General features: G+C 47.3%; 1 protein-coding gene across 1 annotated transcript; it reads left to right on the top strand.

Annotated features, from left to right (window-relative positions):
* Window positions 1-44,289: 44,289 nt before the first annotated feature.
* On the top strand, window positions 44,290-139,640 carry TEX55 (testis expressed 55). Its single transcript, XM_068266231.1, has 5 exons — window positions 44,290-44,461; window positions 69,270-69,318; window positions 114,192-114,326; window positions 125,507-125,569; window positions 139,509-139,640. The coding sequence occupies exons 2-5, from the start codon at window positions 69,280-69,282 to the stop codon at window positions 139,542-139,544; spliced, it is 273 nt and encodes a 90-aa protein (XP_068122332.1). The 5' UTR covers window positions 44,290-44,461; window positions 69,270-69,279; the 3' UTR covers window positions 139,545-139,640.
* The last annotated feature ends 4,539 nt before the right edge of the window (window positions 139,641-144,179 follow it).

Below are 144,179 nucleotides of genomic sequence, written 5' to 3'. Positions count from 1 at the left end.
TAAAAGATTATTTACAGCATAAAATCTACTGCCACAAAAAAAATTGTAACAGAAAAGCCTTCAAACAGTTTTAAAAAAGCACTTTGTTATTCAGGGAAAAGCTCCTTGCTTTAGTAGACAGCTTCTGGCAGCATCCAAAAACATGATAACATTGTATTTTGTTTACATTCCTTTGTCAGATACATTTAAGTAAACATTAGCATTAACTTGAGACCTGTAACAACACTGAAAATGCCACTTATACATTCACTAGAGACTAGTGGCATCACTGAGAATGCTGCCTACCCAGTCACTAGAGACTAGTGACATCACAGAGAATGCAACCTATCCATTCACTAGAGACCAGAGACATCCCTGAGAATGCAGCCTATCCATTCACTAGAGACCAGTGACATCACTGAGAATATAGCCTATCTATTCACTAGAGACCAGTGACATCACTGAGAATGCAGCCTATATATTCACTAGAGACCAGTGACATCACTAAGAATGCAGCCTATCCATTCACTAGAGACCAGTGACATCACTGAGAATGCAGCCTATCTATTCACTAGAGACCAGTGACATCACTGAGAATGCAGCCTATATATTCACTAGAGACCAGTGACATCACTGAGAATGCAGCCTATCCATTCACTAGAGACCAGTGATATCACTGAGAATGCAGCCTATCCATTCACTAGAGACCAGTGAAATCACTGAGAATGCAGCCTATCCATTCACTAGAGACCAGTGACATCACTGAGAATGCAGCCTATATATTCACTAGAGACCAGTGACATCACTGAGAATGCAGCCTATCCATTCACTAGAGACCAGTGACATCACTGAGAATGCAGCCTATCCATTCACTAGAGACCAGTGACATCACTGAGAATGCAGCCTATCCATTCACTAGAGACCAGTGACATCACTGAGAATGCAGCCTATCCATTCACTAGAGACCAGTGAAATCACTGAGAATGCAACCTATCCATTCACCAGAGACCAGTGACATCACTGAGGATGCAGCCTATCCATTCTCTAGAGACCAGTGAAATCACTGAGAATGCAACCTATCCATTCATCAGAGACCAGTGACATCACTGAGGATGCAGCCCATTCATTCACTAGAGACCGGTTACATCACTGAGAATGCAGCCTATGCATTCACTAGAGACCAGTGATATCACTGAGAATGCTGCCTATCCATTCACTAGAGACCAGTGACATCACTGAGAATGCAGCCTATCCATTCACTAGAGACCAGTGACATCACTGAGAATGCAGCCTATCCATTCACTAGAAACCAGTGACATCACTGAGAATGCAGCCTATCCATTCACTAGAGATGAGGTGACATCACTGAGAATGCAGCCTATCCATTCACTAGAGACCAGTGACATCACTGAGAATGCAGCCTATCCATTCACTAGAGACCAGTGACATCACAGAGGTTACACTCATATATTATTACTGAACCAAATGTTATCTTATTGCAGTACAATATCGTATTTAGTTAGTTTAGCTGGTAATGGCTTGCGGGTATGGTAATGTATCTATAATGTAAGCGGATACAGCACTCCTGTAATAATGTCCCTTTAAGTGCATATTGGAATTTGACCCATTCAGCAGTTTGCATTTCCCTTCTGCCGCAGCGCTGTTATGTTAACTCAGTGGCCGCCTCCCATTAAGCACCTCCATGAGAGCGGATGAGACAGTCACAGCGTAGGCAGCATCTGAAGAGGCCGTATGCGTTTAGATAAAGCACAGATATGTATATTTATAAGCTCATCGTCACACAATCCACTCCAGAAGATGTAACGGCCAGACAGATGGCGGCGTTGTGAGAGGAGGCGACAGCCCCGGACGTTCCAGACTTACGAGGTCTTGCAACTTTAAATAGGCACAGCAGAGACATATAGAAGGATGTAATACATTATTAAGGATACCCAAATTTTCTGGTAATTTTCCTGGTTTCAGCATCAGAAACACTTCCAATATCTATATATTTCTGTATATTGGTTTGTAGCCCCGCCCTCCCAGGGAAGTTTAGCCTAAGCTATATAGTTATTCAGCCTTTTGCCCCACAGCATTATGGGAAACCAGATGTTGTTTCTGCTCACTTTGGAACCGGGCCAGTAAAAAAGGGCGCATATGGCTAATGGACAAAAAGGGCGCCGCCATAGACTGCAATGCAAAATATCGGCTATTGGGTGCCCGACAGGAAAAAAAGGGCGCCCGAGAAATAGCGGTTGCAGGGATCGTGTTGATAAAAGTTTTCGTTTACAGAATAAGGTTAAATTACAAATACCGTTTACAAGTTCGTTTTAACTTTGTGGTTTACTTATTTTTTCGTTTTTAAATTTCGCTTATAGGAGCTTTTACTTATTTTTCCGTTTTTTAAATTTCGCTTTCAGGGCTGTAACAAGTAAATTATCGTTACACTTATTTTATCATTTAAAATTCATTTTCATACATATAATGCTTGAATATCGTTTTCAACCTTGTTCTATTGGAAATACGTCGCTTTTTGTATTAACTTTGTTTTTTACACTTGCGCTGATTATAGTTTTCTAATATATCGCTTCTAATATTACCGTTATTTTAAGATGTTTTAATGGGTACGTGATTGTAAGGCTATCTATTCTATTATATATATATATATATATATATATATATATATATATATATATATATATATATATATATATATATATATATATTTCTATTTATAATATTATTAATGTGTACGTGATTTTAACACTATTTATTTTATTACAAGTATATAAATTATTCTATTCATGTTATTTATAGTGAAGTATTTTAAGGATTAAATATATTATTGTTTATATGTGTGTAAGGGTGTTTGTGCAGTGGGGAAGGTAAGGGTTAGGCACGACTAGGGAGATGGTTAGGGTTAGGCAACACCAGGAGGGTGGTTAGGGTTAGGCACCACCAGGGAGGTCTTAGGATTAGGCACCACCAGGGAGGTCTTAGGGTTAGGCACCATCAGGGGGGTCATAGGGTTAGTCACCACCAGTAGGGTCTTACAGTTAGGCACCACCAGGGGGGTGGTTAGGGTAAGGCACCACCAAGGGGGTGGTTAGGGTTAGGCACCACCAGGGGGGTGGTTAGGGTTAGGCACCACCAGGGGGGTGGTTAGGGTTAGGAACCACCAGGGGGGTGGTTAGGGTTAGGCACCACCAGGGGGGTCTTAGGGTTAGGCACCACCAGGGGGTGGTTAGGATTAGGCACCACCAGGGGGGTCTTAGGGTTAGGCATCATCAGGGGGGTCTTAGGGTTAGGCACCACCAGGGGGGTCTTAGGGTTAGGCACCACCAGGGGGGTGGTTAGGGTTAGGTACCACCAGGGGGGTGGTTAGGGTTAGGCACCACCAGGGAGGTCTTAGGATTAGGCACCACCAGGGAGGTCTTAGGGTTAGGCACCATCAGGGGGGTCATAGGGTTAGGAACCACCAGGAGGGTCTTACAGTTAGGCACCACCAGGGGGGTGGTTAGGGTTAGGCACCACCAAGGGGGTGGTTAGGGTTAGGCACCACCAGGGGGGTGGTTAGGGTTAGGCACCACCAAGGGGGTGGTTAGGGTTAGGCACCACCAGGGGGGTGGTTAGGGTTAGGCACCACCAGGGGGTGGTTAGGGTTAGGCACCACCAGGGGGTTGGTTAGGGTTAGGCACCACCAGGAGGGGGGGTTATGGTTAGGCACCACCAGGGGGGTCTAGGGGTTAGGGATAGGTACAGGGAGGGTTCTGTGTGAGAGTAGGGATAGGTATAGTTACAGTACAATATACACCACCAGGGGGTTGTTAGGGTTAGGCACCACCAGGGGGGTCTTAGGGTTAGGCACCACCAGGGGGGTCTTAGGGTTAGGCACCACCAGGGGGGTCTTAGGGTTAGGCACCACCAGGGGGGTGGTTAGGGTTAGGCACCACTAGGGGGGTTTAGGGGTTAGGGATAGCTACAGGGAGGGTTCCGTGTGAGAGTAGGGATAGGTATAGTTACAGTACAATATACTGTACACCACCAGGGGGGTGGTTAGGGTTAGGCACCACCAGGGGAGTCTTAGGTTTAGGCACCACCAGGGGGGTCTAGGGGTTAGGGATAGGTACAGGGAGGGTTCTGTGTGAGAGTAGGGATAGGTATAGTTACAGTACAATATTTGTAATATACACAATTTATTAAATTATGTATATTTACACAAAGGGGGGGGGGGGGTCTAGGGGTTAGAGAGAGCCTACAGTTAGGTATAATAGCAGTAAAATACCTGTAAAATCTACTATTGTATTACTATGCTTAATACAAGTGTAAATATAATTTTTTGTTAGACGCTATTTGACGTTTCATTTCCGTTTATTGAACCGATTTAGCACTATATTTTCGTTTATAAGATATAAACGAAAAATATTGTTTTACATTACAATTTATAATTTCGGCTATATCCCGCACCCTTTTTTCCAGGCACCCTTTTTTGATACACGCCTTTGGAACACCCAAACAAACATTAGAACATACAATGAGTAAAGATGTCGCCACCTGTGATACGTTTAAGAATGCCAATCAGGGAAAAGAAATATTTTAATTGGGGTTGTTTTTAGGCATAGGCTAACCAGGCACTTGCCTGGAGTGACAATTGTAGTAGGGGGCACCACAGAGTTAGTCTTAGCACGCTGTACTTAATGAAATTTTTATAGCCAACTAGCTGATTGCCCGGCGTTGCCCGGGTATGTATTTGGCTGGTGTTGGCTCCACCCACTTTTTCTAACCCTAACACACAAACACTCAATGATGACGTTTGTGAGTTTACGGTCTTTGGTATCAGTGATTTGCACTGAAATGAAACAAATCTGATTGGCTGTTTGTGGCTCCACCCCCTTTTCTGAATTTGAACCCCAGTCAACCAATGACCAACTGTACCAGGTTTGAGGCTTGTGCCACTAACAGTGCAAGAATGGCAGCAATTTAAATACCCCCCTTAAAAATGAATAGTTGAATTTTGATTGGCTTTTGTAGGTTCCACCTACTTCTGAATATTAATCCCAGTCACCCAGTGAACCAATCCGTTTGGTTTTCAGATGGGATTCACACTTCCTAGGATGGAGCTCTCCTGACTTAAAGGACAACTGAAGTGAGAAGAATATGGAGGCTGCCTTATTTATTTCCTTTAAAACAATACAAGATGCTTGGCAGGCCTGCTGATCTGATCTATCTCATTAACAGCAGAAACAAGCATGCAGCTAATGGTGAACCTCGAGCATGAAAACACATACCTACCTAAGAACAGGAAAGCCTCTGGATCCTATAAAGGCTTCCCACACCATCCTCTGGTCCCTTGATTGCCAATTGCCGGCAATTACATCGGGGCCAGACTCCTCCTCCTGCACGGGCGTGGCTGCATCGTGCCTGCAAGGGTATGGCTTTTAATACTCAGCCGCCTCCATACTACTGTGCAGGTGCTGACACGCTCGCATGGCCGTGCTCGTGCCAGTAAGGTAGTGAGGCTTCGATGTGCTGGTGGCTCCCGGCAGCAATGCCTATATCACTGCAGCACCTTTTTGAATAAATACGGCAGAACCCCCTCTGACCCTGGACTCCCTTCCAGAGCGTACGTGTTATTGTGTCGCTGGTTGGGCGCAGGGTGAGGTGAATGACAGCTCTCCCTCCTACCACTCAAATCTCTGGCGGGGTTAAATATTGCTCCCCCCTGAGTTTCTACGACTGCGAGTTGCTACGAGAAGCATTTCGGTGTCTGGTGATTGTCGAAACCCTCGATTTTACCCTTAAGCGCCTCGCGCACTATAGCATTACTGATATAGCAGCGCACAGCTTTGGCGCTCGACGTTGAGTGTTGAAACCACCTGCTTTGCTTCCAGAGGCCGCAGGGGATACCCTTCTGGTGGCTACACCACTGCCAGCTTTTGTTCTGGACGTGTTAGAGAACATTCTGTTTTCGGGCATAGCAGAGGAGCAGAAGTACTGGAAATTCCAAACCTCAAGGAAATGGTCTTCTGTAGGGTGTCCAGTAAATGAGATTAATGCTGACATTAAACATTAAACAAATACATTAAACATTCAGCAAATGTTGTATCAAGTGCTGAGAAAGTGACGTGTGCATTCTCTGCAGACTGTCTTCCCAATCTCCTGTCCAACGTCTGTCTGAGCGTTACCACTATCTCCTGATCTTCCAGTCTCACGGGACAAAGAATAGAATATTTATTGCTGTTCATTTATAAAATATAGGAACTTTACTGAATATAGCTTAACCACTTCAGGAGCTCCCTAGTGACCAGGCCATATTTCACAACACAGGGCTGTGCAGCTTTGTCAGGTTGCTGCACAGCCCTACTACTAAGCACACAAATTAATATGACCTCCTTTTAGGACATCCGTTTGGAGGCTTCTGATTGCTCCTGCGATACTGTGTTTTGTTTTTTTTCAGGCTTTCTCTGCCTGATTTTCCGTGATGTGATGCAGTCGTTTGGTAGTTAAAGAAAACCTGGGATGGTTAGGAATCATCAGGCAACTATATAGGAAATCCGATTTACTAACCTGGGGCTTTCTCCAGCCCCTTGCAGCCAACATGTCCCACGCTGACAGCTCCATTTGCATCTGCCGGCCTGGGGTCCCCGCACGGTGCAGAGGCCGACCTCGAGGTCATCCTTACTGCACCTGCATGAAGCACCGCTGTCAATCAAGCCCACCTTGTCTGCAGAACTACTGCACCTGCGCAGTATGCCGCGGACAACGAATTTACGCATTGGAAAGGGGAATGTACGCATAGAAGAGTTACTGGTATAAGCATTTAAAGAGGGATTAATGCGTAAAATTTTCTGCATGCGGGCAAAAGCATCCGCACACACTACGTTTCGCACTTCGCGTAATTGCGTATTATAACGCGTAGTCTAAAAAATACAAATGAAGCGAATATTTGACTTCAAAGCCGTAATTGCGTAAAACTACGCGTACTTCAAGTGTAGCGAAGTTGGCTGACTACGACCATCCCTGAGCACAAGGGCACTGATAGGTGCAGAGTGGAGGGAGGGGGCTTGGCAGCACAAGGGTACTGATAGGTGCAGAGTGGAGGGAGGAGGCATAGCAGCACAAGGGCACCGATAGGAGCAGAGTGGAGGGAGGAGGCATAGCAGCACAAGGGCACCAATAGGAGCAGAGTGGAGGGAGGAGGCATGACAGCACAAGGGCACTGATAGGTGCAGAGTGGAGGGAGGAGGCATGGCAGCACAAGGGCACTGATAGGTGCAAAGTGGAGAGAGGAGGCAAGGCAGAAAAAGGGCAATGATAGGTGCAGAGTGGAGGGAGGAGGCATAGCAGCACAAGGGCACTGATAGGAGCAGAGTGGAGGGAGGAGGCATGGCAGCACAAGGGCACTGATAGGTGCAGAGTGGAGGGAGGAGGCATGGCAGCACAAGGGCACTGATAGGTGCAAAGTGGAGGGAGGAGGCAAGGCAGCACAAGGGCACTGATAGGTGCAGAGTGGAGGGAGGAGGCATGGCAGCACAAGGGCACTGATAGGTGCAGAGTGGAGGGAGGAGGCATGGCAGTACAAGGGCACTGAAAGGTGCAAAGTGGAGGGAGGAGGCAAGGCAGAAAAAGGGCAATGATAGGTGCAGAGTGGAGGGAGGAGGCTAGGCAGCACAAGGGCACTGATAGGTGCAGAGTGGAGGGAGGAGGCATGGCAGCACAAGGGCACAGATAGGTGCAGAGTGGAGGGAGGAGGCTAGGCAGCACAAATGCACTGATAGGTGCAGAGTGGAGGGAGGAGCCATGGCAGCACAAGGGCACTGATAGGAGCAGAGTGGAGGGAGGAGGCATGGCAGCACAAGGGTGCAGAGTGGAGGGAGGAGGCTAGGCACCACAAGGGCACTGATAGGTGCAGAGTGGAGGGAGGAGGCTAGGCAGCACAAGGGCACTGATAGGTGTAGAGTGGAGGAAGGAGGCATGGCAGCACAAGGGCACTGATAGGTGCAGAGTGGAGGGAGGAGACTAGGCAGCACAAGGGCACTGATAGGTGCAGAGTGGAGGGAGGAGGCTAGGCAGCACAAGGGCACTGATAGGTACAGAGTGGAGGGAGGAGGCATGGCAGCACAAGAGCACTGATAGGTGCAGAGTGGAGGGAGGAGGCAAAGCAGCACAAGGGCACTGATAGGTGCAGAGTGGAGGGAGGAGGCGAGGCAGCACAAGGGCAATGATAGGTGCAAAGTGGAGGGAGGAGACTAGGCAGCACAAAGGCACTGATAGGAGCAGAGTGAAGGGAGGAGGCATGGCAGCACAAAGGCACTGATAGGAGCAGAGTGGAGGGAGGAGGCGAGGCAGCACAAGGGCAATGATAGGTGCAAAGTGGAGGGAGGAGACTAGGCAGCACAAAGGCACTGATAGGAGCAGAGTGAAGGGAGGAGGCATGGCAGCACAAGGGCACTGATAGGTGCAGAGTGGAGGGAGGAGGCGAGGCAGCACAAGGGCAATGATAGGTGCAAAGTGGAGGGAGGAGACTAGGCAGCACAAAGGCACTGATAGGAGCAGAGTGAAGGGAGGAGGCATGGCAGCACAAAGGCACTGATAGGAGCAGAGTGAAGGGAGGAGGCATGGCAGCACAAGGGCACTGATAGGTGCAGAGTGGAGGGAGGAGACTTGGCAGCACAAGGGCACTGATAGGTGCAGAGTGGAGGGAGGAGGCTAGGCAGCACAAGGGCACTGATAGGTGTAAAGTGGAGGGAGGAGACTAGGCAGCACAAAGGCACTGATAGGAGCAGAGTGAAGGGAGGAGGCATGGCAGCACAAGGGCACTGATAGGTGCAGAGTGGAGGGAGGAGGCATAGCAGCACAAGGGTACTGATAGGTGCAGAGTGGAGGGAGGAGACTAGGCAGCACAAAGGCACTGATAGGAGCAGAGTACAGGGAGGAGGCATGGCAGCACAAGGGCACTGATAGGTGTAAAGTGGAGGGAGGAGACTAGGCAGCACAAAGGCACTGATAGGAGCAGAGTGAAGGGAGGAGGCATGGCAGCACAAGGGCACTGATAGGTGCAGAGTGGAGGGAGGAGGCATAGCAGCACAAGGGCACTGATAGGTGCAAAGTGGAGGGAGGAGACTAGGCAGCACAAAGGCACTGATAGGAGCAGAGTACAGGGAGGAGGCATGGCAGCACAAGGGCACTGATATTGGCAGAGTGGAGGGAGGGGCATGGCAGCACAAGGGCACTGATAATGGCAGAGAGGAGGGAGTAGACAAGGCAGCACTGATAGGTGCTTTGTTTAATTTCAGTCCTGAGGACGGGGAGAGGATTTGACAGCCAACCATCCAAGAAAAGCGGTCTGCAGCTAAATCAATCATGCAATATCAATGCAGCGTTAATCGCCGCCTCTTTTGGGACCCGTTTTAACACTAAGGTCACTGCAGAGGTGCTCCTACCCAATAATGCAATTAATGTTTAATACCTCCACTAATTCTGCTGACTGATGAAATCCGGACGGGATTCGTGGAGTAATTTTCTGAGATTGCCAACTGCTTGAACTGCGGCTGAGATTTCCTTTTCTTGGATCTGATTCAGCTGCTAAGTGTCCAGGGAGCAGCCCTGAAGATAAACACATTGCACGGAGCACAATCCCGCTGTGGCTCCGACGAGAGCTAAAAATAGCCCACGAGAAAAGCATCGCTGGACTTTGCAGGAGAGAGTCAGCGCCAAGTCGTGCGCGCTCTGCCTTGTGTCGCACCCCACCTACTGGCCATGCAGAGCGCTGCAGTCACATCATTGTTTACGCTTCAGTTACAAGCAATCCTAAAAATAAATCTGCCATCTTAAAGGACACCTGAAGTGAGAGGGATATGGATATCGATAGCACACCGTTCAACTGCCTGTGAAAATGAGCCCTCAGTCAGGCGCAGCTTTGTATTAAATGTAGTTATAAAGGGGCCCATACACTGGTCGATTTCAGCCATCAATCGATCCTATAGAATCGATCGATCGAAAATCGAATATCAAATCTATCGATCGATTTGCGGCCAATTTTGATTGATTTGATCTGACAGGATGGAAAATCTGGGTCGATCTGCTGCTGGAAGAAGATCGATGGCCCATAAAGTTGCATTGGATGTAATGGTCCAAGAATGTATTTAGATCGATTTCCAATAGATTTCCAATAAATATAATATTCTAAAATCTATTGTAAATCTTTTCCTAGTGTGTGGCACACATCAGATAGATTCCTGTCAGATTGGACTTGACTGGCATCTGACAGATATCAATCTGATGGTCAAATCTGCTGCAAATCTATAAGTGTATGGCCACCTTAGGCCTCTTGCACACTGCATGCATTTCCGATTCAGATTCCGCTTTTTAATCGGTTTTTACATCCGATTCCGATTTTTAATCTTTACTGCATGCTGCATTTTTTGATCCGTTTTTCTGCTGAATGTATTCAGGGAAAATCGGAATTGAAAACGGAATCAGAATCGGAAAACAGATTTGCAGTGTGCAGGGAGCCTAAGGCCTCTTTTCCACGAACTATTTACAGGCAGTGAAATGCCTCTCAAACTCTCACAACTGCTTGCTTCTGCCTGGTAACTGCTCACTGCTGCCTGGCAACTGCTTGCTGCTGCCTGGTAACTGCTCACTGCTGCCTGGCAACTGCTTGCTTCTGCCTGGTAACTGCTCACTGCTGCCTGACAACTGCTTGCTGCTGCCTGGTAACTGCTCACTGCTGCCTGGCAACTGCTTGCTTCTGCCTGGTAACTGCTCACTGCTGCCTGGCAACTGCTTGCTTCTGCCTGGTAACTGCTCACTGCTGCCTGGCAACTGCTTGCTGCTGCCTGGTAACTGCTCACTGCTGCCTGGCAACTGCTTGCTTCTGCCTGGTAACTGCTCACTGCTGCCTGGCAACTGCTTGCTGAGCACACAGCTCAACAGTTTGTGGAAAAGGAGGTCTCAGAAGTGTTTTTTTGATGCTGAAACCAGCTAAATTAACAGAAAAAGGAGCGTCCTGAATCACTTATTGCATTCTGCTGTATGTCACTATGTCACTACAGGGCCTCTTTAAACAGACAGTAAACCTTCAACCGTTTATAGACATCAGATAATTGTCTCTACTATATCAGGTATTGGCAGAAATGGAAACAAGGTTTTCCAATACAGGAAATCAGAGATGCGTGGAGGAATCGATCTGGGATTGGTGTAAAAGGACATGAAATGTGGAGAGCAGTTTTATTGATAATAGCTGACCCGTAGTTACAGGACAATTACAGGAAACACAAAAGATGAGCCTACCCAGCCCTCAATAAACTGCCTCTAAATACTGTATGTGAAAAGAAAATCAGACTACCCAGCAAGCTCATGGTGTACCAGAACGCCTAGGAGTGTGTAAGGGGGCTACAAAGGACCAAAAAGCCCTCTTACTAAAATGCTATGCAAAACAGAAGTTTGCCTTCCTAAAACAGAAGGTATTTGCAATTATTCAGATTGGAGGGAGCATATGATGTTTCCCACGATGCATCACTGCTGAATATGCAAACCATCCTTTGTTGTCCCTGTAAGCTAAACACACCTCCAGATCCGCTGGACTCCAATGATGTGTCAGCTTGTTAATTGTACAGAGCCAAAGTAATCCAACATGCATACAGACTGCTATAATGGCAAGCAAATACCTTCTATTTTAAGAAGGCAAACTTTTGTTTCGACAACAACAAAAAAAGCAATACATACATTGTATAGTCCTGGGTCTTCCTGGTCATGTGACTCTAGTCTGTTCCCCTTCAGCCTTCACTGCCAAGTACTGCACAGCTTGGGATCCTCGTGGGTCTGGGTCATGCCCTCTGCCATAAAGCCCTATGGTGACATCTTTAGTTCTGCCAGGTGATCTGTACGGAATGTTTTGTTACTGAGAGTTCTGTAAGGCCTGGTGCACACCAAAACCCGCTAGCAGATCCGCAAAATGCTAGCAGATTTTGAAACGCTTTTTCTTATTTTTCTGTAGCGTTTCAGCTAGCGTTTTGCGGTTTTGTGTAGCGGTTTTGGTGTAGTAGATTTTATATATTGTTACAGTAAAGCTGTTACTGAACAGCTTCTGTAACAAAAACGCTGGCAAAACCGATCTGAACAGGCGTTTTTCAGAGCAGTTTGCGTTTTTCCTATACTTAACATTGAGGCAGAAACGCATCCGCAATCCAAAAAATGCCTCACCCCGGGAGTATGCGTTTCTGCAAAACGCCTCCCACTCTGGTGTGCACCACCCCATTGAGATACATTGACCAAGCGTATCCGCAGCCGCAAGCGGCTGCAGAAACGCTGAAAAAGCTGCTCAGTGTGCACCAGCCCAGAGAGAGATATTGCTTGCTTGACAATAGGAAAAAGCTGTTATTTCCCACAATGCAACGAGGTTCACAGACAGCAAACTGTCAGAAACATGGTCATGACATCACACTGTGGGAGGGGTTTCACCACAATATCAGCCATACAGAGCCCCCTGATGATCTACTCGAGAAAAGGAATAGATTTCTCCTGGGAAAGGGGATATCAGCTACTGAGTGAGATGAAGCTCAATCCTGGGTTACAGGTCCTCTTTAAGGTTTTCATTCATCTAGCAATGTATGGGCAGATCAACCAGGAGACAGATCTCTCTCTAATCGAATCTGATATTAGAGAGATCTGTTGGCTGGCCATACACCTCAGACCAATTACCGAATCTATCAGGAGTTGGCCTTGCGACACTGCCAGTTACGCCCCCCCCCTCATGAAAATGTTCCCCACACATATCACCACGGGTACACTTTAAAAGTGCACCTGAAGCACTGTTTGAGGCTGGGTTCACTTATGACCTAGCGTGAAAACGTAGCGTTTTAGGATGGTGCGTTTGCAATTTGCTATTGCGTTTTTATCCCGTTTTAGGGGGTTTTGCATTTTTTTACGCAAATGCGTTTTTCATACGTTTTAATGCACTCACTAATGGAAAACACATATGCGGTTTTTTTTTAGATTGATGCTAATCCCTAGGAAGACAACAGGAAGCGGAAACACATCAGAATTCTTTACTTTTTAATTAAAAACGCATTAAAAAACACGTGAAAAACGCAGTGCATATGCGCTACCATAGACTTTCATTATGTGCGTTTTGGCAGCCAGCCTGCATATTATGCAACACTACAAGCGTTTGCAGAACGCATATTGTACAAACGCAGTGCGTCCCATAGACTAACATTGCTGCATGAAATGCAGCGTTTCCCGCTACGCTAGCGTTTCTGCCATGTGCGCACGCAGCCTTAAAGAAAAAGTTAGAAACTGATCTTGTTTGGATTTTCTAGAGGCATCCTGCATCCTCTAAGGCCCCATTTACACTTAAAGGAATACTGTAGGGGGAAAATGAGTTGAAGTTACCCGCGGCTTCTAATGGTCCCCCGCAGATATCCTGTGCCCGCGCAGCCACTCCCCAATGCTCCGGCCCCGCCTCCGGTTCACTTCTGGAATTTCAGACTTTAAAGTTTGAAAACCACTGCGCCTGCGTTGTTGTTTCCTCCCTCCCGCTGATGTCACCAGGAGTGTACTGCGCAGACACAGACCATATTGGGCCTGCACCATACACTCCTGGTGACGTCAGCGGGAGGGAGGAAGTGACTGCGCAGGCAGGATTGGTTTTCCAACTTTAAAGTCTGAAATTCCAGCAGTGAACCGGAGGCGGGGCCGGAGCATCAGTGAGTGGCTGCGCGGGCACAGGATATCTGCGGGGGACCATTAGAAGCCCCGGGTAAGTTCAACTCTTTTTACTCCTACCCCCCCCCCCCCCCCCCTACAGTGCTCATTTAATCAGTTGCTCTCAGTTATAACTGAAAGAAAACTGATTTTCAAAGTAATGCCCATGTTTTCCTATGGCACAGTTCACACTTACCGCGTTTTAACTGAAATCTTCTCACTGCACTGCTATGGAAAAAACCCGTACCAACGCGTACTAACGCATACCAACTGATTAAGTGTAAATGGGGCCTTACAGCCCACGGTGTATATGGCAGAGAACTGCAACATGTCACCTCTGACCACGGCTGCAGCAGCGCTTAGATGTTACTCCATGGGGGTATCACCTTGTACAGCGCCATTACCAAGCGCCTAGCCAGTGCACGAGAGGAGCTGACAGGCGTTGCATTCACCACCTCCACCTGCCATTATGATAGAGCCCTTATAAAGCGCTGAGCCAGTGAGATCATATGAAACATAGTGTGATATTATAGGAGACATCTGACGCGAACAGGAAGTGGCTGCCGGCGGGGCCAGGAGGATCGGAGGGAGACGGCGAGGGCACCGGACAGCTGCAGGGGGCTATTGGAAGCCCTAGGTGAGTAAAACTCAATTTTTTTGTTTGACTTAAGTGTCCCTTTAAGGCATAATTCACACTTGCAGCTGGAGTGATGGCGTATACAGGATGGATAGTCTGCAGTGCTCCGGGGAAGGTTCCAGCGTCCGCTCGCTCAGCTCAGAAGCAGATGCTCGCCATTTTATCAGATAAAAAGCAACACGACCCCATCTGACTCAAAGGGCTTGTCAGTAATCAAGAGATACTCCACTTTGTGGTTTGGACTGACTGGGAGTGAGCATTCAGCTTTAGGTCGCTGAGGAAGACATTATGGATCTATGATTCGAAACAGAAGATACAGTACGGTCCTTTTTTATTTTGCAAAAACTATAATTTATTTTTTTTACAAACGTTTTTTTAAGCATTCTTAAGCGTAGTACACACATCCAATTTTGATTGGCCCATGTGTGGCTGATTTTAACCTTGTATTATGAGGGCCAACAGATTTAAAAAACTATGAGCAAATTGTGTACGCTCTCATTGGATTGGATACGCTCCGATACTACACGGAAGTGGTAAAAATGGCAAAAAAACTGGATGTGTACCAGGCTTAAAGGGGCATTTTATTTTCTCCTATGTTGCTGTCACTTACAGTAGGTAGTAGAAATCCAACAGAAGGTTTGGACTAGTCCATCTCTTCATGGGGGGATTCTCAGGGATTTATTTATTTTCAAAAGCACTTAGTGAATGGCAGTTGCTCTGTCCAACTGCCAAAAACTGTGTAGCGAGCAGGGAAGCTGGCCAGCATCATTGTATAAATCCTTTCAGGGAAAAATTTTACAAAGCATAAAAGTCTTGCTGAGAATCCCCTATGAAGAGATGGACTAGCCCACAACCTGTCACTTCTGTCAGATTTCTACTACCTACTGTAAGTGACAGCATTATAGGAGAAAAGTAATGTATGGCTCATTTTACTCTGAAAAAAACTTACTTCTTATTTGTCTATGTTTCCACATATTTAACCTCCCTGGCGGTTAATTTTTTTTTTTCAAATGGGCAAAAATCTTTTTTTTTTTTTGTTTTGTTTTTGTTTCATGTAAAGCTACCAGAGTGGTAGCTACATGAAACACCACTAGAGAGTGCATGTGTCCCTCTAGTGCGATCGTCGCCGGCACTAATAGCAAACAGGGGAGCGCGTATATAACGCGTTCCCCTGTTTGGCTTCTCCTGTCGCCATGGCGATGATCGGAATGACGTCATGGACGTCAGCTGATGTCCTGACGTCAGGCGCACCCGATCCAGCCCATAGCGCTGCCCGGAACTCATTGGCCCGGGCAGCGAAGGGCTCTGGCGGGGGGGCCCTCTTTCGCCGCTGCGTGCGGGCGATCGCCGCAGAGCGGCGGCGATCAAGCTGTGCGCGCGGCTAGCAAAGTGCTGGCTGCGCGCACAGCACTTTGAATGGGCCAAATCGCCCCACCAGGGCCGGAGAAATCCTCCTGCGCGGCATAGCCCGAGCTCAGCTCAGGCTTACCGCCAGGGAGGTTAAAATCTTACAATTTTTTGCCATAGTGCCCCTTTAAAGTGTACCAAAGCTATAAATATAAGAAGAACCGATACTTACCCGCTGCTTCCTCCTGCAGCATAAACACGTGCCTTCGCTGTCCTCCTGCCGTTCAGCCGCAATTAGCCCCGGTAATAGGCAGCAAGGAATACAACGCGACGGATGGGGAGAGCGGCACCCCACGTTATCCGCGCATTTCTTTGGGTTCAGTGAAGCATACAGTCAATGAATAGTATGCTTCACATTTACTGTTATTGAACACGGTGAGCAGTAGCCCGCTTCATGCGCCCCCGGTATACCACAATGCTGCTGCCGCACTGTGAACATCGCATAGGTGGTGCATTGCAGTGCTGTAAGCCATGTTACAAAGTGGCTGTTACACTGCAATGCAACGCTGTAAACAAAGCCTGTCCAGAGCAGGATCAACCACCAGGCAACCTAGGCAGGTGCCTGGGGCCTAATGGGTGTCAAAGGGCCCACCTGCCACCTTCTCTGACCTCTCTTCACTTCAGCTTAGAAGAAGGGGCCCCAGATCTACTACCTTGCCTAGGGCCCCGTTACATCTTAAAGAAAACCTGTAACTAAAAAAGTTCCCCTGGGGGGTACTGACCTCGGTAGGGGGAAGCCTCCGGATCCTATTGAGGCTTCCCCCATCCTCCTGCGTCCCACGGCGGTCTCGCTGTGCCCCTCCGAACAGCGGGGATGTAAATATTTACCTTCCCAGCTCCAGAGCAGGCACAATATCGGCTCTCCGCCCGGAGATAGGCGGAAATAGCCGATCGCTGTCGGTCCGCTCTACTGCGCAGGCGCAAATCTCCTGCACCTGCACAATAGAGCGGACCCGACAGAGACCGGCTATTTCCGCCTATCTCCGTGCTGAGAGCTGCAACAGCGCCCCCGCTGGAGCTGGGAAGGTAAGTATATCATGCCTTGTCAGGCTGGTCGAGCCAGGATTGCGGGAGACTTCGGGGGAGCCAGCGCTGGACTGCCTGCAGCTAAAGAGGAGGGGGAAGCCTCATTGGGACCCTGAGGCTTCCCCCTCCCAAAGGTGAGTACCCTCCAGGGGAGGTTTTTTTTGTTACAGAGTCTCTTTAATCCATCTCTGGGCCTTACGGATTTGCACCTTCACAGACCGGGATCCCGGCTGCTGGAACGGGGATCAGTTCCTTTGTGAAGCTATTAATGTATTTACCGAGATACTTCTTTACACAGAGACAAATGAGTGTCGATAATGTTGTCGTTCTGCAAATTGTTTTGTTCCCCCCGCAGAAGCCTGAGAACAATGAGCTGCGATCTGAGCATAGCCACGGCTGTCGCACTCCTGGGAGGTAATTCCAAGTCCTCACAGTAATTTGTTCAGCTGAAGTAAACTAATTACTGAGTCACCCACTCCTTGTTATTAGCATATTTAACCCATTCGCGTTCCGTCGTTTTCACGTGAGAAATGTTCACCTCCCATTCATTAGCCTATAACTTTATCACTACTTATCACAATGAACTGATCTATATCTTGTTTTTTCCGCCACCAATTAGGCTTTCTTTGGGGGGGTACATTTTGCTAAGAGCCACTTTACTGTAAATGCATTTTAACAGGAAGAATAAGAAAACAATGGAAAAATTCATTATTTCTCAGTTTTCAGCCATTATAGTTTTAAAATAATACATGCCTCCATAATTAAAACTCACGTATTGTATTTGCCCATATGTCCCGGTTATTACACCGTTAAAATTATGTCCCTATCACAATGTATGGCGACAATATTTTATTTGGAAATAAAGGTGCATTTTTTTCATTTTGCATCTATCACTATTTACAAGTTTAAAATAAAAAAAATATAGAAATGTTTCATCTTTAGATTGATATTTAAAAAGTTTAGACCCTTAGGTAAATATTTACATCTTTTTTTTTTTTTTTATTGTAATGGTTTTTTTTTTTTTATAGTAAACATTTTATTTGGGTAGTTTTGGGAGGGTGGGAGGTAAACAATAGATTTATAATGTAAATGTGTGTTAATTTTTATTTTTTTTTACTTTCAGTTGTAGTACTACTTTTTGGCCACAAGATGGCGGCCATGAGTTTGTTTACATGACGTCACTCTAAGCGTAACACACGCTTAGAGTGACGCATCGGGGAGGGAACAGCACAAAAAGAGAAGAAGCAGTCCCTTTTTAGCGGGGGAGAGGAATCAGTGATCGGGCACCATAGCCCGATACATTGATTCCCTGGCTACCGAATCCGCGGCCGGGAGTGCGCGTGCAATCGGCCGCGGGAGCGCGCATGGTTCCTGGACGTAGTTTCTACGTCCAGGAACCAAAATAGGTTAAAGATAATAAAAATAAACTAGCCGACCCGCAGCGTAGCATACGCCGCATAAGGGGGTAGAGGGCAGGAAGGGGGTATTGGGCACAGTGGCGGGAAGGGGGGGTCGGACCCCCCCCCCCTCAACTGGGTCCCCCATGTGTGCTCCCCCTCCAGCTTAAGCTCAGCAGGAACCCCCCCTCCCTCACCTGGGTCCCCCATGTGCACTCCCCCTCCAGCTTAAGCTCAGCAGGAACCCCCCCTCCCTCACCTGGGTCCCCCATGTGCGCTCCCCCTCCTGCTTAAGCTCAGCAGGACCACCCTCCCTCACCTGGGTCCCCCATGTGCGCTCCCACTCCTGCTTAAGCTCAGCAGGAACCCCCCCTCAACTGGGTCCCCCATGTGCATTCTCCCTGCAGCTTAAGCTCAGCAGGAACCCCCCCTGCCTCACCTGTGTCCCCCATGTGCGCTCCCCTCCTGCTTAAGCACAGTAGCAGCCGCCACTATTAGTAAGAGGCAGCGGGCGGGGATGCCTCACCTCTTCCGTGTTCCAGCGTGCGATCCACTGTTGTCACTTCCTGCAATGCCGCACACTGTATTGGTGTAATTTGCCTTTTTAAAACAGAAGGAAATCTGCAATAATTCAGCTATAAGTGAACATTTTTAAATATGCAAATTATCCCTTTTCAACCTTAGTAATCCAAGCAAGCATCCAGAACCACTGGTGTATAGCAAGCTTATAGCTTTAAATTTTACACAGCTATATCAAACCCACATGTGACAGCCTGTTTCAGACTTTTGGTCCTCATCAGTACATGATAGCAGAGATTGATATGGCAGTATGAGATGGGGCTTGGACCAGTACAACAGAGTAACCAAGCAGCTCAGGGTGACCCAAACCACTCGGAATGTATAGGGGGATAAAAGGAACCAAAAAGACCTTCTACTAAAAAAAAATCAAAGCTTGGTGTAATTTGGCTTCTTAAAACAGAAGAAAATCTGCAATAATTTAGCTATTAGGCCTAGTGCACACCGGAGCGTTTCCGCTGCGGTTTGCGATCTGCTTGCGGGTGCGGATCCGCTAGGGTAATGTATTTCAATGGGCTGGTGCACACCAGAGCGGGAGGCGTTTTGCAGAAACGCATACTCCCGGGCTGCTGCAGATTTTGGATTGCGGATGCGTTTCTGCCTCAATGTTAAGTATAGGAAAACCGCAAACCGCTCTGAAAAACGGCACTTCAGAGCGGTTTGCCAGGCGTTTTTTGTTACAGTAGCTGTTCAGTAACAGCTTTACTGTAACAATACATGAAATCTACTATACGAAAACCGCTACACAAAACCGCAAAACGCTAGCTGAAACGCTGCAGAAAAATAAGAAAAAGCGTTTCAAAATCTGCTAGCGTTTTGCGGATCTGCTAGCGGGTTTTGGTGTGCACCAGGCCTAAGTGAACATTTGTGGTTACCCACAATGCACCGCTACTAAATATGCAAACTATTCCTTTTCACTCTTGGTAAGTCAAGCAAGCCTATGGGCCTGATTCACAAAGCGGTGCAAACTGTTTAGCACGGTTGTGCTAAACAGTTAGCACGTGAAGTGCCGTTCACGGACTTTTGCGCGCACAAAGTGCCGTGATTTGCATGATTGCGGTCTTTTGCACGCGCAATTTGCCACAAATCACGGTACTTTACACACGCAAAAGTCCGCGATTGCGGTCTTTTGCGCGATTCACAGCACTTTCCACGCACAAAAGTCCACAAATGGCACTTCACGTGCTAACTGTTTAGCACACCCATGCTTAACAGTTTGCACCATTTTGTGAATCAGGCCCTATAGCTTTAAATTTTACACAGTCATATCAAACCCACATGTGACAGCCTATTTCAGACTTTTAGTCCTCATCAGTTCACAGCAGAGATTGATATGGCTGTCTGAGATAGGGCTTGGACCAGTACAACAGAGTAACCAAGCAGCTCAGGGTGACCCAAATTACTAAGAATGTATAGGGGGATAAAAGGGACCAAAAAGCCCTCCTACTAAAAAAAGCAAAGCTTGGTGTAATTTTCCTTCTTAAAATAGAAGCAAATCTGCAATAATTCAGCTATAAGTGAACATTTGTGGTTACCCACAATGCACTGCTACTGAATATGCAAATTATCCCTCTTTGCCCTTGGTTTGATATGACACTACTTCTTCTTGCTTGGACCAGCCCCTTCTTCTTGCTTGGACCGGCCCTGGGGGCAGGGCGCTACTTCTTCTTCTTGCTTGAGGGCCCGTTTCCACTCTCGCGGAAACGGCCGCGAATCCGCAGAGTTTCCCCGCAGGCAAATCGCGCGGGGAAACTCTGCCATAGGGGACAACGGCGCCGCCGGCCGAATCGCTTGCAGTAGCGATTCGGCCGGAAATCCCCACAGAATTCGCGGCGGAGGCTGCGATTCCCATAGCCGTGCATGGCACGGCTGATGGGAATCGCCTGCGATCCCGCCCACCCGCTCAGTGCCGGCGTGCGTCTACGAGACGCACGCCGCACTAGTGGAAACGAGCCCTAAAGGTTGAGGCACTTACTCAATTATATATATAGATGCTGAAAGCCAAGTAGTTACCTTATTAAAGGAAAAGAAAGAAAACACATTATTTGGTCCACTGAAAGTGGACCTGAACTCACAACTTCCTCTCTGCTCTAAAAGATAAGCAACAGCATAATAACCTTTAAAGAAAAACATTTATTTTGTTACAGCTGACACAAATCCTACAATAAATCTGCAGTGTGCCTACTTCCTGCTTTTCGTGCATTGTTAACATCCTGTGCTTACCAAATAACTCTCTGCCGTGGCAGTCAGCTGACGCAGCTGAGGGATCAAATTACAACTAGTGCTTAGTCGCAGATAAGGGGGAATTTGACAGGTTACACTCTCTAAGTACACACAGGGTGCATTTCTCTTTGTTTTCCTTCTGCAAGAGTTCAGGTCCACCTGAAAGCACCCTCTGATCTCCGACCACAAAGCTGCTACTGTTTGCTGACTCTCATTGGTGGACGTTGTTTCGGCGTGAAAATGCTGCCAGAGTGATGAGCTTGGGAGGAGGAATCACATCTATTGTATATACTCGTGTATAAGCCTAATTTTTCAGTACAAAAAATGTGCTGTAAAGTTACCCCCTCGGCTTATATGCGAGTCAGTGGAGCAAAACAGATGGCAGAGCAGGTTTTTTTACTGGCAGGGTTTGTTAATGGTGTCCGTTCCCCCCATCCCCTACAACATGGTGTGCAGAGTGCGCTGCTCAGGACTACCTGGCTTGTGGAGCGGAGCGTGCAAGCCACGTGTCAGCTGTGCAATGATTGGGGATTCTTCCTGTGTGGCAATCACTGTGTCTCATATCTATGACGCCATCTAGAGGAGCCCTGCGACACAGCTGTATCATCCTTGGGGCACATCTGGCTAAGGGGAGAGGTGATGACTTGTACTGAGGTACACCTGGCTACTGTGGAGGAGGCTATACTGTGAGGGGGGGGGGGGTTATATGCGAGTCAATCACTTTTTCCAGGTTTCTGAGTGTAAAGTGGGTGCCTCGGCTTATATGCGGGTCGGCTTATATGCAAGTACAGTATATATGGTAATTTATAATAGGGGTTGCCAAACTTTATCATGGAACACTGGCAGAGGCTGTTGCAGTACTTTCGGTGGTCTAACAAGTTTTAATCTGGAGTGGTTACATGCTGCACACTATATAGTGGAGCTACTGCAGAATGTGACAAAGCTCAAGTGTCCTCAGGAATGTCTACTATACCATATCTACCATACCACCTGACATACCGCTGCTATGCTGACGACACCCAATGGATGAGTTACAACTGGGTGGGACTAAACACAGATGAAACTGAAGTCCTTCCGATCGGAGGGCAGCGCATGACAACAAAACAACTTAAAGGGGCACTACAGCGATAAACAGCAGGCATCCCGGAAGGGATTCTCAGGGATGTATTTATTTTCATAAGCACTTAGTGAATGGCAGTTGCTCTGTACAACTGCCAAAAAACTGTATAGGAAGCAGGGAAGCTGGCCAGCAGCATTGTTTAAGAGAAACTCCGACCAAGAATTGAACTTTATCCCAATCAGTAGCTGATACCCCCTTTTACATGAGAAATCTATTCCTTTTCACAAACAGACCACCAGGGGGCGCTGTATGGCTGATATTGTGGTGAAACCCCTCCCACAAAGAAATTCTGAGTATGTACTCTTGGCAGTTTCCTGTCTGTGAACCTTGCTGCATTGTGGGAAATAACTGTTTACAGCTGTTTCCAACTGCTGAAAAAACATGCAGCAGCTACATCACCTGCCAACAGTGAAAATGTCACCATGTAATAAATGTCAGAATGTAAATCAGGGATTTAAAAGATTTTACAATGGGCAAACACTGACTAAATCATCTATATATATAATAGACTAAGTGCCTCAACCTTCAAACAAGAAGAAGAAGTACTTTGCATGAGAAAATTTATGCGTGATCAAACACCAAGTTTAAGGCCTCTTTTCCACGGACTGTTGAGCTGTGTGCTCAGCAAGCAGTTACCAGGCAGCAGTGAGCAGATACCAGGCAGCAACAAGCAGTTACCAGGCAGCAACAAGCAGTTACCAGGCAGCAGCAAGCAGTTACCAGGCAGCAGCAAGCAGTTATCAGACAGCAACAAGCAGATACCAGGCAGCAGCAAGCAGTTACCAGGCAGCAGCGAGCAGTTACCAGGCAGCAGCAAGCAGTTACCAGGCAGCAGTGAGCAGTTGTGAGAGTTTGAGAGCCATTTCACTGCCTATTCACAGTCCATGGAAAAGAGGCCTTACCCTAGCAAGTCTGACATTGCAAATCTGGCCTAATTGGATATTCATGAGGCAATGCTCATGCAAATGCATGCACAAACCAATACCACAAAGCAGTCACCCTGCTACATGCTACATTAGCACTATCTGGCTTAGTGCACACCAGAGCGGTTCGGCAGCGTTTTGCGATCCACTTGCGGCTGCGGATACGCTTGGGTAATGTATTTCAATGGGCTGGTGCACACCAGAGCGGGAGGCGTTTTGCTGAAACGCATACTCCCGAGGTGAGGCATTTTTTTGGATTTCGGATGCGTTTCTGCCTCAATGTTAAGTATAGGAAGAACGCAAACCGCTCTGAAAAACGGCAGTTCAGAGCGGTTTTGCAGGCGTTTTTGTTGCAGAAGCTGTTCAGTAACAGCTTTACTGTAACAATATATGAAATCTTACACCAAAAACGCTTTACAAAACCGCAAAATGCTAGGTGAAATGCTACAGAAAAATAAGAAAAAGCGTTTCAAAATCTGCTAGCATTTTGCGGATCTGCTAGCAGTTTTTTGTGTGCTCCAGGAGCGCCACAGGAAGGATTCCCAATGCCCCCTTTTTATACAACTGGGGGGACCGCAGGGTCCCAGGCTCTCTCACTGCCTGGAAACCACAGCGGCACCCCGGAGGGGGAGGCTGGGTGGCGTGGACGACCCCCCCCCCGCCAAGTGTGGCCAGCGCCGGGGAGAGCCGTCTGCACCCACCTCCCAATATTAAAAACAGGCACTTACCTTAACGTCCATTGCGTTCTGCTACATGCGCATTAATTTGGGGGCACCACATGAGAAAGGAGAGAAGCATGGGTCACCCCAAGCTTTAGAGCTCAGGGCTGGCTCACATACAGCACTCCAGAGGGGGGGGGGGGGGGGGGAGGACAGGCGCACTCACTCCTGGGTTCACACCACCGGAGCAAGCCATCCACCACCTGCCTCCAAAGGATACAAACTGCACAAAATGCTTTCCATTAGAAAATTAATGCGCATGTAGCAGAACCCAATGGACGTTAAGGTAAGTGGCTGTTTTTAATATTAGGAGGTGGGTGCGGACGGCTCTCCCCAGCGCTGGCTACGCTTGGGGGGGGGGGCAGCTGCGCCACCCAGCCTCCCACTCCGAGGTGCCGCTGTGGTTCCCAGGCAGCGAGAGAGCACTTTGCAGTATTGGTTTTTTGACCCTGCATAGTTTGGCATGCGAAAGCAAATGCATATTTGCATGAGCATTGCCTCATGAATAGCCAATTAGGCCGGATTTGCAAAGCCAGACTTGCTAGGGTTAAACTTGGTGTTTGAGCACGCATACATTTTCTCATGGAAAGCCTACTTCTTCTTGCTTCAAGGTTGAGGCACGTACTCTATTAGGTAGATAGATGCGGCGTATGCTACGACGCGGGTTGGCTAGTTTATACATAATTATTGTAAAAATGGAGCACTTTTTTATTACATTATTTTCACTGGAGTTCCACTTTAAATCCTTTTTAGGGAATATCTTTATAAAGAATAAAAGCCTTGCTGAAAATCCCCTATGAAGAGATGGACTAGTCTGAAACGTGTCACTTCTGTCAGATTTCTACTACCTATTGTAAGTGACAGCAACATAGGAGAAAGGTGATTTATGGCTCATTTTACCCTGGGAAAAAAATGTACTTCTTATTTGTATAGGTTTGCACATATTTAAATGTTTACAGTTTTTCGCTGTAGTGCCCCTTTAACTTGCAGTCTTTACCACTGGGAATAGGAGGCACGGATCTACGCAGCTCTGATCATGTGCGTAGCCTGGGAGTTCTAATTGATGGGGATTTAAACTTCAGAACTCAAATCTCTGCTGTGGTGAAATCATCCTATTTTCACCTTAAGAACATTGCAAAAATCAAGCACCTCATTCCCCCAGAAGATCTGCCAACCTTACTTCATGCCTTCATTACCTCCTGACTGGATGCTCTCTACACTGGCCTTCCAAAAAAGGTCTTGCACTGGTTACAGCTGATACAGAATATGGCTGCCAGACTGCTAACCAACCAACCCTGTCACTGCCACATAACACCAGTCCTGCACTCCCTTCACTGGCTACCTATAGAATGGAGGGTCCTATTCAAGATCGGCCTACTGACATTTAAATCACTTCATAATCTGGGCTCTGCCTGGATACATGAAAGAAATGTTACAGCTGCAGCACTCCCTGCAATCTCAGATCCACAGGTTCTAATAATCTTGTTATACCCAGAGTCCACTGAGAAACTTTTGGTCCCAGAGCCTTCTGTCATGCTGCCCCTACGTTTTGGAACTCCTTACCTCAGCAGATCAGGACAGCTCCATCTCTGGACGTGTTTAAATCCAGACTGAAAACCCACCTGTTTAGTTTGGCATTTGCAGAAATATAACTTTTGTTGTGTGAATACTTCATCCTACTACCAACTACTGAATCTGTGAGAGCCTAAGCTCTTAGAATCTTATGGGAGAAAAGCGCTATAGAAATGTTATTGTTATTGTTACCACCTCACTTTGCATATAACGGGGTGGGGTGGTAGTGGCATTAAACACTACAAAGACTCCGGGGAAGCACCAGGAAAACAATTAAAATAATCCTTTAATTAAATAAAACATATACACTGCCTTATAAATGTCTAGAGGAGACCTGTGGGGCCATGAACAGCTCTGAGGCCCTGGCCAAATGCCCAGTTTGCTTTTTATAGAATCTACCATCTCTCCTGCCACACATACACCCGCCCCTTTTGAGCATGATTTTCTGTCTGGTGCAACCCATATTTTTGATATATTTCCATTCAAATTACAATCGGGAGGCAAAATGAGGGCATCGATCTCTGGCCACCATGGCCGATTCAATCGATCATCGTCTTGAGATTTGGTTGGAAATGCATCTGACTGACGCAGATTCAAGATGAAAGCAAGAATATGAACCCTAAAGGTAGCCACACACGATAAAATAAAATGATCCAATTTTACGGCAATTGGATAAAAACAATCGGATCTCCCGAAAAAATAGATCAGTTTTCTTCAATTTTTTTTGATCTGGAAAGCCAGATATTTTTCTACAATCTTTCTAAAGATTGTATGGTGTGTGTTAGGTTGTCAATTTATTAATATACACACCCTAGCAATTTTCTCAGAGTTTCCAATCAGTTTTATCATAATTGGGAAAAGATTGAACATAGGTGTGTGGTACATTGGTCATATTTTTGAAATGTTACAATCAGTCAGAAAAATTGATAGCAATTCTTAAATTGAACAGATATTTAAAAATTGTATGGTGTGTGGTCACCTTTAGGCCTTGCTCAAGATTTGGTGAGTAAGTACAATTTTTTTTTTGTTTTTTGGTGGAGGGTCAGGATAAGATATAGCTAAAAAAAAAGTTCCTGGCTGCTCCTGCGTTATATACATCCATATATAGCTACCTGCCTGGGGTTTGGCTAGCTCTGACTGTAGCAATGCTGCATCGGACATGGACAGTATTAAAGAGGAACTGTAGTAATAATAACAGTGCATAAAATGCAATATGAATTTTTACATTGTTTAGTCAGTGTTTGCCTAGAGTAAAATCTTTCCTCTCCCTGATTTACATTATGACATTTATCACACATCTTCAGTCCTGTCAGGTGCAGCTCTGCTAAACAGCTTAGGCCAGGGCTGCCCAATAGGTCGATCGCGATCTACCGGTAGATCGCGACCGCCTCCTTGGTAGATCGCGGCCTCTTGGCCGCGTCTCGTTAATGTTTGTTGCGGCCAGCAGCTCGTGTTTAGCTGCTGGCCGCTGGCCAATAGAATGCATGCAGGCGAGGAGAGAGGGAGGAGAGAGGCGGCGCGTCCGCTGCATCATGGCTGGGGGCGGCGGCGGGCAGCCTGTGTAATGTGCGTGTGTAACGTGCCCGGCGCCGCCCCCAGCCATGACGTAGCGGCCGCGCCGCCTCTCTCTTCGCCGCCGCTTCTCTCCTACATCCCATTGGCCTGCCAGAGTCTCTCCTCGCCGCCTCTTCTCCTCTGCCTGCAGGTACATATACCTGGCTAACCTACACTGGGGGGCCCTATACCTGGCTAACCTACACTGGGGGGCCCTATACCTGGCTAACCTACACTGGGGGGCCCTATACCTGGCTAACCTACACTGGGGGGCCCTATACCTGGCTAACCTACACTGGGGGGCCCTATACCTGGCTAACCTACACTGGGGGGCCCTATACCTGGCTAACCTACACTGGGGGGCCCTATACCTGGCTAACCTACACTGAAGGGACCTATACCTGGCTAACCTACACTGGGGGGCCCTATACCTGGCTAACCTACACTGGGGGGCCCTATACCTGGCTAACCTACACTGGGGGGCCCTATACCTGGCTAACCTACACTGGGGGGCCCTATACCTGGCTAACCTACACTGGGGGGCCCTATACCTGGCTAACCTACACTGGGGGGCCCTATACCTGGCTAACCTACACTGAAGGGACCTATACCTGGCTAACCTACACTGGGGGGCCCTATACCTGGCTAACCTACACTGGGGGGCCCTATACCTGGCTAACCTACACTGGGGGGCCCTATACCTGGCTAACCTACACTGGGGGGCCCTATACCTGGCTAACCTACACTGGGGGGCCCTATACCTGGCTAACCTACACTGGGGGGCCCTATACCTGGCTAACCTACACTGGGGGCCCCTATACCTGGCTAACCTACACTGGGGGCCCCTATACCTGGCTAACCTACACTGGGGGCCCCTATACCTGGCAAACCTACACTGGGGGCCCCTATACCTGGCAAACCTACACTGGGGGCCCCTATACCTGGCAAACCTACACTGAGGGCCCATATACCTGGCAAACCTACACTGAGGGCCCATATACCTGGCAAACCTACACTGAGGGCCCATATACCTGGCAAACCTACACTGAGGGCCCATATACCTGGCTAACCTACACTGAGGGCACGCAACCTATGCTGCAGGCACATATACCTGGCTAACCTACGCGGGGGGGGGGGGGGCGTGCTTAGCATTTGAGACGTTGGTAGATCTCCTGGCCTCGGCAAATTTAAAAGTAGCTCGCGACCTGAAAAAGTGTGGGCACCCCTGGCTTAGGCTAAGAATCAAAAGAGGGCGGGGCTATATACCAATATACAACAACATACTGTCTAGATATAGGAAATGATTCTGGTGCTGAAACTGAGAAAATCAATAATTTACTGCATTCTACTACATGTCACTACAGGGCCTCTTTAACTAATCACTAACTGGTTTTAGCGCTTGCCCATGGCTGTTGTTTGACTCGTTATCGCACGCGACGTACACTAATAGCACACACTTGACCCAGCGATGCCAGACGCGATGGCCTCAGAGGCTCGATAGTGGAAATTAATCTTCAGCTAAGCATAGGCCGGGCGTTTCTGCTCATTCATCCTGTAGCTAGACTTATTGTGGGGTTAATAAAAGCATGGTGAGTGGATTATCAGGAGGCAGGCGTCTCCGGTCATTCATCCTGGATGTAGACTAATTGTGGGGTTAATAAAAGCATGGTGAGTGGATCATCAGGAGCCAGGCGTCTCCGGTCATTCATCCTGGATGTAGACTAATTGTGGGGGTTAAAGAGGAACTCCAGTGAAAATAATGTAATAAAAAAATTGCTTAATTTTTACAATAATTATGTATAAATGATTTAGTCAGTATTTGTCCATTGTAAAATCTTTTAAATCCCTGATTTATATTCTGACATTTATTACATGGTGACATTGTTACTACTGGCAAGTGATGTAGCTGCTGCTTGCTGTTTTGGCAGTTGGAAACAGCTGTAAACAGCTATTTCCCACAATGTAACAAGGTTCACAGACAGGAAACTGCCAGAGGTACCTCGGTACTCAGAGCTTCTTGTGGGAGGGGTTTCACCACAATATCAGTCATACAGCGCCCCCTGATGGCCTGTTTGTGAAAAGGAATAGATTTCTCATGTAAAAGGAGGTATCAGCTACTGATTGGGATTAAGTTCAGTTCTTGGTTGGAGTTTCTCTTTAATGGCGATATAGTAAGGGGATCATCAGGAGCCAGGCGTCTCTGCTCATCTATCCTGGAGGTAGACTTATTGTGGGGTTAATGGAAGCATGGTGAGCAAATCATCAGGAGCTGAGCGTCTCTGCTCATCTACCCTGCAAGTAGACTGATTGTGGGGTTAATCATGGAAGCATGGTGAGCAGATTATCAGGAGGCGGGCATCTCCGCTCATCCATTCCCGACGTTGACTTATTTGGGGTTAATGGAAGCATGGCGAGCAGATCATCGGGAGTCGGGCGTCTCTGCTCATCAATCCCGGAGGTAGACTAATTGAGGGGTTAATGGAAACATGGCAAGTGGATCATCAGGAGCCCGGTGTCTTTGTATCTCATGATAGATAACCAGGCTGAGCCACCAGCCACGTTGGCCAGAGGGCCAGGAAGAGATAAATGAGATTCTGATATTGGGGGAGACTCCAGGGGTCAATTACACACCATGCAGGGCTGAGAGACCATTAGCAGTCGCTGCGCTGTACAGAGATCGACCTTTCTGCGAAACGCCATTTATTACGGCCAATATCATGAATCTCAATACAATTTTTTTTCTGTGCCAACTTAAAGGGAACCCGAGGTGAGAGGGATATGGAGGCTGCCATATTTATTTCCTTTTAAACAATACTAGTTGCCTGGCAGCCCTGATGACCCTCTGCCTCTAATACTTTTAGCCATAGACCCTGAACAAGCATGCAGCAGATCAGGTACTCTGACTCAGCTGACTCAGGTTTTACTGGATTAGCCATATACTTGTTCCAGGGTTTTGACTCAGACACTACTACAATATTATAAATTAATATTGTAAAAAAATATTTTTTTCTTTTTTTTTTTTCACTTCAGTTCCTTTTTAACTAGTTCAGGACGGTAGGCTCACACCCCCCTAGTGGCCAGGCTATTTTTTGTTATTCAGGCCACTGCAGCTTTAAAGAGACTCTGTAACAAAAATAAAAGGTTCCCTGGGGAGTACTCACCTCGGGAGGCTTCCCTCTCCCCTGTAGCTGCAGGCAATCCAGCGCTGGCTCCGGAATCCTCCCTCGACAAGGCTGACAAGCGCTGATTTATTTACCTTTCCTGGCTCCAGCGGGGGCGCTGTTGCGGCAAACCATACGGAGAGAGGCGGAAATACCTGATCTCTGTCGGGTCCGCTCTACTACACAGGTCATTAAAAAGTTAAAGAGTAATTGCATTGAAAATAACTTCACCTCCCTGGCGGTAAGCCCGAGCTGAGCTCGGGCTATGCCGCGCAGGAGGATTTCTCCGGCTCTACTGGAGCGATTCGCCCCATTTAAAGTGCTGTGCGCACAGGCAGCACTTTGCTAGCCGCGCGCACAGCTCGATCGCCGCCGCTGTGCGGCGATCGCCCGCACGCAGCGGCGAAAGAGGGCCCCCCCCGGCAGAGCCCTGCGCTGCCCGGACCAATGAGTTCATGACGTCATTCCGATCATCGCCATGGCGACAGGAGAAGCCAGACAGGGGAACGCGTTATATACGCGGTCCCCTGTTTGCTATTAGTGCCGGCGACGATCGAACTAGAGGGACACATGCGCCCTGTAGTGGTGTTTCATGTAGCTACCACTATGGTAGCTTTACATGAAACAAAAAAAAATACAAAAAAAAAGGATTTTTGCCCATTTGGCAAAAAAAATTAACCACCAGGGAGGTTAATGAATAAAATTGCTTTTTTTTTTTCTACAATGCTCATTTATAAATCATTGTCTTAAGTCAACATCTGCCTATTGTAAAATCTTTCCTCTCCCTGATTTACATTCTGAAATGTATCACAGATGGTGACATTTTTAGTTCTGCCAGGTGATCTGTATGGAATGTTCGTTACTGAGAGTGCTATGCACAGAGGGAGGTACTGCTTGCTGGGCAGTTGGAAACAACAGTTATTTCCCACAATGCAATGAGGTTCACAGACAGCAAACTGTCAGGACCATGGTCATGACATCACACTGTGGGAGAGGTTTCACCACAATATCAGCCATACAGACCCCCCTGATGATCTATTACAGAAAAGGTAAAGATTTCTCATGGGAAAGGGGGTATCAGCTACTGATTGGGATGAAGGTCTATCCTGGGTTACAGCTCCTGTAAGTTTTTGCTCAGAGTTCCTCGTCTAATTGCTTCTTTTCATACATGTTTCTAGTCTCGGTAACATGAAGGCTCTAATAGCTGATATCGAGCAATGGCGTTATTAGTTCTTTGGATGTGGCATAAATCAATCATTATATCGACAGAAATTGCGCAGAACCAGTTCGGTTTTGACATTCTGGGGCGTTCTGCATGTGGACGTTCATTACGCAGTGCCAGCTAATCTCTGTGTATACATAAGCCGCCCGGCGCATTAACGCAATAATAAACTGTGCCGAACGTGGCGTGCGATTAACTAATGCACATTAATTAAAATGATCGGTACAAACCGTCCCGAGAAATTCTAATTAAAATTATCTCCATTAAGGGACCTGCTTCCCCGCTATCAGATAATGGGACAAAGCCGCTGGAACAGGACCAATCGGAAAGGGCTGGGAACACGTTAATGACGGCGAGCGGTGCCAGCGCACGCTTCCGAAATGCCAGATGACAGATGTGCCAATAACACGCTTGTCCGCGATAAAGTTTATAGATTGGCGGAGGTTCAACAGTCGCGAGGAAAAAAAAAGTACAAGCGCCATTACGGGTGACCCGAAAACGGGACGGATGAGCTAATGTGACCGAGAAACGGAGAGCCCAATGACATGAAATGACAGACAATGGCGATTGGCGTCACTTGCGTACTGGCGGGTCACAAGTGTTCATTTCATAAGTGACCCTTCGGCACCGATTCCTTTGTGTCTGCAACCGCCAACAAATTACAGCTTTATTCTAACCTCTAGTTGCCTTAAAGGACATCTGTAGTGAGAGCCATATGTAGGCTGCCATATTTATTTCCTTTTAAGCAATACCAGTTGCCTGGCAGCCCTGCTGATCCTCTTCCTCTAATACTGTTAGCTATAGCCCCTGAACATGTATGCAGCAGATCAGGTGTTTCTGACATTATTGTCACATCTGACAAGATTAGCGCATGCTTGTTTCTGGTGTTATTCAGACACTACTGCAGCCAAATAGATCAGCAGGGCTGCCAGGTATCCAGTATTGTTTAAAAGGAAATAAATATGGTAGCCTCCATATCCCTCTCACTTTAGTTGTCCTTTAACAATTACACTATAACCATGACTAACACTAACCTTATTCCATAACTTGTGTCAAACTGTAAAGGTTGCCATAAATCAGTCATTGATCGACCATTAGATAGATACCTCTCTGATTGAATCTATTCTATCTATTGTGTCGATTGCTTGCCCACACACTGCACATCGATTTCCAGTAGATTCCAGAATGAAATTTCAGAATTTTTTTTTTATGATGTTATTTTTGACTACAGTTCCCCTTTAAAGAGAAACTCTGACCAAGAATTGAACTTTATCCCAATCAGTAGCTGATACCCCCTTTTACATGAGAAATCTATTCCTTTTCACAAACAGACCATCGGGGGGCGCTGTATGGCTGATATTGTGGTGAAACCCCTCCCACAAGTAACTCTGAGGACCGTGGTACTCCTGGCAGTTTCCTGTCTATGAACCTTGTTGCATTGTGGGAAATAGCTGTTTCCAACTACCAAAAACAGGCAGCAGCTACATCACCTGCCAACAGTAAAAATGTCACCATGTAATAAATGTCAGAATGTAAATCAGGGATTTAAAAGATTTTGCAATGAGCAAACACTGACTAAATCATTTATACAAAATTATTGTAAAAATGAAGCACTTTTTTTATTACATTATTTTCACTGCAGCTCCTCTTTAAAGAGGCTGTAAGATCCGGTGGCCGCTCATGGCGGCGGAACGCTGAGACCCACGCTGAGGCACAAGCCTCTGGTTCTCGGCCTGTCTCTGACATCACTGGAGCGCATGACTCTCAGCTCTCATTGGATAACACAGTACGCGGAGCGCCACTGTAAACATTAACCATGTGTGCGCAGAGGTGTACAGAGGCGCCGGAAGGATAAAAGTAACTGAAAAGTTTAAAATTGTTTTGGTTGCGGTGGTGGACCAGCCAACCATAAACAGACATGCGTTTCGTACACAGCGTTTCGTCTAGATGATGCTTGGCACCTCTGTGTTAAGAGGTGCCAAGCATCATCTAGACGAAACGCTGTGTATTGCTCCTGTCCTTTATTGCCTGAAGAAGCGGGTTATTGCCCGTGAAACGCGTTGCAACTTTTTACTGGGAGTAATTGAATAAACTGTATATATGTTCTGAAAATCGACAGCCTTTGTCTGTTTATGGTTGGCTGGTCCACCACCGCAACCAAAACAATTTTAAACTTTTTAGTTACTTTTATCCTTCCGGCGCCTCTGTACACCTCTGCGCATTCAGAAGTCCACCCTTGGTGGAAGGGTGATCTACCCTACAATTTCCCTCTATCCACAGAGAGCGACGTTTTATTCCTGAGTGGGGACAGGCTTGTTCTCCCCACCTGCCCGAACAGTGGTTGCTTTGGAGGCAACCCTGGTTTGTACATATATTTCTTGCATTTCATATTACTTCTCATCCCCTACTAATACATACTACACTATATTGGGCTCTCGATCTTCTCTCTTTATTAACCATGTGTGTGCATTGCGTGTCAGCCTCTCTGCTGACACGCTCTCTGTTGATTGGTTACTTTGGATTCCCTTACTTTCTGATCGGTTAGTCCTTGTAAAAATGCAGGATGAGCGCCCTCTGTCATCGCCCGTCTGGCTTGATTAACCACGCATCTGTCTAGCGATTACACTTTAGCCATTACCTGCTACCTTGCCATCATCTGGATTGCCTCAGCCTATAGGCCTCAGGTGACTATTCAGTATACTGTGTTGCATTGCTGTGTTTGGTGATTGCTTTCTGCCAGGTTGTATGATACATCTGCCTGCAGGTGTAACGATTGGTCTAGCACACAGACGTCTGATTATTGCAGGTCAGCTGACGCGCCTTCTTCCAGCATAAAGGTCCTGTCTCCGCGCGCGCCCGCGCGATACAGCGACCCTATGAGCACGAGACAGTACCGTTCCCGGCGTGCTAGACGCCGACGGAACGGATGAGGCCTGTGAACAGGGAACAAAGGCGGCTGCGGATATACCCTGCGTGTCCGCAGCCACCATAGTTGCAGATGTTACAGTACCCCCCCCCCCTCTAGACGTGGACTCCGGACACGATCCACCTAGCACTCCGGACACGATCCACCTGTCAGGATGCAATCTATGAAACTGCTCCCTGAGTTATTCTGCATGCATGCGACAAGCAGGTACCCAAGATCTCTCCTCTGCACCATACCCTCTCCAGTGGATTAGGTACTGTATGGAGTTACGCACCACCCGAGAATCCAAGGTCTGCTCTATCTCGTATTCTGGTTCTCCATCAATCACCACAGGGGGGGGGAGAGGAATCCACATGTACAGCGGGTTTCAAGAGGGACACATGAAACGTTCTGCCACCCCTGAAACTGGGTGGGAGCGAGACAACATAGGTAACCTTGTTGACCCTTTTGGACACAGGGTATGGCCCTATAAATTTGGGACCCAGTTTAGCAGAAGGTTGCTTTAGGGCCAAATGTCGAGTAGAAACCCACACTAAATCTCCTGGAACAAAATTCCATTCCAAAGAACGTTTCTTATCTGCCTGTCTTTTCTGGGTAGCAAAAGCCTTTTTTAAGTTCCCTTTGACTTTCCCCCAGATCTCCTTTAATGTCCCTTGCCACTCCTCCAAGGCCGGGAAAGGTGATGACACCACCGGCAGAGGAGAGATTTTCGGTGATCTCCCCGTTACCACCTGAAAAAGGGGAGAATCCCGAGGAATTACATTTCAAATTATTATGGGCAAATTCTGCAAAAGGCAAGAATTTGACCCAATTCATCAGAGCATCAGCTACGTAACACCTAAGGAACTGCTCTAAAGACTCGTTGACCCTTTTGGTCTGCCCATTAGTCTGTGGGTGGTAGCCGGAGGAAAACGATAGATTCATTCCCATATGATGACAGAAGGCCCTCCAAAACTTGGACACGAACTGGACTCCCCTCTCTGACACCACATTTTCCGGAATCCCATGCAGTCTGAAAATGTGATGGATGAAGAGCTCTGCCAGCTCCTGTGCAGTAGGGAGTCCGTCCAAGAGAGTAAAATGGGCCATCTTGCTGAACCTATCGACTACCACCCATATGACTGTTTTACCCTCCGATCTAGGCAGTTCGCCCACAAAGTCCATGGACACATGGGTCCATGGCTGCTCAGGCACCGGAAGTGACTGTAGGGTACCCACAGGAGGCCATCTAGACGACTTACTCCTAGCACATACAGAGCAATTACCGACAAATTCCTTACAATCCGACACTATCGAGGGCCACCAGACACAACAGTCCAGCAACTCCTGTGTGCGAGCAATCCCTGGGTGACCGGCATTTTTATGGGTATGGAAGGCATGAAGAATCTTCAATCTGAACTGCAATGGTACAAACAGAACCCCCTCTGGTTTCCCACCCAGGTATCTATCTCAGGGGGTTCAGAGGACGACTCAGAAGTCCCCTCCACTTGAATTTCGGTGGCGGCTATGGTAACTTTCTCCAAACAAACATGATGACAGTAAGGAGACCAACTCAATAACTGTCTGGAACTCCAGTCAATCTATTTTTTTAGCCACGGCATACCCAGAATGACGGTAGAGATGGACATCTTGAGTACCAGAAACTGTATTTGTTCCTTATGTAAGACCCCTAGTTGGCATAATAATACAGGAGTCTGGGTGATGGACGGTTTAATCAGTAATGGGGAATTATCCACTGCTGTAATCTGCACCTGTCGTCCCACAGAAGTTAAAGGAAAACCGAATTTGATAGCAAAATCATAAGCCATTACATTCACAGCCGAACCCGAGTCTATAAAAAGCCTGGGTGGAGTGAACCTGCCCCTCCCAGGTGATAGAGCACGGGAGTAATAGACGTTTATTGTTTAGACTGGATCGCCTAGGGTAGTACCTCCAGCTACTCCTAGGCGATAGAGTTTTCCGCCTTCTTGGGACAACCAGATACCATATGTCCTTTCTCAGCACAATAAAGACATAATTTTTCATTGCGGCTCCTGTTTTTTTCGACCTCCGTGAGCTTGGTTTGCCCAATCTGCATTGGCTCATCATGAGGTGGAGAGGAAGACACTGGAGCCGAAAAGGTACCAGGAGCCAATCTCCCTGGTACTTTACCCCGAATTTGCTTCTGATAGCGAACTCGCCGATCAATTTTGATAGCCAGTGAGATGGCCTCGTCCAATGATTTAGGTTCGGGGTGCCCCAACATCAAATCGGCAACTGCATCAGATAACCCTGATAAAAAGCAATCTAAAAGTGCGTACTGCCCCCATCTGGCTGACACTGCCCATCTTCTAAACTCAGCTGCGTATGTCTCGACAGGATTATGCCCCTGCCTGAGGGTCTCCAATTTCCTTTCTGACGTCATTGCTAAATCGGGATCATCGTATATAACTGCAATTGCTTTAAAAAAGTCGTCAACTGAGGCCAAAGCCTCATTCTCCTGAGGGAGACTATAAGCCCTGGACTGCGAATCCCCAGATAATAATGTCTTAATTAATGTTCTGTACCTGACGATACTGGCCGTAACTCAAAATATGATAACACCGTCGTTTAAAATTCCGAAAATCAGAGCGATGCACCGAAAAATGTTTAGGAGGAGGCATCCTGGGTTCTATCACATGAGGGGAGGACACTTGTGCTTTAGGGTCTTTCAAACGGTTAACTGTTTGAATCAGCTGGTCAATCTGGGTCTTCTGCACCTTAACCGTTTTGATGAGCTCATTAACGGTGGTAGCCAGAAGATCCACCCGATTGCACGGTGTCTCCATATTATTTCTGGTCTGCTGTTCTGTAACGATTGGTGTAGCACACAGACGTCTGATTATTGTGTGATCTGCAGAATCACCAATAATACAGACTCCATACCTGATTATGTGGTGATCTGCAGTATCACCAATAATGCAAGTATAGAAGGCTGAGAAACAGACGTGTAAAGTGTTTGGTGCAACAGTAGAACAAATGGATAGATCTCACCAGAGAAGCTGGTGAGTACTATCTGCAACAACAGTGCTAGCCCTCACCAGGGGAGCTGGTGGGTACTAGCTGTAACAACAGTAGTATAAATAATAGGCTTTACCAGAGGAGCTGGTAAAGTACTAACAGCAAGAGTGACAACAAAGTTTGGCTAAACCTTACCAGGGGAGCTGGTAAGGTACTATCAGCACAAGCGACTGAATAGATTAACTGGACCTTACCAGAGGAGCTGGTAAGGTACTATCAGTCACAGGAGCTGTATAACTTAAACTGAACCTCACCAGAGGAGCTGGTGAGTATCAGTCAAAGAGCACCTCACCAGTGGCAAGGGCCCACTGGTGAGTAGAGAGGTCAGACAGGCAAGGTTCGGCAACTGAGAGGCAGATACAGTACAGAAACGTGAGGCAGAAGAATAGTGAGTTATCAGGCAAAGGTTCAGCAACTAAGTCAGATAGGCAGAAGTACAGAATCGATGAGCAATAGCAAGGTCAGAGTATAGCCAGAATCATACACAGGTTATCAGTAATACAATATAACAAAAGTCTTAGTCTTGTGTGAAATCCCTGGTTTCCTCCCAGATCAAAGCACACCGGATACTAGTCTAAGGTCTGAGCGCTAACACGAGTGTATTTGCAACAGCAGACAAGTTGCAAATGACCAGTGAAGGCTTAAGAAGCCGAGGAAAGCTCAAAGCTGCGCCCCTTACCAATCAGCCAATCCAAACGGCGTGAGTCACCTCCGACGTCAGCCGACCGGCAGGTCAGCTGACGCGCCTTCTTCCAGCATAAAGGTCCTGTCTCCGCGCGCACCCGCGTGATACAGCGACCCTATGAGCACTTGACAGTACCGTTCCCGGCGTGCTAGACGCCGACGGAACGGAGGAGGCCTGTGAACAGGGTACAAAGGCGGCTGCGGGTATACCCTGCGTGTCCGCAGCCGCCATAGTTGCAGATGTTACAGCAGGGTATTGTAGTTTGTATTAGGCAGGAGTTTCTGCAGGCGTTAGGGCTGGGCTAGCGGTCATATGGGCATACAGCCTGACTCACAGCAGGTGACCAGACAAGCCTGACAGATTACAATAAATTATTCATGATACCCACTTTTATGGTAATTTTCCTGGTTATAGCATCTGAAACACTTCCTATATCTATATATTGCTGTAAATTGGTATGGAGCCCCGCCCCCCCAGTGATGTCACAGCCTAGGCTATTTAGCTATGCAGTATCTCCTCCCAGAGTATTCTGGGAGAGTAGGCATTATTTTCACTGGCTTTGGAATTCTCAGAAACAATAATTCCGTGGTCTTTCATGTGTACGCAGGTTAAAATGTGCACCACCTTGGAATTGGTTGCATCTCACCAGCCATTCTTAGTCCATAGGCAAGTTTAAGGGGGGATTACTGGTGCCCACAATCCCCCCTAAGTCTGTCCTGTATGTGTGGGTCTCTCTATCTCCTCCATTTCTGTCTCTCATTTTCCCCCTCTTCCTCCCCCACTCTCTTCTTCCCAACAGACACTTTGACACTCACTTATGTCTCTTCCGCTTTACTGTCTCTCACTACCGGACCCCTCTCTCCTATATCTCTTTCCCCCCTCTCCTGTCTCTCTCACCATCTCTCTCCCACCCTTCTCCCCCATAAATAAAGACAACATTCAATATTATCTCCTTATCTCCTAAAGACTATTATGTATTTATAGCACTGACATCCTCTACAGCACTTTACAGATTACATAGTCATGTCACTGACTGTCCTCAGAGGAGCTCACACTCTAATCCTACCATATTCCTAGTCTAATGTCCTACCATATTATTATTATGTATCTATACAGCACTGACATCTTCTGCAGCACTCCAGAGTACATAGTCATGTCACTGACTGTCCTCAGAGGAGCTCACAGTCTAATCCTACCATACTCATAGTCTAATGTACTACCATATTATTATAATGTATTTATATATCACTGACATCTTCTGCAGCACTTTACAGAGTACATAGCCATGTCACTGACTGCCCTCAGAGGAGCTCACAGTCTAATCCTACCATAGTCCTAGTCTAATGTGCTACCATATTATTATTATGTATATATATATCACTGACATCTTCTGCAGCACTTTACAGAGTACATAGTCATATCACTGACTGTCCTCAGAGGAGCTCACAATTTAATCCCTACCATAGCCATAGTTTAATGTCCTACCATATTATTATTATTATGTATTTATATAGCACTGACATCTTCTGCAGCACTTTACAAAGTACATAATCATGTCACTGACTGTCCTCAGAGGAGCTCACAATCTAATCCCTACCATAGCCATAGTCTAATATCCTACCATATAATTCTATTGTGTGTGGCTGAGAGAGACATTTCAGACACCCCCCTTGAATATCCTGGGATGCCCCTGTAGTCAGTACTAGCCCTTCTGTGATTCTGTGCATTTAGCAGAAGTTTAAGCATCCTGACCCGCCGCTGTCTCTCTTTGACATAATTCATTGGGCACCTTCTGAAACGCTTTGGAGCGCCGCTGCGGCTGCCCCGGGTCATCGCTTTATTTGCTGGAAGTAAGCACACTACAAATGGATTCTAAAACGCGTCATTTATCATGCGTGGGATACAGCAGAAGGGTTTGGCCTTCTATTGATCGAGGGCACATCCAGCGTCTGCGAATCCATCTTAGCATACGATAACCTCTGTATGGAAATATTACACTTAATTGAAAAAATTGCAGCATGCGGACCGGATCAATGATCATGTATTATAGATCAGGATATTTATTCCTCCCACATCAATATTTTTTTGGCATGCATGATATAGAGATGCGCCGGGTGAAGCCGATATGTCTAAACGATAAATACCGTTGTGAATCAAGCCCTAATATTTAATTATTTAAAGGATACCCGAACTGACATGTGACTTGATGAGATAGACATGTGTATGTACAGTGCCTAGCACACTAATAACTATGCTGTGTGCCTTTTTTTCTTTCTCTGCCTGAAAGAGTTAAATATCAGGTATGTAAGTGGCTGACTCAGTCCTGACTCAGACAGGAAGTGACTACAGTGTGACCCTCACCGATAAGAAATTCCTCTTTTTATCTCTTTCTTGCTCTCAGAAGTCATTTTCTGCTAGGAAAGTGTTTTATAGTTGGAATTTCTTGTCAGTGAGGGTCACACTGTAGTCACTTCCTGTCTGAGTCAGGACTGAGTCAGCCACTTACATACCTGATATTTAACTCTTTCAGGCAGAGAAAGAAAGAAAGGAACACAGCATAGTTATCTGTGTGCTAGGCACTGTACATGCCCATGTCTATCTCATCATGTCACATGTCACTTTGGGTATCCTTTAAAGTGGTAATAATAATACTAAAACACTGGTATATATTACTGATATTTTACGACTAAACCTAACCCCACTCTCACACAGAACCCTTCCTCCTCCGATGCCTAACCTTAAAACCCCCCATCCTGACGCCTAACCTTAAAGAGCAACTGAAGTGAGAGGTATATGGAGGCTGCCATATTTATTTCCTTTTAACCACTTCAGGACCACAGGCTTTATCCCCCTAAAGACCAGGCCATTTTTTGTCAAATAGGCCACTGCAGCTTTAAGGCCAAGCTGCAGGGCCCCACAACACAGCACAAAAGTGATTCCCCCCCTCCCTTTTCTCCCCACCAACAGAGCTCTCTGGTGGTGGGGTCTGATCTCTCCCCCAATATTCAATTAAACTTTTTTGTCAATATTTATTCGTTTATTTTATAATACATTTTCTATTTTTGTGTTTATTTTTGTATTGGTCCCTCCCTCCCCAGTCAGCCAATCATAGCGATCAGCTGTGATAGGCTTCAGCCTATCACAGCGGATCGCTCCTGTGTCCCCCAGAAAGACAGCCATGTCACACAACACTGCTGTAGATCGCAGCGCTGTACATGCTAATTAGACAGCGGTTATCGCCGTCTAACAGTCTCCGAGCGGCGATCGCCGCTGGGAGACTGAAGGCGGAGCTCCGTCTACCAAGCAGGAGATGTGCGCGCAATCTCCTGCAAATGCAAGCCCCAGGACTTTACGCCGATCGGCGTTAGGCGGACCCGGAGCTGCCGCCGCGGCCACGCCCATCGGCATGACGCGGTCAGCAAGCAGTTAAACAATACCAGCTGCATGGCAGCCATACTAAACCTCTGTCTCTAATACCTTTAGCCATAGACCCAAAACAAGCATGCAGCAGATCAGATGTTTCTGACATTATTGTCAGATCTGACAGGGTTAGCTGCATGCTTGTTAATGTTACTGGTGTTATTCAGACACTACAGCAGCCAAATAGATCATCAGGGCTGCCAGGCAAGTGGTATTATTTAAAAGGAAATAAATATGGCAACCTCCATATACCTCTCACTTCAGTTGTCCATTAAACCTCCCTTTTTGACGAACAACAACCCAAAAAACCCAAATCTAAAACCCCCCTTTTTGACGCCTGACCCTAAACCTCCCCCCCTTTCTGATACCTAACCTTAAAATCCATCCAATATGCAAGAAAGAAAGCAGGTCTGGCACCAGTCTGCTGCTTCAGTGAAAATTGAATCCAATAGGTACAGTAAGGTTTGCATCAAAGAGTACTGAAAGATGGCCTGACAGCCGTTTCGCAGGTCTCCCCGCTTCATCAGAGGCCTCTGACGAAGCGGGGAGACCTGCGAAATGGCTGTTAGGCCGTCTTTCTGTACTCTTTGATGCAAACCTTACTGTACCTATTGGATTCAATTTTCACTGAAGCAGCAGACTGGTGCCAGACCTGCTTTCATTCTTGCATATTGGATGGAATTCCTCTTTTGGTGGTGAGCACAGTCGAATCGGTTAAGAATCTAATTGCTGAATATCCAGTGAACAGTGCCAGTCATCTCTCTGTTTTCTTATCTGCATCTAACCTTAAAGGATACCCCACATGACATGATGAGATAGACATGGGTATAAACAGTGCCTAGCACACAAATAACTATGCTGTGTTCCTTTTTTTCTTTCTCTGCCTGAAAGAGTTAAATATCAGGTATGGAAGTGGCTGACACAGTGCTTCCTGACACTAACCCCCAATCTCCCCTTCCTGATGCCCAACCGTAAACCCCACTTTCCTAACCTTATAATTTTTAAAACAATATATTTCAAAACACTGATTTTTAAAAACAAAATAAATGTATTTATTTCTACTTTTGAAAATGATACAAATGTAAGTTGTGACACTGACAAGTGAGCCTTTATCAACACGGGCCTTAGGAGGGGGGGCACACATACACTTGAAGGGGGGGAAGGCGCAGCCTGGCAGGCGGTAGCGCTAGTGCGATTTCCAATAGATTTCATGCTGATATTTGTCCGCAGTGTGTGGCCAGGCAATAGATCTTTTTCTGATCAGATTTGAACAGGGAGGGATCTCCTGTATCTGATTGTCGAACTGGTAGCAGGTGGCCTCTGATCGACAGGTGTACGGCCACCTTTAGGGGTCAGCAGCACTGCAGCTTCCCCTCAGCAGTCTTATATTCTTGTCCAGTGTTTCCCTACCTTAGTGTTTAATAACTCCAGGTCACTCAAGGCTATTGCCCAGGGCCCAAGAGCTGGCAAAAGGACCCCCCTAGGTCTCCTCCTCAAGTGAATAGTAATCCCCTGTAGTGTTTGCAGCAGAGCAAACTCGCCTGGCTGGCCGGTGCACTCCTCCTTCAGTCTTCGCCCTTGTCGGTGGCTATTCTCTGTGACGCGGCGGCACGCGTCTATTCACGTAACATACTGCAGGGTCTCAGAAGAGAGGCACCCGCTAGGATCAAGACAGAAGAACTCAGACTGAAGGAGATGCCACAGGTGAGTACACCTCCCAACTTTTTGAGATGAGAAAGAGGGACACTAAGCCACGCCCCTGCCACACCCCTGATCATGCCCCATCACAACCCTAGTCACACATACTACAAAGATTTCATAAGAAAAATGTGGTGTTTTATAATTCAAACCACACTGGTCCTTTATAGCCTGCTTCATTTTCCTTTGTATTAACATTTAAAAATTAGTAATACATCAATTAAAAGATGGGAATAAAGTTCATAGTCAATCACATTTTTTAGTAGAGAAATATATATATTTACATAGAAAGAGGGACAAATGAGGAGGAAAGAGGGACAGTTCGGAGTTGTGGAGTTCGCTTCGCTGCAAACACTCAGCAGGGGCCCTGAGGGGCGTACATACAAAAACTTTGGAAACATAGGATATTTGGGCACAGGGTGAAGCCAAAAAGCGTCTCACCCTGCTCCTGCACAAGTCCCAGTGGCGTTAATTACTATTCCCGCTCCAGGCCGCCATGGACTTAGGGGAAAGATGTGGTTTTTAAAGTAATTTGGGCGGTCTTTTGACGGTGCCCAAATTACAGTTTGAGTGCCGCCCAAATTTCCAGTTTTTCGCTGTTACACTTGGGGGATCACTATTCACTTTGGGGGAAGAACTCCACAACCTACTCCCCCCAATTGTCCAGTTTGCCCCTATGGAAGCCCAATTTGCCCCAATGCCCAGCCCGAGTGTCCTTGTCCACAGCTGGGAGCATAACCTAAAGATAGAGAGGGTCCCTGTGCTAGAGGCTTCCAGAAACAGTACTGAGGTAAGTACATTTCCCCCTCCCCACTTCTGGCAGTGGCGTAGCAATAGGGGGTGCAGAGGTAGTGACCGCATAGGGGCCCTTGGGCCCTCCCTCAACTTCAGTATTAGCTCTCTATTGGTCCTGTGCTCATAATAATCACTTCTACCATTAACAAACTGCTCCCCATCCCCTTCTTGCACCTCTGACACTGTAGTTGCCATTGGCAGGTTTTGTTCCGCTGTATCAATTGTTATGCATACAGTTAGGGGGCCCCAATGTAAAACTTGCACCAGGGCCCATTGCTCCTTAGCTACGCCACAGACTCCAGGTGTGCTTTGGAGGGAAAACCACACATGAAGGTGCCTCCACTGTGCTGCAGTCACATTATAATCTCTGTATGGGGTATTATACTTCAAAAACTTCAAACTACATCAAAGCACACAACTTTCCACCATAGCTTCAGTCCCTGGCAGTGAGTCTGGTGCGGTGACGTCACACCAGGGGAGGGGGAGGAGGAAGAGGCGGGGTCAGGCGGGCAGCACTGTGGCCGCAGCTGCAGGTCTCATCGCTGAGTTCCGTTCCCAAGGCAACAGGACGCCGTCACGTGCCAGGCCTTTCCCAGGAGCCACCTGTCGCCATGGTGACGAGTCAGCGTCCGCTGCGGTGAGGAGGACAGCGGGGACCCCGGAGTGTGACAGGTGAGCTGAGAGGGGGGTGATGGGGGCAGCTGGAGCCCCTGCAGAGCACTGAATGCCCATGGAAGGGATCAGCGAGGAGTAAACACGTGACTGCATGCAGGAAGGGTTTGAATAATGATGCACAGCTCCCAAGTGTCCCTCTTTCCTCCTCATGTGTCCCTCTTTCAGGACTTTGTCCCTCTTTCCTCCTCATGTGTCCCTCTTTCAGGACTTTGTCCCTCTCTCCTCCTCATTTGTCCTTCTTTCCTCCTCATTTGTCCCTCTCTCCTCCTCATTTGTCCCTCTCTCCTCCTCATTTGTCCCTCTTTCAGGATTTTATCCCTCTTTCCTCCTCATTTGTCCCTCTTTCCTCCTCATTTGTCCCTCTCTCCTCCTCATTTGTCCCTTTTTCCTCCTCATTTGTCCCTCTCTCCTCCTCATTTGTCCCTCTCTCCTCCTCATTTGTCCCTCTTTCAGGATTTTATCCCTCTTTCCTCCTCATTTGTCCCTCTCTCCTCCTCATTTGTCCCTCTCTCCTCCTCATTTGTCCCTCTTTCCTCCTCATTTGTCCCTCTTTCCTCCTCATTTGTCCCTCTCTCCTCCTCATTTGTCCCTCTTTCAGGATTTTATCCCTCTTTCCTCCTCATTTGTCCCTCTTTCCTCCTCATTTGTCCCTCTCTCCTCCTCATTTGTCCCTCTCTCCTCCTCATTTGTCCCTCTCTCCTCCTCATTTGTCCCTCTCTCCTCCTCATTTGTCCCTCTCTCCTCCTCAATTGTCCCTCTCTCCTCCTCATTTGTCCCTCTTTCCTCCTCATTTGTCCCTCTCTCCTCCTCATTTGTCCCTCTTTCCTCCTCATTTGTCCCTCTTTCCTCCTCATTTGTCCCTGTCTCCTCCTCATTTGTCCCTCTTTCCTCCTCATTTGCCCCTCTTTCACCCTCATTTGTCCCTCTTTCCTCCTCATTTGTCCCTCTTTCCTCCTCATTTGTCCCTCTTTCCTCCTCATTTGTCCCTCTTTCCTCCTCATTTGTCCCTCTTTCCTCCTCATTTGTCCCTCTCTCCTCCTCATTTGTCCCTCTCTCCTCCTCATTTGTCCCTCTTTCACCCTCATTTGTCCCTCTTTCCTCCTCATTTGTCCCTCTTTCCTCCTCATTTGTCCCTCTTTCCTCCTCATTTGTCCCTCTCTCCTCCTCATTTGTCCCTCTTTCCTCCTCATTTGTCCCTCTTTTCTCCTCATTTGTCCCTCTCTCCTCCTCATTTGTCCCTCTCTCCTCCTCATTTGTCCCTCTTTCCTCCTCATTTGTCCCTCTCTCCTCCTCATTTGTCCCTCTTTCCTCCTCATTTGTCCCTCTTTCCTCCTCATTTGTCCCTCTCTCCTCCTCATTTGTCCCTCTCTCCTCCTCATTTGTCCCTCTCTCCTCCTCATGTGTCCCTCTCTCCTCCTCATGTGTCCCTCTCTCCTCCTCATTTGTCCCTCTCTCCTCCTCATTTGTCCCTCTCTCCTCCTCATTTGTCCCTCTCTCCTCCTCATTTGTCCCTCTTTCCTCCTCATTTGTCCCTCTTTCCTCCTCATTTGTCCCTCTCTCCTCCTCATTTGTCCCTCTCTCCTCCTCATTTGTCCCTCTCTCCTCCTCATTTGTCCCTCTTTCCTCCTCATTTGTCCCTCTCTCCTCCTCATTTGTCCCTCTCTCCTCCTCATTTGTCCCTCTCTCCTCCTCATTTGTCCCTCTCTCCTCCTCATTTGTCCCTCTCTCCTCCTCATTTGTCCCTCTCTCCTCCTCATTTGTCCCTCTTTCCTCCTCATTTGTCCCTCTCTCCTCCTCATTTGTCCCTCTCTCCTCCTCATTTGTCCCTCTCTCCTCCTCATTTGTCCCTCTCTCCTCCTCATTTGTCCCTCTCTCCTCCTCATGTGTCCCTCTCTCCTCCTCATGTGTCCCTCTCTCCTCCTCATTTGTCCCTCTCTCCTCCTCATTTGTCCCTCTCTCCTCCTCATTTGTCCCTCTCTCCTCCTCATTTGTCCCTCTCTCCTCCTCATTTGTCCCTCTCTCCTCCTCATTTGTCCCTCTCTCCTCCTCATTTGTCCCTCTTTCCTCCTCATTTGTCCCTCTTTCCTCCTCATTTGTCCCTCTCTCCTCCTCATTTGTCCCTCTCTCCTCCTCATTTGTCCCTCTCTCCTCCTCATTTGTCCCTCTCTCCTCCTCATTTGTCCCTCTTTCCTCCTCATTTGTCCCTCTCTCCTCCTCATTTGTCCCTCTCTCCTCCTCATTTGTCCCTCTCTCCTCCTCATTTGTCCCTCTCTCCTCCTCATTTGTCCCTCTCTCCTCCTCATTTGTCCCTCTCTCCTCCTCATTTGTCCCTCTTTCCTCCTCATTTGTCCCTCTCTCCTCCTCATTTGTCCCTCTCTCCTCCTCATTTGTCCCTCTCTCCTCCTCATTTGTCCCTCTCTCCTCCTCATTTGTCCCTCTCTCCTCCTCATGTGTCCCTCTCTCCTCCTCATGTGTCCCTCTCTCCTCCTCATTTGTCCCTCTCTCCTCCTCATTTGTCCCTCTCTCCTCCTCATTTGTCCCTCTCTCCTCCTCATTTGTCCCTCTCTCCTCCTCATTTGTCCCTCTTTCCTCCTCATTTGTCCCTCTCTCCTCCTCATTTGTCCCTCTCTCCTCCTCATTTGTCCCTCTCTCCTCCTCATTTGTCCCTCTCTCCTCCTCATTTGTCCCTCTCTCCTCCTCATGTGTCCCTCTCTCCTCCTCATGTGTCCCTCTCTCCTCCTCATTTGTCCCTCTCTCCTCCTCATTTGTCCCTCTCTCCTCCTCATTTGTCCCTCTCTCCTCCTCATTTGTCCCTCTCTCCTCCTCATTTGTCCCTCTCTCCTCCTCATTTGTCCCTCTTTCCTCCTCATTTGTCCCTCTTTCCTCCTCATTTGTCCCTCTCTCCTCCTCATTTGTCCCTCTCTCCTCCTCATTTGTCCCTCTTTCCTCCTCATTTGTCCCTCTTTCCTCCTCATTTGTCCCTCTTTCCTCCTCATTTGTCCCTCTCTCCTCCTCATTTGTCCCTCTCTCCTCCTCATTTGTCCCTCTTTCCTCCTCATTTGTCCCTCTCTCCTCCTCATTTGTCCCTCTCTCCTCCTCATGTGTCCCTCTCTCCTCCTCATGTGTCCCTCTCTCCTCCTCATGTGTCCCTCTTTCCTCCTCATTTGTCCCTCTCTCCTCCTCATTTGTCCCTCTCTCCTCCTCATTTGTCCCTCTCTCCTCCTCATTTGTCCCTCTCTCCTCCTCATGTGTCCCTCTCTCCTCCTCATGTGTCCCTCTTTCCTCCTCATTTGTCCCTCTCTCCTCCTCATTTGTCCCTCTCTCCTCCTCATTTGTCCCTCTTTCCTCCTCATTTGTCCCTCTTTCCTCCTCATTTGTCCCTCTCTCCTCCTCATTTGTCCCTCTCTCCTCCTCATTTGTCCCTCTTTCCTCCTCATTTGTCCCTCTTTCCTCCTCATTTGTCCCTCTTTCCTCCTCATTTGTCCCTCTTTCCTCCTCATTTGTCCCTCTCTCCTCCTCATTTGTCCCTCTCTCCTCCTCATTTGTCCCTCTTTCCTCCTCATTTGTCCCTCTTTCCTCCTCATTTGTCCCTCTTTCCTCCTCATTTGTCCCTCTTTCCTCCTCATTTGTCCCTCTCTCCTCCTCATTTGTCCCTCTTTCCTCCTCATTTGTCCCTCTTTCCTCCTCATTTGTCCCTCTCTCCTCCTCATTTGTCCCTCTCTCCTCCTCATTTGTCCCTCTTTCCTCCTCATTTGTCCCTCTTTCCTCCTCATTTGTCCCTCTTTCCTCCTCATTTGTCCCTCTTTCCTCCTCATTTGTCCCTCTCTCCTCCTCATTTGTCCCTCTCTCCTCCTCATTTGTCCCTCTCTCCCCCTCTCTCCTCCTCATTTGTCCCTCTTTCCTCCTCATTTGTCCCTCTCTCCTCCTCATTTGTCCCTCTCTCCTCCTCATTTGTCCCTCTCTCCTCCTCATTTGTCCCTCTCTCCTCCTCATGTGTCCCTCTCTCCTCCTCATGTGTCCCTCTTTCCTCCTCATTTGTCCCTCTCTCCTCCTCATTTGTCCCTCTCTCCTCCTCATTTGTCCCTTTCCCCTCCTCATTTGTCCCTCTTTCCTCCTCATTTGTCCCTCTTTCCTCCTCATTTGTCCCTCTCTCCTCCTCATTTGTCCCTCTTTCCTCCTCATTTGTCCCTCTTTCCTCCTCATTTGTCCCTCTCTCCTCCTCATTTGTCCCTCTCTCCTCCTCATTTGTCCCTCTTTCCTCCTCATTTGTCCCTCTCTCCTCCTCATTTGTCCCTCTCTCCTCCTCATTTGTCCCTCTCTCCTCCTCATTTGTCCCTCTCTCCTCCTCATTTGTCCCTCTCTCCTCCTCATTTGTCCCTCTCTCCTCCTCATTTGTCCCTCTCTCCTCCTCATTTGTCCCTCTCTCCTCCTCATTTGTCCCTCTCTCCTCCTCATTTGTCCCTCTCTCCTCCTCATTTGTCCCTCTTTCCTCCTCATTTGTCCCTCTTTCCTCCTCATTTGTCCCTCTTTCAGGACTTTGTCCCTCTTTCTATTAAAAATATATATATTTCTCTACTGAAAAATGTGTTTTATTGACTCTAAACTTTATTCCCATCCTTTAAATTGTCCCCAGTTTACGAACGCCCGACTTACGAATGACCCGCCGATACGAACGCCCGCCGACCTGCCACGATGACGTCACGCTGCCAGGGACTACCTCTTCTGCTGCCGTTTTTTAAGCAGAGTAGGTGCAGTGGAAGGTAGATAGAGGACATCTCATCTGTTCCATGTCGGTCTAACGTCCCATTGTGCTGCCCGGAAGCTGCGCGGCCCGTCCTCTCACTCCGTTCACTGGCCCCCCCAGCGGCTTCTCATGCATCGCATAATGACGCAATCAGGAGAAGCCCCCTAGTGGCGGCGCCTCCTGACGCGTCATTATGCGACGCATGTGAAGCCGCTGGGTGGACAGTGAACAGAGAGAGAGGACGGGCTGTGCAGCTTCCGGGCAGCACAATGGGACGTTAGACCGACATGGAACAGATGAGATGTCCCCTATCTGGTTTTCGCTGCGCCAACTCTGCTTAGGGTATGGGGGCGTCCCGACTTAAGAACGAATTCAGGTTCTGAATGAACCTTCAGTCCCTATCTCGTTCGTTAACCGAGGACTACCTGTATTACTAATTTAAAAATGTTAATATGAAGGACAATGAACCAGGATAGAAAGGACCAGTGTGGTTTGAATTATAAAACAACGTATTTTTCTTATGAAATCTTTATGGTATGCGTGACTAGGGGTGTGCCAGGGGCGTGATCAGGGGTGTGGCAGGGGCGTGGCTTAAGTCTCCCTCTTTCTCATCTCAAAAAGTTGGGAGGTATGTCCAAATCCATTATTATTATCGAATTGGATGAAAATCGGTGCCGCCACAAGTACGCACGACCGAGGATTTGACCAATTTCAGACTAAAATTAGTTGAATGGACTGATGCTGGGCCCTTTTTGCCACCTGAAGCACACTTGTGAGGATGCTGCCCCCCCCCCCCCCCCCCAGGTAGTATAATAGGCCCCAGGTAGCCTGGAGGAGGTAGCAGCCAGGAAGGGGCGCAGTAGGCACAGCGGCTGGGAGGGGGCGGCTTTGCAGGAGGAAACAATTAGTGGTACGCACACGCTGGAACTCAAAAGAGGTGAGTAATTGCTCCCCCGGCCACTGCCTGACGTGAGTGCCTGCTGGCCGACGGGCATTTGGCTGGAGGGAGAGAGTGGATGGGGGACCCAGGTGAGAGAGGGGAAGGTCAGGACACCCCCTCCCCCCCCCCCCCCCCCCGCCGCCGTTGTACCTGCTGCCACCCTTCCTGGCTGCTACTCCCTCCAGCTCAGCTCCCACACACCTAGCATAGTTCCCGACTGAGATGATCGCTTTGTGCCGTCTCGGCTGAGACTGTAGCATGTGTATTACTATCCCCTGCCACGTGCCATGGCAGACCACTGAATGACTAAACCCCCCACACTGCAGGACGCCTCTCGTTACTTCACCGCCTGTCATGCCTCTTCTCCATGAGTGTAGTCCGGCAGTGTGTCTGTACATCTCTCTATCCCAGAACTCTAATAATATGGAGGCTGCTATATTTATTTCCTTTTAAACAATACCAGTTGCCAGGCAGTCCTGCTGATATCTTTGGTTGCAGTAGTGTCTGAATGACACACCAGAAACAAGCATGCAGCTAGTCCAGTCACACTTCAGTCAGAAACTCCTGATCTGCATGCTTGTTCAGGGGCTGTGGCGAAGAGTAGGGATGCGGAAATCCGGATCCGGGAGAAACCCGGATAGTTGCTATCCGGATATCTCCCAGTTACCTGTGCGGGGGGGGGGTCAATCTTACCTGTCTGACGTCTTCTTCGTCCGTCCCTCGGCGCCTCCCACGATGCGGCCCACGCGCATCACGTGACTACAAACACTTCCTCCTTCAACCCAGACGTAAGGAGGAAGTGTTTGTAGTCACGTGACCGCCGCATGGAACACATCGTGGGAGGCGCCGAGGGAAGGATGAAGAAGACATCAGACAGGTAAGATTGACCCCTCCCGCACAGGTAACTGGGAGATATCCGGATAGCAACTATCCGGGTGTCTCCCGGATCCGGATTTGAGCATCACTGGCTAAGAGTTTTACAGACAGAGGCCCTTATTCAATTCACTTTTTCTCCTAAGTTTTCTCCTAGAAGATAATTTTTCATCTACGGCATGGGTGTCCGCACATATGGCAAAACCGGGCATCTGCCCGACCCTGGCCGCTGTGCAGCCAGCAGGAGGGGAGCAGCGCAGAGAAGAGAGAGAGCTATGGGCACAGTGGGGAAGGGCGGACGTCTCCCCCCCCCCCCTTCTCTCTCCTTAGGGGGCTCTCTCTCCCTCGCTGTCCCCTCCGGAACGAAGTGTGTAGCGGCTGGGCAGCGGGCGGAACTTACCTCGTCTCGCTCCTGCGCCGGATGTTCTGGTGCCGCACTCTGGTCTGAACCAGACCAGAGTAGCGGCTAATCCATCCGGCGCGTGCGACGAGACGAGGTAAGTTCCGCCCGCTGCCCAGCCATTGCACACTTCGTTACGGAGGGGACAGCGAGGGAGAGAGAGCCCCCTAAGGTGAGGGAAGGGGGGGGAGATGGCCCCCCTTCCCCACTGTGCCCATAGCTCTCTCTCTTCTCTGCGCTGCTCCCCTCCTGCTGGGGCCCACCTGGCTACTTATTCTAGGGACATATACCCCTGCCTACATATACTGGCACATATACCCCTGGCTGTATACACAGGGCACATATACCCCTGCCTACATATACTGGGCACATATACCCCTGCCTACATATACTGGGCACATATACCCCTGCCTACATATACTGGGCACATATACCCCTGCCTACATATACTGGGCACATATACCCCTGCCTACATATACTGGGCACATATACCCCTGGCTACATATACTGGGCACATATACCCCTGGCTATATATACTGGGCACATATACCCCTATATATATATATTGGGCACATATACCCCTGCCTACATATACTGGGCACATATACCCCTACCTACATATACTGGGTACATATACCCCTGCCTACATATACTGGGCACATATACCGCTGCCTACATATACTGGGCACATATACCTCTGACTACATATACTGGGCACATATACCCCTGGCTACATATACTGGGACATATACACCTGCCTACATATACTGGGCACATATACTCCTGCCTACATATACTGGGCACATATACCCCTCCCTACATATACTGGGCACATATACCCCTGCCTACATATACTGGGCACATATACCCCTGGCTGCATATACTGGGCACATATACCGCTGGCTACATATACTGGGCACATATACCCCTGGCTATATATACTGGGCACATATACCCCTGGCTATATATACTGGGCACATATACCCCTGGCTATATATACTGGGCACATATACCCCTGCCTACATATACTGGGCACATATACCCCTGCCTACATATACTGGGCACATATACCCCTGACTGCATATATTGGGCACATATACCCCTGACTACATATACTGGGCACATATACCCCTGACTACATATACTGGGCACATATACCCCTGCCTACATATACTGGGCACATATACCCCTGCCTACATATACTGGGCACATATACCTCTGGCTACATATACTGGGCACATATACCCCTGCCTACATATCCTGGGCACATAAAACCCTGGCTACCTGTTCTGGGGACATCTCTACCCCTGGCTACCAGTTCTGGGGACATCTATACCGCTGGCCACCTATTCTGGGGACACCTATAGACCTGGGGCTACCTATTTTTGGGGAACCACTGCTGTCAGATTGAGTGTATTTTGGGGAACTGCTGCCAGGTGAGAGGTGTCTACCATATTAAGGGGGCATTCTGCCTATTTGTGTGAAATGCTGTCTATTTATGTGCCTCATGACTGCTGAATTTGTCTTGTTGGGGGCCTCATGGTTACTGACTTTGTCTTGTTGGGGGCCTCATGATTGCTGAATTTGTCTTGATGGGGGCCTCATGATTGCTGAATTTGTCTTGTTGGGGGCCTCATGATTTGTTGGGGGTCACATGATTGCTAACTGCGAGACTATGGAAAAAGCTGGATCATCATCATATGAGACAATAGCATTAAACCTACTTTTTCCGCTTTTTAAAACAGAAAATGAAACTGGGAGGTTCTAAAAAAATGAATTTATTTTTCAGGAGTATGATGGATGAAATTGTTTATCTTCACAGTTTATTTTCAACTTGGATTTTCCATAATGTTCATGTTTGAGTTAAAACGTTTGTATTTAGTTTAAATTGCTGTTGGCACTTTGTGATAGTAAAGTGACTTTGCAGTTTGGGCACTCGACCTCCAAAAGGTTCGCCACCACTGTCCTAATCTAATGTCCCACCATTGCTTAGTTCATGTAAATTTTTCTCCACCGACGACCACACCCACATTCTGGTTCATGACCACACCCATTTTTCGGCATGACATAGCCCCATTTAGCGCGCCACACAGCACCACCCCCCTCCCCCGGAAAATTTTCTGCAGACGCCCATGATCTACGTTATGTTATATAATAACTTTGTAGCACTATTCAATGGAAAAAGTACCAAAAAGTAGGTGGAAAAAGTACTATCAAAATAATTTTAGGTATTTGTTTTGCTTGCTGGTGGTTTAAAAACATTTTATTGACAAGCTTAAAAATTTCACCTACGAGAAAACTCAGGTGAAACAATGAATTGCATATGGGCCAGAGGATCAGCAGGATAGCAGTATAGCACGGCAATCTGCATTGTTCAAAAGGAAATAAATACAGTGTATGTCAGTCTCCATATCCTTCTCAATTCAGGTGTGTTTAAAGGCAAACAGTGACTGAATGTGTGTGTATAAGGCTTAAAGAGACTCTGTAATGAAAAAAGTTCCCCTGGGGGGTACTCACCTCGGTAGCGGGAAGCTTCTGGATCCTATCGAGGCTTCCCCTGTCCTCCTGTGTCCCACAGCGGTCTCGCTGCAGCCTTCTGAATGCACAGCCGACAATTTGTCAGGCTGTGCAAGATTTAACTTTCCCTGTTCCAGTGGGGGCGCTGTTGCGGCTCTCTCCTCTGAAATAGGCGGAAATAGCCGATCTCAGTCGGGTCCGCTCTACTGCTGAGGAGACTTGCGCCTGTACAGTAGAGCGGACCCGGCTGCGAGCGGCTATTTCCGAGCTGCTACTGCGCCTGCGCTGGAACAGGGAAAGGTAAATACTGCACAGCCTAAATATAAACAGGTAAATATTTACATGCTGCAGCAAGACCAGCGAGGGACACAGGAGGACGGGGGAAGCCTCGATAGCCCCCTACCGAGGTGAGTACCCCCCAGGGGAACTTTTAAACTTTACAGATCCTCTTTAAAGGAAATATCCAGGGACTATGGGGCTAAAATTAGGGTTGAGCCGAAATTTTCGAAATTTCGCGTTACTATAATTACGCATGCGAAATTTGCTTTTACGATGCGAAATTATGGTAGCGTAATTGCCATTAAAATCGTAATTGAAAATACCGTAAGCGTAATTTTCAACGCGTAATTTCACGTTTTGTTCATAACGTAATTTCGTGTTAAACCATCCCGTAATTTCGCATTTCTTCGTAATTTCGCGAATTTCGTAATTACTTGTTAGCTATAAAAAATTACTTGTTAGCATTAGCCAATCAGAAGCGAATCAACGGTAGTCAGACGAACGCTAACAAATTTTCGCATATAAACGCTTTTTCGTGTTAATAATGTAAAAACTAAGCATGCGCAGTTCAAGGGTGTAAACTACGCTTACAAACGTTTGCATGCAAGGCAAACGTAATTTCGCGATACCCACTGTAATGCGAAAATTACGCGAAGCTTACGTGGAATTTCGCGAAATCCTTCTTCATTACGATTATGTGCTTACGGCCATAATCGTAATTACGCGAAATTTCGTGAAATCGTAATTAAGTCATTACGCTCATCTCTAGCCAAAATAAAAAATCGAAATCCACTTACCTGGAGCTTCCTCCAGCCCGTGGCAGGCAGGAGGTGCCCTCAACGCTGCTCCGCGGGCTCCCGGTCTCCTCTGGTGGCCGACCTGACCTGGCCCGGCTGGCTTCCTGATCGGGCCTCTTCTGCGCTTCAATGGCGCCTCTTCTGCGCTCCACGCGGGCGCTGACGTCATCCGGGCTGTACTGCGCAGGCGCAGAACTACAGCCCGGAGGATGTCCGATGACGTCAGCGCGCCCGCGTGGAGCGCAGAAGAAACCGTTATTGAAGTGCAGAAGAGCCCGACCTGGCCAAGTCGGGTCGGCCACCGGAGAAGACCGGGAGCCTGCGGAGCGGCGTCGAGGGCACCTCCTGCCTGCCACGGGCTGGAGGAAGCCCCAGGTAAGTGGATTTGGATTTTTTATTTTGCCTGAACCTTCCCTTTAAAGGGAGTGTGAAGTGATTTTTAAAATAAAACACAGATACTCACCTAAGGAGAGGGAAGGCTCTGGGTCCTATAGAGTCTTCCCGTTCTCCTCCCGGTCCCCTCCTTCCCCGCAGGCTCCCCTGTTAGCAGTCTACGACTGTTCGGTCGTGGACTGCACTCTTCCGGGTTGGGCTGGTTTTGGCAGTCTTCTGAAGCACTCGGGCTTCCAACGCCGGGCTGCTCCGTACTGCCCACGCATGAGTGCCCTCTCTCGTGCACTCCCACGTGCGCAGTACAGAGCCGCCATTCTTCAGCAGCCCGAGTGCTTGCGGAGACTGCTGAAGTTTCCCATGGCGGGAGATTCAAACGGAGGAGCCTGCGGGGGAACGGGGAGTCCTTGAGGAGAACAGGAAGGCTGTATAGGAACCAGAGCCTCCCCTCTCCTTAGGGCTTTTTTTACGCTGGGGTAATTTACCACACTACGCCTCTGGGCAATGAAAGTCTATGGGGGAATTAACACTCCTTACGTTGTGATACACTGCGCCGGAGGTTCCCTATCTAATGCGAGCGCATACCTACGTTACCGTGCGGCTCCTGCGGTGGACGGAAGTCATGTAAGTCTAGGGCGATGCAGTCTTTTAAAAAAGTTGGCGGCGTGCAAGCGCGGAAGCGTATTTGTTTCAATACGCTTCCGTGCACTTCCGTATATCCGAAACAGGAAGTGACTGCAGACGAGCGTCACCTACTGTTTGGTTCTCAGCCTGAAGGCCTGTTTTTGGCAGTGAGGTGCGGCGCGCTGCCCGCACCGCTGCTACCAAACTGCAGTGTGAAGCCGGCCTTAGGGGAGTATTTGTTTTTTAATTTTATAATCGCTTCAGACTTGCTTTAAAAGGAACCCGAGATGTGAGACATATGGAGGCTGCCATATTTATTTCCTTTTAAACAATACCAGTCCCCTGGCAGTCCTGCTGATCTTTCTAGTCAGTATTTTCTGATTCACACACCTGAAACAAGCATGCAGCTGATCTTGTCAGATTTTTGACAGAAACGTCTGATATACACGCTTGTTCAGGGTCAATGGTTAAAAGTTTTAGAGGCAGAGGATCAGCATTGATTAAAAGGAAATAAATATGTCAGCCTTCATGGGCTTGATTCACTAACCGGCGCTAACACAGTGTGAAAAGCCCTTTCTTGCCGCTAGTGCGCGCTAAGCTACTTTGCGCGCAGCCCAGCTCACTGCGCGCGCAGCGCGGGTGCGCCTATATTAGTGCGCGGTACGAAGATAACGTCGCACCCGCTGCCCCTTAAACGTTGCATCTGGTGCGACAATAACGGTGCAGCGGGTGCCCCCAGAAGCGGCGCATAAATGATAGTGATGTGTGGGCGCAAACTCGTTAGTGTTGTAGTTTGCGCCCACTAAGTGATAGGGCACACTAACCGGCTTAGCACCGGTTAGTGAATCAAGCCCCATGTCTCTAACTTCGGGTCAGTTGTCAGAAGAAAATCTAACATGTGTACCTGACTCTGGTAGGAAGCCTCTGTTCCGGCAGTATCCATGCTGGAATAGAGCACACAGCTGATCTCTCATACACACAGAAATGGGGGGCGGCGTGCGCAAGCGGTGATGAGTAATGACGCGCGGCGCTGGGCGGGAAGGAATTCTTGACCCGAATTATTAAGGATCAGAGAGTTTGAAAAGCTTTGCGATGAAATAGTGATCTGGTCAGGCAAATAAATCGCCCGCCAGAGAATAAGCCTACCGGCATTATATACAACCTTTTCAATAAAACGCGCGGAGATGACGCATCAATCACAGAGGTTAATGCGCTGATTGATTTCAATATGCATTGTGCCGTGTTTATGGCGTTTGTGATCTACGCCTATCTAATGCGCCCTGTGAGATATCGACGGAGTCCCTCGGTGGCAATTTTCATTTTAGTGCGGGTTATTGGCTTTGGGGGGGTTGCTTATGCTAAGTGCGCTGATTTGTAAGGGGGTCTCTAACTCATCATTGGCATTTCTGATTACCCCGCTGCCCATTATTTCATTATTTTATGCTTTATTGCGCAGGAATTGACTTTTATTCCGACGAAGCGGGATTTCGTTCACATTAGTCAATATTGCCAGCGGTGGTGCTTCGCGGAGATTCTGTTATGAACTTCCGAAATCGCTGATCAGAAAAATGATACGCTACGTCAACTTCCGTACGGATACAAGGGGACAATTTACTGAGATGCTGAAAGAGACATTTTCACTTAGGGGCCTAGTTACGAAAGGTGTACGAAGGCAAAGTTGCGGATTTTTTGGGTGAAAAATATCAAAAATTTTTGGTTCGCCATATTTATAAAAGTGCAATAACAAGGTCGAAATATCATTTTTATTTCTGTGTGTTTACAATTTATTAGTCGTTCCACCGGCCACATTTCGATCCGATCATTGGATAGTACGTGATTTGCAGATCGCAAGGGCATTGCAATTAACAGGGTGATTGTGGTGCCTTTTTTTCTTGACTAATCGCAATTACACTGCATGCAGCATTTTTTCTGCAATCGCGATCGTTCTAAATTTCAGGGCTGTGGAGTCAGAGCAATTTGGGGCACCTGGAGTCGGAGTTGGAGTCTGAGCTTTCATAACACTGAGGAAGATTTTTGTACCAACTCCACAGCCCTGGTAAGTATTAAACTAAGGAGTCGGAGTCGAGGAGTCAGAGCAATATTGGGTACCTGGAGTTGGAGTCAGAGGTTTCATAAACTGAGGAGTTGGATAATTTTTGTACCGACTCCACAGCCCTGCTAAATTTATTCTTCTTTATCATCGGAAATCGCGTCTTGAAATGTGCTCAGAATAATATGAGGGATCGCAGTGCGTTTGTGATGGTGATCGCGATTCTTGATGGAAATGACGGCTCTCCTTGCTGGCGCTCAAATTCCCAGCCGCGTTTAATACTATTCCCCCTCCGAGTCGCAGCCACTCGGAGGGAGAAGTAATTCAGGGTCCTGAACCTCAAATTACCCTTAGAGCGGGCTGTGCACAATAGCATGACTGCTATAGCTCCGCCCAGCTTTAGGGCTTAGTGCCGAAATAACGTCTCATTGACCATCTCTGTTACTGAGCTTAATGGTTAAAGCATAACAGAAATACCTGTTTACCTAGAATTGGGGAGACGTATTTCTCCACTTTGATAATGTGGATGACTTTAGTTAGTGTTGGGCGAACACCTAGATGTTCGGGTTCGCGAACGTTCGCCGAACATGGCCGCGATGTTCGGGTGTTCGCGCCGAACTCCGAACATAATGGAAGTCAATGGGGACCCGAACTTTCGTGCTTTGTAAAGCTTCCTTACATGCTACATACCCCAAATTTGCAGGGTATGTGCACCTTGGGAGTGGGTACAAGAGGAAAAAAAATATTTGAAAAAGAGCTTATAGTTTTTGAGAAAATTGATTGTAACGTTTCAAAGGAAAAACTGTCTTTTAAATGTGGAAAATGTCATGTTTCTTTGCACAGGTAACATGCTTTTTGTCGCCATGCAGTCATAAATGTAATACAGAGAAGAGGTTCCAGGAAAAGGGACCGGTAACGCTAACCCAGCACCAGCAGCAGCACACGTGATGGAACAGGAGGAGGCGCAGGAGGAGAAGGCCACGCTTTTTGAGACACAGCATCCCAGGCCTTGCATGAGGACAAATAGCGTGCGGATATAGCAATGTTTTTTGCCGCCATGCAGTCATAAATGTAATAAAGATGAGAGGTTCAATAAACAGGGACCGGCAACACTAACCCAGCAGCAGCAGCACACGTGATGGAACAGGAGGAGGCGCAGGAGGAGAAGGCCACGCTTTTTGAGACACAACATCCCAGGCCTTGCATGAGGACAAAAAGCGTGCGGATATAGCAATGCTTTTTGCTGCCATGCAGTCATAAATGTAATAAAGATGAGAGGTTCAATAAACAGGGACCGGCAACGCTAACCCATCACAGATGGTCATTGTTCATGTTACTTGGTTGGGGTCCAGGAGTGATGCATAGTCGTTTCCAATCCAGGATTGATTCATTTTAATTTGAGTCAGACGGTCTGCATTTTCTGTGGAGAGGCGGATACGCCGATCTGTGACGATGCCTCCGGCAGCACTAAAACAGCGTTCCGACATAACGCTGGCTGCCGGGCAAGCCAGCACCTCTATTGCGTACATTGCCAGTTCGTGCCAGGTGTCTAGCTTCGATACCCAATAGTTGAAGGGTGCAGATGGATTGTTCAACACAGCTACGCCATCTGACATGTAGTCCTTGACCATCTTCTCCAGGCGATCGGTGTTGGAGGTGGATCTGCACGCTTGCTGTTCTGTGGGCTGCTGCTGCATGGGTGTCAGAAAATGTTCCCACTCCAAGGACACTGCCGATACCATTCCCTTTTGGGCACTAGCTGCGGCTTGTGTTGTTTGCTGCCCTCCTGGTCGTCCTGGGTTTGCGGAAGTCAGTCTGTCGGCGTACAACTGGCTAGAGGAGGGGGAGGATGTCAATCTCCTCTCTAAAGTCTCCACAAGGGCCTGCTGGTATTCTTCCATTTTGACCTGTCTGACTCTTTCTTCAAGCAGTTTTGGAACATTGTGTTTGTACCGTGGATCCAGAAGGGTATAAACCCAGTAATTGGTGTTGTCCAGAATGCGCACAATGCGTGGGTCGCGTTCAATGCAGTCTAGCATGAATTGAGCCATGTGTGCCAGAGTCCTGCCAGAATCCTCATCATCCTCTTGTGAGCGTTGTGATAGTTGTTGTGATGCATCATAGTCGTCACCTTCTTCCTGGTCTGCTTCTGCTGACCATTCGCGCTGAATTGTGGAAGTCCAACGTGCACCGCTCTGGCCCTCGTCAGTGGTGGCAGGAAATTCCTGCTCCAACTCCAGCTGTTCCTCCTCCTCTTCTTCGTCATAGCTGCTGGGGCCAGCATTTCCTGAGGCGGATGGCCTGATGTTGGTACCATCACGCTGATCGTTTTCTCCTTCAGATTCCCCCAGTTGCATCATGACAGCTGTTTCCTTGATTTTCAACATTGACCTCTTCAGTAAACACAGCAGTGGTATGGTAATGCTGACTGAAGAGTTGTCACTGCTCACAAGCAACGTGGATTGCTCAAAATTTTGGAGGACTTGGCAGAGGTCCAACATGTTGGCCCAATCGGATCCACAGAAGCTTGGCAGCTGTCCGGATGCGCCTCGGTACTGCGCCGTCATGTACTGGACCACTGCACTCTTCTGCTCGCAAAAGCGGGCTAGCATGTGCAGCGTAGAATTCCAGCGCGTAGGGACATCACACAGCAAGCGATGGTGGGGGAGATTGAAGCGCTCCTGCATCTTGGCGAGTGCCTCTGAAGCAGTACTGGAATTTCTACAATGTTTAGCCACTCGTCGCACCTTCAACAGAAGATCGGCCACGCCTGGGTATGTCCTCAGGAACCGCTGAACTACTAGGTTCATCACGTGCGCCAGGCAAGGGATGTGTGTCAGCTTAGCCAACCTTAAAGCGCGAATGAGATTACTCCCATTATCACACACAACCATGCCCGGTTTCAGGTCCAGCGGTGCCAGCCACAAATCCGTCTGTTCCTTTATTCCCCTCCAAATTTCCTCCCCTGTGTGCTGCTTATCCCCAAGGCAGATCAGCTTCAGCAACGCTTGCTGACGCATGCCAACAGCTGTGCTGCACTGCTTCCACAATCCTACTGCTGCTGGGTTAGCGTTTCCGGATGAGGTACAGCTTTGAGATGCGTTGGAGGAGAAGGAGTCAGAGAGGTAGGTGCTGCTGTTGTTATCCAGTGGGAGGGACGGCGGTGCAGCTGTTTGCGGCGTGGGCAACACCCGCGCCGTAGCAGGTGAGGAATCGCTGCCAGGCTCCACAAGGTTCACCCAGTGCGCGGTAAGGGAGATGTATCGACCCTGTCCGAACGCACTCGTCCAAGTGTCAGTGGTGAGGTGAACCTTGCAGGCAACGGCATTCTTCAAGCTTCGGGTTATTTTGCTGACCACGTGCTCATGCAACTCAGGCACTGCAGAGCGCGCAAAGTGGTAGCGGCTGGGAACCACGTAACGTGGGATGGCCACTGACATCATGCCCTTGAAGCTGTTTGTCTCCACCACTCGATATGGCAGCATTTCGCAGGCCAGAAGCTTGGCTATGCTGGCTGTTACTGCCACGGCCCGGGGGTCATTTGCTGGCAATTTCCTCTTGCGCTCAAACATCTCCGAGACAGACAACTGAACCGTAGGGCTGCACACTGAAGGGCTGTTGGTTGTTGTGTTTGATGAACACTGGGAGACCTCAAGAGCACTACTCCGGAAAGTGACAGTGTCAGCGTCGTCTGATGTTTGTGAATGTTGTGAACCACGCAATGGCTGGGCTACTGCTGCTGCTGAGGCGGGTCTGGTGGTGAGTCTGGTGACCCCAAGGGAGGCAGTGTTGCTGGTACCCTGTCCTGCCGCGTTTGCCCACAGAGTGGGATGTTTGGATAGCATGTGGCGGCTCATGCTGGTGGTGGAGAGGTTGTTAATACTTTTCCCCCTGCTCAGGCGGGTCTTGCACACCTTGCAAATCGCCATAGTACCATCCTCAGTGCAGTCTTCAAAGAAAGCCCAGACTTTGGAGCACCTGCCTCCTTGCTGGCGATTTCTGTTTGCGCCTCTTTTGCCTCTCACTTGAACTTCCACGCTTGTGGTGCCTGAAATTGCGCGCCGCCTACCTTGTGGCACAAGGCGAACTCGTGCAGCAGTGGGTTCTTCAACAGACTCATCTGTGCTGCTGCTACGACGGCGATGTTCTCGTTCACAAACAAAATCTGGGTCTATGTCCACATTGTCCATACCCTCCTCTTCCATCTCCTCAAACTCGTCATATGTCATTGTGGGGGGCCGCCGCCGTGGAGTAGAGCTCCCCAGAACAACCTCTGCGCAGCTCACTCCAACGTCGTCTTCCAGATCTTGTCGGCCGACCTCCTGCAATTGCAACCCCTCCTGCCCGACTTGCTCTGGGATTTGGGTTTCAAAGTCCTCGGACTCGCCTTGTATTTCAGTGCGCGGTGCATTTCCCACAGTTAATGGTTGTGAATCCGGGCACAACATTTCTGGCTGTTCCTCCATTGACCTTTCAAAGGTGGAAGTTTGTTGGGCTGGGAATAGCTCCTGCGAATACCCCATTGTGTCCTGAGGTAATTCATCGGACTGGTTATCTGGCAGTTGTGTGCGTGGTGTCGCTGCCGGTTGTGTCAGCTTTGTGCCCACTGGCTCCTTGTAACTGGCTGAGGACTCGGACCTCGTGCGTGATGTGCTGGTGCTGCTTAACCCACTGCTGGACGCTTAAGAGGTAATCCAAGTAATTATCTGGTCCTGTTCTTTTGGATTTGTGAGGGTTGTTGTCCTGGACAACATGGGCGGTATTGAGTGGGTTTTCTTGGGTGCTCCCCTGTGGCCTGTACGTGAACCGTCAGGGGAAACACCTCTTCCCTTGCCCCTCCCTCTTTCACCGGATTTCTTCCTCATTTCACTTATCCTTAAAGTACACGCTGACTGGCAGTAGTACAGTGGCAGTACAGAAATGCTATACAGTGGTGGGTGAGCGGTGTACCACTATTCCCAGCAGCGACACAGAGCACAATGCTATACAGTGGTGGGTGAGCGGTGTACCACTATTCCCAGCAGCGACACAAAGCACAATGCTATACAGTGGCGGGTGAGCGGTTTACTACTGTTCCCAGCAGACACAGAGTGGCAGTAAACACAATGCTATATAGTGTGGCTGAGCGAGGTACACAGAGTGGCAGTAAACACAATGCTATATAGTGTGGCTGAGCGAGCGGTGTACTACTGTTCCCAGCAGACACAGAGTGGCAGTAAACACAATGCTATATAGTGTGGCTGAGCGAGGTACACAGAGTGGCAGTAAACACAATGCTATATAGTGTGGCTGAGCGAGCGGTGTACTACTATTCCCAGCAGACACAGAGTGGCAGTAAACACAATGCTATATAGTGTGGCTGAGCGAGCAGTGTACTACTGTTCCCAGCAGACACAGAGTGGCAGTAAACACAATGCTATATAGTGTGGCTGAGCGAGGTGCACAGAGTGACAGTAAACACAATGCTATATAGTGTGGCTGAGCGAGCGGTGTACTACTGTTCCCAGCAGACACAGAGTGGCAGTAAACACAATGCTATATAGTGTGGCTGAGCGAGGTACACAGAGTGGCAGTAAACACAATGCTATATAGTGTGGCTGAGCGAGCAGTGTACTACTGTTCCCAGCAGACACAGAGTGGCAGTAAACACAATGCTATATAGTGTGGCTGAGCGAGGTACACAGAGTGGCAGTAAACACAATGCTATATAGTGTGGCTGAGCGAGCAGTGTACTACTGTTCCCAGCAGACACAGAGTGGCAGTAAACACAATGCTATATAGTGTGGCTGAGCGAGGTACACAGAGTGGCAGTAAACACAATGCTATATAGTGTGGCTGAGCGAGCAGTGTACTACTGTTCCCAGCAGACACAGAGTGGCAGTAAACACAATGCTATATAGTGTGGCTGAGCGAGGTACACAGAGTGGCAGTAAACACAATGCTATATAGTGTGGCTCAGCGAGCAGTGTACTACTGTTCCCAGCAGACACAGAGTGGCAGTAAACACAATGCTATATAGTGTGGCTGAGCGAGGTACACAGAGTGGCAGTAAACACAATGCTATATAGTGTGGCTGAGCGAGCAGTGTACTACTGTTCCCAGCAGACACAGAGTGGCAGTAAACACAATGCTATATAGTGTGGCTGAGCGAGGTACACAGAGTGGCAGTAAACACAATGCTATATAGTGTGGCTGAGCGAGCGGTGTACTACTGTTCCCAGCAGCGACACAATGACTGGGGGGACCCTGGCTAGCGTGGGTGGAGCGCGAACTACCCTGCCTGCCTACCCAAAGCTAAACCCACAGACAAATGGCGGAGATATGACGTGGTTCGGGTATTTATTTACCCGAACCACGTGACAGTTCGGCCAATCAGAGCGCGTTCGGGTCCGAACCACGTGACCCGTTCGGCCAATCACAGCGCTAGCCGAACGTTCGGGGAACGTTCGGCCATGCGCTCTTAGTTCGGCCATGTGGCCGACCGGTTTGGCCGAACACCATCAGGTGTTCGGCTGAATTCGAACATCACCCGAACAGGGTGATGTTCTGCAGAACCCGAACAGTGGCGAACACTGTTCGCCCAACACTAACTTTAGTAACATACCTCACAACGTTTTGAGCCAGCAAAAAGGGAAACTAAGACATGCCTCTGCCACACCTTAAAGGATACATGAGACAATGTTAAGAAAAAAAAAATTCTCACCTTGGGATTCTTCCAGCCCCTACAAGTCTGTCAGGTTCCACACGGAAGTTCTGCTCTGCTCTACCCTTTAGTAAGATCGTGATCCACGGCAGGGAGGTAGTCTCCTGCGCTGGTGCACAGTGTAAGAAACTATATGTTGGTTGCTATGGGCAACAACACAACACCTTTGTTCGGCACCAGCAACTCATTAACAGGAGCTGCAAACTCGACTCTCATCACAGCAACAGCATTGGAGTTAGAACTCCTCAGGCGTCCTCAGAGTTTAGGAGTTTATTCAGTCAACAAATATACAGTACAGTTCGTTACATCTTAGCAAAGCAGATTCTTCCGGATCAGTGAATAATGGCGCACAGCGCCTATGCATAAAAATGGTGCCGCATTAAAAAGATACGCTTATCGCTATTTATCGTTAGTACTGCATAATAATGGCGCACAGGGAAAAAAGAAGAAAAACGGCACACAGTAACGTTGTTTATCAATAGTGCCGTTCATTTGCCAAACAGCAGATGTTATTGCCCACGGTGATGTTATTTATCAATAGCACCCTACATAAGCCAAACTGTAGAAGTTATTTAATTGCAAAGCAATGAATGGATTTAATGTAACACTGTCAAGGTTAGGGTTAGGCACCACCAGGGGAGATTTAGGGTTAGGCACCACCAGGAAGGTCTTAGGGTTAGGCACCACCAGGGGAGATTTAGGGTTAGGCACCACCAGGAAAGTCTTAGGGTTAGGCACCACCAGGGGAGATTTAGGGTTAGGCACCACCAGGAAAGTCTTAGGGTTAGGCACCACCAGGGGAGATTTAGGGTTAGGCACCACCAGGAAGGTCTTAGGGTAAGGCACCACCAGGAGGGTGGTTAGGGTTAGGCGCCACCAGGGGGGAGGTTAGGGTTAGGCACCACCAGGGGAGATTTAGGGTTAAGCACCACCAGGAAGGTCTTAGGGTTAGGCACCACCAGGAGGGTGGTTAGGGTTAGGCACCACCAGGGGGGTGGTTAGGGTTAGGCACCACCAGGGGGGTGGTTAGGGTTAGGCACCACCAGGTTAGTGGTTAGGGATAGGCACCACCAAAGGGGTGGTTAGGGTTAGGCACCACCAGGGGGGTCTTAGGGTTAGGGATAGGTACAGAGAGGGTTCTGTGTGTTAACACTAAATAACAATAAGGCTTTAACGTTAAATAGCGATAAGGCCTTAACGTTAAATAGCGATAAGCGTCAAACGGATTAGCGGCGACACCGTGCGCCATTATTCGCAGGCGCCATTTTCAGATGGACCGGATTCTTCTGTAGTAAGTCCATTGCATTACAGCTTCTTGATTACCTTCCTGGTGAATGGTAATCAGGTTCTCTTCTGCCTATACCACGTTACATCTATACTGCATAGCCCGAAGGCCTATCTACTATATACAACATACAGTTATATAAGATGACAAAACATAAATAAGAGTCAAACAAAAACAACGTTGTCACATGGGCACCAGCTGGTATTATACTGCCATATTTGTTAGCAGAGCTTGCAAAAAGAAAGACATCAAGGTACAGTAGAATGTATCCAATCGCAATACATCACCATTCCATTCGGTATACCACCCACAGAGACCTTCGGGTCGACAACTGTTTCACTGAAGTAGCTTCCTCGTGGACCGCTGCTCTCTGCGGCGGGGATAAGGCTCAATACACATAAATAAGAGTACAAGGTTGGAAGCCAGCAAAGAGAAGAAGAATCTCTCTTCAGCCTGTGACCACCTTTAATACCGGTCACCAAAGAGTTAAATGTGATATCATCTGAGCCATTCCCCCAAACCTACAATTGGCTCAGACCCCTTGTGGTGTCATGACACACACCTACTTAATTAATATTCTGAGTGCTTTCTAACCTACATACAAGGAATGCCATGTTTGGTAAATATTGGCTATGTTTACCTTTCTGTCGACTAACGGTCTGGGGCAGCTCAGACCTATGGCCTTTTACCAGGGACATATTCCTGGTAACTGACTGGTAACTGTGCCTCTCGTAACCCTGCTCCTGTGGCCGGGAGTGCTCTGCACTTGCGCAGTTCACAAAGACCTAAACTGCGCGAGGGCAGAGCGCTCCCAACTACGAATGCGTGATCACGAGAGGCTCACCTGTGCATGCATAGACGACTACGAAAGGGAAAGCGACGGCCTCTGTCCATCTCACTCTCCACACATTGCATGTAGTCATGCGACATGTAGGAGGAGGCGGGATAAGCAAGGCTACTGTTGTGACAATACCCTGTATATACTTAACTGGGGGGTACGTGGGGGGGGGGGTTCCTTGGGACACGGAACCGAGCCTCCCAACCAGGAACGGTCCTGGTCAAATGAGGCAGTTGGAAGCAGGGGAAGTTCTTCCATGAAGCAACGTGAATCACGTGCTTCTGGATGACAACAATTAGAGGTTGGCAAAAGGCATTTCCCCTCCCAAAATGTCCCCCTCCTCGCACTCCCTGTCTTCTCCTCCCTAGATGTGTGGTGCTGCTCTACTCACCTGCTCTCAACGGTCCAACGAAGGTTATTTCCATCCACCTGTCCAGCGTCCTGTATCCATGACTACAGCGGTGCCTCATGTGACCTGTTACATGCTGCCGGGTCACATGAGGCACCGCTGCAGTCAGAGAGGAAGCAAGACTTCACGTGTGGCTGGTGATCACATCGCTAATTTGCTGAGAGCGGGTGAGTGATCTGATACCGGTGCAGCACATACCCGGCATCCTGCAGGGAGGAGATGCTGTGGGCCAGCAGGAAGAAGTCTTGGAGGAAGCAGAGGGAGGTAAGCTTAGTGCCAGTGCCTGCAATACACAGCCCAATGTGTCTCTCCTCTCCGGTCCAGCTTTACACACACACATCAGGGGGGCGTCCTCATAATGTATTGCTTCAGGTGGCAAAAGGCGAGAACTGACCCTGGTTGGGAGGTATGTAGTAAATAAGAGGAGAAATGGGGAAACATTTATCAAACACAATTCCCACTTTTGGAAGTTATCTTCACTTTTACGATGTTAAAAAATTGGCAAATGGGATTTTAGAAGTATAGAGGATAAAAAAAGAGATGTATAGAATCACAGCGGCACGTATGTAACTGCTTTGAAGTGAATGTAATTCTGGAAAAGCTGCTGTTTAGAATCTCCTCTTAGGGATACAGTAAGATATCAGCTTCCCGATACTATTTTCATCGGGTGATTTGGTGCTGTTCCATCTTTGTTTGTGTAACCCCAGCGGATTTGTAGGCAGATGTGCCGTTGACGATGATCGCACAGGGAAGGCTCAGCTCAGCAATCTTGTACAAAAGGCTTAACTCGTGAGTCACACCGAGATAATCAAACTCAGCAGAAATCTCCTGGAAGACGACATTGGAAAACTATAAAGTTGAGTAGCACAACAGCATGTAACACTGAACATGCGGGTTAACAAAACGCACAGCGCCACCTTGTGGCTTTTAAGCATACACGGGGCTGAAAGAAATGCGGATGCCAAATTAAATACAGCGTAATCATCGGAAAAGTTTTAAAGGACAACTAAAGCAAGAGGGATATGGAGGCTGCCATATTTATTTCCTACCAGTTCATACCTCCCAACTTTTTGAGATAAAAAAGAGGGACACTTAAGCCTCTGCCACGCCCCTACGCATACCATAACAATTTCTTAAGAAAAATATGATGTTTTATGATTTTAACCCCACTGGTCCTTTATATCCTGGTTCATTTTCCTTCATTGTAACATTTGGAAAAAAAGGAATATATCAATTTAAAGAATGGGAATTAAGCTTTGAGTCAATTAAACATATTTTTCAGTAGAAAAATGTATACATTTACATAGATCTATACATGAGTCCTGAAAAAGGGACAAATGAGGAAGAAAGAGGGACAGGGTCCCCAAAAAGAGGGACTGTAGGGAGCTATGCCAGTTGTTTGGCTATCCTGATCCTCTGCCTCTAATACTATTAGCCATAGACCCTGAACAAGCATGCAGCAGATCAGGTGTTTCTGACATTATTGTCAGATCTGACAAGATTAGCTGCATGCTTGTTTCTGGTGTGATTCAGACACTACTGCAGCTAAATAGACCAGCAGGGCTGCCAAGCAACTGGTATTGTTTAACAGGGGAAAAAAATATGGCAGCCTTCATATACCTCTCACTACAGTTGTCCTTTAAAGGAGTCATCAGCCTGCGCAGTACACCGCGGACAACGTGGCCGTGAGTGACATCGGCGCAGGTGCAGTACGAGGCCTCAGTACCAGCGGAGACACCGTGCCCTGGGCTGCGAGCGGAGCTGTGTCCTGGGACATGTCGCCAGGAAGGAGCTGGAGGGAGCCACGGGTAAGTAGGTTGGGTGGGGGGGGCATAAAATGGCTGATAACTCTTTTAAGGACAATACTAGTAGCAAATTTGAGTGACACTTCTAGAAATACTCATGTGACATTGCAAATACTTCTACCTTATGTTTTGCTTTTGTTTTATATTCTAGAGATACCAACATGGATGTTCAGAGGGAAACACTTCCAGAGGAGGAGATGGTAGGTAGAGCTCTATGGTAGTCGGTCTGCAGATGTTATATCATGTGATTGGCTTTTAAATTAGATTTTTAGTTCACTGGGAGCCCATATCATCATCAAGAACAAATGAAAACAGGGAATCTATATCACCTAGTAGTTCCAAAGAACACTAAAGCCCCCAAGGATGCACTAAAAAATAACTTTTATTTAATCACTTAAAAGATGAGGGCAACGACATGGTAGCTAATAAGAGACTTGTGCATTTGCAGAGTGTGTTTAATTGACCCTGGATTGCATATTAATGTCCCAGCCCTGGCTCACTCCTAGTGGAGACTGCGGTAGTAGCCATTAGGGAACAAATACACCTAGTACCGTAATAAACAGTTACTAGATACGTGTGATGTACAGACAGGAGCTGCCAGGACAGTACCAAATAGCAATTCCCAGGACACCTAGAAAATGACTGATATCCAATTCTTTCACAAAATCACACAAAACAAGAAGTCAGAAGGACCCACTCTTGGCCAGTAGTAAAGGGGGTGATAAGAGCATCCTAAAAAGCACACAGAGAACTCTACATGTTTCAACCAAGAAAGGCTTCATCTGGGGTTATATACATTATATACAGTGCAAAACAAAGGTGCAAAATAATAATCAGGAAATCAAAAACCCATCCCCCAAAATAGTGTCCACACCCAGCGAAAGCCCATGTCAGAGCTCACGGCCTAGAGGGGGAATAGTAATTAAACACCGCCAAGACTTTTGCAGGAACAGGGTGAGCCATTTTTCGGCTTCATCCTGCGCCAAAATGTTCTCGCACCTTAATTACATGTCCGCCAAGAGGAAGCATGCCGGCCCTGCGAAACATGTCGACTTTTCCTGTGTCCATTAAAAGTATTATCTTTAAACCTCCCACCTAAGGTAAGGCTGATCTGCCACCACTCCTGCCCAACCGCCAATCCATGAAGATTTTCCATTCTGTCTGATCAATACTTTCAGTCGATTTTCAGTAAAAAAAAAAATCTACCAAAATTAAGATCGATTTAAAGAGACTCCGTAACAAAAATTGCATCCTGTTTTTTATCATCCTACAAGTTCCAAAAGCTATTCTAATGTGTTCTGGCTTACTGCAGCACTTTATACTATCACTGTCTCTGTAATAAATCAACTTATCTCTCTCTTGTCAGACTTGTCAGGCCTGTGTCTGGAAGGCTGCCAAGTTCTTCAGTGTTGTGGTTCTGCTATGAACTCCCCCTTCCAGGCTCCTCTATGCACACTGCCTGTGTATTATTTAGGATTAGAGCAGCTTCTCTCTTCTCTCTTATCTTTTACAAGCTGGATAAATCATTCTCTGAGCTGGCTGGGCTTTCACATACTGAGAAATTACAGACACAGGCAAAGCTGTTTGCAGGAAGAAACGAGCAGCCTGAAACTTCAGTGCATGAGAACATCAGGGGGAAAGAAACACACAAATGATCTCTTGAGATTCAAAAGGAATGCTGTATACAGCCTGCTTGTGTATGGATGTATTTTCTATGTGTGGACATACTGTACATCAACCTACTTCCTGTTTTGGTGGCCATTTTGTTTGTTTATAAACAAACTTTTTAAAACTGTTTTTAACCACTTTTAATGCGGCGGGGAGCGGCGAAATTGTGACAGAGGGTAATAGGAGATGTCCCCTAACGCACTGGTATGTTTACTTTTGTGCGATTTTAACAATACAGATTCTCTTTAACATACAGCAAAGTCCCTGTTATACAGAACTCAGGTTACCGGACGTCTCAACTAACCGGCGTGCCTGATGGATAATGGGGACTCTCTTTTTTGGGAGGGTTTTTGCTGCATTTAAAATACCTACCGAGCATCCAGAGACATGTAGTAGCCTTCCTCTGGCTCCGTGCACGTAAGTCGACGTGTTACGTGACCCCGTTGCGGGTCAGGTGACACCCTGGTTTCCATGCATGTGCTAAGCCGGAAAGCCACTAGGGACAACAGGAAGGCTACAAGACGTCACTGGAGGCTCGGTGAGTATTGGTCGGTTTGTACTTCTTCAGCCGGTTGCTCAAGCAACCGGCAAGCATATTTATCCACCATCAGGTGATCCCCGCCGGTGGCGGATACTGGGGACTGTGCCGTATTGTGCTATGGATTTGCAGCAGATTATATTAGAGTGATCAAATTTGCCAGAAATCGAAGAGTAAAATAGAAAATTGATGTGTGTATGGTCTGGGGTGCTAAGAATTTATTTCTGACCAATGCAGGAACATGGGATTTTGGGTATGTTGTGGCACCCCATAAAAGGTTACATTGAGGCTGGGTGCACACTTAGCAGAAACGCTAGCGTTGCGGAAAACGCCGCGATTTTGCTGCTAATGGAAATCTATGGACCGAAGGGAAAACACGCATATAGAAAAAAAGCATATGCGTTTTATATGCGTGCGTTTTCAAAAACGCTGGTTTTGTTGCATAAGGCCTGGTGCACACCAGAGGAGTTTTTCTGAGCGTTTTGAGTTTTTGAAACCTCCTGCTAATGTTATCCTATGTGTCTGTGGCCTCAATTCACTAAGATCATGCTAGAGATAATAAAGCAAGAGAAAACTTACCTCCATACGTGAGAGAGTTATCTTGTCTCTTCATTCCTTAAGTTACCTCTCCTGTAGTTAATTTACCTCTCCTGTAGTTAATTTACCTCCTCTGTAGTTAATTTACCTCCTCTGTAGTTATTTTCACACGCAGTTAATTAACAGCCTGTCTTTAACTCTGGAGTTGTTTTAAGGATTGAAGAGTTAATTTAAAGACAGAAGAGTTAACTTTAGGCTTGCCTGAGGTAAAATGTTTCCTGAATACTACATGCCTTATCACCATGGTAACAACTCTAGAAGAGTTATTAACCTCCTTAGTGGTAACCCCGTGTGTGACACGGGGTAAGCCGCCAGAGGGTGCCGCTCAGGCCCTGCTGGTCCGATTTAAATAATTTTTTTTTTGCTGGACGCAGCTAGCACTTTGCTAGCTGCGCCAGCACCCCGATCGCCGCCGCCGCGCGCCCGATCGCCGCTATCCGGTGCGGCGCGTGGCCCCCCCCCCCAGACCCCGTGCGCTGCCTGGCCAATCAGTGCCAGGCAGCGCCGAGGGTTGGAGCTGGACTCCCAATGACGTCCCAACGTCGCTGACGTCGGTGACGTCATCCCGCCCCGTCGCCATGGCGACGGGGGAAGCCCTCCAGGAAATCCCGTTCTTTGAACGGGATTTCCTGATCGGAGATCGCCGAAGGCGATCGAAGCGGGCGGGGGGATGCCGCTGAGCAGCGGCTATCATGTAGCGAGCCCTGGGCTCGCTACATGATTTAAAAAAAAAAAATTAAAAAAACTGCTGCGCTGCCCCCTGGCGGTATTTTTCATACCGCCAAGGGGGTTAAAGACAGGAGATAAGCTTAGTGAATTGAGGCCTATGCACACTGGAGCGATGAGGTTTTGTAAAAAAAAAAAACCCATAGCATTACATTGGGAAGAGCTTTTGAAACCTCCAGCGTTTGGGGAACTTTTCTGGTGTGTCTCAGCCCTAATATGCAATGACGCATTAAAAAAGCACATAATAAGAGTCAATGGAAACGCAATGGTAAGTGTTTGCCATGCGTTCTTTTATGCGTTTTTGTAAAAAAAAAATGGTTTTGCGATGTATTTCCACTTCCTGGTGTCTTCATATGAATTTGCATAGAACGCAATTCTAAAATGCATGAAAAGTGCAAACGCATTAAAACACACAAAACGCTTGAAAAACGCATCTGTGGTAAAAAAAAACGCACACAAAAAATATGCACATGACATAAAAGGCAGCCTTTCATGTTATGTTTTGTGTGCACCTACCCTAAAACTTCACGGTAATTTCAGAATATTTGTCTCGGACAACTCTAACTTCCGTTTCGTACAGCTGTGACCAGTGTTCTGTGTTTTCTGTGTGAGTTGCAGCAGCATCACGGCACGGCACTGGCAGGCCTATTCGTCATACCGTCTCTCTCGTCTCCCCGTCGTTCCTCATGCAGAAGATACACGGACTCCTCCCGCAGGACAGGCAGTGTGAACGATATTAGAGATCCAGCTTTGATAGAACTCTTTCATTACACAGAGGAGTGTTGGGAATGAGATGTGATCCGTGTACCGCAGGTGGACGCCTTGATATACTGGCCATATAAAGCGCTTCATATCCGCCGGAGTCATTTATTAGCCGAATGGGTTCCTCTATCACTATGTACACATCCAGGGAGGCAGCCAAGCGGCATGACACGCAATGAAGCCATATTATATTTACATAATAACCATACACAGGGCCTCATCCAATCTCACGGGAAGATGTGATCTATTGCTGGAGCATGGGCCTCACAGGCTAAAGGGGGACTCCGGGGGAAGTCAGTGACGAATAGTAATAATAACAGGTGGCACAATTTTTTACACCCTCACCCTGGGAGCAATTTACCCTAGAAACTGCCCTGCCTTGGAGCCAGGAAATACACACTATACACACAAGCCCAATAATATGCAAGTGCAAAATTCAGGAGTATAGCTACACATCATGAAGACTCTTTCCACATCAATCCCCCATGCTTGATGCGCCCATACACCTTTCCCTAGCCCCATTGCTCTCCTTTATCACCTTGCCCTATACTCCTCAGGTCACCCCTGATGCTCTAAGTCTCCCCTAGTCTGCCACAGCCTGCTGTACATCAGCCCTGCTTGACACTGTGCGGTGTGTGGCAGAAGCTATACAGCCGGCTCTTCATATTCAGCGCCATCCTGGCAGCAGCACACAGCATGGTGCGGGGTGTGCGCAGGAACAGCTGTATGCCTACTGTCACGTCTTCAGTGTTATGGTTACTGCTTAATCCCTGACAGAGTGGGATTTTATCTGACTGCCACCTGAAGTCGGAAACAACAGAATACTCAAGCAGCTAGGAAAGTATAGGGAACCAAAAGAGACCAAAAATAATTTTTCCAAAAGATGGAGGAGTTGGGCCGATTCTCCTTCCTGTCTTATGAAAATGATGCTGGGAGAGGGAGAGGGGTTTGAACAGCTGTCTTCCTGTGATTCAAACTGTGAACATCGCTAAGAAAAAGCAGACTTACTGAAAGTAAACCTGAGAAAATGATAACACAAGGCTTACTTGGTGCTTCCTCCAGCCCCCTGTGGTACTGTAGCTCCATCTATATGTACGTCCGGGCCCCTCCATTGTGCCACTGTGGAGTCTTAGCGGATTGCACAGATGCGCAAAAACCCTGGATTGGGGGCTACACACTGCCAAGACTTTATCTGAGCTGACAGCAGCACAATGGAGGCCAGGGACTACAGGGAGGTGGAGGAAACCCCAGGTAAGTATAAATCCTTTTGCTTTTATTGTCTCAGGTACACTTTAAGTATGTTTCACTTTTATTTTTTATTTGTTGTAAAATCTGTGACATTCCTGTCTGGGTCTGGCAACGCTTGTTCTGTTTGTCTGGCTTAGCAGCAGCTGTAGACAGTTTCCACTAAAAAACACGGTGGCCGGCTCCCAATGTGTTAAGGGTTAATGGCCCAGTGGACTGTGCACCAGTAACAGGTATTCTCCACCTGCTGCTACAGTGATTGTCCTCCAGCCAGCTGGAAAATCTCTGTGTGGGGTGAGGCTGAGAGGTCATTTGTCACATCTGGTGGCAGCGGTGGGATATTTTTCTACTTCAGATCAGTATAGCATGACTTAAGTAACTAAATGACTGTAAGCTCTCTAAAAGCAGGTCTCTGTAATAAATCGTGGATGATTTTTTAAAAAATACACATATAGTAAACATTTAGCAACAGTGCTCTCAGTTTGTCTGTTTCAGCGGGATCAGGATGAAAAGCGTTGTAGTCTAATGTCCTACCATATTATTATCATGTATTTAAATAGCACTGACATCTCATGCAGCACTTTACAAAGTACACAGTCATGTCAAGTTCTCCATGAGACAGTATTGGCGTCTGGGCTGTGTCTGTAGCGGGGTGATAGTGAGTGCACTAGGCCCTGTATACACACGTTAGGCCTGTGACAGGTCCTGCATGAGATGGTATCGGCGTCTGGGCTCTGTCTGTAGCGGGGTGATAGTGAGTGCACTAGGCCCTGTATACACACGTTAGGCCTGTGACAGGTCCTGCATGAGACAGTATTGGCGTCTGGGCTGTGTCTGTAGCGGGGTGATAGTGAGTGCACTAGGCCCTGTATACACACGTTAGGCCTGTGACAGGTCCTGCATGAGACAGTATTGGCGTCTGGGCTGTGTCTGTAGCGGGGTGATAGTGAGTGCACTAGGCCCTGTATACACACGTTAGGCCTGTGACAGGTCCTGCATGAGATGGTATTGGCGTCTGGGCTGTGTCTGTAGCGGGGTGATAGCGAGTGCACTAGGCCCTGTATACACACGTTAGGCCTGTGACAGGTCCTCCATGAGATGGTATTGGCGTCTGGGCTCTGTCTGTAACGGGGTGATAGTGAGTGCACTAGGCCCTGTATACACACGTTAGTCCTGTGACAAGTCCTCCATGAGATGGTATTGGCGCCTGGGCTCTGTCTGTAGCGGGTCATAGTGAGTGCACTAGGCCCTGTATACACACGTTAGGCCTGTGACAGGTCCTCCATGAGACAGTATTGGCGTCTGGGCTCTGTCTGTAGCGGGGTGATAGTGAGTGCACTAGGCCCTGTATACACACGTCAGGCCAGTGACAGGTCCTCCATGAGATGGTATTGGTGTCTGGGCTCTGTCTGTAGCGGGGTGATAGTGAGTGCACTAGGCCCTGTATACACACGTTAGGCCTGTGACAGGTCCTCCATGAGACGGTATTGGTGTCTGGGCTCTGTCTGTAGCGGGGTGATAGTGAGTGCACTAGGCCCTGTATACACACGTTAGGCCTGTGACAGGTCCTCCATGAGACGGTATTGGTGTCTGGGCTCTGTCTGTAGCGGGGTGATAGTGAGTGCACTAGACCCTCTATACACACGTCAGGCCTGTGACAGGTCCTCCATGAGATGGTATTGGCGTCTGGGCTCTGTCTGTAGCGGGGTGATAGTGAGTGCACTAGGCCCTGTATATACACGTTAGGCCTGTGACAGGTTCTCCATAAGACGGTATTGGCGTCTGGGCTCTGTCTGTAGCAGGGTGATAGTGAGTGCACTAGGCCCTGTATACACACGTCAGGCCTGTGACAGGTCATCCATGAGATGGTATTGGCGTCTGGGCTCTGTCTGTAGCGGGGTGATAGTGAGTGCACTAGGCCCTGTATACACACGTTAGGCCTGTGACAGGCTCTCCATGAGACGGTATTGGCGTCTGGGCTTTGTCTGTAGCGGGGTGATAGTGAGTGCACTAGGCCTTGTATACACACGTTAGGCCTGTGACAGGTCCTCCATGAGACAGTATTGGCGTCTGGGCTCTGTCTGTAGCGGGGTGATAGTGAGTGCACTAGGCCCTGTATACACACGTCAGGCCTGTGACAGGTCCTCCATGAGACAGTATTGGCGTCTGGACTCTGTCTGTAGCGGGGTGATAGTGAGTGCACTAGGCCCTGTATACACACGTCAGGCCTGTGACAGGTCCTCCATGAGACGGTATTGGTGTCTGGGCTCTGTCTGTAGCGGGGTGATAGTGAGTGCACTAGGCCCTGTATACACACGTTAGGCCTGTGACAGGTCCTCCATGAGACGGTATTGGCGTCTGGGCTCTGTCTGTAGCGGGGTGATAGCAACTGCACTAGGCCCTGTATACACACGTTAGGCCTGTGACAGGTTCTTCATGAGACGGTATTGGCGTCTGGGCTGTGTCTGTAGCGGGGTGATAGTGAGTGCACTAGGCCCTGTATACACACGTCAGGCCTGTGACAGGTTCTCCATGAGACGATATAGGCGTCTGGGCTCTGTCTGTAGCGGGTGATGAGTGCACTAGGCCCTGTATACACACGTCAGGCCTGTGACAGGTCCTCCATGAGACGGTATTGGTGTCTGGGCTCTGTCTTTAGCGGGGTGATAGTGAGTGCACTAGGCCCTGTATACACACGTCAGGCCTGTGACAGGTCCTCCATGAGACAGTATTGGCGTCTGGGCTCTGTCTGTAGCGGTGTGATAGTGAGTGCACTAGGCCCTGTATACACACGTCAGGCCTGTGACAGGTCCTCCATGAGACGGTATTGGTGTCTGGGCTCTGTCTGTAGCGGGTGATAGTGAGTGCACTAGGCCCTGTATACATACATTAGGCCTGTGACAGGTCCTCCATGAGACAGTATTGGCGTCTGGGCTGTGTCTGTAGTGGTGTGAGTGGTGTGATAGTGAGTGCACTAGGCCCTGTATACACACATTAGGCCTGTGACAAGTCCTCCATGAGACAGTATTGGCGTCTGGGCTGTGTCTGTAGCGGGGTGATAGTGAGTGCACTAGGCCCTTTATACACACGTTAGGCCAGTGACAGGTCCTCCATGAGACGGTATTGGCCTCTGGGCTGTGTCTGTAGCGGGGTGATAGTGAGTGCACTAGGCCCTTTATACACACGTTAGGCCTGTGACAGGTCCTGCATGAGATGGTATTGGCGTCTGGGCTGTGTCTGTAGCGGGATGATAGTGAGTGCACTAGGCCCTGTATACACACGTTAGGCCTGTGACAGGTCCTCCATGAGATGGTATTGGTGTCTGGGCTCTGTAGTGGGTGATAGTGAGTACACTAGGCCCTGTATACACACGTCAGGCCTGTGACAGGTTCTCCATGAGACGGTATTTGTGTCTGGGCTCTGTCTGTAGCGGGGTGATATAGAGTGCACTAGGCCCTGTATACACACGTCTGGCCTGTGACAGGTCCTCCATGAGACGGTATTGGTGTCTGGGCTCTGTCTGTAGCGGGGTGATAGTGAGTGCACTAGGCCCTGTATACACACGTTAGGCCTGTGACAGGTCCTCCATGAGACGGTATTGGCGTCTGGGCTCTGTAGAGGGTGATAGTGAGTGCACTAGGCTCTGTATACACACGTTAGGCCTGTGACAGGTCCTCCATGAGACGGTATTGGTGTCTGGGCTCTGTCTGTAGCGGGGTGATAGTGAGTGCACTAGGCCCTGTATACACACGTTAGGCCTGTGACAGGTCCTCCATGAGACGGTATTGGCGTCTGGGCTCTGTCTGTAGCGGGTGATGTGTGCACTAGGCTCTGTATACACACGTTAGGGCAGTGACAGGTCCTCCATGAGAAGGTATTGGCGTCTGGGCTCTGTCTGTAGCGGGTGATAGTGAGTGCACTAGGCCCTGTATACACACGTTAGGGCAGTGACAGGTTCTCCATGAGACGGTATTGGCGTCTGGGCTCTGTCTGTAGCGGGTGATAGTGAGTGCACTAGGCCCTGTATACACACGTCAGGCCTGTGACAGGTCCTTCATGAGACGGTATTGGTGTCTGGGCTCTGTCTGTAGCGGGTGATGAGTGCACTAGGCCCTGTATACACATGTTAGGGCAGTGACAGGTCCTCTATGAGAAGGTATTGGCGTCTGGGCTCTGTAGCGGGTGATGATGGAGTTAAGGCAGATCTGCAGCCTTAGCACTTGGATCGCTGCCCTGCGGATAATAGAAAACGGCCAGACGCCCTCATATTTCTATATGGCAGAAGTCAAATAGATTTAGGATTATAACCCTCCTTTCTTCAGTTATGAATCGCCTGTACACAAAAGCATTAACCCAGTCTCCTCCGCCAGCAGCTTCCCCAACATTCGGAAAATACCGTCTTTACTGGAATACTCTGTTACCATTGTGTACTTAAAGGGAACACGCGTCTGCATACTGAGAAGCAAGCCAAACCTGTTGTAAGGCCATGCGGGTTGCAGTCCTATGACTGCTCAGTGTTCAGCTTCAGTGCAAGCAGCCTTTAGGGCCCGGGGCCCACTACGGGCACTTTGCTTAATCGCAAAGCAACTGCACTTTTCTAAATCGTGGAAGTGCCGCAATTTCCCAAAGTGATCACGATTTGGCTACTGTAGCCACTGATCTGACCGCTCTGTGATCGCACCGAAACTGCTCCAAGCATTCCTAATCTGCTACTAGGGATCATCTGGCATAGCGCTTTGCCGATCGCCAGCGCCAACGACGCTTGCAGATTCGGTCAGATGGATCGCGGAATGCACGTTAATCGGCAGAGACCCCCGATCCATCTGACCGTGGGTACTTAGCTTAAGGGAAGCAAGATTTTATGTCTTGCAGGATTTAGCTAAATCACCGCCACATGTGCTTAAAGGACAACTGAAGAGGGATATGGAGGCTGACATATTTATTTCCCTTTAAGCAATTCCAGTTGCCTGGCTATCCTGCTGATATTCTGCCTGTAATACTTTTAGCCATAGACCCTGAATAAGCATGTCCCAGATCAGGTGTTTCTGACATTAGTTCTGGAACCCACTAAGGAGCGCTTTTCTGAGCGCTTGTGATTTGACAAGCTCTTGCTAATGTAATGCTATGTGTGTGATCCCACTAGAGGGATGTGATTTTATAAATATCCCCCATAGCATTGCATTAGCAAGAAGTTTTTAAATCATAAGCACTCGCAAAAGTGCTGCTAGTGGGTTCCAGGCCTTATTGTCAAATTAGCTGTATGCTTGTTTCTGGTGTGATTCAGACACTTCTACAGCCAAAGAGATTATCAGGGCTGCCAGGTAACTGGTATTGTTTAAAAGAAAATAAATATGGCAGCCTCCATATCACTCTCACTTCAGTTGTCCTTTAACCACCTTACCACTACTGGTGCGTGTATCTACGCTCCTTTTATCATCCTTTCCCCCACCAGGAGCGCAGATACACGCACCCCCCGTCACTGACCGCGCTCCCACTCGCTCGTGCTTGCGCTCCCGGGCTCGTGTACGCCGCCCGCTCGCCCGGAGATCAATGAATGGGAAAAACTGTTCCCGTTCGTTGATCTAAACCCCCCCCCCCCCCCCCCCTAGCAATGATCGGCTGGTTCTATGAGAAGCTGCACAATCATTGTGAAAAAAAAAAAAAAGTTTTGCAGCCTCACTGAACTTCCTGTAAGCGTACTTCCTACGCTTACAGGACGCAATTGCAAAAAATTGCTGTGGCCATCTTGTGCCCAAAAAGTAAAACTACGGTCAAAAACATTTTTCATATATAAATACATTCTTTTACATTATAAATTAACTCATTAACTCCTACACTCCACAATTATTTTTTTTTGTAATAAAAAGAAAAAAAAATTACAATAAAAAAAATACATAAATAGTTACCTTAGGGACTGAACTCTTTAAATATTTATGTCAAGAGGGTATAACACTGTTACTTTATAAACTATGGGCTTGGAATTAGGGATGGACGCAAAACTGAAAAAAATGCATCTTTTTTTCCAATTATAATTGAAAAAATATTGGCGCCAAACATTGTGATAGAAACATAATTTAAACGGTTTTATAACCGGGACAAAAGGGCAAATAAATTTCATGGATTTTAATTACAGTAGCATGCATTATTTAAAAACTATAATGGCCGAAAACTGAAAAATAATGATTTTTTCCCACATTTTTTCCTATTTTCCTATTAAAACACATTTAGAATAAAATGATTCTTGGCATAATGTCCCACCTAAAGAAAGCCTAATTGGTGGCGAAAAAAACAAGATATAGTTCATTTCATTGCGATAAGTAATGATAAAGTTATAGATGAATGAATGGAAGGAGCGCTGAAAGGTGAAAATTGCTCTGGTGCTCCAGGGGTAAAACCCCTCAGTGGTGAAGTGGTTAAGGTTTAATGTACGTATGCTGATGGCATAGTGGCTTGGATTTTAGCCCATGACTCCAGTGCTGCAATACTTTCCCAGTGTTCCCCCTGTTTCTGCACCAGGCCATGTGGATGATCTGACACACACTGCCACGTCAATCTGCAGGGCAGGAAATGACAATGACATCACAGCTTGCAGATGCGAGAGCAGTCTTTGTATCTAAGCCTATCCCCGTCACATGCATGGATTGTGCAGAGCGACGGCCAGCCTACCAAGCGTGGAGGATGAAAGAGCTCTTCAGCATGACGCCAGGACGCCTGCGCAGCAGACAGAGAGGGGTTCGCTCAGTCCGGGCGAGGGGAAGCTTGGCAGCGACAGAATGCAGCAGCCTCGTCTAAAATAGCTGCAGATCGTTTTGCTGCATTTTCTTAAAATAGAAACAGGCTATTTAAAAATGCTGCCGCTCCCGGTCGCCTCGTGTCATTTTCTGCTGATCGCAAACACCAATTGCCAGCGCTGATTAATGGAATGGAGGAAAGAGTGCAAAAGCTCCTCCATAGAAACTGATTGTTTGATGAAACAGCTGCTTCAATACAATCATATGATTGAAATATAGATTCTGTTTCAAATGGTTTTTTTTGTATCTTAAAGGGAGATTAAAGCGAAAAACGAAAAGCAGTTTAACTTACCTGAGGCTTCTTGCAGCCCCTGGAGTCATCCTGTGCCCTCGACGTGCTCCTAAGTCCCTCCAGCCAGTAGGGGCAACCCCCGCACAGCTGGCGTGTTGCCAACAGTAGCAGGCTACTGCTGCTCTGAGCCGTGCGCACACCTTGACTGCTCTCCCAGGACCGGGAGCGCTCTTTGCATGCACAGTAGTGAATTTTGCATTGCCCACATGCACAGAACGCTCCCACCCATGGGAGCACGATAAGGCGCAAGGTTCAGGCCACGCACGCAAGGTTGCCAGCAATGGGCTAACTTTGCAGGCGTCGCACTGCTGGCCGGAGGGACTCAGGGGCACGTTGTGGGCACAGGCAAGCATATAATCAAAAATCAATTCTTTATTTGTATCTGGCAAACAAGTAATAAGGATGCTAATCAGGCATTCCAAAAGTTAAAAGCACTATTACGTTTCTTGTTGATAAATGATCATTCCCCGGTTTACCTGACTCTTATTTGGTACACACAAAATTTAGTACACAAAAAGAAGGTTGCAGGGCATGCTGGGTTGTCCTTTTTTGCTTCTCTACTTCCCCCTCAGACTTAAAGCGGTTCCGAGATAAAAAACTAACTATAACAAGTAACTTGTCTATATATCTCATCTAAAGTTTAGATAGTTTACACAGCAAATCTAGCTGCACACAGCTTTAATAGGATATGATTATTTCTTCCGGTGATACAATGACAGCAGCCATGTTGTTTGTAAACATTACACAGAGCCAGGCTTATCTGCATCTTGAGCACTCAGCCCGTGAAAAAAACCTAATCCCTTCTCCTCCCTCCTCCCCTCTGCCTCTGAAATCAATGGCTAGTAACACCTCCCCCTCTCCCTGCCCAGACAGAGCTCCCATGAGCCCTTGCTACTGCCAAGGCTCTCTGAAAACCTGTGGGCGTGGCTTGTTTAGTTTATAGGGAATTAGAGTATTAAAACAAAAACAAAAAAGTATTTGGCTTGAGGAATGCCCTATAAAAAATAGAAAAGGAACACAATTATGTAATGAGTAAAAGTTCACCTCGGATTCACTTTAACTTATGCAGCCTAACTGGCTGAAACCTCTTTCCCGACTGTTTTCCCCTCCCACATCTCTGTTCCTCTCTGATTGGCCAATATTTATCATGCTGAGACTGTGCACTTTCTATAGTGAAGGGTGGGAAAATCAGGAAGAGGAGAGTAAAGGAGGAAATGACATCAGGATTGGCTTCAAAACAGCCACAGCTAAAATGGCAAATGCTAAGAAATTTTTTTTGTTTTTTTACTGTAGAAAAATCACTAAAATCAAAACCTGAACAGTGCAATACATATGTTATGTAAGTAGAGCAATCATTTATCTACTTATATATGTGTTTTTTTTCTGAAATAGTAAGGCTGACAGCTACTCCTATATAAGGTTGCCACTAACGATACAATTTGCCAAATGACCATTTATGAACGATTATTCATATGTATGAATGGAAATGATAAACTTCTGACCACTAATGGACAAAAAGCTTCTAATCAATCTGATCGGATTAACAGGATCGGATTGATTAGGAGATTTTGGTTCATTAATGGTCCCAAGTGACCATTTCTGATCGTTCATAGGAATACTCTGCAAATGATCGTTGGCCGGACTGTAATCGTTAGTGGACAACTTAATCCACGCCGTGCTCTGATGGAGATCAAACACTGAGAAACAGCAGTATACAAGTTGGATTCGGTGTGACTCTGTAAAATGAACAGGCCATAGGCACACTGCACACCAGACTCTGGACGTGTGCCTGGCTTTTGAGGACATAAAGCTGTGATTTGCATCTTCAGTACTAATGCATCATGGGAGTTCCTTCTTGTTCTTGTAAAAGTCAGTGAATGGAAATACCTTCTGTTTTAACGTGTACCAGGCATGTAACTAGAAATCACTGGGCCCACCTGCAAAACTTTAAATGCTGAAAACAGAAATGAAAAAGGCAGGATATAAAAAAAAACTGTCAGTATAGGTAGCCAGGTATAGGTGCCCCCAATATAGGTGGTATAGGTTTCTCCAGTATAGGTAGCCAGGTATAGGTGACCCTGTATAGGTAGCCAGGTATAGGTACCCCCAGTATAGGTAGCCAGGTATAGGTGACCCTGTATAGGTAGCCAGGTATAGGTACCCCCAGTATAGGTAGCCAGGTATAGGTAACCCTGTATAGGTAGCCAGGTATAGGTGCTCCCAATATAGGTAGCCAAGTATTGGTACCCCTGTATAGATAGTCTGGTATAAGTTCCCCCGGTATAGGTAGCCAGGTATAGGTACCCCCAGTATAGGTAGCCAGGTATAGGTACCCCCAGTATAGGTAGCCAGGTATAGGTGCCCCCAGCATAGGTAGCCAGGTATAGGTTCTCCCATTATTGGTGTAGTCAGGTATAGGTACCTCCAGTATAGGTAGCCAGGTATAGGTGCTCACAGAATAGGTAGCTAGGTATAGGTGCACCCAGTATAGGTAGCCACTTATAGGTGCCCTCAGTATAGGTAGCCTGGTGTAGGTACTTAGGTGTAGGTGCCCCAGTATAGGTACTCAGGTGTAGGTGCCCCCTGTATAGGTAGTCAGGTATAGGTGCCCCCTAATTAGGTAGCCAGTTATAGGTGCCCAGTAGTATGGGTAGCCAAGAAAAGGTGCCCCCAGTATAGATAGCCAGTTATAGGTGCCCCCAGGATTATAGCAGCGCAGAAGGGGGGAGCAGCGGACACAGAGGCACGGGAATGGGGTCCCAACTCCCCCTGCCTCACCTCAGGAAGGGCGCTTCAGCGCCGCCTCCCCCCCTTCAGAAATGAAAGCAGCAGGCAGTAAACACAGACTCACTTCTTCCAGTTTCCATGTGATGGAGCGCCATGTGCCAGCGGTTCTCTCTGTCTCCAAAGCAGCTCACTCTACTTCTGCTAATCAGGAAGTAGAGTGAGCAACGCTGGAGACAGAGAAGACCGGCGGCACCCGGAGCTCTATAGCATGGAACTATGACACACGGGTTGGGAACTGATGCTCTAGTGAATGGATAAGCAGCTACTTTCGGCAAAAAGAAGAGGTTTTTTTTTTATTTTCGAACAAGTGACCCACAGAGAGATCCCCAAAAGGGGTTGCTTCTCTCTACGGTGTTTCCAGCCATCACCAAATGGCACCTTATCTGGTCACCGTCTCTTTAACTGGAATACGTCTCTTAGTGGTCCTCGGTTTTGTGTCCTTGTGTTCCTCCGTCTGATGTCCCGGGAGACTGAAGACTACCGAAGTCCTGCAGGAGAACATCCAACTGAATGAATTCCTATTGGAGATAAAGAATGTTCTTCTGAGAATTGTCAAGGGGATAGACTCTGTCATATTCCCATAACCATACAGCAAGACGGACATGATCATGTTAGAGAGATCCAACATTTACCTGCCATGATTCAACGTTAGTCTGCCAGTGGCATCTAAACAACCTAGTTTATGCCTGTTGTTTACTACAAAAGAGTAAATATTCTACTTTAAAGGGAACCCGAGGTGAAAATAAAATGAAGAGAGGAACAATTGTATTTATCCTCCTGCTCTTAAAGCTAATGGGAATCAGTTATTTAATAAAAAAAAGTCAGATACTTACCTAAGGAGAGGGAAGGCTCTGTCCTAATGAGCCTTCCCTCTCCTCTCCCGGTGGCCCCGGTGCTGCTCTGGCTCCTCTGTTCGCATCCCCCACTGAGGGGACTTCGGGAGCCGAGTCCTCCTGAAGACAGGCGGCGCACACACGAGTGCGTCATAGAGGGCGCGCACTTGCGCTGTGTAGAGTGGCCCGTCTTTAGGAGCACTCGGGCTCCCGAAGCATTTCCGAAGCCTCCCTTCAGCCGGGAGACAGCGGTATTTGACAGAAACGGTTGAATACCACTACGGGGGAGCCAGGACAACAGCGGATACTCACCTAAGGAGAGCCTCCCTCTCCTTAGGTGAGTATCTGACTTTTTTTTTTTTAATACGGCTTCCGATTCACTTTAAAAACTTTTTTTTTTGTTTAGATATCTTATGGTTTTATTTTATATTTAAACATTTAGAAAGTAGGTTGAATGTTTTATTGTCTCTGCTCAATGGCAGTCTATTATGTATCCCAGTGCTAAAATAAATTAACTATTGGGCCTCGATTCACTAACCGGCGCTAAGCTGGTTAGGAGGCCTTAAGAGTTTGTGGGCGCAAACCACATCGTTAGGTGGTTAGCGCCCACAGGACCACCCACATCGCGCGCAACGCGGCTGGACAGTAATAGTGTGCGGTGCAATGATAACGTTGCACCCGCTGCTCTGTAAATGGCGCACCCGGTGCGACCAAAACGGTGCATCGGGCGCCCCCGAAACGGCGCATCAATGCGCCGCTTCAAGAAGCACCAGATGCGCCATTTTGGTCGCACGTTTACAGGGCAGCAGGTGCGACGTTATCGTCGCACCACGCACTATTACCGGCCAGACCGGGTGGTCTTGTGGGCGATGTAGCTTTGCACTGCTATTAATGCGCGCAAAGCTACATTTCGGGAACTAAGTGCCTTTTGACTCCGGCGCTAACACTTAGCGCCGGTTAGTGAATCAAGCCCTTGACCTTTTATGGCTGTAATCTGCTTATTAGTGAGGTTATTATATTTCCAACAAGGCACAGACAAGACAGAAGCCATCACTTGTATGCCTGAAAACAAACTCTTTCAGACAGAAAAATAAAAACAGCTTGTTCTTAACCTCTTCTGAATGGCAGATATAGAAATCTATGCCCCGTTTGTGTGCTGTTATTCCTGCCAGGGCGTAAATTTCACTCACTGTCACCACCCCATCCGCTCCTTCTTGCTCTTCCTGCTGCTGTTTATGTCACTGCACCCACTTCCTCTTCTGTCATGCCAACAGCAGAGCTTCTGTATATCAGACAGAAGCCAGCGAAGTCTAGTGAATGGATAGGCTGCATTCTCAGTAAAGTCACTGGTCCCTAGTGAATGGATAGGCTGCAGTCTCAGTGATGTCACTGGTCTCTAGTGAATGGATAGGCTGCAGTCTCAGTGATGTCACTGGTCTCTAGTGAATGGATAGGCTGCATTCTCAGTGATGTCACTGGTCTCTAGTGAATGGATATGCTGCATTCTCAGTGATGTCACTGGCCTCTAGTGAATGGATAGGCTGCATTCTCAGTGATGTCACTGGTCTCTGGTGAATGGATAGGCTGCATTCTCAGTGATGTCACTAGTCTCTAGTTAATGGATAGGCTGCATTCTCAGTGATGTCACTGCTCTCTAGTGAATGGATAGGCTGCATTCTCAGTGATGTCACTGGTCTCTAGTGAATGAATAGGCTGCATTCTCAGTGATGTCACTGCTCTCTAGTGAATGGATAGGCTGCATTCTCAGTGATGTCACCGGTCTCTAGTGAATGGATAGGCAGCATTCTCAGTGATGTCACTGGTCTCTAATTAATGGATAGGCTGCATTCTCAGTGATGTCTCTGGTGAATGGATAGGCTGCATTCTCAGTGATGTCACTAGTCTCTAGTGAATGGATAGGCTGCATTCTCAGTGATGTCACCGGTTTCTAGTGAATTGATAGGCTGCATTCTCAGTGATGTCACTGGTCTCTAGTGAATGGAAAGGCTGCATTCTCAGTGATGTCACTGGTCTCTATTGAATGGATAGGCTGCATTCTCAGTGATGTCACTGGTCACTAGGGAATGGATAGGCTGCATTCTCAGTGATGTCACTGGTCTCTAGTGAATGGATTGGCTGCATTCTCAGTGATGTCACTGTTCTCTAGTGAACGGGTAGGCGGCATTCTCAGTGATGTCACTGGTCTCTAGTGAATGGATAGGCTGCATTCTCAGTGATGTCACTGGCCTCTAGTGAATGGATAGGCTGCATTCTCAGTGATGTCACTGGTCTCTGGTGAATGGATAGGCTGCATTCTCAGTGATGTCACTAGTCTCTAGTGAATGGATAGGCTGCATTCTCAGTGATGTCACTGCTCTCTAGTGAATGGATAGGCTGCATTCTCAGTGATGTCACCGGTCTCTAGTGAATGGATAGGCAGCATTCTCAGTGATGTCACTGGTCTCTAATGAATGGATAGGCTGCATTCTCAGTGATGTCTCTGGTCTCTGGTGAATGGATAGGCTGCATTCTCAGTGATGTCACTAGTCTCTAGTGAATGGATAGGCTGCATTCTCAGTGATGTCACCGGTTTCTAGTGAATTGATAGGCTGCATTCTCAGTGATGTCACTGGTCTCTAGTGAATGTATAGGCTGCATTCTCAGTGATGTCACTGGTCTCTAGTGAATGGATAGGCTGCATTCTCAGTGATGTCGCTGGTCTCTAGTGAATGGATAGGCTGCATTCTCAGTGATGTCACTGGTCTCTAGTGAATGGAAAGGCTGCATTCTCAGTGATGTCACTGGTCTCTAGTGAATGGAAAGGCTGCATTCCCAGTGATACTGTATAAGAATATGGTATGCACACCCACAATCAAACATATGCCAACAGTGTAACTGGGTGCTAGGTATGATAAATAAGGCTAATAGCCCTTACAATACATTACAAGTAAAATACACCTGCACACCAAAATGTATGTTGCAAAAAGTATTTGTATTAAATATACACAATGAAAAAAGATAGACAATCACATGTAACAACAATATTGCACAAGCTGAGACAAACACTCAATATAGACACTCTGTCACTGGTAATACATCATAGAAATCCATATAATATGGAGCATTAAGCAATGAACAGCAATAAGTCCAACATGAATAGGACAAAGTGATGCCGGGGATGCCAAAAAGTGGAAAACTATGGTAATAACCAAACAGACCCTGAAAATGCAGCAATTTTAGATCCTAGTAAAGCAGACATAATGTAAGATAGGAGGCACAGGATCCTATAGAGTCTGTAGCAGAGTGTCAAATGTCCATTACCCTGATATCGCCGTTTCGGATGAAAATCCTTCGTCAGAGGGTCAGGAGATGCCCAAGGAGTGCTGTAACATTATGATCGCCATTGTGCCATATAAATAGTGGAACTGATTGCTAAGGCGGCCAGCCTGGACACTGGGGCCGGCCCTCTGACGCACATGACGTCACACGGCGTGCGCCGCGGCGTCATGACGTCACTTCCGGTTCCGGTTGGCGCCGCATTGTGCAGCAGGCCATCCAGCAGTGTACTAGACACACACAAGATGGCCGCCGCACATGCTCAGTGCGGCACTTCCCGGCCAGGAAAATAGAAAGAGCAAGAACAAAAGCTAATATAGATAGATCTATGTCCAGTAGATGGTGCTGGTGAGCAGTTTACAGTGTCCAGGCTTTCAGCAGGCAAAATCTAGAAGCAATCAGACACAAAGTGTTATTAAAACAGCAATAAAACCAGAAAAGTTCCCTAAGCCACAATTCAATAAGAAAAATAGTGTTAAAACTAGCTATACTTACAGGTGAGATCAAAACACTATCACCAATCACAACCCCATACAATTTATCTAAGGAAAGGTGACAGATCAGCATCCTCATTCATGCCATGGGGCGAAATTGTATTAAGTTGATACATCCAATATAATTCTCTCTGTAATAGTTTTAACTCGATATCTCCCCCCCTGTATGGAGGGGTCACCACTTCCACAACCCTAAAACGTAATTGGGACACATTATGTCCTGCCTCCATAAAATGTCTGGCGACAGGAGAATCTGCTGCACCACAGCGAATGTTGCTGCGGTGTTCACTAATACGCGTGCGTACATTACGTGAGGTTTGGCCTATATACAATTGGCCACAAGGGCATATTAGGCAGTACACGACATTTTTCGATGAACAGCTTGCAAAACAATTTAAAGAGATAAGTCTACCAGAACGTGGGTGCGGAAAAGATGCACCCCTCTGAACGTACCCACACTGGGCACAATGGCCACATGGGAACATGCCCTTAGGGCTAGGTAAATTAGAAAGCCAATTACCTCCTTCTGTGGAAGTGGGTATTGTACTTCTTGCATGCACCAAGGTGTCGCGCAAATTCTTGGATCGTCTAAAAGCACAAATTGGCTGTTCACCAAAAACGCTTGGAAGGGATGGATCACTGCTCAAGATATGCCAATGTTTCCTCACGATTTGTGCCTGTAAAGAAAGTGGAGAGTATGTTAATATCATGGGAAGTCGTGACTGCTCACGTCATGGGTTGAACCGCAGTAGGGACTCTCTATCCCTCTGTGTGGCTGTCTCCAATGCACTGTCAAGTGTTTTAGAGTCATAGCCCCTTGCCCGAAAATTTGCATACATGGTCCTTGCTTCTCTAAAAAAAGAGGCATCGTCTGAGGAAATTTTCCTCAGACGTAAAAATTGGCCAAAAGGTAGGCCTTTTTTGAGGCATTGCGGGTGGTAGCTCTTAGCTGCCAAATAAGTATTCCGATCAGTCGATTTGCGGTAGAGAGATGTGTGTAATTCACCTCTCTCCATCTGGATCAGGACATCAAGGAAATGAACAGATTCTGAGCTATACTCTAGCGTAAAAGAGATCGTGGGGAAACACCGTTTCAACTGCATGTGAGGTGTTAGGAGGTAGCCACTTACTTTTGGCTCGACACATGGTTAAATTGACTTCAGGTTGTCCCAACCCACACTGGCAGTAAACTTGAATTGGATTGTGATTTGTACAATTTCTTAAGGACCTTACGTTTGAAATCTTTTTTCTCAGGGAGGATATCTGATATAGCCTCTACCTCAACCTCCACTCCAGTTAACCTCTTCCCACCTGAAGCCAATTCAACCATGTGTCGAGCCAAAAGTAAGTGGCTACCTCCTAACACCTCACATGCAGTTGAAACTTTTATTGCCATGGTACAGCGTGACGTCCACTTGATCAGCGATGCAAGAGATCAGGCACACTTCAATATGCCGATCGCGGAGAGACAGGCCTTGCGTTCTCTCTGTGAGGACCCTAACATAATAGTGAAACCCGCTGACAAGGGGGGCGCCACGGTGATCATGAATCGCCTGGATTACAGGCGGGAGGTGTTACGCCAATTACAGGACACTGACGTGTACATTAAACTTTCAGGTAACCCGACCTCCACAATCAAAGAGGAGATTGACGAACTTATCAAGGGTGCCCTTGAGGTGGGCACAAAAACCAAACAAATTCACGACTTTCTCTTGACTCCATTTCCTCTGATCCCTCTCTTTTATGTTCTCCCGAAGATCCACAAGTCCTTAGTGGATCCCCCCGGGAGACCTATTGTGGTGGGCACTGGCTCTATTTTTCAATCTCTTGCTATCCTCCTGGATCAGGTTCTACGTTCAATGGTTTCGGGTATGCGCTCTTTTCTCTTGGACACTACTGATTTTCTGTCTAAAATCTCAGGCTATGGCACTTTTCAATTTCCAGTACTCCTTTGTACTATGGATGTAGTTAGCCTATATACCTCTATCCCACACTCTGAAGGTATTGCAGTTATTGATGAAGTGTTCTCGAGAATGAACCTTTCTACACACCTGTCCGTTTTCCTCTTAAGATTGCTTAACATGGTCCTCACCAAGAACTATTCTTGCTTTGAGGATGTTTTTTATCAACAGCAGCGGGGGACGGCGATGGGGAGTAATGTAGCCCCCAGTTATGCCAATCTTTTTATGGATTGGTTTGAGCGAACGTTTGTGTATGGGCATCCTATGTACCTTGGCCATGCCATGTGCTGGCTAAGGTACATAGATGACATCTTCTTCATCTGGTCAGGCTCAGAGGAAACACTGATGGCATTTAAGGGGGACCTGGATCGGTGTTTCCACACGATCTCTTTTACGCTAGAGTATAGCTCAGAATCCGTTCATTTCCTTGATGTTCTGATCCAGATGGAGAGAGGTGAATTACACACATCTCCCTACCGCAAATCGACTGATCGGAATACTTATTTGGCAGCTAAGAGCTACCACCCGCAACGCCTCAAAAAAGGCCTACCTTTTGGCCAATTTTTACGTCTGAGGAGGATTTCTTCAGACGATGCCTCTTTTTTTAGAGAAGCAAGGACTATGTATGCAAATTTTCGAGCAAGGGGCTATGGCTCTAAAACACTTGACAGTGCATTGGAGAGAGCCACACAGAGGGATAGAGAGTCCCTACTGCGGTTCAACCCACGACGTGAGCAGTCACGACTTCCCATGATATTAACATACTCTCCACTTTCTTTACAGGCACAAAAAATCGTGAGGAAACATTGGCATATCTTGAGCAGTGATCCATCCCTTCCAAGCGTTTTTGGTGAACAGCCAATTTGTGCTTTTAGACGATCCAAGAATTTGCGCGACACCTTGGTGCATGCAAGAAGTACAATACTCACTTCCACAGAAGGAGGTAATTGGCTTTCTAATTTACCTAGCCCTAAGGGCATGTTCCCATGTGGCCATTGTGCCCAGTGTGGGTACGTTCAGAGGGGTGCATCTTTTCCGCACCCACGTTCTGGTAGACGTATCTCTTTAAATTGTTTTGCAAGCTGTTCATCGAAAAACGTCGTGTACTGCCTAATATGCCCTTGTGGCCAATTGTATATAGGCCAAACCTCACGTGATGTACGCACGCGTATTAGTGAACACCGCAGCAACATTCGCTGTGGTGCAGCAGATTCTCCTGTCGCCAGACATTTTATGGAGGCAGGACATAATGTGTCCCAATTACGTTTTAGGCTTGTGGAAGTGGTGACCCCTCCATACAGGGGGGGGAGATATCGAGTTAAAACTATTACAGAGAGAATTATATTGGATGTATCAACTTAATACAATTTCGCCCCATGGCATGAATGAGGATGCTGATCTGTCACCTTTCCTTAGATAAAATGTATGGGGTTGTGATTGGTGATAGTGTTTTGATCTCACCTGTAAGTATAGCTAGTTTTAACACTATTTTTCTTATTGAATTGTGGCTTAGGGAACTTTTCTGGTTTTATTGCTGTTTTAATAACACTTTGGGCCTGATTCACAAAGCGGTGCTAACAGTTAGCACCCTGGTGAAAAGCCCTTTATCATGCCTAAACTAAGTTTAGGCATGATAAGTTTAGGTGTGATAAGTTTAGGTGTGATAAGTTTAGGCATGATAAGTTTAGGTGTGATAAGTTTAGGTGTGATAAGTTTAAGCGCCAACTGCGTTAGCACCGCAGTGCACAGCTGATCAAAAGTTTTACGCTAGCAAAGTCTGGTGCACTTCGTATAAAGTTTAATGGCGCTGCTTTGCATGCGGGACTTTGCAAGCGATCTAAACTTATCTAAACTTAGCATGCCTAAACTTATCACACCTAAACTTATCACACCTAAAGTTATCACACCTAAACTGGCTCTTCACCAGAGTGGTGCAATGGTTATCATGCCTAAAGTCTCTTACTGGGTTAGCACCGCTTTGTGAATCGAGCCCTTTGTGTCTGATTGCTTCTAGATTTTGCCTGCTGAAAGCCTGGACACTGTAAACTGCTCACCAGCACCATCTACTGGACATAGATCTATCTACATTAGCTTTTGTTCTTGCTCTTTCTATTTTCCTGGCCGGGAAGCGCCACACTGAGCATGTGCGGCGGCCATCTTGTGTGTGTCTAGTACACTGCTGGATGGCCTGCTGCACAATACGGCGCCAACCGGAAGTGACGTCATGACGCCGCGGCGCACGCCGTGTGACGACATGTGCGTCAGAGGGCCGGCCCCAGTGTCCAGGCTGGCCGCCTTAGCAATCAGTTCCACTATTTATATGGCACAATGGCGATCATAATGTTACAGCACTCCTTGGGCATCTCCTGACCCTCTGACGAAGGATTTTCATCCGAAACGGCGATAGAAACGGCGATGTCAGGGTAATGGACATTTGACACTCTGCTACAGACTCTATAGGATCCTGTGCCTCCTATCTTACATTATGTCTGCTTTACTAGGATCTAAAATTGCTGCATTTTCAGGGTCTGTTTGGTTATTACCATAGTTTTCCACTTTTTGGCATCCACCGACATCACTTTGTCCTATTCATGTTGGACTTATTGCTGTTCATTGCTTAATGCTCCATATTATATGGATTTCTATGATGTATTACCAGTGACAGAGTGTCTATATTGAGTGTTTGTCTCAGCTTGTGCAATATTGTTGTTACATGTGATTGTCTATCTTTTTTCATTGTGTATATTTAATACAAATACTTTTTGCAACATACATTTTGGTGTGCAGGTGTATTTTACTTTTACTGCATTCTCAGTGATGTCACTGCTCTCTAGTGAATGAATAGGCTGCATTCTCAGTGATGTCACTGGTCTCTAGTGAATGGATAGGCTGCATTCTCAATGATGTCACTGGTCTCTAGTGAATGGATAGGCTGCATTCTCAGTGATGTCACTGGTCTCTAGTGAATGGATAGGCTGCATTCTTAGTGATGTCACTGCTCTTTAGTGAATGAATAGGCTGCATTCTCAGTGATGTCACTGGTCTCTAGTGAATGGATAGGCTGCATTCTCAGTGATGTCACTGGTCTCTAGTGAATGGATAGGCTGCATTCTCAGTGATGTCACTGGTCTCTAGTAAATGGTTAGGCTGCATTCTCAGTGATGTCACTGGTCTCTAGTGAATGGATAGGCTGCATTCTCAGTGATGTCACTGGTCTCTAGTGAATGGATAGGCTGCATTCTCAGTGATGTCACTGGTCTCTAGTGAATGAATAGACTGCATTCTCAGTGATGTCACTGGTCTCTAGTGAATGGATAGGCTGCATTCTTAGTGATGTCACTGCTCTCTAGTGAATAGTTAGGCTGCATTCTCAGTGATGTCACTGCTCTCTAGTGAATGAATAGGCTGCGTTCTCAGTGATGTCACTGGTCTCTAGTGAATGGATAGGGTGCATTCTCAGTGATGTCACTGGTCTCTAGTGAATGGATGGGCTGCATTCTCTGTGATGTCACTGGTCTCTAGTGAATGGATAGGCTGCATTCTCAGTGATGTCACTGGTCTCTAGTGAATGGATAGGCTGCATTCTCAGTGATGTCACTGGTCTCTAGTGAATGGTTAGGCTGCATTCTCAGTGATGTCACTGGTCTCTAGTGGATGGATAGGCGGCAATCTCAGTGATGTCACTGGTCTCTAGTGAATGGACAGGCTGCATTCTCAGTGATGTCACTGGTCTCTAGTGAATGGATAGGCTGCATTCTCAGTGATGTCACTGCTCTCTAGTGAATGGATAGGCTGCATTCTCAGGGATGTCACTGGTCTCTGGTGAATGGATAGGCTGCATTCTCAGTGATGTCACTGGTTTCTAGTGAATGGTTAGGGTGCAGTCTCAGTGATGTCACTGGTCTCTAGTGAATGGATAGGCTGCATTCTCAGTGATGTCACTGGTCTCTAGTGAATGGATAGGCTGCATTCTCAGTGATGTCACTGGTCTCTAGTGAATGGATAGGCTGCATTCTCAGTGATGTCACTGGTCTCTAGTGAATGGATAGGCTGCATTCTCAGTGATGTCACTGGTCTCTAGTGGATGGATAAGCTGCATTCTCAGTGATGTCACTTATCTCTAGTGAATGGATAGGCTGCATTCTCAGTGATGTCACTGGTCTCTAGTGAATGGATAGGCTGCTTTCTCAGTGATGTCACTGGTCTCTAGTGAATGGATAGGCTGCATTCTCAGTGATGTCACTGGTCTCTAGTGAATGGATAGGCTGCATTCTCAGTGATATCACCGGTCTCTAGTGAATTGATAGGCTGCATTCTCAGTGATGTCACTGGTCTCTAGTGAATGGAAAGGCTGCATTCTCAGTGATGTCACTGGTCTCTAGTGAATGGAAAGGCTGCATTCTCAGTGATGTCACTGGTCCATAATTTACATCTTCTTTACAGCCATAACTGCTCATCTTCCCATCTTATTTTCCATCGCTGTGGATGTTTATCGCATAATCTCTTTCTTCCTTGCATTGTAACACGGTTGCCATAACAGGCGAGAAGTTTATGGAAAGCTCTGATTATTTTTATGGCGTTTTTTCTCATCCACTCGGGGCGACGCTGGGGCAGAGTCATTTTACTATAACATTTTGTATTGATATACGGTCCATTACCCTGCCGCATTCTCCTCACTAATACAAGCAGAGGAATTATAAGGCGGTCGCGTCACTAACGGCCTTGCTGTCGCCGCGCATAATGCAGCACGTTTTATATGTGTACCAAAACTGAAATCTGATCTATTATACAGACATTTCCATTATTCTGTATTGATAGGGTACGTTCCATGCCGACTGGGTGAATTCCTTGAACTGATTGGATATGGTATCGCCCGGAAGTGATGGTGATTTTTGGGCGGAGCCAAAGTGATCCCAGGGGGCATTTTTACTACAAATTTAATGGTAAAAGGGCCTAATATTTGCCTGGTGGTATTCTGAACACATTTACTACCATGATTTGCGCAGCTGGGATCCCACATGATCCGGGGTGCCACTGCAAAAATGGGTGTGGCTGGGCCGCTTGTGGGTGTGGCTATATAACCCATGTGACTCTACAGTAGTTAGTTATAAATCAGTGGGCCCCCTGCCTTGGACATAGCCCCTCTATCCTAAAATAGAAAAGTAGACTCTATGCCTTTTCCACAGATATGGAATGTCAGTCTGTTGAAATTAATAGGCTTCTTCTGAATCGCATGTGTGTGTGTGGGGGGGGGGGGGGGAATAGTGCCTGCTGCATTTTTTTTCCGATGTATCCAAATTCCCCTAGCCTAGAGGCAGAGCAGGATCATTCACCAGGCAACTTAGGCAGGTGCTTGGGGCCTAGTAGGTGTCAAGGGGCCAATCCGTCGCCTTTTTTGACCTCTCTCTACTTCAGCTTACCAATAGGACCACAAGGAGCCCCAAATCCTTACCTTGCCTAGGGCCCCGTTACATCCGAATCCATCTCTGCCTAGAGGAAATCGGATGCAAATTCGCACCTGCAGGGGTGCCCTGTCGGATTTGGAAACGGGTGCAGCACCCGAGTGGAAACAGGTCCGGGTCCGTTTACCCTGAATGAGTGGCTTTAAGTTATACATGAAAGGACAACTGATGTGCAGCCCGGATAAAGGTCATGTCCACGTTCGCCTGTATCCTCATTCACACCGCACACTTAAAAACTGCAGCTTTTTCACAATGCACTGCTATGGAAAAACTGATCAGATAATACGCACCGGTTTGTCAGCATGCAGTGTAAAAGAGGCCTTAAAGGATAACCGAGGCAAAAAAGATTGTTAGAACAGGGAGGAGAAGGCATGTATAGGGAACATTCCTCATGCCCACGGCTCCCCTGTACACCTCCGTTCTCTCGTAAGAGCAATCAGAAGCTACTTCCAGGTCGGCAGCAGTGCGCAAGTGCTAGGGCCAGCGGTGCACTTCATTGATTGTGCTTCCATGGCCAGCAGGAGCGCTCTACAATTGCACACTACGAGTCGTGACTCCCAGCCATGGGAGTGCCATAAATAAGGCGCCCTGCCTGGCCTAGCGCTTGCGCACTGCTGCCGATCTGGCCGACCCGGAAACAGCTTCTGATGGCTCTTACGAGAGAACGGAGGAGGACAGAGGTGAATGGGGGAGCTGTGGGCATGAGGACCGCTCCCTACACATGTCTGCTCCCCCATTCTAACAATCTTCTTTGTTTCCGTTATCCTTTAAGTACATTACAAACAGCCATAGAAACATAATACAATACAGTGTATAAGGTGGTTTACACAATATCCACTGCTGAGGAAAAAAGCAAACCTGTGAGGGAAAAAAGTTAAACGTAATATACTTGTCTAAATAGTGGGAATCCTCCGGACGGTTTAGAGGTATCCCAGATCCTTCCTGAGCCTGCAGCTGCTGTCCAGGAACCGCTTCATCTTGTGGCCCGAGCATGTATAAGCGTCTTCATACTGGGCATGCAGGAGTAATCTCTGAGCATGCCCAGTAGAATGTGGGCGCTTGTGCACTGAATAAAAAAGCGCTGTGCACGAGCAGCTTTGTTCTACTGGGAATGCACAGACCATACTCACTCATGCCCAATACAGAGAAGCTCGTAGTCAGACTGGGGCGTCCACATCAGCATAACCCACAAGCCTTTGTAGAATATGTTTAGCAGGATTCAGCACTGGAATGCTGGGGTGAAGGAGGAAACTAAGGTAATTATCTAATTCTTAAAGGAACACTATCGATTTACTTTTTTTTCAATTGAGATAGGAAATGTTTGAGAAGTGCTACTAAGTACTGGTGTATTCATTTGAATGCTTCTATTTTTGTGTTATCTAATTCCTTTCACACTTCAATGTCGCTAAATCTGACGGCAGAGTAAACCATAAGGGGAGGGGGAATTCATCATGCTTCATCTGTTAATCCTGTGTGGGTGAGAGAAAGCTTTGGCTGTCTCTGACTGAGCTCTCTGCCGAGAGCAGAGGAAATGTATCTTATGTGCAACATAAACATTTGTAATTGCGTGTGTATGTGAAACCTGACAGAGTTCTCATATCGGAACAGGCAAAAATGGCGCACACGCCAACAGTATACAAACGGCGCCGCAGAAATTAACATTATAAAACAATATTTATCATTTTCTATGTAAAAAAATGTTAGACAGCAGGGACTGGGAAAAATTATCTCATTGAAAATGCAGGGGGACTAGTGAGGCAGCGAGGGTCGGGGTGGGGAGGCAGCGGGACGCTAGGCAGCTGGGGGGGGGGGGGAGGGTTAAACCAAGGAGAGAGGCAGCGAGGTGGAGGGGGGATTAGGTGGCATTGGTATACATTACCTTGTCCTGGCCGGCGATCGCTCCTTCACTTCCTAGTTAGCTTGCAGGAGTGCTGCATCCAGCCAATCACCATGCGGCTTCAGTTTCCGCATGGTGATTGGCTGGATGCAGGACTCCTGCAAGCTAACTAGGAAGTGATGGAGCGATCGCCAGCCAGGACAAGGTAATGTATACCAATGCTACCTAATCCCCCCCTCCACCTCGCTGCCTCTCTCCTTGATCTAACACTCCCCCCCCCCCCCCCCCCAGCTGCCTAGTGTCCCGCTGCCTTTCCACCCCGACCCTCGCTGTCTCACTAGTCCCCCTGCATTGTCAATGGTGCACCGTTCTGCTAATGTTTTATAAAACGCTATTTACCGTTTTAATGTATTTATATCAAGACGGTAAATAGCGTTTTATGATCGGCAAGATGGTGAGCCATTTTTCACTCAGCTCCAATTTTAACTGTACGCTCTCATATAACTGCTTGAATATTACACTGTTCTTAGCAAGTCAGACTGCAGAGATTCATACCTTTGCAAATGAGACATTCCAAACTTAGCTAAAATCTATACACAGGGGGGGAGGGGAACAGGAGGAGGACACCAAAGGGGGGCGGGGAGGACACCAAGGAGTGCAGGAAGTAGACACAAAGGAGGACAGGAGCAAAACACCAAGGGGGGCAGGAGAAGGACACCAAGGGGGACAGGAGTAGGACACAAAGGGGACAGGAGGAGGACACAAGAGGATGACACAAGGGGACAGGAGGAGGACACAAGAGGATGACACAAGAGGACAGGAGGAGGACACAAGAGGATGACACAAGGGGACAGGAGGAGGACACAAGAGGATGACACAAGGGGACAGGAGGAGGACACAATAATTTGGGGGAGAACATTTAACATAGGCCCCTGGATAACAGACCCACCAGGTTTAGTATATATTTTTCCCTGGTTTTTGCCCTCTAAACCTAGGTGTGTCTTATGGTCTGAAAAACACAGTACGTTTATACGTACAGTCAGTATGTACTAAATTTGTAGCGATAAGCATTAAGCCAGTACACTGAAGTCCTCAGACACACCGGTGTGTGGACGCCGATTAGGCATGAACACATACAAGGCTGTGATTTGCTGTAACACAGTGATAGACAATCACATGAAGACAAGCCCTGGGCTGGAATTAGAGTGTGAGCAGGCCGGGGAGGCGGGACTAGCTGCCGGCTGTATAATCACATCACAGAGGAAGAGGTAATTGTATTCCGCTCGGCGGGCACACGGTGACCCTGAAAGCGATACAGGGGAGGAATGAAAAGGCGGCTGTAATGAGGATAATCTGTTCAGGGCAGGACAGCCCAGCGGCATCTGTGCGACCGGCTTCACCTGCGCTAATGTGGTTACTGCGAATGCATCAGGATGGCAGGCGATAGGAAGGGCGCGGGAGGATCGCTTAGCGAGCAGCAGATTCTGTTCCGCCATTATTCAGACATCTAAGGGCTGGACACGGATGCTTTGCGAGCGTTAAACGCGACGTTTTGGGCGACGGGCAAAAGCAATGGTTTTAGGGATCGAGCGCCATCCCTTGCAAGTGAATGGGAGCGTTTAGTATTAGCTTTTGAAAGCTTTCATAGTTACATAGTTACATAGTTATTTTGGCTGAAAAAAGACATACGTCCATCGAGTTCAACCAGTACAAAGTACAACTCCAGCCCGTCCCCCACATACCCCTGTTGATCCAGAGGAAGGCGAAAAAAAAACCACTAGGCATGGTCCAATTAGCCCCAAATGGGAAAAATTCCTTCCTGACTCCAGATGGCAATCAGATAAAATCCCTGGATCAACATCATTAGGCATAACCTAGTAATTGTAGCCATGGATGTCTTTCAACGCAAGGAAAGCATCTAAGCCCCCTTTAAATGCAGGTATAGAGTTTGCCATAACGACTTCCTGTGGCAATGCATTCCACATCTTAACCACTCTTACTGTAAAGAACCCTTTCCTAAATAAATGGCTAAAACGTTTTTCCTCCATGCGCAGCTCATGTCCTCTAGTCCTTTGAGAAGGCCTGGGGACAAAAAGCTCATCCGCCAAGCTATTATATTGCCCTCTAATGTATTTATACATGTTAATTAGATCTCCTCTAAGGCGTCTTTTCTCTAGACTAAATAAACCCAGTTTATCTAACCTTTCTTGGTAAGCGAGACCTTCCATCCCACGTATCAATTTTGTAGCTCGTCTCTGCACCTGCTCTAAAACTGCAATATCTTTTTTGTAATGTGGTGCCCAGAACTGAATTCCATATTCCAGATGTGGCCTTACTAGAGAGTTAAACAGGGGCAATATTATGCTAGCATCTCGAGTTTTTATTTCCCTTTTAATGCATCCCAAAATTTTGTTCGCTTTAGCTGCAGCGGCTTGGCATTGAGTACGATTATTTAACTTGTTGTCGATGAGTACTCCTAAGTCCTTCTCCAAGTTTGATGTTCCCAACTGTATCCCATTTATTTTGTATGGTGCTAGACCATTGGTACGACCAAAATGCATGACTTTACATTTGTCAACATTGAATTTCATCTGCCATGTATGTGCCCATATAGCCATCCTATCCAGATCCTGTTGCAATATGACACTATCTTCCTGAGAGTTGATGATTCTGCACAATTTTGTATCATCTGCAAAAATAGCAACATTGCTCACTACTGCATCTACTAGGTCATTAATAAATAAATTGAAGAGCACTGGACCCAGTACAGACCCCTGTGGGACCCCACTGCTAACAGTCTCCCATTTTGAGTACGATCCATTGACCACAAATCTTTGTTTTCTGTCCATTAGCCAGTTCCCTATCCATGCACACAAACTCTTCCCCAGTCCTTGCATCCTCAACTTTTGCACCAGACTTCTGTGGGGAACAGTGTCGAAGGCCTTTGCAAAGTCCAAGTATATCACATCTACAGCATTCCCAATATCCATATTAGCATTCACTACCTCATAAAAGCTGAGCATGTTAGTCAAACAGGACCTGTCTTTAGTAAACCCATGTTGATGCTGAGAAATAAGATTATTTTCTACTATGAAGTCATGTATAGTATCTCTTAGTAACCCCTCAAATAGTTTGCATACAACTGATGTTAAGCTTACAGGTCTATAATTTCTTGGATCAGATTTTTTGCCCTTCTTAAATAATGGGAAAACGTGGGCTGTACGCCAATCCACTGGGACTCTGCTAGTTGCAAGAGAGTCACAAAAGATAAGATAAAGGGGCTTAGCTATAACTGAACTTAATTCTCTTAGGACCCGAGGATGCATGCCATCCGGGCCAGGTGCCTTGTCTATTTTTAATTTATTTAGTCTTGCCTTTACTTCTTCCTGCGTTAAGTATTTAATATTACAGTTAGAAGATTGAGACTCTTCTGCCTCTGTAATTTGCAACAGTGCTGTTTCCTTTGTGAAGACAGAAGCAAAGAAAGCATTTAATAACTCTGCCTTACCTTGGTCGTCCACCATTGAGTTCCCACCCTCATCCTTTAGGATTCCTATACAGTCAACCTTTCTTTTTTTAGAGTTGATGTACTTGTAAAACTTTTTTGGGTTAGATTTGATATCCCTAGCGATTTGATTTTCAGCTTCGATCTTTGCCAGCCTAATTTCTTTTTTACAATTTTTATTGCACTCCTTATAATTGCTTAGTGCAGCCTCAGTCCCCTCCTGTTTTAGGACCTTATAGGCATTCTTTTTCCTCTTCATTTTATCCCTAACCTTTCTATTCATCCATAGAGGCCTTTTTTATTCCTAGACATTTTGTTTCCATATGAGATATACATACTACAATATTGATTGAGAATACGTTTAAAAGCTTGCCATTTCCCTTCAGTGTCGTCCCCTTGTAGTACATTATCCCAGTTCACCAAACTTAGTGCCTGCCTAATTTGATTGAACTTTGCTTTTCTAAAATTCATAGTTTTAGTGGTCCTGCTGCCCCGTGGCCTATCAGTCACCAGATCAAACGTTATCATGTTGTGATCACTATTTCCCAAATGTTCTTGAACCTGCACATTTGATACATTATCTGGTCTATTAGAAATGATCAGATCCAGTAACGCATTCCCCCTAGTTGGTTCCGTTACCATTTGAGTCAAGTAATTGTCCTGTAGTGCTGCCAGAAATCTGCTGCTTTTACCAGAATGGGTAGCCTCAATACTCCAGCCAATGTCTGGAAAGTTGAAGTCGCCCATAACTATGACCTCATTTTTACTTGCAGCTTTTTCAATCTGCTGTAGTAATCGCAGTTCTGCAGCTTCATTAATAAGAGGTGGTCTGTAGCATACCCCAATAAGCAATTGGCAACTTTTATTTCCACCATGAATATTTACCCAAACGGACTCCACATCTTCGCAATCTTCCTCCATCTTATCGTTGAGGACAGCTGTAAAAGAATTCTTAACAAAGAGACAAACCCCTCCACCTTTTTTCCCTGTTCTATCCCTCCTAAACACATTGTATCCTTTTAGATTAGCTATCCAGTCATGGCTTTCATCCATCCATGTCTCGGTTATTCCCACAATGTCATAGCCTTTGTCATTCAGAATGAACTCTAGTTCGTCTATTTTATTTGCAAGGCTCCGAGCATTGGTTACCATGCACTTTATATTTTTACCACCACATTTACCAATTTTGTTTACATGAAATTGGCTACTTGAAGTTTTACCAACCTCCTTAATCTTTACACTGTCTCCACCCCCCTCTCCACCCCCCATAATGTTAGGCTCCCACTGTCTTTTTACCTTATCTTGTCTACATATTGAGACTTTATCCTCCCGCCTCCCCCCAGATCCTAGTTTAAAATCTCCTCCAACCGTTTAGCCATCTTCTCCCCCAATGCAGCTGCACCCTCCCCATTAAGGTGCAGCCCATCCCTGCTGTAGAACCTGTAGCCGACTGCAAAGTCTGCCCAGTTCTCCAGGAACCCAAACCCTTCCTTCCTACACCAATTTCTCAGCCACTTCATGAAAGCCTGGCAGTAGATCCCGGCGTCTCGCCTCAAAAGCAACATGCAGCTTCTAGAAGTCGCTTGCTGTTGCTGCTGTTGCATTTGAATGCCAGCAAAGGCCACTGAAAGCCAGCAAACACCACTGAAAGCCAACAGAAGGCCGTATTTCCGCTTCCTGCAGACACAAATCCCAGCCCTTTCCTGCAAAAGCCCAGAGACCTCGATGCTCAACGCTACGCACTGAAAGCCATTAAAAGCCTTCAAAGTCATACAGGCTGGTTTTCCGCTGCATATATAATCCCCATCTGGCAGCTGGCCAAGCTGTAAGTGACGCTCACTTCCTGTGGCCAAATCAATGACGTGTGCAGAAGTGTATTGCTAAAATATGCGTTAAAGAGACTCCGTAACAAAAATTGCATCCTGTTTTTTATCATCCTACTAGTTCCAAAAGCTATTCTAATGTGTTCTGGCTTACTGCAGCACTTTATACTATTACTGTCTCTGTAATAAATCAACTTATCTCTCTCTTGTCAGACTTGTCAGCCTGTGTCTGGAAGGCTGCCAAGTTCTTCAGTGTTGTGGTTCTGCTATGAACTCCCCCTTCCAGGCCCCTCTATGCACACTGCCTGTGTGTTATTTAGATTAGAGCAGCTTCTCTCTTCTCTCATCTTTTACAAGCTGGATAAATCGTCCTCTGAGCTGGCTGGGCTTTCACATAGTGAGGAATTACAGACAAGGGCAAAGCTGTTTGCAGGAAGAAAAGAGCAGCCTGAAACTTCAGTGCATGAGAACAGGGGGAAAGAAACACACAAATGATCTCTTGAGATTCAAAAGGAAGGGTGTATACAGCCTGCTTGTGTATGGATGTATTTTCTATGTGTGGACATACTGTACATCAACCTACTTCCTGTTTTGGTGGCCATTTTGTTTGTTTATAAACAAACTTTTTAAAACTGTTTTTAACCACTTTTAATGCGGCGAGGAGCGGCGAAATTGTGACAGAGGGTAATAGGAGATGTCCCCTAACGCACTGGTATGTTTACTTTTGTGTGATTTTAACAATACAGATTCTCTTTAAACTTGCAGCGATCATTTTAAAACACGGGCGACCCGTGGTAAATGCCATGAAAACTCGCCTTACGTTACTTGCTTAAAGAGACTCAGAGGCGACATAAAGTCCAGCTCTGATACTTACCCGGGTCTTTCTCCCGCCCCATAAACACGTCTAAGTCCCACACTGTCAGCCACGGTGAGCTCGGTTATGAGGCTCAGTCAATGCCAGTCAGGGTCTACTGCACATGTGCAGACCTCCCGTGCATGCGCAGTAGTTCCGGACTGACGTCACTGAGCCTGAAAATGGAGCTCGCCATGGCTGAACGGCAGACCACGGGAGGATGGCGTGGGACTTAGACGTGTTTGTGGGGTGGGAGAAAGCCCAGGGTAAGTATCAGAGCTGGACTTTATGTCGTGTCTGAGTCTCTTTAAAGTGTACCAGAGATGGTACACTAGGCTTAATTTATACTTACCTGGAGCTTCATCCAGCCCCATGAGCAGCGCTGAGTCCCTTGCCTGCTACTCAGCCCCTCTATTCTGGCGCTATGACTGCTGGTCAGTCACCGCCAGTTGAGGTCTCCTGCGCATGCGTGGCTTGGCCCCGCACACGCCCCCATTGCACTCCCAACACATGGAGCGCCTGCAGACACAGAACACTCCAGGGGACGGGAGCACAACGAGGGGTGTGCACGTGGCCCAGCGCAGACGCCCGCGACTGCCCCGATTACTGGGAGTCATAGTGGCTTAACGGAGGGGTCAACGAGGACGGTGAGGGACTCAGGGCTGCTCATGGGGCTGGAGGATGCCCTGGGTAAGTATAAATTAGTGATAATGAACCGCAACACATGATACTCAGCTGGCGTTAGTACTAGCAATATTTCTCTAATAGATCATCAGGGGGGTCTGTATGGCTGATATTGTGGTGAAACCCCTCCCACAGTGTGATGTCATGACCATGGTCCTGGCAGTTTCCTGTCTGTGAACCTTTATTGCATTGCCAAGCAAGCAGTATCCCCCTCTGTGCATAGAACTCTCAGTAACAAACATTCCGTACAGATCACCTGGCAGAACTAAAGATGTCATTACCAGTGATAAATGTCAGAATGGAAATCAGGGAGAGGAAAGATCTTACAATGGGCAACACATGAACATTGTAAAAAAAATAAGTAATTTTATTCATTATGTTATTTTCACCACAATTCCTTTTTAAGACTTGCACACACATACTGATGGAGCAGAGTGTTCTGTACAGACAGATAGGCACCTGGTGGTATAACAAGTCAGAACTCTTTACTGAAGCAAAACATACAGAGATAAATCATACACCCCCATCAGGAAGTGCAGCTTACTAAGAACAGAGAGGAACACAGAGAATACAGGAAATCACAATACCATAGAGATCTTCACATCATACTACAGACAGTGACATCTTGTGGTTGCTTTACTATACTGCAGTTCAAAGTAATTCTGTTGTTACTGCCAACACATGCAAACACTGTTGCCTGCACCCATGGGGACTCAATCCCCTCAGGCCACAATTTGGGGCCTTGGTGCTGTATAGAGACTAGCCTGCAGGCTAGTGAAGCGTTCTGTTGCTACGGAGTGGAGAGAGGGATGGCAGTACGGCACATGATGGAGGTGGTGGTGGTGGGACGGGACAAGCATCCTTTGCTGATGCATCGGGGGGTCGCTGTGCACAAGCTAGATTCTTGGCAATAGCTGCCCCATTTTACCACCTTGGCCGGCCCCACCCTACCACCTTGGCTGAGAGCTACCTGTGTACAACGCCTTAACCACTTGAGGACCTAGGGCTTTCTACCCCTTAAGGACCGGCCACTTTTTTTCCATTCAGACCACTGCAGCTTTCACGGTTTATTGCTCGCTCATACAACCTACCACCTAAATGAATTTTGGCTCCTTTTCTTGTCACTAATAAAGCTTTCTTTTGGTGCTATTTGATTGCTCCTGCAATTTTTACTTTTTATTATATTCATCAAAAAAGACATGAATTTTGGCAAAAAATGATTTTTTTAACTTTCTGTGCTGACATTTTTCAAATAAAGTAAAATTTCTGTATACATGCAGCGCGAAAAATGTGGACAAACATGTTTTTGATTAAAAAAAAAACCCATTCAGTGTATATTTATTGGTTTGGGTAAAAGTTATAGCGTTTACAAACTATGGTGCAAAAAGTGAATTTTCCCATTTTCAAGCATCTCTGACTTTTCTGACCCTCTGTCATGTTTCATGAGGGGCTAGAATTCCAGGATAGTATAAATACCCCCCAAATTACCCCATTTTGGAAAGAAGACATCCCAAAGTATTCACTGAGAGGCATAGTGAGTTCATAGAAGATATTATTTTTTGTCACAAGTAAGCGGAAAATGACACTTTGTGAGAAAAAAAAAAAAAAAAAAGTTTCCATTTCTTCTAACTTGCGACAAAAAAAAAATGAAATCTGCCACGGACTCACCATGCCCCTCTCTGAATACCTTGAAGGGTCTACTTTCCAAAATGGGGTCATTTGTGGGGTGTGTTTACTGTCCTGACATTTTGGGGGGTGCTAAATTGTAAGCACCCCTGTAAAGCCTAAAGGTGCTCATTGGACTTTGGACCCCTTAGCGCAGTTAGGCTGCAAAAAAGTGCCACACATGTGGTATTGCCGTACTCAGGAGAAGTAGTATAATGTGTTTTGGGGTGTATTTTTACACATACCCATGCTGGGTGGGAGAAATATCTCTGTAAATGACAATTTGTTAATTTTTTTACACACAATTGTCCATTTACAGAGATCTTTCTTCCACTCAGCATGGGTATGTGTAAAAATACACCACAAAACACATTATACTACTTCTCCTGAGTACGGCGATACCACATGTGTGGCACTTTTTTGCACCCTAACTGCGCTAAAGGGCCCAAAGTCCAATGAGTACCTTTAGGATTTCACAGGTCATTTTGAGAAATTTCGTTTCAAGACTACTCCTCACGGTTTAGGGCCCCTAAAATGCCAGGGCAGTATAGGAACCCCACAAATGACCCCATTTTAGAAAGAAGACACCCCAAGGTATTCCGTTAGGAGTATGGTGAGTTCATAGAAGATTTTATTTTTTGTCAAAAGTTAGCGGAAAATGACACTTTGTGAAAAAACACAATTAAAATCAATTTCCGCTATGATAAATCATATCCAAAACTTGGACTGGGGAGCAGTATTCCAGGAAATTTGGACCCCCAGCTATACCTCATTTCAACTTGTTAATTATAAACTCATGACGAGATGGTACTTCACACCCTCTAAGATGGCTAAATTTAAAGGCGGAAATGGGAACTGTTGGAGATGTCTTACTGCGTTTGGTTCACATATGCATATGTGGTGGTCGTGCCCGGTTATACAGAACTTTTGGAGAGAGATAGGAGATTTCATTAAACTTCCTTCCCCTTTTCATCCCAGTACCGCTCTGTTGAGTTGCATGGAACCTGACCGCTTTAGACATGCAAATAAACTAGTAATCCCTGCAGCAATTGTGGCCAGGAAACTTATAGCAAAATCCTGGAAGAACCCCGAAGCTCCCAGTATGGAAGAGTGGATATGGATGATGTCAGATTTTTTGCAAGGTGGCGAGGGCAGTGTAGAAGATGCTGGCACCAACAAACAAATGGAGGAATGGAAAATTGCATGGGAAAAAATAAGTAACATATAATAAGTAGTTGAGTATTTGAAGTGGAGGGGATGAGGAGAAAAGAACCAAATAACCACTATATTACCAACTGAAATTGTAAGGATAAATGGATGGATGATTGTGCAGATGCATAGATATATGTTGAAGTATAGAAGGCACTTATATGAATGTGTATGAAAGGTGAAATAAGAGTAATTGCTTTGCTTCTCAGCTTAGATATGTGACCTGTTTGTGCATGAGGCCTGTCCCCTCCATTGGCTTGGTCCGGCCCTGATGGCTCATGCATGGAGGGCATGTCCATAAAATAAGTGGGTGGTCGGAAAGGGATATTAACCACTTAAAGTTAAGATGGGTAGGTGGAGTTTGTTTTTTGCTGGTGCTTGTGTTTTGTTTTTTTTTTGTTGTTTTTCTTACTTTCTTTTTTCTCTCTCTTACTATAATTAGTTTGATCTGAGCCACTGGTGGAATATTTGATATATTGTAGTGATGATGGAGTGAGGGAGGGGGGGAGGAGAGGAAAGAAAATCAAACTATGATGCAGACCTGAGACCCACGTATGATGGCTTCACAGCTGTCACATGGTCATATCTGGGTCACATAACGGCTGAGTTTGAATAATAAAAAAAAAAAAAGAAAAGAAAAAAAAAAAAAAAAGAATAAGAAAATCAATTTCCGCTAACTTGTGACAAAAAATAAAATCTTCTATGAACTCGCCATACTACTAACGGAATACCTTGGGGTGTCTTCTTTCTAAAATGGGGTCATTTGTGGGGTTCCTATACTGCCCTGGCATTTTAGGGGCCCTAAACCGTGAGGAGTAGTCTTGAAACGAAATTTCTCAAAATGACCTGTGAAATCCTAAAGGTACTCATTGGACTTTGGGCCCTTTAGCGCAGTTAGGGTGCAAAAAAGTGCCACACATGTGGTATCGCCATACTCGGGAGAAGTAGTACAATGTGTTTTGGGGTGTATTTTTACACATACCCATGCTGGGGGGGAGAAATACCTCTGTAAATGGACAATTGTGTGTAAAAAAAAATCAAAAGATTGTCATTTACAGAAGTATTTCTCCCACCCAGCATGGGTATGTGTAAAAATACACCCCAAAACACATTATACTACTTCTCCCGAGTACGGCGATACCACATGTGTGGCACTTTTTTGCACCCTAACTGCACTAAGGGGCCCAAAGTCCAATGAGTACCTTTAGGATTTCACAGGTCATTTTTGTTTCAAGACTACTCCTCACGGTTTAGGGCCCCTAAAATGCCAGGGCAGTATAGGAACCCCACTAATGACCCCATTTTAGAAAGAAGACACCCCAAGGTATTCCGTTAGGAGTATGGTGAGTTCATAGAAGTTTTTATTTTTTTGTCACAAGTTAGCGGAAATTGATTTTAATTGTTTTTTTTCACAAAGTGTCATTTTCCGCTAACTTGTGACAAAAAATAAAATCTTCTATGAACTCACCATACTCCGTACAGAATACCTTTGGGTGTCTTCTTTCTAGAATGGGGTCATTTGTGGGGTTCCTATACTGCCCTGGCATTTTAGGGGCCCTAAACCGTGAGGAGTAGTCTTGAAACCAAATGTCGCAAAATGACCTGCGAAATCCTAGGTACTCATTAGACTTTGGGCCCCTTAGCGTACTTAGGGTGTAAAAAAAAGTGCCACACATGTGGTACCGCCGTACTCAGGAGAAGTAGTATAATGCGTTTTGGGGTGTATTTTTACACATACCCATGCTAAGTGGGAGAAATATCTCTGTAAATGACAATTGTTTGATTTTTTTACACACAATTGTCCATTTACATAGAAATTTCTCCCACCCAGCATGGGTATGTGTAAAAATATACCCCAAAACACATTATACTACTTTTCCTGAGTACGGCGGTACCACATGTGTGACACTTTTTTGCAGCCTAGGTGCGCTAAGGGGCCCAACGTCCGATTCACAGGTCATTTTGAGGCATTTGTTTTCTAGACTACTCCTCGCGGTTTAGGGCCCCTAAAATGCAAGGGCAGTATAGGAACCCCACAAGTGACCCCATTTTAGAAAGAAGACACCCCAAGGTATTCCGTTAGGTGTATGGCGAGTTCATAGAAGATTTTATTTTTTGTCACAAGTTAGTGAAAAATGACACTTTGTGAAAAAAAACCAATAAAAATCAATTTCCGCTAACTTTTGACAAAAAATAAAATCTTCTATGAACTCGTCATACACCTAACAGAATACCTTGGGGTGTCTTTTTTTCTAAAATGGGGTCACTTGTGGGGTTCCTATACCGCCCTGGCATTTTACAGGCCCTAAACCGTGAGTAGTCTGGAAACCAAATGTCTCAAAATGACTGTTCAGGGGTATAAGCATCTGCAAATTTTGATGACAGGTGGTCTATGAGGGGGCGAATTTTGTGGAACCGGTCATAAGCAGGGTGGCCTTTTAGATGACAGGTTGTATTGGGCCTGATCTGATGGATAGGAGGGGTCCATCTAAAAATGGCGCAGGGAGAAAAATGGCGCACCGTTCTGCCGATAAATGTATCATAAAACGCTATTTACCGAAAATACATTAAAACGGTAAATAGCGTTTTATGCTACATTTATTTCAGCACGGTACGCCATTAAAGCAAGCAGGGGGCTGCGGGTCGCTAGTATAGGCAGCGGGGGTTGGGGGAGAGAGGCAGCGGACACTGAAGGGCATAGGCAGCGGACGAAGATGTGTTCAATATGCATACATTACCTTGTCCCGGGCCGCCGATCGCTCCTTCCCTCCGCTCCTTCACTTCCTAGTTTGTTTGCTGTAGTCCTGCAGCCGGCCAATCACCATGCGGAGAATGAAACCGCATGGTGATTGGCCGGCTGCAGGACTACAGCAAACTAACGGAAGAAGTGCAGGAGCGGAGGGAAGGAGCGATCGGCGGCCCGGGACAAGGTAATGTATGCATATTGAACACATCTTCGTCCGCTGCCTATGCCCTTCAGTGTCCGCTGCCTCTCTCTTCCCCCCGACCCCTCTGTCCTCAGAAATTTTGAAGCTTTATAACGCTATTTAGCGTTATAAGTGTAAGGCACACTGCCTGCGCCATTTTTTAACACTTATAACGCTAAATAGCGTTATATAATGCAAGTCTATGGGGCGCCCTTCTTATTCATCTGGCGCTGTGCGCCATTTTTAACTGTCCCGGGATAGGAGTGCTAGGGGGGTGACAGGAGGTGATTGATGGGTGTCTCAGGGGGTGGTTAGAGGGGAAAATAGATGCAATCAATGCACTGGGGAGGTGATCGGAAGGGGGTCTGAGGGGGATCTGAGGGTTTGGCCGAGTGATCAGGAGCCCACACGGGGCAAATTGGGGCCTGATCTGATGGGTAGGTGTGCTAGGGGGTGACAGGAGGTGATTGATGGGTGTCTCAAGGTGTGATTAGAGGGGGAAATAGATGCAAGCAATGCACTGGCGAGGTGATCAGGGCTGGGGTCTGAGGGCATTCTGAGGGTGTGGGCGGGTGATTGAGTGCCCTAGGGGCAGATAGGGGTCTAATCTGATAGGTAGCAGTGACAGGGGGTGATTGATGGGTAATTAGTGGGTGTTTAGGGTAGAGAACAGATGTAAACACTGCACTTGGGAGGTGATCGGACGTCGAATCTGCGGGCGATCTATTGGTGTGGGTGATCAGATTGCCCGCAAGGGGCAGGTTAGGGGCTGATTGATGGGTGGCAGTGACAGCGGGTGATTGATGGGCGGCAGTGACAGGGGGTGATTGATGGGTGGCAGTGACAGGGGGTGATTGATGGGTGATTGATAGGTGATTGACAGGTAATCAGTGGGTTATTACAGGGGAGAACAGATGTAAATATTGCACTGGCGAATTGATAAGGGGGGGTCTGAGGGCAATCTAAGCGTGTAGGCGGGCGATTGGGTGCCCGCAAGGGGCAGATTAGGGTCTGATCTGATGGGTAACAGTGACAGGTGGTGATAGGGGGTGATTGATGGGTGATTGATGGGTAATTAGTGGGTGTTTAGAGGAGAGAATAGATGGAAACACTGCGCTTGGGTGGTGATCTGATGTCGGATCTGCGGGCGATCTATTGGTGTGGGTGGGTGATCAGTTTGCCCGCAAGGGGCAGGTTAGGGGCTGATTGTTGGGTGGCAGTGACAGGGGGTGATTGATGGGTGATAGGTGATTGGCAGGTGATTGACAGGTGATCAGTGGGTTATTACAGGGAAGGCCAGATGTAATTAATGCACTGGCGAATTTATAAGGGGGGGGGGGTCTGAGGGCAATCTGAGCGTGTGGGCGGGTGATTGGGTGCCCGCAAGGGGCAGATTAGGGTCTGATCTGATAGGTAACAGTGACGGTTGGTGATAGGGGGTGATTGATGGGTAATTAGTGGGTGTTTAGAGAAGATAACAGATGTAAACAATACATTTGGGAGGTAATCTGACGGCGGGTTTGCGGGCGATCTAATGGTGTGGGTGGGTGATCAGATTGCCCGCAAGGGGCAGGTTAGGGGCTGATTGATGGGTGGCAGTGACACGGGGTGATTGATGGGTGATAGGTGATTGACAGGTGATCAGTGGGTTATTACAGGGAAGAACAGATGTAATTAATGCACTGGTGAATTGATAAGGGGGGGTCAGAGGGCAATCTGAGTGTGTGGGCGGGTGATTGGGTGCCCGCAAGGGGCAGATTAGGGTCTGATCTGATAGGTAAAAGTGACAGGTGGTGATAGGGGGTGATTGATGGGTGATTGATGGGTAATTAGTGGGTGTTTAGAGGAGAGAATAGATGTAAACAATGGATTTGGGAGGTGATCTGATGTCGGATCTGCGGGCGATCTATTGGTGTGGGGGGGGGGGTGATCAGATTGCCCGCAAGGGGCAGGTTAGGGGCTGATTGATGGGTGGCAGTGACAGGGGGTGATTGACGGGTGATTGACAGGTGATGGACAGGTGATTGACAGGTGATCAGGGGGGATAGATGCATACAGTACATGGGGGGGGTCTGGGGAGAATCTGAGGGGTGGGGGGGTGATCAGGAGGGAGCGGGGGGCAGGGGGGGGGATAAAAAAAAAATAGCGTTGACAGATAGTGACAGGGAGTGATTGATGGGTGATTAGGGGGGTGATTGGGTGCAAACAGGGGTCTGGGGGGTGGGCAGGGGGGGGTCTGATGGGTGCTGTGGGCGATCTGGGGCAGGGGGGGGGGGGGGAAATCAGTGTGCTTGGTGCAGACTAGGGTGGCTGCAGCCTGCCCTGGTGGTCCCTCGGACATTGGGACCACCAGGGCAGGAGGCAGCCTGTATAATACACTTTGTAAACATTACAAAGTGTATTATACACTTTGTATGCGGCGATCGTCGGGTTAACATCCCGCCGGCGCTTCCGTATGGCCAGCGGGATGTTGCGGCGGGTGAGCGGCGGAGGATCGCGTCACGGATGACGCGATCGCTCCGCCCATGCCCATACAAGGACCGCCGCCAATTGTCAATACGGCGGTCCTTGCGGCGTCCACTTCCCGGCCGCCAATTGTATATACGGCGGTCGGGAAGTGGTTAAAGAGGAACTTCAGCCTAAACAAACATACTGTCATTAAGTTACATTAGTTATGTTAATTAAAATAGAGCAGGAGACACAGTTCCAACTGTCCTGTGTGCTGATCACCCCTCCCAGTTGCTAGGCAACGTGAATAACAACATAGGAAATCCCATCATGCTCTGCACAGCGTCAGGAAAAAAAAGGCCGGGCTTTTTTTCTTTGATGGGTGGAGCTTAGATAAAAATGCAGCTAAAAATGATGCTTTGGTAAGAAAAACAAAGTTCTGATGCTGTGAAACTGTTAAAGAAACACTAAGCCTTTTCAGTTCTACTGAGTAGATTTTTAGTCCGGAGGTTCACTTTAACTCTGCTTACGGTTGAGGTGAGATAATTCAGGAGAAAAGCTTTGTGAATGAGCCCCTTGAGGACTATCCTGCTCTCGCTGACCTAGGCATGTTTTTATCTGGTGTTTCAGGCAGACAGTGAGAAGCTTCTGATTACGGAAGTCACCCCGCCCGTCACATTACCGCCCTCCACCCCGATCTACGAGGACCCGTTCCAGCGCTCCCTGCGGTACATGGAGAAGCACAACGTCCTGCAGATATTTCAGGTAATGTCTCTGCACCACAAAGAGCATCGATGGATCACACGGTTCAGAATCCTTCTCAGCCAATCACAATGACCATATGGGGGAGCCATCCAAAATGAATAAAACATTAAAAACAGTTTAAAAAAGAGAAGTAGAGTGTGCTTACCGCTCTCACAGAAAACACTGAACAACTTCAGCTTTATTAGCACAAAAAACTTTGCAGGTTTATCCCACTTCTTCGGGGCAATAATGAGTGTGCCTGGTGGCTGGGGCTCACAATCAGCAGGGCCTCTATGCTCTAAGCAACCCCAGCCACACTTATTATTCACCCGAAGAAGCAGGATAAGCCCGTAAACCCATTGTCCCTTTTGTGCTAATGTAACTAAAGTCGCCCAGTAAAGAGTAGTAACGGTCAATGTCTAGGAGAACTCCTGGAGGAGCATGTGATCAGTTTAGTCGGGTGACACTGATATGTAATTCTCTGATTTGCTAGTCATGATCATGTGCCCAAAGAAGGAGGTGATCACAGCAAATCAGAGCTTTGCAAATCTATCAGCTGATCAAACAAATCACATGCTTCTCCATGAGTTCTCCTAGACAAAACAGTCTCTAGAAGAGACGGGTGTTTTCTATCAGGTAGGCCAATAGTACCGCTCTTTTTTTTAAAGTGGTACTGTAGTGATCTGGGGAAGAAAACGGCAGACACTCACCTATGGGGAGGGATGACTCTCAATCCTATAGAGCCTTCTTGTTTTTCCTTCGGTGTCCTGGATCCATTGCTGTCATCCCCATTACACGTATTCAACCACCTGGTCCTGGGCCGGGCCGCCAATAAGGTGGGGTGGGTTCCTCAGGCTGCAAAGTTGGGGGGGGGGGGGGGGGGGCACTTGCTTGGGCTGGGGGGGGGGGGGGGTGCTGAGCTGGAGGGGGTAGCAGGCAGGAAGGGGGTATGGAGCACAGTGGCGGGGAGGGGGGTCCCACACCTGGGTCCCCCGATCTTCACTCCCCCTCCAGCTATTAAGCGCAGCAGCGTAGTATAATCAGGCTGTGGACGGGGATGGCTCACCTCTTCCGCATTCCAGCGTGCTTTTCACTCTTGTCACTTCTTGCTTTGCCGCCCACTGTATTGTAAGCAGACGGCATTGCAGGAAGTGACGAGAGTGGAATGCACGCTGGAACGCGGAACAGGTGAGTCATCCACGCCCGCTGCCTGATCATATATATGCTGCTGCGCTTAATAGCTGGAGGGGGAGCGCAGATCGGGGGACCCAGGTGAGGGACCCGCCACTGTGCTCAATACCCCCTTCCTGCCTGCTACCCCCTCCAGGCTACCCATTCTGGGGGGGGGGGGTATTATACTTGGGGGTGGGGGCGGCAGCATCTCACAAGTTTGCCTCAGGCACAAAAAGTCTAGAACAGGCCCTGAACTGGTCAAATGCCTCTTTGGGGATTCTCGGAATCTCTCGCATCCCTAAGGGCTCCCGGAGGTTTCAAATACAAATGGGGGACATTGGTTGACTCAGGACACCGCGGGAGGAATGAGAAGGCTCTGTAGGATCCAGGTGTGCGCAGGTGCATTGGAGGCGTTTAAATGGAACCTAAACTGAGAGGGATATGGATGTTTCCTTTTAAACCATACCAGTTGCCTGGCAGTCCTGCTGATCTCTTTGGCTGTAGTAGTGGCTGAATCACACACCTGAAACAAGCATGCAGCTAATCCAGTCTGACTTCAGTCAGAGCACCTGATCTGCATGCTTGTTCAGGAGCTGTGGCTGAAAGTATTAGAGACAGAGGGCCATATGCAATTCACTTTTTCACCTGAGTTGTCTCCTAGGTGATAATTTTAAACTTGCCAATAACATTTGTTTTAAGCCACCAGCAAGCAAGAAAATACTTCGAACTAATTTTAATAGTACTTTCTAACCTACTTTTTGGTACTTTTTAAGTTGAAAAGTACTGGAAAGTTATTTTAAATTGAAGATGAAAAATTATCTCCTAGGAGAAAACTCAGGTGAAAAAGGGAATTGCATATGGGCCAGAGAATCAGCAGGAGAGACAGGCAACTGGTAAAGGAAAAATCCATATCCTTCTCAGTTTCGGTTCCCTTTAAGGGGTGGATGATGGGATTTTGTGTGAGAGAAGGGTTAGGTTTAGCCATATACCGATAATTTACTATCGAGATTACTGGGCACCCAAATTTCCATGGTTTTTTTTTCGATATACGCACCCCTTAGCCCCCCCATACTGACGAGGGTTGCACAGACTTTTGTTACACCCCCGCTTTAAATAGACACTGAAGCGAAAAAAAAATTCTGATATAATGAATTGATTGTGTAGTACGGATAATTACTAGAACATTAGTAGCAAAGAAAATATTCTCATATTACTATTTTCAGTTATACAGTGTTTTTTTTTATATAACATTGCATCATTTTCTAATATTTGCAGTTTACACACTACTCAGCATTCTAAATGATTTTACAGAGCAGGCCACTGAACGATTGACCTGTCCTCTGGAGAGAAAAAGAAAATACAGTGACTGACAGTTGAGATAACAAGCTTCAGAAGACAGAGCTCTCTACGACTTTCAAAGTTGTGGAGCTCAGTGGCTCTTTTGCATAGACAACAACTGGAGTTTCTTAACTGTAATGTAAACAATATTAGATTCATGTCTCTGCTCCTAATGTTTTATTTCTTAGCTGTACTACACATACACATCATTATATCGTATGTTTTTTTTTTCGCTTCAGTGTCTCTTTAAATAATTGCAACTTGGGTAAATATATAACCATATAAAAAAAAACATCTCAGGATTTCCACATGTTTGGGGTCAGCATAGCGGCTTCCCAATAAATCACCGCCTGTAAATCACCGCCATTAGTTTGTTGTGCGTTGCTCTTTGCCTTATAAAATAAGATCACTGGGCTATATACACACACACACACATTCTTCTGTGGCCGCAGTGTGGCCAGTATTACCCTTTTCCCAATCACAGAGCAGAGAAGGAGTATTAGAACAGCCGCAGGACACGTTAATAATAGACTCTGTATATTGAACTGCCAATAGAGCCATGCATTTATCTCACTGATGGACTCCAGCAGCATAGCGCAGCATTGTCTGTGGAGCAACACTGCCCCTTAGTGGTTATCTTTTATATTGCAGTATAAGCTGTGTTATTGTAGTAGAAGTACAGTATTCAAAACTTCATCCTAGTTAGACAAAGTTCCTCCTAATTATATCCGTTATTGCAGATACTGTTTTCCATTGCTTGAAACATGCTTTGAGAGATTGCTGAAAATAGTGCACTGTGTATCGTGTAGCGGGCTTTCATACAGTGGTTTATTTACACCCCCATGATAGCAATGAAAAGCAAGCAGATTATATTGCCTTTAAAGAGACACTGAAGCGAAAAAAAAATTATGATATTATGATTTGTATGTGAAGTACAAAACAGCAAAAGAGCCAAATTTGGTTCATAAATGCCATGGATAAGTAATATCAAACTCAATTTAGAAGAAAAGCATCCATATAGCATGAAAAAATGTAATAAGTAAATGCAAAAAAGCACCATAAAGTATGAACAATTTATTAGGGACTTGTCCCTTAAAAGCAAATAAAATACACAACAGGAGAAACAGGTCAGGTGTCATAATGGGATAACTAATGTAATAATGATCCACATCTCAATACAATACATAATATAATACATAAACCGGAATAATGGGCAAGCTATATAGATAAATAAATATAACACCAATCTCTCAACAAATATTGTATATGGCACAGCGTCTTGAATATACAAATGCTGCTATGCAGGTAAATGCATCACCCAGATAGTAAAGAGTGGAAGAAAGAAAGGAGGAAACGCTTACCACCAGACCAGTGTAGACATCCTGCCTGTGCCCCTGCTGAACCTCACATGTATCGCAGACCCCTCTGCTTCGTCGGAGATTGTAAGATTAGGGTAAAGAGGTCCCTTTTTATATTCCTAGAGCAGCGTATGATACCGCTACTCGCGCTCTGCCCATTTCCGGGTGGGCGTGGCCACGCCTCTTGATGACGTCGCGCTGTGCGTATCAGATGACGCACCGGCGCCATGTCATACTACGTGTAGAGCCGCCGGTGCGTTCCATTGGCCGCACCTGCGCTCTAACACGTATAGCAGAGCAGCAGTGAAAATGAATTTGCCCATATTGCGGGCTAGATAATTGCAAGAATAAATATTTAAATGTATAATGGTATTAATAATAGTAAAACTATGAATCTGGAAGTTTATAGTAAACAATACTGAGAACAGTTTGAGCAATGTTCGTCCTTGTGAATCAAGACGTATCAAGCTAAAAAATATACATGTCCAACAGTGTTTGTACTACCCCCTAGTGGACAAAAATAGTACAACAATATAAAATAAAAAATAAATATATCAAAAGTGCAAAAATTGTATATATCATAAAAGTGAATAAACATTGTGATAGATAAATATATATAATAGATATACAAAAAAAAGTGCTCCGTGCAAAATTGTAGTTCTTCAGATTTAGGTCATCTTCAGATAAAGTGTCCAGGTGCAATCTGTAAATTTGTATTCAAGTGAATATAAATATATATTAGTATCTATATGATTGTCCAATTATAAATAATACATGGTCCCCATCGAGTGTAAGTGATTAAAGTTCTGCATGGAATTGCTACTCACTTACAATCCACGCAGATGCAGCCAATAAAGTGACATATATAAAAAAAACCTGTATCTAATTGCCACTCGACTGTTACTTACTTACAGTCGGGGCACACCCTAAATAAATCCAATCACCAAGATATTAATATTCCTGCTCCCAAGCAATCCAAAAATGCAGTGTAAGTGTTCAAATAAAGTGACTCGTGCTACCTGATGATGGTTACAAGTGAACCTAATAAGTGGATAATCAAATCACATCCATAAAAACCACAATCAAGGTGAAGTGAATTGTGCAAAAATGCAAAAAGTACCAAGAGGGGAAAATACTCACCATAAAATGAAAATATTAGTAAACATGTATATCTAAAAACATACAAAAAAGGTTTAGTGAAATCCAAACCATAGGATAAACCATACTAGCTGATCAACATCAAGACATAATGGAACGCAAGTCATAAAAATCTGGAGTCTATTGAGGTAAATAACAAGCAAAACTGAATTCTTCGTTCAGTCCTGCTGGGCTACGGGTTTGTAATTTATAAATCCATCTTAGTTCAGCTCGAAGGAGCTTGTTGACCACATCTCCTCCCCTAATATTAGTATTGATACGTTGTAGACCTACAAATGACCAGCCTCTCAAAGAGCCGCCATGGCTATTTAATGCATGAGCAGCCAGCATAGTTAGAGTTTTTCCATTCATCTTATCACGTTCCGCCAGCTTCGCTACAGAAACATGCTTTTGTAGTCTCAATTTAAGTGCGTTTTTTGTCTGGCCTATATATTGCCAGCCACAAGGGCATTGTAGCAAATATACAACAGCAACTGACTTACAATTAATAAATTCATTGATAAAAAAAATTTTGCCATTAGTTTTGCTAATTACGTATTTTGTGGCCCTCATGTTAGGACAAATTGAACAATTCCCACATGCAAAGCTTCCCTTCGTTACTCCACTCCGACAGGGCCTCTGAAAGTGGCTACTGCACAGTAAATTTCTCAAGGTGGGGGCTCTTTTAGCTGTAACGCTGGGATATGTAGTAAGAAAGGGTTGTAGGTCCTTGTCATTAGATAGAATATTCCAATGTTTGGAAATGACCCCATATAATTCATTCCACTGGCAATTAAATGGAGTTGTGATTCGCACCTTCCCATTCTGATTCCTATTCTTGTGAGTTGCCTGTCTCGGTTGTAGTAGCTCTGATCTAGGTATTGCTCTGGCTCTCCTTAATGCTGTCTCGAGGCATCTCCTCGGATACCCCCTTGCTTGAAAACGTCTCCTTAAAGTTTCAGCCTCTTGTTCAAATTCTGCTATTTCCGAACAGTTGCGTTTAACCCTAATAAATTGGCCCACAGGTATGTTCTTTTTCAACTTGGTGGTATGATGTGAGCCAAATTGCAACAGGCTGTTGACTGCTGTTGGTTTTCTGTATACACTGGTGGAAACGGTACCAGTGGGGCCCTTTCTAATCATCAAATCCAAAAATTCTGTATGATCTATAGAGATATGATATGTAAGCAATAAATTAAGATCATTTATATTTAAAGCCTCAAGGAATCTAACACAGAGATCCCGAGGTCCCTGCCACAGTATTAGCAGGTCATCAATAAACCTGTACCACCCAAGGACATGTGGGTGGTACAAGCTATATTTTGGTGACCACACGACTTCCCGTTCCCACCATCCAAGATACAGATTGGCAATGGAGGGGGCACACTTGGCCCCCATCGCTACGCCTCTAACCTGTAGGTAAAATTTGGCATCAAAAGTAAAAAAATTGTGTGTCAGAACAAATGCTGTCATCTCCAGGAGGAATTCTTTTCTATGTGGGGCCAAGTTTCCCATATCTAGAAAGTATCTAATGGCTCTAATGCTTTCAGCATGTCCCACATTAGAGTAAAGTGATTCAATATCACATGTAACTAACCAGGTATCCTCTGACAGTTCCAAACCTTCAAGATGATTCAAAAGGTCACCTGTATCTCTAATATAAGACTCTAATGAGATTACCATGGGCTGTAGGAAGGAATCAATAAATTGGCAAGCCTTTTCTGTCATGCTCCCTATCCCCGAAATAATGGGTCTTCCTGGGGGATATGTAGGGTTTTTATGGACCTTAGGGAGCATGTAGAAAGTTGGAATTGTCGGATTCCGTTTCCATAGGAACTGTGACTCTTTGTCAGTGATCGCACCTTCCATTTTGGCCATATCAAGGAGAGATTTAAACTCTGTTTGATATCTTTCAAGTGGATTAATTGGCAATACTCGGTAATACCTACTGTCATGGAGCTGTCTCCCAGCCTCCCGTAAGTACATCTCAACTGGCCATACCACCACATTACCCCCCTTATCTGCCTCTTTTATAAGTATATCTGTTCTTCTACGGAGTGTTTGAAGTGCCTTCTTTTCCATGGGGTCTAGATTACTGATTAATCTTTGGGAGGTGTTTATGGTTTGTACATCTCTGCATACCAACTCAAAGAATATTTTAATTTCTGGTGTAAAGGTAGGTATGAATTTAGAGGGTGGCCTGAAGCCTTTATTACTCACCACATTATCATCATTTTCTTGTAGCAGGTCCAATAGATCATCAAATGCCTGTTGGTCTTGTGCATCAAATCCAAGATCAATAATTTCCTGATCCTGTAACGGCTTGGTTTTATACATTTTTTTAAGTGTTAAACGCCTGCAAAATAAGAAAATATCTTTTAGGACCTCAAAATGATCCATTTGATTGTTAGGGGCAAATGAAAGGCCCCTAGAAAGTACTTTTTTTTCATATGATGATAGTGGTTGTGGTGACAAATTCACCACCTGTAATACCTCATCATCAAATCTATGATGTCCATATTTCCGTTTCTTTATTTTCGGATCTCCTCGAATTCCTGAGGTATGTGGACCAGTAGCCTCTTCTCCTCCATTTTGAGTCCCTTCTATATCAGACCCTGTTACTTCACTTGAATCAGATACATATGAGGTGATACTTGCGCCATGTGGCTTAGGGGGCACCCTATTTGATGGATCCTCTATGGGGTTAAGGCCCTGTTTAGGGAGTCTTTTCTTCCTTTGCCAAAAACCTTTTCCTTTTGGATTTCCAGAATGTCTCCATAGGAAGGCTTTTTTCAAACTATAGTCCATTCTATCCCTATCCAACTTTTTCTTTTTGATATTAATAATGTCCTGTTCAATCTTGCCGAGTTCCTTCTTTAAATCAGCCATAAATATCTCCATCCTGTCTTTTGGCCCTGCCTGAATAGCCTGGCTTTTTAATTCAGTAATTTTATTTCTCAAATGCTCAAGTAATTCCTTGTCATAATCCAATAGCATGTCCACAATTATATGTGAACATTTGGCAAGTCCCTCCTCCCATATCTTTTTCCGATCTGGGTTGAGCTGCCATGATGGAAAAATTTGTACCCGTAGCCCCCGTGGATAAATTCCCTCATTATCATAACCCTCCAAAGACTTCACGTTCCACCACGTCTTGATGTAGGAGATGTGTGCATCCTTCAATTCATGAAAGATGCGTTTAGCGTCCTCGGACACACCATCGCCAACCCTGCTCACAGCATCCTTCACAAACAATGTTTTAAGTTTGTCTTCCCAACAGGATTCTAATGTGTCCAACAAATCCAGATTCATGTTAAACACGTGACAGGCTCTATAAGAAACCAGAGAGATTCCATTTATTGAAAGTACAAAACAGCAAAAGAGCCAAATTTGGTTCATAAATGCCATGGATAAGTAATATCAAACTCAATTTAGAAGAAAAGCATCCATATAGCATGAAAAAATGTAATAAGTAAATGCAAAAAAGCACCATAAAGTATGAACAATTTATTAGGGACTTGTCCCTTAAAAGCAAATAAAATACACAACAGGAGAAACAGGTCAGGTGTCATAATGGGATAACTAATGTAATAATGATCCACATCTCAATACAATACATAATATAATACATAAACCGGAATAATGGGCAAGCTATATAGATAAATAAATATAACACCAATCTCTCAACAAATATTGTATATGGCACAGCGTCTTGAATATACAAATGCTGCTATGCAGGTAAATGCATCACCCAGATAGTAAAGAGTGGAAGAAAGAAAGGAGGAAACGCTTACCACCAGACCAGTGTAGACATCCTGCCTGTGCCCCTGCTGAACCTCACATGTATCGCAGACCCCTCTGCTTCGTCGGAGATGTGTATGTGAAGTACAGCTAAGAAATAAAACATTAAGATCAGATACATCAGTCTAATTGTTTCCAGTACAGGAAGAGTTAATAAACTCCAGTTGTTATCTCTATGCAAAAAAATCCATTAAGCTCTACGACTTTCAAAGTCATGGAGAGGGCTGTCTTCTGACTTTTATTATCTCAACTGTAAGTAAACAAATGTCTTTTTCTCTGCCAGAGGAGAGGTCATTAGTTCACAGACTGCTCTGAAAGAATCATTTTGAATGCTGAGTGTTGTGTAATCTGCACATATTATAGAATGATGCAATGTTAGAAAAAACACTATATACCTGAAAATAAAAATATGAGAATATTTTCTTTGCTGCTAATCTTCTAGTAATTATTCATAGTACACAACCAATTCACTATAACTCTCTTTAACCGCTTGAGGACCACAGGTTTATACCACCCTAGTGACCGGGACGATTTTCTACAATTCAGCACTTCGCAACTTTAACAGTTTATTGCTCAGCCATACAACTTACTTCCCAAATGGATTTTACCTCCTTTTCTTCCCACTAATAGAGCATTCTTGTGGTGGTCTCTGATTGCTGCTGCGATTAGCAGTTTGTTTTATTAATGAAAAAGATCAATTATGTATAAAAACCCCTTTTTCTTTTATTGCCCACTTAATTGTCCCTAGACTGCGATCCATACACTACACTACACTTTCATAGGCATCAGCCTATGAGAGCAATCAGGTTGTGAGCTGTTGGGAGGGACATTTAAGTGACTAGGCTGTCCCCTGTGCAGCGCAGCGCTAAATCGCAGTGCTGTCCACATATTAATTGGTTGTTTTTTGTTTTTTTTTTGTACAATTCAGTCTGCCAGCTCTAATCATGGCTGGCAGGCTGATCATGGATCTCTGCTAATCCCACCCACCACACGTTGACGCCCCGCTCCGGAGAATTGTAAAAAATAGTCATGTGACGCTTGGTTCAGTGGAGCGCGCACGCAGCCCAGAGGAGACACAGGGATCAGCATGCTTCTGAGCCGCTCACTATGCACCGGCCAGAAGTGAAGAGGGGAGGACATATTGTGCACACAGGGCGCAGTATGTCCAGGACAAAGGTCAAGCAAGTCGCCGGGACACCGGCATGTATATTACAGTAATGGCGGCAGACAGAGGGGGGCAGGAGGAGCAGACGATATGTACTTTTAACCCCCCACACACTGCAGCTATCATTTTTACCAGAACCTTTCGGTTCTGATATCCTTTAATCATTATACTATCCAGCCATTGTACCCATAATGCATCACTCTAGGAAAATGGAGGGGTATTCAAGCAATTCTGCTATTTCAGCCAGATTACATCCAGAACGGTTTTATTTTGATATTCTGACTTGCTGACAACTGCCCCAGGCAAGGTGCAGTGTGTGCAATGTAAAGTTCTGATTTGTCTCTATAAAAATAAGGAATGTAATAGATCCCGAATTTCCTGTTTCCTCTGATTCCTGTCTGGATATCAGGAATTCATTATCCGCTGCTGTGTGGCTGGGGAAGGAAGCTGAGGGCATCACCAGGATGGAGCAGCAGATGAACAGGAAGTAGGGGGTGATGTTTCCCCAAATGAAATGAGTATGAGATGGTATACATTTTTCTCATTAGAACCCCTGCCAGGTTTTTATTGTAGTCTTTCATTTCCTGTCCGGAGATCCTGCTGATCACCTGTGTGGCACGGAGCCATTCCTGACTCATAACGTCTTCCCATGCGGGGCTGCAAGACTTCCCTTTAGCTGCCCTCATTCTCCGGAACTCCCTCCCTCCATATAGATGCTGAATCATTGTCAACCGAAACAATTGTTGGCAATCATTTGAAATGACAGGTTTAGGAATGATCATTGTACAGGCACACTGCTCATGTGTTTTGTGCTAAATAGAACATTTGGGCTGATGCAAGGTTTTTGCCCCAGACATTCAACTGAATGGCTCAGATGAGTCTAGGGCAGGCATGGGCAAACTTGGCCCTCCAGCTGTTGAGAAACTACAAGTCCCACAATGCATTGCAGGAGTCTGACAGGCACAGTCATGACTCATAAAGGCAAATGCATTGTGGGATTTGTAGTTCCTTAACAGCTGGAGGGCCAAGTTTGCCCACGCCTGGTCTAGGGCATTCACAGCATTGAGGTTGCTGTGACCTTTTTAAACGCCGGGTTCCTCATAGGGGATCCTTGACAGAAATGACAGGAAGTGATGTCACAGCAGTGCGGCACTTGTGTAGATGGGGCTCACCCTGACCGCGTGTCCATTGCTATACCGTCATTCAGACATGTTGTGTTCATCTTTCAGGAGATCACAGAGGATCTGGTGTACGAGAAGCCAGAAGACCCCCTGGAGTTTATGCTGCACAAGGTACGTCCGTCCCGCTGCACACGCCCTCTGTCCTGCGCTCAAAGCCAGAGACAGGGAAATGGGGCCCTAGGCAAGCAACAACTGTGGGCCCACCCTTGATGGCCACCTGGCTTTATTGGTAAGATGTTGTGGGGTCCAGCATAAACCAGGCCTCTTTACCCTCTCCAGGCCCTAGGCACCTGCCTAGGGTTGCCTTGTGGATGATTAGACTCTGCTCAAACCTGTGTCCCGCCTCCCTTCCCATGTCTGTGCTCAGTGTAAAGTCTCACCTCTCCTCTTGCGCGATTCCTGGCCTCCTCTGGTGTTTGGCGCCACAGCGAGTGATTGTACCACGTGACTTGCATAGTCACATCACAGCATGTGCCGGTGTCACTTGGAACAGGCACTGGCAGTGACGCCAACCACAGGACGAGACAAGGAGTCACATCGGTGGAGAGGTGTGATTTTAAAGGGATACTGTAGGGGGGTCGGGGGAAAGTGAGATGAACTAATCAGGGGCTTCTAATGGTCCCCCGCAGACATCCTGTGTTGGCGCAGCCACTCACCGATGCTCCGGCCCCGCCTCCAGTTCACTTCTGGAATTTCAGACTCAGAAGTCTGAAAACCACTGCGCCTGCGTTGCCGTGTCCTCGCTCCCGCTGATGTCACCAGGAGCGTACTGCGCAGACACAGACCATACTGGGCTTGTGCTAGACACTCCTGGTGACATCAGCAGGAGGGAGGACACGGCTACGCAGGCGCAGTGGTTTTCGAGTTTAAAGTCTGAAATTCCAGAAGTGACCCGGAGGCGGGGCCAGAGCATCGGTGAGTGGCTGCGCGGGCACAGGATGTCTGCGGGGGACCGTTAGAAGCCCCCGGTAAGTCCAACTCACTTCCCCCCCGACCCCCCTACAGTATTCTTTTAACTGGGACACTTAGGGCTCTTTTCCACTATGAAATGCGATTCAATTTCCACCATGCGATTGCGATTGCGATTGAGCTACTATATTCATTATAGTCCAGCTCAATCGCATACAAAACGCGGCAGGACGACGATTGCGCTTTGACCAAAATCGCATCGCAATCGGATCGCACTAATGGAAAATGCTGCTGCAGTTTCCATTAGTTTAATGTACCTTGCGATTTGCGATCAGAAGCAAATCGCAAATCGCAGGCTAGTGGAAAAAGGCCCTTACTGTATACACTTGGGGGGCTCTGCCGCATACCCAATCGAGCACTTGCTGCTGAAATTTTTCCACCATTCCCGATCGATCCTTTCAACCAATATTGCCCCGAAATCGATTGAAAGATTGGGCAGCCGTATTGCAGCACTGATTGTCTTCCGATTCAATAAAATTATCGAATCAGAAGGTTGATCGGGATGCAATATCAAGCGCTGTATGGGCATCTTAAAGGTGGCCATTAATCAGGCGACTTGGCGGCCAATCGACCATCAAATTCGATTATTATAATCGAATCAGATGAAAATCGGTGCCACCAAGTACATGCCCGATAGATGATGTGACCAATTTCAGGCCAAATTGGTCGCACAAATCGGTTGGACATGCTGCAAGATGTCGGGCTGACTTGATCGATCAGGTGCATGGTCGTAATGGCGAGCCATATTGGGACGAGCAACAAATGCGACAAAACCCCTGACTCTGTCCCCCTAATGTCCCACGTTACCAAGGCAGCGTGACAAGGCCGATTCCAGATCGATTTCGATTAGAGAGATTTGTCTCTTGGCCAATTCTATCCATTGTGGCTAGACGTATGGCTGGCTACCTTAAAGTGAACCAGAGACGTAGCACCCTCATGTATTTTACCATATATATGAGTGGGGACATTAGAGAAAACACCTACCCTGCTCTCTGTTTCATTCTGCACTGCACAGCTTGTTTCTTAGCAGACCTGATAAAATCCCCGACTGAGCATTCAGTCTGGCTTTGCTCAGGAATTTTTATAGCTGAGTCTGTGTTCTCTGGTGTCTTTTCAAGCCCAAGCCTGCCCCCTTGTGGCTCTGCTCAGGAATCATTATAGCTGAGTCATTATAGCAAAGCCCGACTGAATGCTCAGTCAGGGATTTTATCTGGGCTAAATTAGAAGCAAGCTGAACAGTTAAAAATGAAACAGAGAGCAGGGTAGGTGTTTTCTCTAATGTTCCCACTAATATACATGGTAAAATACATGAGGGTGCTTCGTCTCTGGTGCACTTTAACTGTATGCAGCTTGTATTCAATTTTCTTGCAAAGCAGAATTATAAGCATGGCATTGATCATCTTTAAATCGACACGTCTTGCTGTGAAAAACTTGCCGTCTCCAGCTTTGGGGATAGTTTCACTTTAAACGTTATTACCGCATCGATTTTTTGCTATTCGCTGGGCTGCCTTTCTCGGCGTGACTTCCAGACCGGCGCTAATGAAGAAAGTCAACGCTTCCTCGCTAATTACACCTCAGGAAGCCGCCGCGAGGTTCTCCACAGTGTAATTATGGCGAACACTCCGATATTTAGCTCCATTGTTTTGGCGATGAATGGTATCGTTTCCCCTCCTCCGCCCCCCTCCCCCGCCCGCAGTCACCGATAAGAAATGGCCGCGGCAGAAATGAGTCCGCAGCGAGGCCTCCCAGCGCCGATCTGCTCTCCGCTAATGCTCGCTCTGTATTACCAACACCATTTTTTAATCTGACCGCGTTTCCTGACGATTATCCGCGGCGGCGTCCTTCCGGGCAGAACATTGAGCTTGTTTTTGCGGAGAAAGCAATAAGCGGCTTGTTATGTTGGTCCTTAGTTAGACTGTCACCCGCTCTATTGATATTTGCATTAGGAGCGCGAGGCAATAACGCTGCTGCCATAGTCAGCGATTTCCCATTCGCAGTGATAAACAATCCAGCGTAGCGCAGGTCATGTGACCGTTAAAGGGGACTGCTTGGCGAGCAGCTAAATACAAGTCTAATACCCAAACGTGTATTCCCTGAGCGCTCCGCTAATCATCGTCACGCGGCGCGTACATCCAGCGTCCTATTCTTCAGCAAAGCGAGATATGCCGTATCCCAGAGTCCCAGTGCTGCTAATGTCAACAATCCTTCATTCAAACTATTATAAAAAGAGAGAAATATCAAGGGAATCCGAGGTGAGAGGAACATGGAGGCTGCCATATTTAGTTCCTTTCAAACAATACCAGTTGCCTGGCTGTCCTCCTGATCCTGTGTCTCTAATACTTTTAGCCATAGACCCTGAACAAGCATGGAACAGCACTCTGGTACTCTGACTCAGCTGACTCACATTTTACTGGATTAGCCATATGCTTGTTCCAGGGTTTTCAAAGAGGTGGGTTCCGTACAATGCCATTCCAAATAGACAAACGTCTTTATTCAATCAAGTAAAAAACACACAGCCAGGTTACTGACATATTTCAGACTTAAAATGGTCCTTAACAATAGTACAAGTTCAGAGTGCAGTACAGAGCAAATATACAGTATGTGCAGTACCACTCACACCTGCACCCAATCAGAGGGGCACACCCTGGAGGGGGGAGGAGAGAGGGTCAAAGATAACATTTTTTACTTGATTGAATAAAGGAGTTTGTATCTTTGGAACGGCATTGTGCAGAACCCACCTTTTTTCATTCTGGCGCCTGGAATTCGTACTTTGTGTCGCCTGGTCCCTGCACTGGCCAGGTCGCAAAGGTCGAGCGGATACCACCTTAGGACCCATTCACACCTAAGCGATTAGCGGGTGATTCCCGCTAATCAGGGCCGGTTCTAGCATTTTTGCCGCCTGAGGCAAACTTGTGAGAAGCCACCGACCCTCCCCCCCCCCCCCCCAGCCGTGGTTGTGGGGGGCCACCAGGCTGGAGGGGGTAGCAGGGAGGAAGGGGGCATTGGGAAAAGTGGTGGGGAGGGGGTCGGACCCCCCCCCCCCCCGTCACCTGGATCCCCCGATCTGCGCTCCCCCTCTAGCTTTTAAGTGCAGCAGCAGCGTATTAATGCGAGGCAGTGGGCGGGGGATGACTCACCTCTCCCGCGTTCCAGCGTGCGTTCCACTGACGAGAGTGGAACACACGCTGGAACGCGGGAGAGGTGAGTCATCCCCGCCTGCTGCCTCGCAATAATATGCTGCTGCTGCTGCACTTAAAAGCTGGAGGGGGAGCACAGATCGGGGGACCAGGTGAGGGGGGGGTTCGACCTCCACCCTGACCCACTGTGCCCAATACCTCCTTCCTGCCGGCTACCCCCTCCAGCTCAGCGGCCGCCACACCCACGGTGAATGGGCCCTACTGTTCCAAAGTTTTGACACAGACATAGAAAATCAACAGGGCAGCCAGGCAACTGGCATTGTTTACAAGGAAATAAATATGGCAGCCTCCATATCACTCTCACCTCGGGATCCTGAAGTGGGAAGGATATGGTGGCTGTCATATTTCTTTCCTTTTAAACAATATCAGTTGCCTGGCAGCCCTGCTGATCTTTCATGCATCAGTAGTGTCTGAATCACACACCTGAAACAAGCATGCAGCTAAAGCTGGCCATACACATACAGGTTTCCACCCAATATTCCAAAACGATTGATTCCTTTTTGAAAGCGATCGATTCCGGAATGGATCAGTTCCGACCGCACGCAGCACATCTGTTCTTATTAGATTCCAGCTGCCAATATACTGCCCCGCACCCAATCAACCAAGATTTTCTGTTGTCCGATTTATACTTTTAATCGATTTTTGGTCAAATTTGGATTAAATAGACATTTTTAGGGAATTGATTTGCATCTGATTCAGAGTGATTGATTCTGCAGGGAATCGGACAGTAAAAAAAAACAATGTGTTTGGGCAGCTTAATCCAGACAGGGCACCTTATCGCCATGCTTATTCAGGGGCTCTGGCTAAAAGTGTTAAAGGACAACTGATGTGAGAAGGATATGGAAGCTGCCATATTTATTTCCTTTTGAGCAATTCCAGTTTCCTGGCTGTCCTGCTGATCCTCTGCTTCTAATACTTTTAACCACAGCCCCGGAACAAGCATGCAGCAGATCAGGTGTTCCTGACAATATTGTCAGATCTGACAAGATTAGCTGCATGCTTGTTTCTGGTGTGATTCAGACACTACTGCAGCCAAATAGATCAGCAGGGCTGCCAGGCAACTGGTATTGTTTAAAAGGAAATAAATATGGCAGCCTCCATATTCTTCTCACTTCAGGTACACTTTAAGCTCTCATTCATCCATTTAAATTTACAATTTGAGGACAGAATGAACGCAGCATTTGTAAGCTATTGAATGTCAGCCTGGCCATTGAGAAGCAGCAGGGCCGGTTCTAGACTATTTGCTGCCAGAGGCAAACTTGTGAGGATGCGGCCCCCCTCCCCCAATTTGGAATGATTGCACGGCACCAACAATTTACTCTTCTTCATTTAATGTTCTCACATGACATGCTGCAGCTCAACACAATAGCACACTGGCTGGCTGTGAGTCTGTGACAAACAATCTGCTCTCCATCGTCCACTCCATTCCTCCTCAGTCAGGACAGCAGTGCCACCTCCTCCCTTCTGCTGTGCAAGGCAAAGGAAACGCTGCTCTCCTGCCTCCCTACTCCTCACTCACTGTCAGAGTCCTCACACAGCACAACAAGCTGCTTTTCCCCAATGCTGCTCTCCTGCCTCCCCCCCTCCCCACTCACTGTCAGACTCCTCACACAGCACAACAAGCTGCTTTTCCCCAATGCTGCTCTCCTGCCTCCCCCTCCTCACTCACTGTCAGACTCCTCACACAGCACAACAAGCTGCTTTTCCCCAATGATGCTCTCCTGCCTCCCCCCTCCTCACTCACTGTCAGACTCCTCACACAGCACAACAAGCTGCTTTTCCCCAATGATGCTCTCCTGCCTCCCCCCTTCTCACTCACTGTCAGACTCCTCACACAGCACAACAAGCTGCTTTTCCCCAATGCTGCTCTCCTGCCTCTCCCTCCTCACTCACTGTCAGACTCCCCACACAGCACAACAAGCTGCTTTTCCCCAATGATGCTCTCCTGCCTCCCCCCTCCTCACTCACTGTCAGACTCCCCACACAGCACAACAAGCTGCTTTTCCCCAACGATGCTCTCCTGCCTCCCCATCTCCTCACTCACTGCCAGACTCCTCACACAGCACAACAAGCTGCTTTTCCCCAATGCTGCTCTCCTGCCTCCCCCTCCTCACTCACTGTCAGACTCCTCACACAGCACAACAAGCTGCTTTTCCCCAATGCTGCTCTCCTGCCTCCCCCTCCTCACTCACTGTCAGACTCCTCACACAGCACAACAAGCTGCTTTTCCCCAATGCTGCTCTCCTGCCTCCCCCCCTCCCCACTCACTGTCAGACTCCTCACACAGCACAACAAGCTGCTTTTCCCCAATGCTGCTCTCCTGCCTCCCCCTCCTCACTCACTGTCAGACTCCTTACACAGCACAACAAGCTGCTTTTCCCCAATGCTGCTCTCCTGCCTCCCCCTCCTCACTCACTGTCAGACTCCTCACACAGCACAACAAGCTGCTTTTCCCCAATGCTGCTCTCCTGCCTCCCCCTCCTCACTCACTGTCAGACTCCTCACACAGCACAACAAGCTGCTTTTCCCCAATGATGCTCTCCTGTCTCCCTCCCTCCTCACTCACTGTCAGACTCCTCACACAGCACAACAAGCTGCTTCTCCCCAATGATGCTCTCCTGCCTCCCCCCTCCTCACTCACTGTCAGACTCCTCACACAGCACAACAAGCTGCTTTTCCCCAATGATGCTCTCCTGCCTCCCCCCTCCTCACTCACTGTCAGACTCCTCACACAGCACAACAAGCTGCTTTTCCCCAATGCTGCTGTCCTGCCTCCCCCTCCTCACTCACTGTCAGACTCCTCACACAGCACAACAAGCTGCTTTCCCCCAATGCTGCTGTCCTGCCTCCCCCTCCTCACTCACTGTCAGACTCCTCACACAGCACAACAAGCTGCTTCTCCCCAATGATGCTCTCCTGCCTCCTCACTCACTGTCAGACTCCTCACACAGCACAACAAGCTGCTTTTCCCCAATGATGCTCTCCTGCCTCCCCCCTCCTCACTCACTGTCAGACTCCTCACACAGCACAACAAGCTGCTTTTCCCCAATGATGCTCTCCTGCCTCCCCCCTCCTTACTCACTGTCAGACTCCTCACACAGCACAACAAGCTGCTTTTCCCCAATGCTGCTCTCCTGCCTCCCCCCTCCTCACTCACTGTCAGACTCCTCACACAGCACAACAAGCTGCTTTTCCCCAATGATGCTCTCCTGCCTCCCCCCTCCTCACTCGCTGTCAGACTCCTCACACAGCACATCAAGCTGCTTCTCCCCAATGATGCTCTCCTGCCTCCCCCCTCCTCCCTTACTGTCAGACTCCTCACACAGCACAACAAGCTGCTTTTCCCCAATGATGCTCTCCTGCCTCCCCCCTCCTCACTCACTGTCAGACTCCTAACACAGCACAACAAGCTGCTTTTCCCCAATGCTGCTCTCCTGCCTCCCCCCTCCTCACTCACTGTCAGACTCCTCACACAGCACAACAAGCTGCTTTTCCCCAATGATGCTCTCCTGCCTCCCCCCTCCTCACTCACTGTCAGACTCCTAACACAGCACAACAAGCTGCTTTTCCCCAATGATGCTCTCCTGCCTCCCCCCTCCTCCCTCACTGTCAGACTCCTCACACAGCACAACAAGCTGCTTTTCCCCAATGATGCTCTCCTGCCTCCCCCCTCCTCCCTCACTGTCAGACTCCTTACACAGCACAACAAGCTGCTTTTCCCCAATGATGCTCTCCTGCCTCCCCCCTCCTCACTCGCTGTCAGACTCCTCACACAGCACAACAAGCTGCTTCTCCCCAATGATGCTCTCCTGCCTCCCCTCTCCTCCCTCACTGTCAGACTCCTCACACAGCACAACAAGCTGCTTTTCCCCAATGATGCTCTCCTGCCTCCCCCCTCCTCACTCACTGTCAGACTCCTCACACAGAACAACAAGCTGCTTTTCCCCAATGCTGCTCTCCTGCCTCCCCCCTCCTCACTCACTGTCAGACTCCTCACACAGCACAACAAGCTGCTTTTCCCCAATGATGCTCTCCTGCCTCCCCCCTCCTCACTCGCTGTCAGACTCCTCACACAGCACATCAAGCTGCTTCTCCCCAATGATGCTCTCCTGCCTCCCCCCTCCTCCCTCACTGTCAGACTCCTCACACAGCACAACAAGCTGCTTTTCCCCAATGATGCTCTCCTGCCTCCCCCCTCCTCACTCACTGTCAGACTCCTAACACAGCACAACAAGCTGCTTTTCCCCAATGCTGCTCTCCTGCCTCCCCCCTCCTCACTCACTGTCAGACTCCTCACACAGCACAACAAGCTGCTTTTTCCCAATAATGCTCTCCTGCCTCCCCCCTCCTCACTCACTGTCAGACTCCTCACACAGCACAACAAGCTGCTTTTCCCCAATGCTGCTCTCCTGCCTCCCCCTCCTCACTCACTGTCAGACTCCTCACACAGCACAACAAGCTGCTTTTCCCCAATGATGCTCTCCTGCCTCCCCCCTCCTCCCTCACTGTCAGACTCCTTACACAGCACAACAAGCTGCTTTTCCCCAATGATGCTCTCCTGCCTCCCCCCTCCTCATTCGCTGTCAGACTCCTCACACAGCACAACAAGCTGCTTCTCCCCAATGATGCTCTCCTGCCTCCCCTCTCCTCCCTCACTGTCAGACTCCTCACACAGCACAACAAGCTGCTTTTCCCCAATGATGCTCTCCTGCCTCCCCCCTCCTCACTCACTGTCAGACTCCTCACACAGCACAACAAGCTGCTTTTCCCCAATGATACTCTCCTGCCTCCCCCCTCCTCACTCACTGTCAGACTCCTCACACAGCACAACAAGCTGCTTTTCCCCAATGCTGCTCTCCTGCCTCCCCCCTCCTTACTCACTGTCAGACTCCTCACACAGCACAACAAGCTGCTTTTCCCCAATGATGCTCTCCTGCCTCCCCCCTCCTCACTCACTGTCAGACTCCTCACACAGCACAACAAGCTGCTTTTCCCTAATGATGCTCTCCTGCCTCCTCCCTCCTCACTCACTGACAGATTCCTCACACAGCACAACAAGCTGCTTTTCCCCAATGATGCTCTCCTGCCTCCCCCTCCTCACTCACTGTCAGACTCCTCACACAGCACAACAAGCTGCTTTTCCACAATGCTGCTCTCCTGCCTCCCCCCTCCTCACTCACTGTCAGACTCCTCACACAGCACAACAAGCTGCTTTTCCCCAATGATGCTCTCCTGTCTCCCCCTCCTCACTCACTGTTAGACTCCTCACACAGCACAACAAGCTGCTTTTCCCCAATGATGCTCTCCTGCCTCCCTCCTCCTCACTCACTGTCAGACTCCTCACACAGCACAACAAGCTGCTTTTCCCCAATGATGCTCTCCTGCCTCCCCCCTCCTCACTCACTGTCAGACTCCTCACACAGCACAACAAGCTGCTTTTCCCCAATGATGCTCTCCTGCCTCCCCCCTTCTCACTCTCTGTCAGACTCCTCACACAGCACAACAAGCTGCTTTTCCCCAATGATACTCTCCTGCCTCCCCCCCCCCCCCCCCCTCACTCACCGTCAGACTCCTCACACAGCACGACAAGCTCATTCCCAATGATGACCTCTTCACCTCGCTCTCCTCTCACTTCTCCTCCTACTCTGACTGCATGCTGTTAGTATAAACACAGTACAAACATGCTGCCCCTGTAATCTCTGCACCTGATGCTAATGTTTCACCTTGCTTCATGAGAGATCCGGCTCTGAGAAGCAGAGCTCTCTTGTGTGTGACCTCAGATACACTGTAGTGCAGCCGCCAGACCCCAGATAACTCTGCAGAGAAGTGTGATTAGCGCGGGAGGAATATGTCACATAAAAACAGGCTTTCCGCTAATACCTGTCTTCCCGGGGATTAGGCCCGGCAGCTAATAAGTGCAGCTTATTAACTTCTCCCCACAATACTCCGCCGCGCTTCCAGATCATTTTAATTAACACTGGAGGCTGGCAATATGTAAGTAATGTCTCAGGATTGAGATCTCATTAAGCCGTTGGGCGCGCAGTAATGGCGGGACGTAAAGCGCGTTATGTCCCACACAAAACAAACACGCCAGGCTTTTATAGGACATAAAGGCCATTGTCACGTTTTATGATGCTTTAATTATGCATTAGCTGGAACACGGGGCTGCTGATTTTAATATGTTAACCGTTACAATGTCACCGCCGACCCGCCACGTTCTGCATCATCGGTAAATCGACGCCGGTGCTCACAGCATGCTTGCCGGTGGATTACGGAGAGCCTGCTGGCTGCTGTAGCTTTAAGGAGAAGTCACATGACCAGATTATGAGAGACTGCTGTAGCTTTAGGGAGAAGTCACATGACCAGATGGATGCTTGGCTGCTCAGACACTTAGGGAAGGGGGCGGAGCATAGACCGAGCTCTCTGAGAATCGAGAGCTTGTAGGTTTAAAAGTCTCGGCTGCAGGAAGTGGCTGGGCTAAGAGCTCCTGACCGGTGACTTCAAAAGTGGTTTGTTTGACAACAGGCATGCTCTAAACTCACAAACACAGGCTTTGCTGCGCCGTAACATTACAGCGCTATCACTTAGAAATGTATTTTTGTCCCTAATTTCCACCAGTGCAAACGAGCACCCATAAAAAGTATGGGAGCTCAATTGCACTGAAAACACAGCAGGACAACAATTGCGCCTGGGAGAAAATCGCACCAAGGCCTTGTTCACATATAAGCGTTTTGCGTTTCTGTGCGCGTTTTTGTTTTAGCGCTTCTCGGCACTCTACTGCGTGCTGCTTTTTTGTTAAAGGAGCATTTCTAGGCGCTTTTCCAGAGCGTTTTTTTTTTCATTTACTCCCTGACGCAAGTCAGGAAGTGAACTCTTTGACCCGGAGAAAAATAAATACAATGTATTTATTCTTAAATTGGTTCTGTGGGGGTTTGGTAAGGATAAAAACCGCCACTTACCTGGGGCTTCTACCAGCCCTGTAGTAGTAATGTCCCACGCCGTCCTCCTCCGATCTGCCGTTCTCCGCCGCCGGCCCCGGGCATTATTCGTCTGGCATCGCTGAATAATGCTCGCTGCCGTTCGCGTCCTTGGAAGCTTACTGCGCAGGCACAGTAGGACGTTTTCTTGCGCAGTAAGCTTCTGATGACGTGGGCTGGAGTGAGCACGGCTGCACAGCCGGAGTTGTATGGCGTGACGCGCTAGACCGCGGAACGGCGGATCGGAGGAGGACGGCGTGGGACATTACTGCTACATGGGGCAGATAGAAGCCCCAGCTAATTGGCGGTGTTTATCCTTAGGTTCCCCAGCAGAACCCCTTTAAAAACGCTCACGCAATCGCTGCACAAAGCGATTTTGTGAGTGTTTTGCATTTTTTCCTACACCTTCCATTGAGGCAAAATCGCCTCAAAAATGGTACAGGCAGCGCTTTGCTGAACGTATCGGAAACAAACCGCTCAGCTGTGAACTCTCTCATAGGGAAACATTGCACAAGCGTTTTTAGGGCGATTTTGAAAATCACCTGCGCTTGAAAAAAGGGCAAAAACGCTCTTAGTGTGCACGAGCCCTAACAGTTTACATTCGTTTTAACTGTACCTGTAGCATTTTGCAAACTGCTAGCAACCAGAATTAGATTGCAAAATTCCAGTAGTGGAAAAGAGCCCTCAGGCTGAGTAGGGCTTCAACACACCCTGGGGCTTATTCACAAATCTCATGACATGGATTAGCTCACCTTAAAGAGGAACTAAAGAGAGAGGTATATGGAGGCTGCCATGTTTATTTCCTTTTAAGCAATACCAGTTGGCTGGCAGCCCTGCTGATCCTCTGCCTCTAATGCAGCAGATCAGGTGTGTCAGACTTTAAAGTCAGATCTGACAAGACTAGCTGCATGCTTGTTTCTGGTGTTATTCAGATACTACTGCAGATAACTAGACCAGCAGGGCTGCCAGGCAACTGGTATTGATTAAAAGGAAATAAATATGGCAGCCTCCGTATACCTCTTACTTCAATTCTCCTTTAAAGAGGAACTGTAAGGAAAGAAAATGCTGCTATGGGGTACTTACTTCAGGAGGGTAAGCCCCTGGATCCTGTTGAGGCTTCCCTCGTCCTCTTCAGTAGGGATGATCACAGATATGCAAATTCTTCCAAGTTGATGCAAAATTTTAAGCAAATATATGCAGCTTGAAAATGGACCAATCAATTTAAACCTGGGTTTAAATTGATTGGTCCATTTTCAAACTGCACACATTTGCATAAAAATGTGCATGATTTTGGAAGAATCTGCAACTCATTAATCATCCCTACTCTTCAGTAGAGGGGATACGGCGCTGGCAGCCCCCGAAAATCTGCCGGGTGGCAGAGGCGCAGTATGGGCATCAGTGCGTGGCAATATCTACCAGTCCTCACTCCTGCGCAGGCGCAATACGAGACTCCCCTGGGCCGGAAGAAATAGCTGAGCCTGATCTCTGCGCAGGCCGCTCGCGCATGCACAAGACCGGACCTGATCGGGCTCAGCCATTTCCACTAGAGCCCGAGGGGAAGCTTGTACTGCGCCTGCACTATCTGAAGCCCATACAGTGGCAGATCGAGACAGGCCATATTGGCACCCGAGCGGCACCCGGATTGGCTGCCGGCTCTAAAATCAACATGATTCAGGTGCTGACAGTAGCCGGACCCCGAATTACGTGCAGAAGGGGGGCAATTAGGTAGCATAGGAATATATTTTTTATATTTCTGAGATTACCTAGTGCAGGGAGAGACGTCTTTTGGCTTCTCCCTGTCCCCAAAATGCACACGGCCAGAACATACAAACCCCTAGCAGATTGCCACCAGATTGAACCAAACGAGAGATCCTTATGACCCCTTATTAGTGTTTAATATCTACTGTGTATAGCACCGACATCTTCCACACCGCTGTACAGGGTATATTGTCTTGTCACTTAACTGTCCCTCAGAGGGGCTCACAATCTAAAGACAAACACTTATATCACGCTTTTCTCCTGGCGGACTCAAAGCGCCAGAGTTGCAGCCACTAGGGCACGCTCTATAGGCAGTAGCAGTGTTAGGGAGAAATGCCTAATGCTAGGGATACACAGTACGGCTCGATTATCTTCCACTCGACTCCCCGCTATTGTCCGCCCGCGGGAATCGAGCAGGGTCATCGGGCCTGTCGGAAATTATCAATCGATAATCGCCATCAGCGGCTCAATTGATAAGGGGGAAAACGTACCGTGTATCCCCAGCATAAGGTCTCCTACTGAATAGGTGCTGGCTTACTGAACAGGCAGAGCCGAGATTCGAACCCTGGTCTCCCGTGTCAGAGGCAGAGCCCTTAACCATTACACCATCCAGCCACTACCCATCTAATCCCTACCATAGTCCTATGTCTATGTATGTATCATGTATGGATCGTAGTCTAGGGCCAATTTAGGGGGAAGCCAATTAACTTATCTGTATGTTTTTGGGATGTGGGAGGAAACTGTGGTGCCCGAAGGAAACCCATGCAGACACGGGGAGAACATACAAACTCTGCAGATGGTGTCCTGGCTGGGATACGAACCCAGCGCTGCAAGGCAAGAGCGCTAATCACTACACCACCATGGTGTCCTTAGCTGTTTACCTCATGATTTACTGTATCTCTTATAGCTGAGGTGAAAAGTACGCATACTGTATGCTTCTCCGCCAAGGATCCAGTCCTGATCTTTACGGGTGACATTTTTTGTGCATGTGCACTTACCTTGAGATTATCTAAGAGAAAAGCTTTGGGAATAAGCCCCTGCGATGGGTCTATTTACAGATCACATTCATATGTATATCTGAATCATTTCCATCTGTTTTATTTCCTGCGGAAGGACAGTCGCTCTGTAACAGCTTGTCTGTATTTTCAGGTCCAATCCATGATGGCCGACAAGAAGGAACAGTAATGGCGCCCCCTGGTGTCCACTAAGAATAATCCTGCTCTGTCTTTTCCCCAAATGTCATTCTTCTAGGTAGTGCTAAATAAAGTTTCAAACTTTCAACATTTCGCCTCTTGTTTTTTGTCTTCCAACAGTGACTTTATTTAAAGAGGAACTCCAATGAAAAAAAGTGCTTCATTTTTACAATAATTATGTATAAATGATTTAGTCAGTGTTTGCTCATTGTAAAATCTTTCCTCTCCCAGATTCACATTCTGACATTACTGTTCTGTATTCTGTATTACATGCTGACATTGTTACTGTGGGCAAGTTATGTAGCTGTTTCTAGCTGCTCTGGCTGTTACAGACAGCTTTAAACAGCCATTTCCTGTCTGTGAACATTGTTACATTGTGGCAGTTTGCCCAGAGTACCGCGGTATTCAGAGCCTCTTGTGGGAGGGGTTTCAGCACAAAATTAGTCACACAGCGCCCCCTGATGGTCTGTTTGTGAAAAACATTCTATTTCTCATGTAAAAGGGGGTATCAGCTACTGATTGGGATAAAGTTCAATTCTTGGTTGGAGTTTCTCTTTAAGGAGGTAAAAAAAAGTTTTTGCTCCTTTCTTGGGTCCTATTGGAAAATAATGGGGTCTGCTGAAAGTTTTTAACGCAGACGGTCCTGGACTTTATCAATAAAAAAATAAGGTTTTGTTGTGGATGCTGCAACTGTAATCATGCAGCCACTAATTCAAACACTTCTCAGCAACCCTCCTCAACTCTGATGTCCTGCCTGTGATACACTAAAGAGATCTGAGCACACATCCCTTCAAATATACAAAACCAACCTTGTAAATGATGTAGGCAATCAGCTTGCATTTGAAGTGGCCGCAGCAGTAGTGCCCAGCCCCGGCCACCGCAGTGCATGCCTGGAGATGTAGTTCTTCAATCTGAGTACATTGTGAGATTTGTGGGGGTAGGACGTTATCTGGGGGCCTGCAAGCAGGAGAGCATGCCTTTGTTGTGGGGTCAGTTAGAGTCAGATCCATTTTATTTTGACACTTTGGGACTATTTTCACTTCTCTACTCTCATGAGAGCTCTAACGAAGAAGGTTATTTCGGTGTGCACTCTATCCCGCGCTGGGCCTGACCTGGGCACCGCCATAAACATGATGTTACTATGCCTATGGCTGCGCGGCAGTGTAATTAGGGTGCAACTGCCAAATTACTTCTCCCTCCAAGTTGTTTCGACTTAGAGGGGGAATAGTTAATAACACCACCCACCGCTCTTGGCTGGTCTGGGTTGCTTCAGTGGTTTTGATGTTCCATGACACTGACCCCCACTGCTTTTACTCACCAAGCCTGGGAAAGTGTATCGGTCATGGCTTTTCCCAGAAGAACATATTCTCTATGTGCCATCAACCTCTGTATAATCTGTGGTATGGTCCCTAGAAATCAGATTGCCCTGAAAAGACTCCAAAATCTAATGGTGGGAAGATGTGGTCATGGATTGGCACCAATAACAGCTATTTAAGCCCTACTTATAGAGTACTATGTGCTGCTTGATCAACACAGTTGACCCTGCTCGTCCGTCCTGACCTTGGCCTGTGATCCTGACCCTGCTCTTCTAGTCGTCCATCATGACCTTGGCCTGTAACCCTGACCCTGCTCCACCAGTTATCCAACCTGACCTTGGCCTGTGACCCCGACCCTGCTCTGCCAGCGGTTCATTCTGACCTTGGCCTGTGACCCTGCTCTGCCAGCAATCCATCCTGACCCTGGCCTGTGACCCTGCTCAGCCAGCCAGCCGTCCTGACTGTGGCCTATGACCCTGACCTGACCCTGCTCAGCCAGCCGTCCATCCTAACCTCGGCCTATGACCCTGCTCTGCCAGCCATCCATTATGACCTTGGCCTGTGACCCTGCTCTGCCAGTCGTCCAACCTGACCTTGGCATGTGACCCTGCTCTGCCAGTCTTCCATACTTACCTGGGCCTGTGATCCTGACCCTGCTCTCAGTCGTCTATCCTGGCCTTGGCCTGTGTCCCTGATCCTGCTCTCATTCGTCCATCCTGACCTTGGCCTGTGTCCCTGACCCTGCACTGCGAGTCTTCCAACCTGACCTTGGCCTGTGATCCTGACCCTGCTCTCAGTCGTCCATCCTGACCTTTGCCTGTGACCCTGCTCTGACAGTCGTCCAGCCTGACCTTGGCCTATGACCCTGTTCAGCCAGCCATTCATTCTGACCTAGGCCTATAACCCTGACCCTGCTCTGCCAGCCGTCCATCTTGACCTCAGCCTGTGACCCTGACAGCTGTTGGTTCTAAACTTAACCTGTGACATCAACCATGTTCTGCCAGTTGCTGGTCCTGACCTGACAGGTGTCAGTGCTGACCTCGGCTGATTTCCACAGCCCTACGGCATTTGGTCTTTTCCTCTGCCCCATCTTCTCCACACTGCAGGACTCATCCTGCCGTTACCTTGTTTACAGTGTAGTAACCTTGGGGGTAGCAACCTGGTACTCGACCCAAAGAAGCCCATTGCTTATTAGCGACCCATCAACCCTTGTGGGTCACTCTAGTGGAGAGTAGACCAGTAACTATTCAGACTCTGTGCCCCGGAAACACTTACATTGAACACCGGTGCCAGGATGAACAAGGACCTTACAGTTCCCTTGGCAAATCTATTTCCTCTCCACCATCTAAACTTACCTATCTTGTCCAGATTTTCTGCAGCACAAACCTCTCTGGATTGTATACTCGTAAGGATGGAGGCTCCCAAGTGTAAAAATATATATAAACATTTTTAATAGTTAAAATAAAAATGAGAGGTAATCTCTTACCTCTCTTGATGACAAAAACACCAGTAGTACTGGAAAAGTATTTATTCAAAACACAAAACAGACAACACGTTTCCCTGGTACTGTCCCGCTTCCTCGGGTCAATACACAGCGCCTTGCATCAAGGTGAATAGGATATGGGCGCCTCTCTGGACTGTGAGCTCTTCTCTGAGAACGTGTGCCTGACCATAACCAGCTAGAGTGTGGGAGGTCTTTGGTATGATTCTCGCTGATGAACCCCCTTTTTTTAGGTCATTTGGTGGTCATGGATGTGGAACTATGAAGACGAGCATGTTGTGCTGAACAAAAGATTGTTATTGGCTGTTGTACCTCAGCAAGAAGAGATCACCCGCACCTCCCATCACACTATCCTCTGTAATCATGCCTGATCCATATTAATGAGCTGCTGCTGATTACCTGCTCACTCTATTCCTGGCACTGATACTACTCAGAGTGTTTAATCATGTCATCGTCTTCCTGTCATTGTCCCGGAGCTCATTATGTGAAGGTGGTGTGTGATTGTGCCGTGTCAGGACCACAGACTTATCAGAGCAGAAAATTCAGCTAATGAGCGGCAGCATGTCGGCGCAGGATGAAGGGGTCCCATTCCCTCGCAAAAACGTGGTGCTGCTGCCTCTGTTATTTGGGGGAGTGGTGCTGCTGCCTCTATTATTTGGGTATAGTGGTTCTGCTGCCTCTGTTATTTGGGGGAGTGGTGCTGCTGCCTCTATTATTTGGGTATAGTGGTTCTGCCGCCTCTGTTATTTGGATAGAGTGTTGCTGTTGCCTCTGCTATTTGGGGATAGCCGTGCTGCTGCCTCTGTTATTGGGAGTGGTGCTGCTGCCTCTGTTATTTGGGAGGAGTGGTGCTGCTGCCTCTATTATTTGGGTATAGTGGTGCTGCTGCCTCTGTTATTTGGAGGTGGGGTGCTGTTGCCTCTGCTATTTGGGGATAGCGGTGCTGCTGCCTCTGTTATTCGGGGGGGGGGGGGTGCCTCTGTTATTTGGGAGGAGTGGTGCTGCTGCCTCTGTTATTTGGGAGGAGTGGTGCTGCTGCCTCTGTTATTTGGGGGAGTGGTGCTGCTGCCTCTGTTATTTAGGGATAGTGGTGCTGCTGCCTCTGTTATTTGGGGATAGTGGTGCTGCTGCCTCTGTTATTGGGGGAGTGGTGCTGCTGCCTCTGTAATTGGCGGGGGGGGGGGTGCTGCTGCCTCTGTTATTTGGGAGGGGGGTGCTGCTGCCTGTTATTTTGGGGGATAGCGGTGCTGCTGCCTCTGTTATTCGGGGGGGGGGGGGTGCCTCTGTTATTTGGGAGGAGTGGTGCTGCTGCCTCTGTTATTTGGGAGGTGGGGTGCTGCTGCCTCTGTTATTTGGAGGTGGGGTGCTGCTGCCTTTGTTATTTGGATAGAGTGGTGCTGCTGCCTCTGTTATTAGGGGGGGGGGGGGGTGCTGCTGCCTCTGTTATTTGGGGGAGTGGTGCTGCTGCCTCTGTTATTTGGGGGTGGAGGGGTGCTGCTGCCTCTGTTATTTGGGGGGAGTGGTGCTGCTGCCTCTGGTATTTGGGGGAGTGGAGCTGCTGCCTCTGTTATTTGGGGGGGGGGGGTGCTGCTGCCTCTGTTATTTGAGGGTGGGGGGGTGCTGCTGCCTCTGTTATTTGGGTGCTTTTGCACATTTTGCCGCATTCCAGAAAATAAGGGGAATGTCAGGATCTTGTCTATCCAATGTTTCCCACGTATCATAGTCTAAATCGCATAGACAGAGAACCTGTATTAAGTTAACATTACTGTGAGTGTCTGTCTTTTCAGGAAGTGGGTAATTCTCTCCAACA

This window comes from Hyperolius riggenbachi, chromosome 2 (genome assembly GCF_040937935.1).
Source record: "Hyperolius riggenbachi isolate aHypRig1 chromosome 2, aHypRig1.pri, whole genome shotgun sequence".
Taxonomy (NCBI): Eukaryota; Metazoa; Chordata; class Amphibia; order Anura; family Hyperoliidae; genus Hyperolius; species Hyperolius riggenbachi.
This window is presented reverse-complemented; position numbering and strand designations above follow the sequence as displayed.

Coding starts and splice junctions, on each gene's coding strand:
- TEX55 (XM_068266231.1), top strand. CDS start 69,280: ATGGATGTTCAGAGGGAAACACTTCCAGAGGAGGAGATG. Junction 69,319..114,191: donor CACTTCCAGAGGAGGAGATG/GTAGGTAGAGCT, acceptor CTGGTGTTTCAG/GCAGACAGTGAGAAGCTTCT. Junction 125,570..139,508: donor TGGAGTTTATGCTGCACAAG/GTACGTCCGTCC, acceptor CTGTATTTTCAG/GTCCAATCCATGATGGCCGA.